The sequence below is a fragment of the Oncorhynchus gorbuscha genome, linkage group LG18, assembly GCF_021184085.1.
Source record: "Oncorhynchus gorbuscha isolate QuinsamMale2020 ecotype Even-year linkage group LG18, OgorEven_v1.0, whole genome shotgun sequence".
Classification (NCBI taxonomy): domain Eukaryota; kingdom Metazoa; phylum Chordata; class Actinopteri; order Salmoniformes; family Salmonidae; genus Oncorhynchus; species Oncorhynchus gorbuscha.
This window is the reverse complement of record NC_060190.1, coordinates 35,592,503-35,703,492: the sequence shown is the minus strand read 5'-3', so window position 1 is coordinate 35,703,492 and position 110,990 is coordinate 35,592,503. Positions and strand designations below refer to the sequence as shown.

The 110,990-nt window shown below is 44.8% G+C and overlaps 4 protein-coding genes and 1 pseudogene across 11 annotated transcripts in view; 2 read left to right on the top strand and 3 right to left on the bottom strand.

The window, feature by feature from the left end:
- Positions 1 to 15,246: 15,246 nt before the first annotated feature.
- LOC124004147 lies at positions 15,247 to 39,179 on the bottom strand (annotated as a pseudogene).
- Positions 39,180 to 50,972: 11,793 nt separating this feature from the next.
- LOC124003665 (DENN domain-containing protein 2D-like) lies at positions 50,973 to 74,725 on the top strand. Its single transcript, XM_046312164.1, has 14 exons — positions 50,973 to 51,383; positions 58,545 to 58,643; positions 60,263 to 60,408; positions 60,602 to 60,714; positions 61,439 to 61,508; positions 61,613 to 61,690; positions 62,461 to 62,601; positions 64,627 to 64,775; positions 64,910 to 65,081; positions 65,804 to 65,854; positions 66,136 to 66,217; positions 70,324 to 70,563; positions 70,899 to 70,961; positions 74,008 to 74,725. Exons 2-14 carry the CDS (start codon positions 58,553 to 58,555, stop codon positions 74,040 to 74,042), a joined length of 1,431 nt encoding a protein of 476 aa, XP_046168120.1. The 5' UTR covers positions 50,973 to 51,383; positions 58,545 to 58,552; the 3' UTR covers positions 74,043 to 74,725.
- Positions 74,726 to 94,461: 19,736 nt separating this feature from the next.
- Positions 94,462 to 99,868, bottom strand: LOC124003789 (DNA damage-regulated autophagy modulator protein 2-like). 5 transcript variants are annotated; one of them, XM_046312361.1, is made up of 9 exons: positions 99,555 to 99,746; positions 99,188 to 99,234; positions 98,620 to 98,826; positions 98,391 to 98,458; positions 98,127 to 98,269; positions 97,857 to 98,034; positions 97,525 to 97,607; positions 97,366 to 97,458; positions 94,462 to 96,078 (listed from the first exon to the last, which is right to left on the bottom strand). In XM_046312361.1, the coding sequence occupies exons 3-9, from the start codon at positions 98,748 to 98,750 to the stop codon at positions 95,956 to 95,958; spliced, it is 819 nt and encodes a 272-aa protein (XP_046168317.1). In that variant the 5' UTR covers positions 98,751 to 98,826; positions 99,188 to 99,234; positions 99,555 to 99,746; the 3' UTR covers positions 94,462 to 95,955. The 5 variants fall into 5 exon arrangements, with proteins under 5 accessions (XP_046168317.1, XP_046168316.1, XP_046168318.1 ...); XM_046312360.1 differs by having other exon boundaries at positions 99,209 to 99,234; XM_046312362.1 differs by lacking the exons at positions 99,188 to 99,234; positions 99,555 to 99,746 and adding an exon at positions 99,753 to 99,868.
- Positions 99,869 to 100,523: 655 nt separating this feature from the next.
- Positions 100,524 to 103,969, top strand: LOC124004079 (synaptonemal complex protein 3-like). Of its 2 annotated transcripts, XM_046312858.1 has the most exons (8): positions 100,524 to 101,156; positions 101,260 to 101,316; positions 101,449 to 101,483; positions 102,224 to 102,341; positions 102,578 to 102,677; positions 102,802 to 102,900; positions 102,966 to 103,106; positions 103,347 to 103,530. In XM_046312858.1, the coding sequence occupies exons 3-8, from the start codon at positions 101,456 to 101,458 to the stop codon at positions 103,398 to 103,400; spliced, it is 540 nt and encodes a 179-aa protein (XP_046168814.1). In that variant the 5' UTR covers positions 100,524 to 101,156; positions 101,260 to 101,316; positions 101,449 to 101,455; the 3' UTR covers positions 103,401 to 103,530. The 2 variants fall into 2 exon arrangements, with proteins under 2 accessions (XP_046168814.1, XP_046168812.1); XM_046312856.1 differs by having other exon boundaries at positions 102,802 to 103,106; positions 103,347 to 103,969.
- Positions 103,970 to 104,546: 577 nt separating this feature from the next.
- Positions 104,547 to 110,990, bottom strand: part of LOC124003402 (choline/ethanolaminephosphotransferase 1-like) — an 18,875-nt gene continuing 12,431 nt past the window's right edge. For all 3 annotated transcript variants that reach the window (XM_046311634.1, XM_046311633.1, XM_046311632.1), the window contains exons 6-10: positions 108,690 to 108,774; positions 108,242 to 108,373; positions 107,210 to 107,368; positions 106,928 to 107,053; positions 104,547 to 106,528 (exon numbers count right to left, since the gene is read on the bottom strand). In XM_046311634.1, the coding sequence (XP_046167590.1) occupies positions 106,412 to 106,528; positions 106,928 to 107,053; positions 107,210 to 107,368; positions 108,242 to 108,373; positions 108,690 to 108,774 (619 nt within the window). In that variant the 3' untranslated portion in view covers positions 104,547 to 106,411. The remainder of the gene's footprint in view (positions 106,529 to 106,927; positions 107,054 to 107,209; positions 107,369 to 108,241; positions 108,374 to 108,689; positions 108,775 to 110,990) is intronic.

Here is a 110,990-nt window from a genome sequence, read left to right as displayed (position 1 = left end):
ATTCACCCAAATAACACAAAAGATGAGTTATTTATAAGGCTTATTTATTCAGTATTTGTTCATGTTGGTATGTTACTCCATACCAACATCATAAGAGTGAGTGTTGGTTGCCATGCCAACGGTGATAAGGTTGTTCTGAATAGACAGACAGCTGCACCACTGCCAGCCCAGAGAAAAACATCTCTCCGCTGCTGAATGGTCTCCTGTGACGGAAGTGAGTCACATGCCATATAGGCTGTAATGAAGAAAACTGTGGCTCTTCCAATAATAGATGTGAGTACTGCCTGTCACACCTGCAGCCTACTTCTCTATGTCATGTCCTAGATTCAAGCCCCTTTGACGTCCTGCCTTACCGTGGCCTGTGGAGCAGATAAAGTATGACGGTTGAATGAACATGTTCTGCGATGTTTACGCCTCGGCTTCAGAGCCAGCCTTCTACAGCAAGACGCAGCAGAACAGGTGCATGTGAAATGCAATGCAACAGTCTGTTTCCCAGTCTCTGTACCTATAAGACTACAAGGCTACCAATGAAGTGCAAAGAAATGGCGGTGTATGCACCATCATGATAACTGCTCTTTTGCTAGCTTCTATGATGTGGCTAATATTTCACTCCTGGTCTTGAGTGTCAGAACCACTGTGTGCGTGGACACTGACAGTGAAATGGACTGTCTGACAACTATGTGATTGTAAGGACGGAGTCTCCGTGCAAAGGCTTGGGAATACATACAGCCACTCCAACAGGAGACTCTTCTTATCTCCCCTGATCACATGTCGTCGGTTCCCAGCCTCTGTACCCAACATGGTTCCTCTTCATCTGGCCTCTCTTCGTCAGGCATACAGCGAAGAAAGCAGTCACAGTTGATGCTTCGTTGATGCTTCCTACCAGAGATTGTCCTGAAGACATTTTTTATTTTTTATTTAACCTTTATTTAACCAGGAAGGGCTCATTGAGATTTGAAATCTCTTTTTCAAGAGCGTTCTGGCCAAGATAGGCGGCACCAAATCAGTACCCAATTCCAGACAGACAACATGAAAAACTACAGGCATTCTAGTAAAAAAAAAAAAGAATTCACAAGAGTATAACAAAATCTTAAAACAGCAAATTGAAAACATTGACAGGTCAGGGAATCAGCCTCAAAATCATTCATCAATGATTCAAAAACACTGATGGGAAAAAGACTACTCTGCATGGAAAAGCTGGCCACTGCTTTCAGATCAGATCAGATGTTGAAGGTGGAAGAGGAGGCCATTGATAAATTATTCAAGAGGGGGCGGGACTCTATGACAGAGGCCTGATCCAGATTGTTGGGGGTAAGGGTCTCGTTTGTTACCGACTTGGTCCGTGTTTTTACTGTTATTGCCATTGTTTTTAGGGGGGGTGGCGTGTCGGTCCTATTGCATTGGTGTCAGAGCTAAGGATTTACAACTGGTAACGGAATTAGGGTAACATAATGACATCATTATTATGGATATGATATACAAACAGACAGACAGGCAGACAGACAGACAGACAGACAGACAAGGCCCTGGGACTTAGGGCTAGGCATCCCGCTAGCGGGACAACTTCCGGGGAAACTGGAGGGAGCGCAATTCAAAGAAATAATCATAAAAATGATGGATATTAAACATTTAGGTAAATACAAGTGTCTTATACAGTGGGGCAAAAAAGTATTTAGTCAGCCACGAATTGTGCAAGTTCTCCCACTTAAAAAGATGAGAGAGGCCTGTAATTGTCATCATAGGTACACTTCAACTATGACAGACAAAATGAGAAAAAATAATCCAGCAAATCACATTGTAGGATTTTTTATGAATTTATTTGCAAATTATGGTGGAAAATAAGTATTTGGTCAATAACAAAAGTTTCTCAATACTTTGTTATATACCCTTTGTTGGCAATGACAGAGGTCAAACATTTTCTGTAAGTCTTCACAAGGTTTTCACACACTGTTGCTGGTATTTTGGCCCATTCCTCCATGCAGATCTTCTCTAGAGCAGTGATGTTTTGGGGCTGTTTCCGGGCAACATGGACTTTCAACTCCCTCCAAAGATTTTCTATGGGGTTGAGATCTGGGGACTGGCTAGGCCACTCCAGGACCTTGAAATGCTTCTTACGAAGCCATTCCTTCGTTGCCCGGGTGGTGTGTTTGGGATCATTGTCATGCTGAAAGACCCAGCCATGTTTCATCTTTAATGCTCTTGCTGATGGAAGGAGGTTTTCACTCAAAATCTCACGATACATGGCCCCATTCATTCTTTCCTTTACACGGATCAGTCGTCCTGGTCACTTTGCAGAAAAACAGCCCCAAAGCATGATGTTTCCACCCCCATGCTTCACAGTAGGTATGGTGTTCTTTGGGTGCAACTCAGCATTCTTTGTCCTCCAAACACGACGAGTTTAGTTTTTACCAAAAAGTTATATTTTGGTTTCATCTGACCATATGATATTCTCCCAATCTTCTTCTGGATCATCCAAATGCTCTCTAACAAACTTCAAACTTCAGATGGGCCTGGACATTTACTGGCTTAAGCAGGGGGACACGTCTGGCACTGCAGGATTTGAGTCCCTGGTGGTGTTACTGATGGAGGGCTTTGTTACTTTGGTCCCAGCTCTCTGCAGGTCATTCACTAGGTCCCCCCGTGTGGTTCTGGGATTTTTGCTCACCGTTCTTGTGATTATTTTGACCCCACGGGGTGAGATCTTGCGTGGAGCCCCAGATCGAGGGAGATTATCAGTGGTCTTGTATGTTTTCCATTTCCTAATAATTGCTCCCACAGTTGATTTCTTCAAACCAAGCTGCTTACCTATTGCAGATTCAGTCTTCCCAGCCTGGTGCAGGTCTACAATTTTGTTTCTGGTGTCCTTTGACAGCTCTTTGGTCTTGGCCATAGTGGAGTTTGGAGTGTGACTGTTTGAGGTTGTGGACAGGTGTCATTTATACTGATAACAAGTTCAAACAGGTGCCATTAATACAGGTAACGAGTGGAGGACAGAGGAGCCTCTTAAAGAAGAAGTTACAGGTCTGTGAGAGCCAGAAATCTTGCTTGTTTGTAGGTGACCAAATACTTATTTTCCACCATAATTTGCAAATAAATTCATTAAAAATCCTACAATGTAATTTTCTGGATTTTGTTTTCTAATTTTGTCTGTCATAGTTGAAGTGTACCTATGATGAAAATTGCAGGCCTCTCTCATCTTTTTAAGTGGGAAAACCTGCACAATTGGTGGCTGACCTAATACTTTTTTGCCCCACTGTATCAGTTGAAAGCTTAAATTCTTGTTAATCTAACTGCACTGTCAGATTTACAGTAACCATTACAACGAAAGCATGCTTAGCGATTGTTTGAGGATGGCGCCCCACATCAAAAAACTTTTCCCATCGGCACAGTTTCATAAATTCACAAATAGCGATTAAATATTCACCTACTTTTTGGAAAATCATCCTCTCTGATTTGTCATCCAAAGGGTCCCAGCTATAACATGTAGTGTTGTCTTGTTAGATAAAAATTTTCTTTATATCCCAAAAAGTCAGTTTAGTTGGCGCCATGAATTTGAGTAATCCACTAGTTCAACATGTAGAGAAAGGAATCCGAATATCTACCACTAAACTTTGTTTCAACAAGTCAAAATACATTTCTATTTACACCTCAGATACCATAAAATGTAATAAAGCTATAATATTTCTTACGGAAAGAAGTATGTTTAATAGGAAACAGATTTTAGCAGGTGCGTAATGTCTTCATGGCGCGCACATACACAAATTTCCAAGACTGTGTCCCTGTAATAAAACTGATTTTCTTGTTTGCTTTGGAAGTTACAAGCCTGAAACCTTGAACATAGACTACTGACACCATGCAGAAGCCATAGAAATTGCATCCTGGGAGCTAGAATTCAGTATGCCCCTATACTTGCCATTGTAAGAGCATGGCCTAAAAAACAAAATAATTCTGGTTGGTCTTTCTTTGGATGTTCTCCTACCATATCTATAGTGTTATATTCTCCTACATTATTTTAACATTTCTACAAACTTCAAAGTGTTTTCTTTCCAATGGTACAAATTATATGCATATCCTGGCTTCAGGGCCTGAACAACAGGTAGTTTACTTTGGGCATGTCATTCAGGCAGAAATTGAGAAAAAAGGGGACTAGCCCTCAGAAGTTTTTAATTGTGCCTCGCTGCTCTGTCTGTCTTTCTCCCACTTCCTGTTGAACACGGAATGAGAAAGAGCTCGGTTTTGTTTGTTTGAGAGGCCAGGACCTGAAGAACAGTTTGCAGTTCTCCCAGGGTCAGACTAAAGATAAATCAGATCTCGAGGGACAATTAAGGCGGAACAACATGGTTGTGGACGGAATTGCAGAATCTCCACATGAGACCTGGACAGAGTCTGAGGCCAAAGTGAGGGAAATGATCTCTGAGAAATTGAAGATGAACCACGGGAAGATTGAAGTGGAGCACGCCCACAGGACTGGAAAACCCACCACCGGCCCAGGTGATAGGCCCAGGCTGATAGTGGTCAAGTTCCGGAGGTTCAAGGACAAGGTAGCTGTTCTGGAAAGAGCCAAGAACTTGAGAGGAACATATATCTTCTAGAACGAGGACTATCCTGAAGCTGTGCGCCAGAAGAGGAAAGAACTGATCCCAGCCATGAAAGCTGCCAGAGCGCGTGGGGACATTGCATGCATCCGCTATGATAGGCTTTTTGTCCACCCTCCCTCCCAGAAGCCTGGAAGGGATGAGAGAGCCAAGCCTATGGGTTCGTAGCCTCAACCCTGCAGCTCACACACACACCAATTGATTAATGGACTTCAGAATGTATATATTTTTCTCTTGCTTTGTCTGCTCTTTTCAGTGTTATGTCTTTCTCTGATAAGCTACCCAGGAAAGGGCTGAAAATAGCCCATATTAATATATGTAGCCTCAGAAATAAGGTTAATGAAATCAATAACTTGCTAACATCAGATAACATTCATATATTAGCCATTTCTGAGACTCACTTTTGATTATACATCAGTAGGAATACAAGGGTATAACATCTATAAAAGAGACATAAATGCTTATGGGGGGACGTGTTGCTATAAATTTTACAAACACTACAGGAACAAGATCATCCACATGTATCTATCACATTTTTACTAATACTGTAGAACTTTGTTCTAAAGCTGTATCCGTACCCATTGGATGCAGTGATCACAATATAGTGGCTATATTCAGGAAAGCCAAAGTTACAACAGCTGGGCCTAAAATAGTGTATAAGAGATGATACAAAAGATTTTGCTCTGACTCTTATGTGGATGATGTTAAAAAATATTTGTTGGTCTGATGTGATTGAGGAGCATCCAGCCACTGCATTTGATGAATTTATGAAATTGCTTCCTCCAATTATTGATCAACATGCACCTGTTAAGAAACTGACTGTTAAGGTTCCATGGATTGATGAGGAATTGAAAAACTGAATGGTTGAAAGAGGTGGGGCAAAAGGAGTGGCTAATAAGTCTGGCTGCATATCTGACTGGCTTACTTACTGCAAATTGATAAATTATGTGACTAAACTCAACAAAAGAAGAAGAAACTTTATTATGAAGCTAAGATCAATGACATAAAGAATGATGGGGGAAAAAGCGTTGGAGTACTTTGAATGAAATTATGGGCAGAATGACAAATCCAGCTCCATCTTTCACTAAATCAGATACCTTATTCATCACAAAAACATTTGATGTTGTAAAATTATTTTAATGATTATTTTATTGGTAAAGTGGGCAAACTTTGGCAGGAAATGACAACAACGAACAGTGAACAATTGTATACATGCATAAAAAACGAATAATGAAAGAAAAGCAGTGCAAGTTTGTATTTTGTAAAGTTAGTGTGGAAGAGGTGGTAAAATAAGTGTAATCTATCAATAATTTAACTTAGATGGAAAGCTACTGAGGATGGTAGCTTACTCTATAGCCACTCCTATCTGTCATATGTTTAATCTGAGCCTAGAGGAAAGTCTTTGTCCTCAGGGCTGGAGGGAAGCCAAAGGAATTACGTTACCCAAGACTGGTATAGCGGCCTTTACTGGTTCTAACAGCAGACCTATAAGCTTGCTGCCAGCTCTTAGCAAACTGTTGGAAAAAATTGTGTTTGACCAAATACAATGCTATTTCTCTGTAAACAAATTAACAGACTTACAGCATGCTTATAGAGAAGGGCACTCAACATGTATTGCACTGACACAATTGACTGATGATTGGTCGAAAGAAATTGATAATAAGAAGATTATGGGAGCTGTACTCTTAGATTTCAGTGCAGCTGTCATGTTTTGTCTTAGATTGTCTTGTCATTTTGCTTTTCCCTCTGTTCGTTTTCCCCCTGCTGGTCTTTTTAGGTTCGTTCCCCTTTTTCTCTCTCTCTTCCTCTCTCTCTTCTCTCTATCGTTCCGTTCCTGCTCCCAGCTGTTCCTATTCCCCTAATCAATCATTTAGTCTTCCCACACCTGCTCCCTATCTTTTTCCCTGATTAGAGTCCCTATTTCTCCCCTTGTTTTCCGTTTCTGCCCTGTCGGATCCTTGTCTATTGTTCACCGTGCTGTGTCTGTGTATCGCCCTGTCGTGTCGTGTTTCCCTCAGATGCTGCGTGGTGAGCAGGTGTCTGAGTCTGCTACGTTCAAGTGCCTTCCCGAGGCAACCTGCAGTTCTTGATCGAGTCTCCAGTCTGTTCTCGTCATTACGAGTGGAATTATGTCTTATGTTTGTAGATTTACTTTACTGGATTAAAGACTCTGTTTTCGCCAAGTCGCTTTTGGGTCCTCATTCACCTGCATGACAGAAGGATCCGACCAAAGAATGGACCCAGCGACTACAGACGCTCGTAACACTGCCGTCGAGATCCAAGGAGCCATGCTCGGCAGACACGAGCAGGAATTGTCTGCTGCTCGCCATGCCGTGGAGAACCTGGCCGCTCAGGTTTCCGACCTCTCTGGACAGTTCCAGAGTCTTCGTCTCGTGCCACCTGTTACTTCCTGGCCTGCCGAGCCTCCGGAACCTAGGGTTAATAACCCACCTTGCTACTCCGGGCAGCCCACGGAGTGCCGCTCCTTTCTCACCCAGTGTGATATTGTGTTCTCTCTCCAACCCAACACATACTCTAGAGAGAGAGCTCGGGTTGCTTACGTCATTTCACTCCTTACTGGCCGGGCCCGAGAGTGGGGCACAGCTATCTGGGAGGCAAGGGCTGATTGTTCAAACAATTACCAGAACTTTAAAGAGGAGATGATTCGGGTTTTTGACCGTTCAGTTTTTGGTAGGGAGGCTTCTAGGGCCCTGGCTTCCCTATGCCAAGGTGATCGATCCATAACGGATTACTCTATAGAGTTTCGCACTCTTGCTGCCTCTAGTGACTGGAACGAGCCGGCGCTGCTCGCTCGTTTTCTGGAGGGACTCCACGCAGTGGTCAAAGATGAGATTCTCTCTCGGGAGGTTCCTTCCAGTGTGGACTCTTTGATTGCTTTTTGTCAATTCATGTCCAGTAAAAGGCCAGAGCTCATCAGTAAGCGGAGGGCTACTGGTGAGCGCTACTACTCAGGTCTCTTCATCTAGATCCTGTACTACTATGTCGGTCCATCTACGCTGGACCGGTTCGGGTGCTACATGCAGTGCCTTGATTGACTCTGGGGCTGAGGGTTGTTTCATGGACGAAGCATGGGCTCGGAAACATGACATTCCTTTCAGACAGTTAGACAAGCCTACGCCCATGTTTGCCTTAGATGGTAGTCATCTTCCCAGTATCAGATTTGAGACACTACCTTTAACTCTCACAGTATCTGGTAACCACAGTGAGACTATTTCTTTTTTGATTTTTCGTTCACCTTTTACACCTGTTGTTTTGGGTCATCCCTGGCTAGTATGTCATAATCCTTCTATTAATTGGTCTAGTAATTCTATCCTATCCTGGAACGTTTCTTGTCATGTGAAGTGTTTAATGTCTGCCATCCCTCCCATTTCTTCTGTCCCCACTTCTCAGGAGGAACCTGGCGATTTGACAGGAGTGCCGGAGGAATATCATGATCTGCGCACGGTCTTCAGTCGGTCCCGAGCCAACTCCCTTCCTCCTCACCGGTCGTATGATTGTAGTATTGATCTCCTTCCGGGGACCACTCCTCCTCGGGGTAGACTATACTCTCTGTCGGCTCCCGAACGTAAGGCTCTCGAGGATTATTTATCTGTGTCTCTTGACGCCGGTACCATAGTGCCTTCTTCCTTTCCGGCCGGGGCGGGGTTCTTTTTGTTAAGAAAAGGACGGTACTCTGCGCCCTGCGTGGATTATCGAGGGCTGAATGACATAACGGTTAAGAATCGTTATCCGCTTCCCCTTATGTCATCAGCCTTCGAGATTCTGCAGGGAGCCAGGTGCTTTACTAAGTTGGACCTTCGTAACGCTTACCATCTCGTGCGCATCAGAGAGGGGGACGAGTGGAAAACGGCGTTTAACACTCCATTAGGGCATTTTGAGTACCGGGTTCTGCCGTTTGGTCTCGCCAATGCGCCAGCTGTTTTTCAGGCATTAGTTAATGATGTTCTGAGAGACATGCTGAACATCTTTGTTTTTGTCTATCTTGACGATATCCTGATTTTTTCACCGTCACTCGAGATTCATGTTCAGCACGTTCGACGTGTTCTACAGCGCCTTTTAGAGAATTGTCTCTACGTGAAGGCTGAGAAGTGCTCTTTTCATGTCTCCTCCGTTACTTTTCTCGGTTCCGTTATTTCCGCTGAAGGCATTCAGATGGATTCCGCTAAGGTCCAAGCTGTCAGTGATTGGCCCATTCCAAGGTCACGTGTCGAGTTGCAGCGCTTTCTAGGTTTCGCTAATTTCTATCGGCGTTTCATTCGTAATTTCGGTCAAGTTGCTGCCCCTCTCACAGCTCTTACTTCTGTCAAGACGTGTTTTAAGTGGTCCGGTTCCGCCCAGGGAGCTTTTGATCTTCTAAAAGAACGTTTTACGTCCGCTCCTATCCTCGTTACTCCTGACGTCACTAGACAATTCATTGTCGAGGTTGACGCTTCAGAGGTAGGCGTGGGAGCCATTCTATCCCAGCGCTTCCAGTCTGACGATAAGGTTCATCCTTGCGCTTATTTTTCTCATCGCCTGTCGCCATCTGAACGCAACTATGATGTGGGTAACCGCGAACTGCTCGCCATCCGCTTAGCCCTAGGCGAATGGCGACAGTGGTTGGGGGCGACCGTTCCTTTTGTCGTTTGGACAGACCATAAGAACCTGAGTACATCCGTTCTGCCAAACGACTTAATGCCCGTCAAGCTCGTTGGGCGTTGTTTTTCGCTCGTTTCGAGTTTGTGATTTCTTACCGTCCGGGTAGCAAAAACACCAAGCCTGATGCCTTATCCCGTCTGTTTAGTTCTTCTGTGGCTTCTACTGATCCCGAGGGGATTCTTCCTTATGGGCGTGTTGTCGGGTTGACAGTCTGGGGAATTGAAAGACAGGTTAAGCAAGCACTCACGCACACTGCGTCGCCGCGCGCTTGTCCTAGTAACCTCCTTTTCGTTCCTGTTTACACTCGTCTGGCTGTTCTTCAGTGGGCTCACTCTGCCAAGTTAGCTGGTCATCCCGGTGTTCGAGGCACTCTTGCGTCTATTCGCCAGCGCTTTTGGTGGCCGACTCAGGAGCGTGACACGCGCCGTTTCGTGGCTGCTTGTTCGGACTGCGCGCAGACTAAGTCGGGTAACTCTCCTCCTGCCGGTCGTCTCAGACCGCTCCCCATTCCTTCTCGACCATGGTCTCACATCGCCCTAGACTTCATTACCGGTCTGCCTTTGTCTGCGGGGAAGACTGTGATTCTTACGGTTGTCGATAGGTTCTCTAAGGCGGCACATTTAATTCCCCTCGCTAAACTTCCTTCCGCTAAGGAGACGGCACAAATCATCATCGAGAATGTGTTCAGAATTCATGGCCTCCCATTAGACGCCGTTTCAGACAGAGGCCCGCAATTCACGTCACAGTTTTGGAGGGAGTTCTGTCGTTTGATTGGTGCGTCCGTCAGTCTCTCTTCCGGGTTTCATCCCCAGTCTAACGGTCAAGCAGAGAGGGCCAATCAGACGATTGGTCGCATACTACGCAGCCTTTCTTTCAGAAACCCTGCATCTTGGGCAGAACAGCTCCCCTGGGCAGAATACGCTCACAACTCGCTTCCTTCGTCTGCTACCGGGTTATCTCCGTTTCAGAGTAGTCTGGGTTACCAGCCTCCTCTGTTCTCATCCCAGCTTGCCGAGTCCAGCGTTCCCTCCGCTCAAGCGTTTGTCCAACGTTGTGAGCGCACCTGGAGGAGGGTGAGGTCTGCACTTTGCCGTTACAGGGCACAGACTGTGAGAGCCGCCAATAAACGTAGGATTAAGAGTCCAAGGTATTGTTGCGGCCAGAGAGTGTGGCTTTCCACTCGCAACCTTCCTCTTACGACAGCTTCTCGTAAGTTGACTCCCGCGGTTCATTGGTCCGTTCCGTGTCTCCCAGGTCGTCAATCCTGTCGCTGTGCGACTGCTTCTTCCGCGACATCTTCGTCGCGTCCATCCTGTCTTCCATGTCTCCTGTGTCAAGCCCTTTCTTCGCACCCCCGTTCGTCTTCCCTCCCCCTCCCGTCCTTGTCGAGAGCGCACCTATTTACAAGGTACGTAGGATCATGGACATGCGTTCTCGGGGACGGGGTCACCAATACTTAGTGGATTGGGAGGGTTACGGTCCTGAGGAGAGGAGTTGGGTTCCGTCTCGGGACGTGCTGGACCGTTCACTTATTGATGATTTCCTCCGTTGCCGCCAGGATTCCTCCTCGAATGCACCAGGAGGCGCTCGGTGAGTGGGGGGGTACTGTCATGTTTTGTCTTAGATTGTCTTGTCATTTTGCTTTTCCCTCTGTTCGTTTTCCCCCTGCTGGTCTTTTTAGGTTCGTTCCCCTTTTTCTCTCTCTCTTCCTCTCTCTCTTCTCTCTATCGTTCCGTTCCTGCTCCCAGCTGTTCCTATTCCCCTAATCAATCATTTAGTCTTCCCACACCTGCTCCCTATCTTTTTCCCTGATTAGAGTCCCTATTTCTCCCCTTGTTTTCCGTTTCTGCCCTGTCGGATCCTTGTCTATTGTTCACCGTGCTGTGTCTGTGTATCGCCCTGTCGTGTCGTGTTTCCCTCAGATGCTGCGTGGTGAGCAGGTGTCTGAGTCTGCTACGTTCAAGTGCCTTCCCGAGGCAACCTGCAGTTCTTACATTTACATTTAAGTCATTTAGCAGACGCTCTTATCCAGAGCGACTTACAAATTGGTGCATTCACCTTATGACATCCAGTGGGACAGTCACTTAACAATAGTGCATCTAAAACTTAGGGGGGTGGGGTGAGAGGGATTACTTAACCTATCCTAGGTATTCCTTAAAGAGGTGGGGTTTCAGGTGTCTCCGGAAGGTGGTGATTGACTCCGCTGTCCTGGCGTCGTGAGGGAGTTTGTTCCACCATTGGGGGGCCAGGGCAGCGAACAGTTTTGACTGGGCTGAGCGGGAGCTGTACTTCCTCAGTGGTAGGGAGGCGAGCAGGCCAGAGGTGGATGAACGCAGTGCCCTTGTTTGGGTGTAGGGCCTGATCAGAGCCTGGAGGTACTGAGGTGCCGTTCCCCTCACAGCTCCGTAGGCAAGCACCATGGTCTTGTAGCGGATGCGAGCTTCAACTGGAAGCCAGTGGAGAGAACGGAGGAGCGGGGTGACGTGAGAGAACTTGGGAAGGTTGAACACCAGACGGGCTGCGGCGTTCTGGATGAGTTGAAGGGGTTTAATGGCACAGGCAGGGAGCCCAGCCAACAGCGAGTTGCAGTAATCCAGACGGGAGATGACAAGTGCCTGGATTAGGACCTGCGCCGCTTCCTGTGTGAGGCAGGGTCGTACTCTGCGGATGTTGTAGAGCATGAACCTACAGGAACGGGCCACCGCCTTGATGTTAGTTGAGAACGACAGGGTGTTGTCCAGGATCACGCCAAGGTTCTTGGCGCTCTGGGAGGAGGACACAATGGAGTTGTCGACCGTGATGGCGAGATCATGGAACGGGCAGTCCTTCCCCGGGAGGAAGAGCAGCTCCGTCTTGCCGAGGTTCAGCTTGAGGTGGTGATCCGTCATCCACACTGATATGTCTGCCAGACATGCAGAGATGCGATTCGCCACCTGGTCATCAGAAGGGGGAAAGGAGAAGATTAATTGTGTGTCGTCTGCATAGCAATGATAAGAGAGACCATGTGAGGTTATGACAGAGCCAAGTGACTTGGTGTATAGCGAGAATAGGAGAGGGCCAAGAACAGAGCCCTGGGGGACACCAGTGGTGAGAGCGCGTGGTGAGGAGACAGATTCTCGCCACGCCACCTGGTAGGAGCGACCTGTCAGGTAGGACGCAATCCAGCGTGGGCCGCGCCGGAGATGCCCAACTCGGAGAGGGTGGAGAGGAGGATCTGATGGTTCACAGTATCGAAGGCAGCCGATAGATCTAGAAGGATGAGAGCAGAGGAGAGAGAGTTAGCTTTAGCAGTGCGGAGCGCCTCCGTGATACAGAGGAGAGCAGTCTCAGTTGAATGACTAGTCTTGAAACCTGACTGATTTGGATCAAGAAGGTCATTCAGAGAGAGATAGCGGGAGAGCTGGCCAAGGACGGCACGTTCAAGAGTTTTGGAGAGAAAAGAAAGAAGGGATACTGGTCTGTAATTGTTGACATCGGAGGGATCGAGTGTAGGTTTTTTCAGAAGGGGTGCAACTCTCGCTCTCTTGAAGACGGAAGGGACGTAGCCAACGGTCAGGGATGAGTTGATGAGCGAGGTGAGGTAAGGGAGAAGGTCTCCGGAAATGGTCTGGAGAAGAGAGGAGGGGATAGGGTCAAGCGGGCAGGTTGTTGGGCGGCCGGCCGTCACAAGACGCGAGATTTCATCTGGAGAGAGAGGGGAGAAAGAGGTCAGAGCACAGGGTAGGGCAGTGTGAGCAGAACCAGCGGTGTCGTTTGACTTAGCAAACGAGGATCGGATGTCGTCGACCTTCTTTTCAAAATGGTTGACGAAGTCATCTGCAGAGAGGGAGGAGGGGGGAGGGGGCGGAGGATTCAGGAGGGAGGAGAAGGTGGCAAAGAGCTTCCTAGGGTTAGAGGCAGATGCTTGGAATTTAGCGTGGTAGAAAGTGGCTTTAGCAGCAGAGACAGAGGAGGAAAATGTAGAGAGGAGGGAGTGAAAGGATGCCAGGTCCGCAGGGAGGCGAGTTTTCCTCCATTTCCGCTCGGCTGCCCGGAGCCCTGTTCTGTGAGCTCGCAATGAGTCATCGAGTCTCCAGTCTGTTCTCGTCATTACGAGTGGAATTATGTCTTATGTTTGTAGATTTACTTTACTGGATTAAAGACTCTGTTTTCGCCAAGTCGCTTTTGGGTCCTCATTCACCTGCATGACAGAAGCGTTCGATATTATTGACCATAACCTGTTGTTGAAAAAACGTATGTGCTATGGCTTTTCAACCTCTGCCATATCATGGATACAAAAACAAGATCCAACACACAACAGGTGGAAAAAGGCTGCCTAAATATGGTCCCCAATCAGAGACAACGATAGACAGCTGCCTCTGAATGGTAACCATACTAAGCCAACCTAGAAATGAAAAACTAGAATACCACCCTAGTCACACCCTGACCTAACCAAATAGAGAAATGAAAGGATCTCTAAGGTCAGGGCGTGACAATCAAATATAACTCAGAGGGTTTTCTTTAATGGAAGCTTCTCTAATGTCAAACATGTCAAGTGTGGTGTACCGCAGGGCAGCTCACTAGGCCCTCTACTCTTTTCTATTTTTACCAATGAGCTGCCACTGGCATTAAACAAAGCGTGTGTGTCCATGTATGCTGATGATTCAACCATATACACATTAGCAACCACAGCTAAGGTAGTCACTCAAACCCTTAACAAATAGTTGCAGTCTGGTTTGAAATGGGTGGCCAGTAATAAACTGGTCCTGAACATCTCTGAAACTAAGAGCATTGTATTTGGTACAAATTATTCCTTAAATTCTAGACCTCAGCTTAATCCGGTAATGAATGATGTGGCTGTAGAACAAGTTGAGGAGACTAAATTACTTGTCATTACCTTAGATTGTAAACTGTCATGGTCAAAACACATTGATTCAATGGTTGTAAAGATGGGGAGAGGTCTAGCCGTAATAAAGAGATGCTCTGGTTTTTTGACACCACTCTAGTTTTGGCTCTAGTTTTGTCCAATCTTGATTATTGTCTAGTCATGTGGTCCAGTGCTGCAAGGAAAGACCTAGTTAAGCTGCAACTGGCCCAGAACACGGCCGCATGTTTTGCTCTTAATTTACTCTTAATTGTCTCTCTTGGCTAAGTGTTGAGGAGAGACTGACTGCATCACTTCTTATTTTCAAGAAACATTAATGTGTTGAAAATCCCAAATAGTTTACATAGTCAACCTACACACAGCTCTGACACACACACTTATCCCACCAGACATGCCACCAGGGGTCTTTTCACAGTCCCCATATCCAGAACAAATTCAAGAAAGTGTACAGTATTATATAGAGCCCTTACTGCATGGAACTTCCTTCAGTCTCATATTGTGTGTATGCATTGATATGTAGGCTACGTGCGCCTTTAATTTTTAAAAATGTAATTCTGTCCTTGAACTCTTCTTGTCTATTGATGTTCTGTATTATGTCATTCTGTATTATGTTTCATGTTCTGTGTGGACCCCAGGAAGAGTAGCTGCTGCTTTTGCTACAGCTAATGGGGACCCTAATAAAATACCAAATACCAAAATATCATTATTGTAATGTATGACAAACAGGTATACAAAGGTAGAAATATGCAATATCCTTATTTTAATGAGCTCTGTCCCCAAACAAGAGCATGTTTTGTTGGTCCAGACCAGACAAAATCTGAACCAATCATAGAAGTTTGTATTTCACAAGTTTGGACATCACAGTACGAATACATTTTTAGGACGGAAAATGGTTGAAAAATATATGTATTCGTTAATTTCTCAAAAATCTTGACTCGTAGCTTTAATTTGAAACCCAATTTGACATGTTCCTATGAATTTCACCTTGGTGCTCATGGGTCCTTTAAGATGGAAATGCCCAGTACAAGCAGCAGTCTGAAAAAGGGGACTAGTAGCTTTAACAGTAGTTATGGTAATACAGAGGCAGCATCGTACCAATGATGCAGCAAGCCTGCAGCAACACTTCCTCTATGGCCATCTAGGGCTCATATACTTAGAGGGGAAATACTTCCTGAAGACACACAAAGAGAGAGACATGAATCACAAGGCTGAAATATAAATCTGAGGTTTGAGGAAGTGTGTGTGTGTGTGTTCAGGGGCCCTACCTGAGGTATTCTCCGTCTGTGCGTCACCCAAAGAGTACAGGGCAGAAGATATGTGTGGACTGGTGGAAGAAGGCATTGGCAGACAGCCACATCCAGTTCCCTGTATTTAAACTGTAGTCTGCATCCAACAGGTGCCCCTCAAACACCTGACACACAGAGGGCACAGGAAGATGCAGAGAGAAGCACAGTCAGCTACTGGAGGAGCACACCAACAACTGTAGACACCTTGCAAAGTAACCGATTTTAGAGCCAGCAGCCACGCTGCCCCACTTTTCCTTGTTTTTGGTACCTTGATGCCCTCCTCCCTGTTGATCCACAGGTCTCCCCACTCCTCCCTACCCATCCTTCCCTACCTCCACCTATACCTTGATGTCCTCCTTCCAGCTGATTCACGTCTCCCACACCTCCATCCCTACCTTCATGCCTCCCTCCCTACCTTCATGCCCTCCTCCCAGCTGATCCACAGGTCTCCTCTGGTCAGAAAGCAGGCCACAGCGTGTCTGGCCAAGTGGTGGATCCAGCCCTCCTGCCTCAGCTGAGTCATGATGGCGTTGATCCAGGTTAAGCCTGTCTGTTCCTGAGGGAGGGAGACGGGGACAAGGACAGGGGCGTCATTGACAATCACACATGTTGTCTGAATGTTCATTTATCTGAGTTAGTGCAATTTAAATACATTCCGTTCTTCAAAATGAACATCTAAAACGAATGAATCTATTGAAAATGCAGCCACTGGGGTCGATCTACTTCGGAGTGGATTCACATGATTAAAGGGATAGTGCAATATTTACTACCCAGAGTCAAATGAACTCATGGATACCATTTGTATGTCTCCGTGTGTAGTTTGAAGAAAGTTGAAGGTAGTTTCTGGCGCCATTGCTAACTAGCGTTAGTACAATGACTGTAAGTCTATAGGAACAGCTAGCATGCATGGCAAAATTGCCAAAATGTTTCACTGTCCCTTTAAATATGAATCGGTAGCTGTAATAAAGTACCTGGCTCTCAATGTGTCTCTGTAGCAGTAGAGGCTGCTGAGGGGAGGACAGCTCATAATAATGACTGGAACGGAGAGGATAGAATGGCATCTAACCATGTGTTTGATGTATTTGATACCATTCCAACAAATCCACTCTAGCCATTACCATGAGCCCGTTCTCCCCAGTTAAGGTGCCACCAACCTCCTGTGCTCTGTAGCCTCATCAAGGCATGGCTCTCTCCTCCAGGCCACAACACATCTGCCTGCCCTTCAATGCCCAGATCCTCAACAGACAGAGGGAACCCCGTACTAACCTTCACTGTACTCGTCAGCTGCTGGGGAAGGGCACGTCCTGCAAGGGAAACATAATTATAACGTTACTACAATACAACAGGGAAGGACACTTCCTACAATACAAGGGAAACATCCATACAATGTTACCCCAGTACAAATATAAATAATGTTGGGCAGCTGTGAGTGTTATTGGATCTGTTTCTATTCTGCTCCCTTTTCCTTTTTTTCAAACATCACGACTGCAGTGTCACAATATTTATTTTTGTTTTCCTCCAGCCCATCACGAATGTCTAGTTTATTCCCCCTCTCCCTGGACGACAAACCCTTTTATGTTCATGTTCAAGCCCTCTCCGTGTTCCAAAGCTTCATTTCCAGCCACTAACAACAGCCAGTAGGTCTAAACTGGGCTTCGAGCCAGTCTTCAAGGCTCTTATCCCTATTCACATTCATACTGTACAGAGAACAGTGGCACCTGTTCACATCACAGGAGAAATGCCTGTATGTCTCTGTCATGCTGGTGAATGAGGACCCAAAAGCGACTTGGCGAAAACAGAGTATTTAATCCAGAATAAACTTTACAAAACAAAAAGCATAATACTACACGTAAAGACAAGAACAGACTGGAGACTTGATCGAGAACTGCAGGTTGCCTCGGGAAGGCACTTGAACCTAGCAGACTCAGACACCTGCTCACCACGCAGCATCTGAGGGAAACACGACACGACAGGGCAAAACATTGACACAGCACGGTGAATTATAAATGAGGATCCGACAGGGCAGGTACGGGAAACAAGGAGTGAAATAGGGACTCTAATCAGGGAAAAGGATCGGGAACAGGTGTGGGAAGACTAAATGATGATTAGGGGAATAGGAACAGCTGGGAGCAGGAACGGAACGATAGAGAGAAGAGAGAGCGAGAGAGTGAGAGAGGGAGGGGGAGAGAGAGGGATAGAAAGAGGGAAAGAACCTAATAAGACCAGCAGAGGGAAACGAATAGAATGGGAAGCACAGGGACAAGACAAGATAATAAATGACAAAACATGACAGTACCCCCCCACTCACCGAGCGCCTCCTGGCGCACTCGAGGAGGAATCCTGGCGGCAACGGAGGAAATCATCAATGAGTGAACGGTCCAGCACGTCCCGAGACGGAACCCAACTCCTCTCCTCAGGACCGTAACCCTCCCAATCCACTAAGTATTGGTGACCCCGTCCCCGAGAACGCATGTCCATGATCTTATGTACCTTGTAAATAGGTGCGCTCTCGACAAGGACGGGAGGGGGAGGGAAGACGAACGGGGGTGCGAAGAAAGGGCTTAACACAGGAGACATGGAAGACAGGATGGACGCGACGAAGATGTCGCGGAAGAAGCAGTCGCACAGCGACAGGATTGACGACCTGGGAGACACGGAACGGACCAATGAACCGCGGAGTCAACTTACGAGAAGCTGTCGTAAGAGGAAGGTTGCGAGTGGAAAGCCACACTCTCTGGCCGCAACAATACCTAGGACTCTTAATCCTGCGTTTATTGGCGGCTCTCACAGTCTGTGCCCTGTAGCGGCAAAGTGCAGACCTCACCCTCCTCCAGGTGCGCTCACAACGTTGGACAAACGCTTGAGCGGAGGGAACGCTGGACTCGGCAAGCTGGGAAGAGAATAGAGGAGGCTGGTAACCCAGACTACTCTGAAACGGAGATAACCCGGTAGCAGACGAAGGAAGCGAGTTGTGAGCGTATTCTGCCCAGGGGAGCTGTTCTGCCCAAGACGCAGGGTTTCTGAAAGAAAGGCTGCGTAGTATGCGACCAATCGTCTGATTGGCCCTCTCTGCTTGACCGTTAGACTGGGGATGAAACCCGGAAGAGAGACTGACGGACGCACCAATCAAACGACAGAACTCCCTCCAAAACTGTGACGTGAATTGCGGGCCTCTGTCTGAAACGGCGTCTAACGGGAGGCCATGAATTCTGAACACATTCTCGATAATGATTTGTGCCGTCTCCTTAGCGGAAGGAAGTTTAGCGAGGGGAATGAAATGTGCCGCCTTAGAGAACCTATCGACAACCGTAAGAATCACAGTCTTCCCGCAGACAAAGGCAGACCGGTAATGAAGTCTAGGGCGATGTGAGACCATGGTCGAGAAGGAATGGGGAGCGGTCTGAGACGACCGGCAGGAGGAGAGTTACCCGACTTAGTCTGCGCGCAGTCCGAACAAGCAGCCACGAAACGGCGCGTGTCACGCTCCTGAGTCGGCCACCAAAATCGCTGGCGAATAGACGCAAGAGTGCCTCGAACACCGGGATGACCAGCTAACTTGGCAGAGTGAGCCCACTGAAGAACAGCCAGACGAGTGGAAACAGGAACGAAAAGGAGGTTACTAGGACAAGCGCGCGGCGACGCAGTGTGCGTGAGTGCTTGCTTAACCTGTCTTTCAATTCCCCAGACTGTCAACCCGACAACACGCCCATAAGGAAGAATCCCTCGGGATCAGTAGAAGCCACAGAAGAACTAAACAGACGGGATAAGGCATCAGGCTTGGTGTTCTTGCTACCCGGACGGTAAGAAATCACAAACTCGAAACGAGCGAAAAACAACGCCCAACGAGCTTGACGGGCATTAAGTCGTTTGGCAGAACGGATGTACTCAAGGTTCTTATGGTCTGTCCAAACGACAAAAGGAACGGTCGCCCCCTCCAACCACTGTCGCCATTCGCCTAGGGCTAAGCGGATGGCGAGCAGTTCACGGTTACCCACATCATAGTTGCGCTCAGATGGCGACAGGCGATGAGAAAAATAAGCGCAAGGATGAACCTTATCGTCAGACTGGAAGCGCTGGGATAGAATGGCTCCCACGCCTACCTCTGAAGCGTCAACCTCGACAATGAATTGTCTAGTGACGTCAGGAGTAACGAGGATAGGAGCGGACGTAAAACGTTCTTTTAGAAGATCAAAAGCTCCCTGGGCGGAACCGGACCACTTAAAACACGTCTTGACAGAAGTAAGAGCTGTGAGAGGGGCAGCAACTTGACCGAAATTACGAATGAAACGCCGATAGAAATTAGCGAAACCTAAAAAAGCGCTGCAACTCGACACGTGACCTTGGAACGGGCCAATCACTGACAGCTTGGACCTTAGCGGAATCCATCTGAATGCCTTCAGCGGAAATAACGGAACCGAGAAAAGTAACGGAGGAGACATGAAAAGAACACTTCTCAGCCTTTACGTAGAGACAATTCTCTAAAAGGCGCTGTAGAACACGTCGAACGTGCTGAACATGAATCTCGAGTGACGGTGAAAAAATCAGGATATCGTCAAGATAGACAAAAACAAAGATGTTCAGCATGTCTCTCAGAACATCATTAACTAATGCCTGAAAAACAGCTGGCGCATTGGCGAGACCAAACGGCAGAACCCGGTACTCAAAATGCCCTAACGGAGTGTTAAACGCCGTTTTCCACTCGTCCCCCTCTCTGATGCGCACGAGATGGTAAGCGTTACGAAGGTCCAACTTAGTAAAGCACCTGGCTCCCTGCAGAATCTCGAAGGCTGATGACATAAGGGGAAGCGGATAACGATTCTTAACCGTTATGTCATTCAGCCCTCGATAATCCACGCAGGGGCGCAGAGTACCGTCCTTCTTCTTAACAAAAAGAACCCCGCCCCGGCCGGAGAGGAAGAAGGCACTATGGTACCGGCGTCAAGAGACACAGATAAATAATCCTCGAGAGCCTTACGTTCGGGAGCCGACAGAGAGTATAGTCTACCCCGAGGAGGAGTGGTCCCCGGAAGGAGATCAATACTACAATCATACGACCGGTGAGGAGGAAGGGAGTTGGCTCGGGACCGACTGAAGACCGTGCGCAGATCATGATATTCCTCCGGCACTCCTGTCAAATCGCCAGGTTCCTCCTGAGAAGTGGGGACAGAAGAAATGGGAGGGATGGCAGACATTAAGCACTTCACATGACAAGATACGTTCCAGGATAGGATAGAATTACAAGACCAATTAATAGAAGGATTATGACATACTAGCCAGGGATGACCCAAAACAACAGGTGTGAAAGGTGAATGAAAAATCAAAAAAGAAATAGTCTCACTGTGGTTACCAGATATTGTGAGAGTTAAAGGTAGTGTCTCAAATTTGATACTGGGAAGATGACTACCATCTAAGGCAAACATGGGCGTAGGCTTGTCTAACTGTCTGAAAGGAATGTTATGTTTCCGAACCCATGCTTCGTCCATGAAACAACCCTCAGCCCCAGAGTCAATCAAGGCACTGCATGTAGCACCCGAACCGGTCCAGCGTAGATGGACCGACATAGTAGTACAAGATCTAGATGAAGAGACCTGAGTAGTAGCGCTCACCAGTAGCCCTCCGCTTACTGATGGGCTCTGGCCTCTTACTGGACATGAATTAACAAAATGTCCATCAAATCCGCAATAGAGGCACAGGCGGTTGGTGATCCTCCGTTCCCTCTCCTTAGTCGAGATGCGAATCCCTCCCAGCTGCATGTGCTCAGTCTCAGAGCCAGAGGAGGGAGATGGTTGCGATGCGGAGCAGGGAAACACCGTTGATGCGAGCTCTCTTCCACGAGCCTGGTGACGAAGATCTACCCGTCGTTCTATGCGGATGGCGAGAGCAATCAAAGAGTCCACACAGGAAGGAACCTCCCGAGAGAGAATCTCATCTTTGACCACTGTGTGGAGTCCCTCCAGAAAACGAGCGAGCAGCGCCGGCTCGTTCCAGTCACTAGAGGCAGCAAGAGTACGAAACTCTATAGAGTAATCCGTTATGGATCGATCACCTTGGCATAGGGAAGCCAGGACCCTAGAAGCCTCCCCACCAAAAACTGAACGGTCAAAAACCCGAATCATCTCCTCTTTAAAGTTCTGGTAATTGTTAGAACAATCAGCCCTTGCCTCCCAGATAGCTGTGCCCCACTCTCGGGCCCGGCCAGTAAGGAGTGAAATGACGTAAGCAACCCGAGCTCTCTCTCTAGAGTATGTGTTGGGTTGGAGAGAGAACACAATCTCACACTGGGTGAGAAAGGAGCGGCACTCAGTGGGCTGCCCGGAGTAGCAAGGTGGGTTATTAACCCTAGGTTCTGGAGGCTCGGCAGGCCAGGAAGTAACAGGTGGCACGAGACGAAGACTCTGGAACTGTCCAGAGAGGTCGGAAACCTGAGCGGCCAGGTTCTCCACGGCATGGCGAGCAGCAGACAATTCCTGCTCGTGTCTGCCGAGCATGGCTCCTTGGATCTCGACGGCAGTGTTACGAGCGTCTGTAGTCGCTGGGTCCATTCCTTGGTCGGATCCTTCTGTCATGCTGGTGAATGAGGACCCAAAAGCGACTTGGCGAAAACAGAGTATTTAATCCAGAATAAACTTTACAAAACAAAAAGCATAATACTACACGTAAAGACAAGAACAGACTGGAGACTTGATCGAGAACTGCAGGTTGCCTCGGGAAGGCACTTGAACCTAGCAGACTCAGACACCTGCTCACCACGCAGCATCTGAGGGAAACACGACACGACAGGGCAAAACATTGACACAGCACGGTGAATTATAAATGAGGATCCGACAGGGCAGGTACGGGAAACAAGGAGTGAAATAGGGACTCTAATCAGGGAAAAGGATCGGGAACAGGTGTGGGAAGACTAAATGATGATTAGGGGAATAGGAACAGCTGGGAGCAGGAACGGAACGATAGAGAGAAGAGAGATCGAGAGAGTGAGAGAGGGAGGGGGAGAGAGAGGGATAGAAAGAGGGAAAGAACCTAATAAGACCAGCAGAGGGAAACGAATAGAATGGGAAGCACAGGGACAAGACAAGATAATAAATGACAAAACATGACAGTCTCCCCAGAACACTGCTCCCAGATCACATCAAACAGCAGCAGACCAGCAGGGAGTAGGGTTTTGCTGTGCTTTTGATGGCCTGACTGGCTCACAGAGTTAATCTGCGTTTGACTGGGTCACAGGGCCTCAAATATATAGCATACATGCACACATAAAACAAAACACAGAGATCACTGCTTTGAAGCTTGAACAGCTGGCATTTCTTGTAGATTAGAGCACTAACGGAACAAACAGAGTGCTCCCACTGAAGCACACACACAAAAGGCACCGGCAGGGTCAATCTCAGGTTATTTCTCAGTCAACTATCTCTTTAGAACATATGGACACACCCATTCCTTCCTTGGGGGGCGAGTTTACCCAACACAAGCAATCTAGCAGCAGAGAGAGGCATCTGTTCCCTCAGTGACTCAATGACGCACACACGGAAATAACAACAGAAGCTGTGCCCAATCAACACTATCTATTAATGCCATAATTAGCATACAATTAGCACAGGGAGAGAGGTTTTAATTCTCTATTATGGCAAATAGTATTTTGGATTAAATTGTCTCACTTAGATCAAAATATTGGTTGATTATAGTAGAGGCTGTCTAATTAACTGGCACGCATTGTGTTCGCAGGAGAGGACAATGGAGAGAAATTATGCTCTCTGTGTGCTGCTGACTGAAGCTCCCAAAGGGACCAGAAGGGTCTCATACCACAATCAGAACAAAAGGAATCCCTGCAGCATATGACCCATAGAAAATAACATTAAACTGTCTGTGCACCCTATCCTTCTTTATCCCATTCCTGTTGGTGCTGAGTGGGGAACATGGAAGGTTTTATGGTGGCAACTGAAAACTGCACTTACTGTGTGACTTCTTAATACCTGCTCAGAACATCTCAAGTGCTTACATGTTGACTACCCGAGATGTATGGCAACCTGTAGAGCCCACATATCTGGCTTGATCTAGGTATACACTCCATAAGTGTGTAATTTTTGACACTAAGTGCTCTACTTTAACAAACCCAACACAATGGTAAATCTTAGCACTGGCGGTAGAGTTATAGGTTTGGGGGGTGTCAGAAATATTTGAGCCAGGAATTATGGGTGCAGTAGCTGGTGGTGGCAGGAAAGGGCTGGGTTTTGATGAATAAACAAGTTGTGGTTATGCCGAGGCTTAGCCCCTTCATTCATTAATCTTCTTAGGGATAGGCCCCTTTTTTCTCCACTTCCTGTCTGAATGACGTGTCCAAAGTAAACTGCCTGTAGATCAGGCCCGACGCCAAGATATGCATATAATTGGTACCATTGGAAATAAAACACTTTGCAGTTTGTAGAAATGTTAAAATAATGTAGGAGAATATAACATAATAGATATGGTAGGAGAAAATCCAAAGAAAAACCAACCTGAATTATTTTTTTTGTTGAAAGACCATACTCTTAGAAATGCAAGAGTAAGGTCATTGCTCCCTGGAGGAAATTCCTATGGCTTCCACAGGGTGTCAACAGTCTATGTTCAATGTTTCAGGCTTGTAAATTAAAAAACTATTAGTAGTGGGACACAGTCTTGTAAATTTGTGTTTGCGTGCGCCATGAAGACATTATGCACCTGCTAAAATCGGTTTCCTATTGAACATACTTCTTTCTGAAAAATAAATAATATAGTTTGATTACATTTTAGGGTATCTGAGGATTAAATAGAAACGTATTCTGACTTTAGGGGTAGATTTTCTGATTCCTTTCTCTGCATGTTGAATGAGTAGATTACTCAAATCGATAGTGCCAACTAAACTGACTTTTTGGGATATAAAGAAGGATTTTATGCAACAAAACAACACTACATGTTATAGCTGGGACCCTTTGGATGACAAATCAGAGGAAGATTTTCAAAAAGTAAGTGAATATTTAATCGTTATTTGTGAATGTATAAAACCTGTGCCGGTGGAAAAATATTTTGATGTGGGGCAACGTCCTCAAACAATCACATGGCATGTTTTCACTGTAATAGCTACTGTAAATCGGACAGTGCAGTTCGATTAACAAGAATTTAAACTTCCAGCCAATGTAAGACACTTATATGTACATAAATGTTTCAAATCCATAACATTTATGATTATTTATTTGAATTGCGCTCCCTCCAATTTCACCGGAAGTTGTCCCGCTTAGTGGGACAACGATCCTTGAAAATGTGCTCCCTGGCTAAATGTGTGGTTGCTTCAAGTTGTGTTTTGACTGTCTTTTATGTATTGCGTTGTCATCAACTCCAATTCGAATGTTAGTCCGTTATAGCCTAGTTCGTTAACAAGCCTGACCCATATTCGCTAAAATGTTTTGAACATGTTTGCAGTCCACATTGTTCTAAATGCATGGCTTCAATATGGAAATACATTGTTAAACATAGGCTAGAGTATTCACCTTGAAATAGGGGCTAGGCCTTCTGTAAATCGCAGTCTGGACATGGATATGCAAAACGTTCTCAATAAACAAGATTCAATTCAATAGACTATTGCTGTTTGTTTTTTAAACTAACAACAATATTTCTCAATGGAATCAAGTCAGAAATGAATCTTAACTTGATTGCTCTTTGTCGCGGATAATTTTTCTGTTGCTTCAGGAAATTCAAATGAGCCTCAAGTCTTGAGTCCCTGAAAGAGCAATTCTCTTTCTCTCCATGGAGTCATTGGGATCAGGGCTTGCTATCAAAATTATTGTCTCTCTCGCTCGCTCGCTCAAACGCTAGGTCTAGATCCTATTACTGCAACACTAAATGTGCAAAAATGGATCTGAAATGCAGCCATGCACATTAACAACCGTCGTTTTAAAAATACAAGTTAAATATTGGTCTAGTCTACGACATACAAGTGTCAAGTGTATCAAAATTCAATTGTGGCCTAGGTTTGTTATGCTGGTGAATGAGGACCCAAAAGCGACTTAACAGAAACAGAGTCTTTATTCCAGTCTTTAACAAAAACGATAATCCTGGAAATTATCTCAGGAAAATACAAACAGGAAAACTGAAATCCTCTCGTCAGTAGAGAGGAACGACTGGAGACGCGACCACAGACTGCAGGTCGCTTCGGGAAGGCACAGGCTGTAGCTGACATAGACACCTGCTCACACGCAGCATCTGAAGAAGGCAAAAACACGACAGGGCGGAACAAGGACACAGAACAGCAAACATCAAACAAGGATCCGACAAGGACAGAAGCGGAAAACAGAGGGAGAAATAGGGACTCTAATCAGAGGGCAAAATAGGGGACAGGTGTGAAATAGTAAATGAGGTAGTTAGGAGAATGAGGAACAGCTGGGAGCAGGAACAGAACGATAGAGAGAGAGAGCGAGAGAGGGAGAGAGGGAGGGGGAGAGAAAGGGATAGAAAGAGGGAAAGAACCTAATAAGACCAGCAGAGGGAAACGAATAGAAGGGGAAGCACAGGGACAAGACATGATAATCAATGACAAAACATGACAGTACCCCCCCACTCACCGAGCGCCTCCTGGCGCACTCGAGGAGTAACCCTGGCGGCAACGGAGGAAATCATAAATCAACGAACGGTCCAGCACGTCCCGAGATGGAACCCAACTCCTCTCCTCAGGACCGTAACCCTCCCAATCCACTAAGTACTGGTGACCACGTCCCCGAGAACGCATGTCCATGATCTTCCGTACCTTGTAAATAGGTGCGCTCTCGACAAGGACGGGGGGGGGAGGGAAGATGAACGGGGGCGCGAAGAAAAGGCTTGACACAGGAGACATGGAAGACAGGGTGGACGCGACGAAGATGTCGCGGAAGAAGCAGTCGCACAGCGACAGGATTGACGACCTGAGAGACACGGAACGGACCAATGAACCGCGGAGTCAACTTGCGAGAAGCTGTCGTAAGGGGAAGGTTACGAGTGAAAAGCCACACTCTCTGACCGCGACAATACCTAGGACTCTTAATCCTACGTTTATTGGCGGCTCTCACAGTCTGCGCTCTGTAACGGCGAAGTGCAGACCTGACCCTCCTCCAGGTGCGCTCACAACGTTGGACAAAAGCCTGAGCGGAGGGAACGCTGGACTCGGCGAGCTGGGACGAGAACAGAGGAGGCTGGTACCCAAGACTACTCTGAAACGGAGATAGCCCGGTAGCAGACGAAGGAAGCGAGTTGTGAGCGTATTCTGCCCAGGGGAGCTGTTCTGCCCAAGACGCAGGGTTTCGAAAAGAAAGGCTGCGTAATATGCGACCAATCGTCTGATTGGCCCGTTCTGCTTGACCGTTAGACTGGGGATGAAAACCGGAAGAGAGACTGACGGAAGCACCAATCAAACGACAGAACTCCCTCCAAAACTGTGACGTGAATTGTGGGCCTCTGTCTGAAACGGCGTCTAACGGGAGGCCATGAATTCTGAACACATTCTCAATGATGATTTGTGCCGTCTCCTTAGCGGAAGGAAGCTTAGCGAGGGGAATGAAATGTGCCGCCTTAGAGAACCTATCGACAACCGTAAGAATCACAGTCTTCCCCGTAGACGAAGGCAGACCGGTAATAAAGTCTAAGGCGATGTGAGACCATGGTCGAGAAGGAATGGGAAGCGGTCTGAGACGACCGGCAGGAGGAGAGTTACCTGACTTAGTCTGCGCGCAGTCCGAACAAGCAGCCACGAAACGCTCCTGAGTAGGCCACCAAAACCGCTGGCGAATAGAAGCAAGCGTACCCCGAACGCCGGGGTGGCCAGCTAACTTGGCAGAGTGAGCCCACTGAAGAACGGCCAGACGAGTAGAGACAGGAACGAAAAGAAGGTTACTAGGACAAGCGCGCGGCGACGCAGTGTGAGTGAGTGCTTGCTTTACCTGTCTCTCAATTCCCCAGACAGTCAACCCGACAACACGCCCTTCAGGGAGAATCCCCTCGGGGTCGGTAGAAGCCACAGAAGAACTAAAGAGACGGGATAAGGCATCAGGCTTGGTGTTCTTATTTCCCGGGCGATAAGAAATCACGAACTCGAAACGAGCGAAAAACAACGCCCAACGAGCTTGTCAACCTCGAAATTTAATTGTTTAGTGACGTCAGGAGTAACAAGGATAGGAGCGGATGTAAAACGCTTCTTGAGGAGATCAAAAGCTCCCTGGGCGGAACCGGACCACTTAAAGCACGTCTTGACAGAAGTAAGAGCTGTGAGAGGGGCAGCCACTTGACCGAAATTACGAATGAAACGCCGATAGAAATTAGCGAAACCGAGAAAGCGCTGCAACTCGACACGTGACTTAGGAACGGGCCAATCGCTGACAGCCTGGACCTTAGCGGGATCCATCTGAATGCCTTCAGCGGAAATGACAGAACCGAGAAATGTGACAGAGGAGACATGAAAGGCGCACTTCTCAGCCTTCACGTAGAGACAATTCTCTAAAAGGCGCTGGAGTACACGTCGAACGTGCTGAACATGAATCTCGAGTGACGGAGAAAAAATCAGGATATCGTCAAGGTAAACGAAAACAAAGATGTTCAGCATGTCTCTCAGTACATCATTAACTAATGCCTGAAAGACAGCTGGAGCATTAGCGAGACCGAACGGCAGAACCTGGTATTCAAAATGCCCTAACGGAGTGTTAAACGCCGTTTTCCACTCGTCCCCCTCTCTGATGCGCACGAGATAGTAAGCGTTACGAAGGTCCAACTTAGTAAAGAACCTGGCTCCCTGCAGAATCTCGAAGGCTGACGACATAAGGGGAAGCGGATAACGATTCTTAACCGTTATGTCATTCAGCCCTCGATAATCCACGCAGGGGCGCAGAGTACCGTCCTTCTTCTTAACAAAAAAAAACCCCGCTCCGGCGGGAGAGGAAGAAGGCACCACGGTACCGGTGTCAAGAGAAACAGACAGATAATCCTCGAGAGCCTTACGTTCGGGAGCCGACAGAGAGTATAGTCTACCCCGAGGAGGAGTGGTCCCCGGAAGGAGATCAATACAACAATCATACGACCGGTGAGGAGGAAGGGAGTTGGCTCTGGACCGACTGAAGACCGTGCGCAGATCATGATATTCCTCCGGCACTCCTGTCAAATCACCAGGTTCCTCCTGAGAAGAGGGGACAGAAGAAACAGGAGGGATAGCAGACATTAAACACTTCACATGACAAAAAACGTTCCAGGATAGGATAGAATTACTAGACCAATTAATAGAAGGATTATGACATACTAGCCAGGGATGACCCAAAACAACAGGTGTAAAAGGTGAACGAAAAATCAAAAAGGAAATGGTCTCACTGTGGTTACCAGATACTGTGAGGGTTAAAGGTAGTGTCTCACATCTGATACTGGGGAGAAGACTACCATCTAAGGCGAACATGGGCGTGGGCTCCCCCTAACTGTCTGAGAGGAATGTCATGTTTCCGAGCCCATGCTTCGTCCATAAAACAACCCTCAGCCCCACTGCAGGAAGCTGCAGGAAGCTGCCGAACCGGTCCAGCGTAAATGGACCGACAAGGTAGTACAGGATCTTGATGGAGAGACCTGAGTAGTAGCGCTCACCAGTAGCCCTCTGCTTACTGATGAGCTCTGGCCTTTTACTGGACATGAAAAGACAAAATGTCCAGCAGAACCGCAATAGAGGCAAAGGCGGTTGGTGATTCTCCGTTCCCTCTCCTTAGTCGAGATGCGTATACCTCCCAGCTGCATGGGCTCAGTCTCTGAGCCGGTGGGAGGAGATGGTTGAGATGCGGAGAGGGGGAACACCGTTAACGCGAGCTCTCTTCCACGAGCTCGGTGACGAAGATCTACCCGTCGTTCTATGCGGATGGCGAGTGCAATCAAAGAGTCCACGCTGGAAGGAACCTCCCGGGAGAGAATCTCATCTTTAACCTCAGCTTGGGGAGTCCCTCCAGAAAACGAGCGAGCAACGCCGGCTCGTTCCAGTCACTGGAGGCAGCAAGAGTGCGAAACTCTATAGAGTAATCCGTTATGGATCGATCACCTTGACATAGGGAAGCCAGGGCCCTGGAAGCCTCCTTCCCAAAAACTGAACGATCAAAAACCCGTATCATCTCCTCTTTAAAGTTCTGATAATCGTTAGTACACTCAGCCCTTGCCTCCCAGATAGCTGTGCCCCACTCCCGAGCCCGACCAGTAAGGAGTGATATGACGTAGGCGATCCGAGCTCTCTCTCTCTAGAGTATGTGTTGGGCTGGAGAGAGAACACAATATCACACTGGGTGAGAAAGGAGCGGCACTACAAGGTCAGAAGTGGAAAACAGAGGGAGAAATAGGGACTCTAATCAGAGGGCAAAATAGGGGACAGGTGTGAAAGAGTAAATGAGGTAGTTAGGAGAATGAGGAACAGCTGGGAGCAGGAACGGAACGATAGAGAGAGAGAGCGAGAGAGGGAGAGAGGGAGGGGGAGAGAAAGGGATAGAAAGAGGGAAAGAACCTAATAAGACCAGCAGAGGGAAACGAATAGAAGGGGAAGCACAGGGACAAGACATGATAATCAATGACAAAACATGACAAGGTTGGTCTAGTGGTTAGAGTCAGCGTGGGTTTGATTCCGGCCCACACCCTTCTGGCACAATTAACTCAGTCCCCCCCCCGATTGACTTGATTCCTTTACACATTTAAAATATGGACAGTCTATGGATTTAACCCCCGGTCTTGATAAGAAATGACCATACCAGACACTTTTGTCTAAATAGGAAACAAATAAATGAATAACAATAAGCTACGCCAACAGCTTCTATTCATACAAAGTGTCGGATAAATTGCCACAGTAGATTTGACGTGGTTGTCATGTTTTGTCTTAGATTGTCTTGTCATTTTGCTTTTCCCTCTGTTCATTTTCCCCCTGCTGGTCTTTTTAGGTTCGTTCCCCTTTTTCTCTCTCCCTTCCTCTCTCTCTTCTCTCTATCGTTCCGTTCCTGCTCCCAGCTGTTCCTATTCCCCTAATCAATCATTTAGTCTTCCCACACCTGTTCCCGATCCTTTTCCCTGATTAGAGTCCCTATTTCTCTCCTTGTTTTCCGTTCCTGCCCTGTCGGATCCTTGTCTATTGTTCACCGTGCTGTGTCTATGTATCGCCCTGTCGTGTCGTGTTTCCCTCAGATGCTGCGTGGTGAGCAGGTGTCTGAGTCTGCTACGTTCAAGTGCCTTCCCGAGGCAACCTGCAGTTCTTGATCAAGTCTCCAGTCTGTTCTCGTCATTACGAGTAGAATTATGCCTTTTGATTGTAAAGTTACTTTACTGGATTAAAAACTCTGTTTTCGCCAAGTCGCTTTTGGGTCGTCATTCACCTTCATAACAGTGGTAAACGAGGAAACACTTTGTTTATATTGTACAGAATTCTTGCCATATAGATAAATCACCCTTATTCAGTTGTTCCGATTACAATACTAACCAGAGGATGAACATATCTTGAAAGACTTTGGTTGCAAACAGGACTAACGTTAAGGTAACACTGACATCTTTTAGGAAGCGGTAATGAGGTGAACAATAATGGTTGCAATTGAGATCAGCTGTGCGAGTGAATTTAACACGCACAGTTTAACGATCAGATGTAGATAATCTTGTGCCATTGATGGTTTCAATAGGCGCCTTGCTATTTGATTATATTCCAGTAGGCTACATTCTGTAGGCCATCGTTAGCCTATCCATTGTTACATAACGAAAGGTGTGAAAAAACGATAATAGACTAGCCTACTGTTTGTGTTTCCCTGGCTGAGTTGATGAGCTGATATGGGCCATCAGTTGATTGACAGATGTAGGCCTAATGTAGTACAATGAACTTTCCTCCAGTGTGGATGCTCACCCACGTTTTATAGTTAGACTATGTATAATTTGTCAATATAATTATGGGCTTTGGTGTGGATTGAAAGCCTGTATTGTGTGGCGTTAATATTTATAAAGTAATATTTATATTTGTAAAGTTGTCAAGATGTTCATGCACTTGAGCCCATCCAAAGACGATTTTGTTGATCTGTGACACTTTTCTTTGATGTCCAAATTATTAGACTATTCGTTTCCCTTCTTGGAAACATTTAAATAAACTCAATGAACTTGTGGGCCTAATGTGTCTTTAGGCTGGTCACTAAATGGCCCAGCACTCACGGGGCTCAGAGCCAGGGGGGGCGCTGTTTATACCACCGGGTCACGGCGGTTCACAATGCTCAAGCAAGGACTAAGAATACTATGAATACTGATGACCTAAGCACTGAATGCCTAAACTGTTAACCTTCGAGTGGTTTCTGTTTTTACCCTGTAACCACACGGATTTAATGCATCAAAAATAGACGTTCTTTCATGAGTCAAGGGGCAGTGGGACGGATTTGAACCCATGCTGACTCTGGCATATGTGTGCTGGGGTCAGTGGCTGTAACCGCAAGGTCACACAGGCACTAAGGCAACCAAAGTAATGTAACATATTGCTTGCCTTCAACACATAATAAAACAATTGATACTAAAACTAAACAGATTTTCCCTCACGAAATATACATCTACCCCCTGCAAATATGTCAATTTATTATAATAAGAATTCACACGAGATACGCATGTAGCCTACATAAGGTACAATGTAGCTACAGTACTGCAATGAATACAATCATCGCTTCCACCTGCCCCCTGGCGGCGATTCAAAATATTTCTTCAGATATTAAAATCCTCCTGCTGCAGGATTATTTTCCTCCTGCAATGAAAGAGGTCAAATTAAGATCTGACATCTGTAGGCCTAAGGGCTCTTTGGCAGGAAGCATGGATGTTTGTCCTATCATTGAATATAGTTTATTAAATATTATAAACTGAGTGGTTCGGGCCCTAAATTTTGATTGGCTGAAAGCCATGATATATCAGATCTAATTATGTCGGTAACCAGTTTATAATAGCAATAAGGCACCTCGGGGTTTGTGGTATATTGCCAATAAACCATGGCTAAGGGCTGTACCGAAGCCCTCGCTGTTGCATCGTGCGTAAGAAAAGCCCTTAGCCGTGGTATATCGGCCAAATAGGCCTAGTTATAACAAACATGTAGCCAATCAGATTTTTTAAAAAAAATGGATTTAACATGGAAACATTTGTCAACATTTGTCAACACACGTGTTCGAGCCATGGACAATTGAACATCTGCCAAACATTATAATAAGAATAGCCTACCATCGCCGTAGATATGGCCTGTTAGTGACTTTGTCACTACAGGACAATAGTCTAGGCTACAAGCCGATTCAGCACCACGGACAGCCATCGGCATTCCCCCGACTTCACAGATCCAATAGGTGAAAGTGGAAGATGCACATTTTTTTACAAAATGATAAAGGAAAAACAATAATCAGTCTATTGTAATAACTTGATGCTCCTAAACAGACTTCCTACAGTCACTGACACCTTTCATTCAATGACTATTCCACTTAAAGGCCAAATGAAGCCCAACTTTTCAAGCTGCATGGACCCATTGTTTTTTCTAAAATAATGTCCAATATTAAAAACTGGAATATGTATTTATAAAGCCCTTTTAACATCACCCAATGTCACAAAGTGCTATAGAGAAACCCAGCTGTAACGGATCTCGTCCTCCTCTTCTGAGGAGGAGTAGTGAGAAGGATCGGAGGACCAATGTGCAGTTTGGTAAGTGTCCATAATGTTTAATCAAACACAACAGAACACTGGAACAAAACATTAAACATGAATAAATGAAACAGTCCCGTGTGGCAACAAGCACTGACACGGAAGACAAACACCCACAACTCAAAAGTGAAACCAGGCTACCTAAGTATGATTCTCAATCAGGGACAACGATTGACAGCTGCCTCTGATTGAGAACCATACTAGGCCGAACACAGAAATCCCAAATGATAGAAAAACGAACATAGACAACCCACCCAACTCACGCCCTGACCATACTAAAACAAAGACATAACAAAGGAACTAAGGTCAGAATGTGACACCAGCCTAAAACTCCAAACAGCAAGCAATGCAGATGTAGAAGCACGGTGGCTAGGAATAACTCCTTAGAAAGACAGGAACGTAGAGAATAACCAGACTATGAGGGGTGACCAGTCCTCTTCTGGCTGTGCAGGGAGGAAATTATTACAGTACATGGCCAAGATGTTCAAGACGTTCATAAATGACCAGCAGGGTCAAATAATAATAATAATCACAGTGGTTGTAGAGGGTGCAACAGGTCAGCACCTCAGGAGTAAATGTCAGTTGCCTTTTCATAGCCGATCATTCAGAGTTAGAGACAGCAGGTGCGGTAGAGAGAGAGAGTCGAAAACAGCAGGTCCGGGACAAGGTATCACGTCCGGTGAACAGGTCAGGGTTCCATAGCCGCAGGCAGAACAGTTGAAACTGGAGCTGCAGCACGATCAGTTGGACTGGGGACAGCAAGGAGTCATCAGGCCAGGTAGTCCTGAGGCATGGTCCTCTGAGAGAGAGAAAGAGAGATAAAGAGAGAAAGAGAGAGAGAATTAGAGGGAGCATACTTAAATTCACACAGGACACCGAATAAGACAGGAGAAATACTCCAGATATAACAGACTGACCCTAGCCCCCGACACATAAACAATTGCAGCATAATTACTGGAGGCTGAGACAGGAAGGGTCGGGAGACACTTTGGCCCCGTCTCGACTATACCCCCGGACAGGGCCAACCAGGCATGATATAACCCAACACACTTTGCCAAAGCACATCCACCACACCACTAGAGGGATATCTTCAACCACCAACTTACTATACTGAAACAAGGCAGAGTATAGCCCATTAAGATCTCCCACCCGGCATGAACCCTAGGGGGGCGCCAACCTGGACAGGAAGATCACGTCAGTAACTCAACCCACTCAAGTGACGCACCTCTCCTAGGAACGGCATGGAAGGGCACCATTAAGTCACTGACTCAGCCCCCGGAGTAGGGTTAGAGGCCGAGAATCCCAGTGGAGAGAGGGGAACCGGCCAGGCAGAGACAGCAAGGGCGGTTTGTCACCCTTCATGTCTTTTGTTGACTGTTTTGCTGCTCGTGATATTTTAATAAAACATTGGCTACTGATTAGACTACTGTGTGCCTCTGCTGGCAAAACCAATTGCGTTACTGCCATAACCAATTGCATTACTGTCAAGACTGCCAAGATTGGCTCACAGTTTTAAGGACACATCTCAAATATTTCCACCCCTCTCACCTCAGTGGAAGCGAGCTGATAAGACAGGTAAATTCTGAACCCTGGTACCAGGGTTGAAAAATAGCTCGCTTTTACAAGTCGAAATTGCCAAAGAGCGCGAGTTTGACATCAGCACTGCCTTAATGGCGGCCTAAATAGAGGCCTCAATTTGAGCAGAAGTAATAAACTGTACTCACTGGACGTCCTGAGCTGTGATCTCCCTGGCAGGTTTGTCTGGCTCCCCCAGATTGGACAGGACGTGTAGAAACTTCTTGTATGTCAGAGGTGGTTCCCCTTCCGTTGGCCTTCAATATCCTACAGTGGGGAGAGAGAGGGAAGAGTGAGAGGGGAGAGAGGGATAGAGAGTGCGAGGTATGGAGAGGGGGGAGAGAGAGAGGTCAGAAGACAAGCAAGGAGGGTTTACAGTTGGAGATACAAAGACGCACACACACACACACACACACACACAAACACGCACACATACACAGCCAAGAAGAAAAGCAGGCATTGAAGTACTTTGCTTTCAAACACTCACCACTGTGACCCACCTCTTGACATAATAGAGTGTGTGTGCCACGGTGGCATGTATGTTGAGTCCCTGCTCCCTGGCCATGATGCGGTGCTGCTGGTCCAGCTGGGTGTTGTGGGGCTCTATCTCAGTGTCCATGCTGAGCTGGGTGGTGCCCCACTGGGCAAACGGATGCATCACTGTCCCCTGGTAGGGCCCCTGGAGCACATACAGCCTGGTGCCCATGGCCTGGAGGCTATGGTGGAGGTCTTCCAGACACTGCAGGGCCAGGTAGAAGAACACATCAATATGATTTCAAACCAATCTGTGAGTACCGACCACTCATTTGCCAGTTCTGTTGGTGCATCTTGTTGTTATTAACGTTTCTAGAGACCAACCAGCAGTACTGTATCATTTTAATCATTTTAGTCAATAAGATTCTTGCTACGTAAGCTTAACTTTCTGAACATTCGAGACGTGTAGTCCACTTGTCATTCCAATCTCCTTTGCATTAGCGTAGCCTCTTCTGTAGCCTGTAAACTATGTGTCTGTCTATCCCTGTTCTCTCCTCTCTGCACAGACCATACAAACGCTCCACACCGCGTGGCCGCGGCCACCCTAATCTGGTGGTCCCAGCGCGCACGACCCACGTGGAGTTCCAGGTCTCCGGTAGCCTCTGGAACTGCCGATCTGCGGCCAACAAGGCAGAGTTCATCTCAGCCTATGCCTCCCTCCAGTCCCTCGACTTCTTGGCACTGACGGAAACATGGATCACCACAGACAACACTGCTACTCCTACTGCTCTCTCTTCGTCCGCCCACGTGTTCTCGCACACCCGAGAGCTTCTGGTCAGCGGGGTGGTGGCATCGGGATCCTCATCTCTCCCAAGTGGTCATTCTCTCTTTCTCCCCTTACCCATCTGTCTATCGCCTCCTTTGAATTCCATGCTGTCACAGTTACCAGCCCTTTCAAGCTTAACATCCTTATCATTTATCGCCCTCCAGGTTCCCTCGGAGAGTTCATCAATGAGCTTGATGCCTTGATAAGCTCCTTTCCTGAGGACGGCTCACCTCTCACAGTTCTGGGCGACTTTAACCTCCCCACATCTACCTTTGACTCATTCCTCTCTGCCTCCTTCTTTCCACTCTTCTCCTCTTTTGACCTCACCCTCTCACCTTCCCCCCCCTACTCACAAGGCAGGCAATACGCTCGACCTCATCTTTACTAGATGCTGTTCTTCCACTAACCTCATTGCAACTCCCCTCCAAGTCTCCGACCACTACCTTGTATCCTTTTCCCTCTCGCTCTCATCCAACACCTCCCACACTGCCCCTACTCGGATGGTATCGCGCCGTCCCAACCTTCGCTCTCTCTCCCCCGCTACTCTCTCCTCTTCCATCCTATCATCTCTTCCCTCTGCTCAAACCTTCTCCAACCTATCTCCTGATTCTGCCTCCTCAACCCTCCTCTCCTCCCTCTCTGCATCCTTTGACTCTCTATGTCCCCTATCCTCCAGGCCGGCTCGGTCCTCCCCTCCCGCTCCGTGGCTCGATGACCGAGCGGAAATGGAGGAAAACTCGCCTCCCTGCGGACCTGGCATCCTTTCACTCCCTCCTCTCTACATTTTCCTCCTCTATCTCTGCTGCTAAAGCCACGTTCTACCACAAGCATCTGCCTCTAACCCTAGGAAGCTCTTTGCCACCTTCTCCTCCCTCCTGAATCCTCCCCCCCCCTCCCTCTCTGCAGATGACTTCGTCAACCATTTTGAAAAGAAGGTCGACGACATCCGATCCTCGTTTGCTAAGTCAAACGACACCGCTGGTTCTGCTCACACTGCCCTACCCTGTGCTCTGACCTCTTTCTCCCCTCTCTCTCCAGATGAAATCTCGCGTCTTGTGACGGCCGGCCGCCCAACAACCTGCCCGCTTGACCCTATCCCCTCCTCTCTTCTCCAGACCATTTCCGGAGACCTTCTCCCTTACCTCACCTCGCTCATCAACTCATCCCTGACCGCTGGCTACGTCCCTTCCGTCTTCAAGACAGCGAGAGTTGCACCCCTTCTGAAAAAATCTACACTCGATCCCTCCGATGTCAACAATTACAGACCAGTATCCCTTCTTTCTTTTCTCTCCAAAACTCTTGAACGTGCCGTCCTTGGCCAGCTCTCCCGCTATCTCTCTCTGAATGACCTTCTTGATCCAAATCAGTCAGGTTTCAATACTAGTCATTCAACTGAGACTGCTCTCCTCTGTATCACGGAGGCGCTCCGCACTGCTAAAGCTAACTCTCTCTCCTCTGCTCTCATCCTTCTAGATCTATCGGCTGCCTTCGATACTGTGAACCATCAGATCCTCCTCTCCACCCTCTCCGAATTGGGCATCTCCGGCGCGGCCCACGCTTGGATTGCGTCCTACCTGACAGGTCGCTCCTACCAGGTGGCGTGGCGAGAATCTGTCTCCTCACCACGCGCTCTCACCACTGGTGTCCCCCAGGGCTCTGTTCTCGGCCCTCTCCTATTCTCGCTATACACCAAGTCACTTGGCTCTGTCATAACCTCACATGGTCTCTCCTATCATTGCTATGCAGACGACACACAATTAATCTTCTCCTTTCCCCCTTCTGATGACCAGGTGGCGAATCGCATCTCTGCATGTCTGGCAGACATATTATTATTATTATTATTATATCAGTGTGGATGATGGATCACCACCTCAAGCTGAACCTCGGCAAGACGGAGCTGCTCTTCCTCCCGGGGAAGGACTGCCCGTTCCATGATCTCGCCATCACGGTTGACAACTCCATTGTGTCCTCCTCCCAGAGTGCTAAGAACCTTGGCGTGATCCTGGACAACACCCTGTCGTTCTCAACCAACATCAAGGCGGTGGCCCGTTCCTGTAGGTTCATGCTCTACAACATCCGCAGAGTACGACCCTGCCTCACACAGGAAGCGGCGCAGGTCCTAATCCAGGCACTTGTCATCTCCCGTCTGGATTACTGCAACTCGCTGTTGGCTGGGCTCCCTGCCTGTGCCATTAAACCCCTTCAACTCATGCAGAACGCCGCAGCCCGTCTGGTGTTCAACCTTCCCAAGTTCTCTCACGTCACCCCGCTCCTCCGTTCTCTCCACTGGCTTCCAGTTGAAGCTCGCATCCACTACAAGACCATGGTGCTTGCCTACGGAGCTGTGAGGGGAACGGCACCTCAGTACCTCCAGGCTCTGATCAGGCCCTACACCCAAACAAGGGCACTGTGTTCATCCACCTCTGGCCTGCTCGCCTCCCTACCACTGAGGAAGTACAGCTCCCGCTCAGCCCAGTCAAAACTGTTCGCTGCTCTGGCCCCCCAATGGTGGAACAAACTCCCTCACGACGCCAGGACAGCGGAGTCAATCACCACCTTCCGGAGACACCTGAAACCCCACCTCTTTAAGGAATACCTAGGATAGGATAAGTAATCCCTCTCACCCCCCCCCTTTAAGATTTAGATGCACTATTGTAAAGTGACTGTTCCACTGGATGTCATAAGGTGAATGCACCAATTTGTAAGTCGCTCTGGATAAGAGCGTCTGCTAAATGACTTAAATGTAAAATGACTTAAATGTAATGTAGTCCCTTTCATAACATATTGAGTCTCTTATAGAAAAAGAAAAGTACAGGCAAAGGACAATTCCAAACAATCAATTCATAGGTTATTACAGTGTAATTACCATGTAACCATATAATTTCTAAAATACCTGATAATGTTTAGCCTGGGTACCAGTCTGTTTTGCCATCTTTCCACTCCTTGCAGTTCCTGTCATGCTAAACATCTTTGGTGTATGACACAGAGTACAAGGAGTGGAATGTTAGCAAAACAGACTGGTACCCAGGCTAGGTAACTGTATGTGCTACTATAAGCCCTGTATCAGGATACCCAAGATAGCTCACTGATCTGCAGGAGGAATCTCCAGCGCACTGCCCCAGTGCGCATGTCCAGGATGAACACGGGGTAAACACACACACTGATGACTCCAGGGCCCCCAACCGGGACAGGTTGTCATGGAGACGCAGGCCCTTCTGGAACAGGTGGATGATTCAGTGTTGGCTCATGGTGTTATGGTTGGATCTGGTTGGCTTCTTATGCAAACACACAACAGTGTGTGTAGGCTCAGCAAACAATCAAGCTCTTGATTAATATCTGTAGGAGAGGAGGTAGGAGGAAAAAAGTTTAATACTAGCACTTTATTTACAAGTTATCCGAATACAAATGTGCATCAGAATAGATAAGGAAGTGCCCCCAAAAAGGTAGGAGACCAACAGACTTTAGAGGTTAGAGTGGCCTTTGCTGTAACATAATAGAATAAAGGGAACATTTTTGGCAGATCAAAGAGATGGGACATGACAATGACTAGTGCTCCAGAAAATGTATAATTTCTTAATCTATGCTGCCTTCAGAACGTATTCACACCCCTTTACCTTTTCCACATTTTGTTGTGTTACAAAGTAGGATTAAATTGTATTTAATTGTATTTTTTGTCAACCATCTGCACAAAATACTCTGTAATGTCAAAGTGGATGAAAAATTATAACATTAGTTTTAAAAAAGATATACAAATTAGAAATACACTACAGTTCAAAAGTTTGGGGTCACTTAGAAATGTCCGTTTTTGTCCATTAAATAACATCTAATTGATCATTGATACAGTGTAGACATTGTTAATGTTGTAAATGACTATTGGAGCTGGAAACGGCTGATTCTTTATGGAATATCTACATAGGCGTACAGAGGCCCATTAACAGCAACTATCACTCCTGTGTTCCAATGGCACGTTGTGTTAGCTAATTCAGGTTTATCATTTTAAAAGATTAATTAATATTTAGAAAACCCTTTTTCAATTATGTTAGCACAGTTGCAAACTTTTGTGCTGATTAAAAGAAGCTATAAAACTGGCCTTCTTTAGACTTTAAATGCATCAGCATTTGTGGGTTCGATTACAGGTTCAAAAAGGTCAGAAACAAAGATCTTTCTTCTCAAACTCGTCAGTCTAGTCTTGTTTTGAGAAATGAAGGCTATTCCATGCAAGAAATTGCCAAGAGACTGAAGATCTCGTGTACTACTTCCTTCGCAGTACAATGCAAACTGGCTCTAACCAGAATAGAAAGAGGAGTGGGAGACCCCGGTGCACAACTGAGCAAGAGGACAAGTACATAAGAGTGTCTAGCTTGAGAAACAAATGCCTCACTTGACAAACAAGTCCTCAACTGGCAGCTTCATTAAATAGTACTGTCACGTTCTGACCTTAGTTCCTTTGTTTTAGTATGGTCATAGTTGGGGTGGGCAGTCTATGTTGTTTTTTTGAGTTCGGTCTAGTATGGTTCTCAATCAGAGACAGCTGTCAATTGTTTTCCCTGATTGAGAATCATACTTAGGTAGCCTGGGTTTCACTTTTGGTTTGTGGGTGTTTGTTTCCGTGTGAGTGTTTGGGCCACACGGTACTGTTTCGGTTTTATATATTCACGTTGTCATTTATTGTTTAGTGTTCTGAGTTTTAATTAAACATCATCATGAACACTTACCACGCTGTGCTTTGGTCCAATCCGTACTCCTCCTCAGACGAAGAGGAGGAAGTCCATTACAAGTACCCGCAAAACACCAGTCTCAACATCAACAGTGAAGAAGCGACTACGGGATGCAAAGAAAAAGCCATATCTCAGACTGGCCAATAAAAATAAAAGATTAAGATGGGCCAAAGAACACAGACACTGGACAGAGGAACTCTGCCTAGAAGGCCAGCATCCCGGAGTCGCCTCTTCACTGTTGTAAGTCGCTCTGGATAAGAGCGTCTGCTAAATGACTTAAATGTAATGTAAATGTTGACGTTGAGACTGATGTTTTGCGGGTACTATTTAATGAAGCTGCCAAAATGTAGAAAAAGTCAAAGATTCTGAAAACTTTCGGAATGCATTGTTTACCCATTTTTTTGTGTGTGCCTGTTTTGCATGTTATTTTGGATTAATATGTGTCACATCAGTATGCAAACAACGGGTCTCTTTTGTTCTTTCTTGAGTAAGGCAGCTCCAAAATGCAAGTGTTTCAGCCTGGCTGTAACGGTTCTCTTGGGGTGAAGTAGAGGCGGACCAAAACGCAGCATTATTATATTGATTCATGTTTAATAAACAAAGATGACACCTGCCTCTGATTGAGAACCATACTAGGCCGAAATACAGAAATACCCCAAAACATAGAAAAACAAACATAGACTGCCCACCCAACTCATGCCCTGACCATACTAAATAAATACAAAACAAAGGAAATAAAGGTCAGAACGTGACACTAGCTCAGTGCTTTCTGTGGTGGAGGGGCAGCTCGCGGAAAATACAGAGCGTAGGTGTTGGCAATCTTCTATAGTTGCACCGTGATTGGCTCAGTGCTCTGTTACTCACAGGGACACTACGTCAATGTAAAATCTTGTCATGTATTGTCATGTATTGTCATGTCTTGTCCCTGTGCTTTCTCTTCTCTTCGTTTCCCCCTGCTGGTCTTATTAGGTTTCTTTCTCTCTCTCTATCCCTCTCTCTCTCTATCGTTCCGTTCCTGCTCCCAGCTGTTCCTCATTCTCCTAACGACCTCGTTTACTCTCTCACACCTGTTCCCTATTTTGCCCTCTGATTAGGTCTCTATTTCTCTCTCGGTTTCTGCCTCTGTCCTTGTCGGATTCTTGTTTGCTGTGTCCTTGTTCCGTCCTGTCGTGTTTTGCCTTTTCATCAGATGCTGCGTGTGAGCAGGTGTCTCTGTCCACTACGGCCCGCGCCTACCCGAAGGGACCTGCAGTCTGTTGCCGCTTATCCTGCAATTCCCCTCAACAACTAGAGGATTTATGTTTTCCCCGTTTGGACATTTCCTGTAAAGGATTGAGGATTATGTTATCTCTGTTTGGACTTTAATAAACTCAGTTTCTGTTAAGTCGCTTTTGGGTCCTCACTCACCTGCATAACAGAAGAATCCGACCAAGAATGGACCCAGCGACTACGGATCCTCGCTACTCAGCCGTCGAGATCCAGGGAGCGATGCTCGGCAGACACGAGCAGGAATTGTCTGCTGCTCGGCATGCCGTTGAGACCCTGGCCGCTCAGGTAATATAATAATATATATATAATAATATAATATATGCCATTTAGCAGACGCTTTTATCCAAAGCGACTTACAGTCATGTGTGCATACATTCTACGTATGGGTGGTCCCGGGGATCGAACCCACTACCCTGGCGTTACAAGCGCCATGCTCTACCAACTGAGCTACAGAAGGACCACGACCTCTCAAAACAGTTTCACAATCTCCGTCTCGATCCACCAGCTACTTCCTGGGCTTCCGAGTCTCCGGAGCCCAGAATTAATAACCCACCGTGTTACTCTGGGCAGCCCACTGAATGCCGCTCGTTTCTCACCCAGTGTGATATTGTGTTCTCTCTCCAGCCCAACACATACTCAAGGGGTAGAGCTCGTATCGCCTACGTCATATCTCTCCTTACTGGACGGGCTCGTGAGTGGGGCACGGCAATCTGGGAGGCAAGGGCTGAGTGTACTAACGAGTATCAGAACTTTAAAGAGGAGATGATACGGGTTTTCGATCGTTCAGTTTTTGGGAAAGAAGCTTCCAGGGCCCTGGCTTCCCTATGTCAAGGTAATCGATCCATAACGGATTACTCTATAGAGTTTCGCACTCTTGCTGCCTCCAGTGACTGGAACGAGCCGGCGTTGCTAGCTCGTTTTCTGGAGGGTCTCCATGCTGAGGTTAAGGATGAGATTCTCTCCCGGGAGGTTCCTTCCAGCGTGGATTCTTTGATTGAACTCGCCATCCGCATAGAACGACGGGTAGATCTTCGTCACCGAGCTCGTGGAAGAGAGCTCGCGTTAACAGTGTCTCCCCTCTCTGCATCACTACCATCTCCCCCCACTGGCTCAGGTGTTGAGCCCATGCAGCTGAGGGGTATTCGCATCTCGACTAAGGAGAGGGAACGGAGAATCACCAACCGCCTCTGTCTTTATTGCGGTTCCACTGGACATTTTGTCATTTCATGTCCAGTAAAAAGCCAGAGCTCATCAGTAAGCGGAGGGCTACTGGTGAGCGCTACTACTCAGGTCTCTCCGTCAAGATCCTGTACTACCTTGTCGGTCCATCTACGCTGGACCGGTTCGGCAGCTTCCTGCAGTGCCTTGATAGACTCTGGGGCTGAGGGCTGTTTTATGGACGAAGCCTGGGCTCGGGAACATGACATTCCTCTCAGACAGTTAGGGGGAGCCCACGGCCATGTTCGCCTTGGATGGTAGTCCTCTCCCCAGTATATTATGTGAAACACTACCTTTAACCCTCACAGTTTCTGGTAACCATAGTGAAACCATTTCTTTTTTTCTTTTTCGTTCACCTTTTACACCTGTTGTTTTGGGTCATCCCTGGCTAGTGTGTCATAATCCTTCTATTAATTGGTCTAGTAATTCTATCCTATCCTGGAACGTTTCTTGTCATGTGAAATGTTTAATGTCTGCTATCCCTCCTGTTTCTTCTGCCCCCTCTTCACAGGAGGAGCCTGGTGATTTGACAGGGGTGCCGGAGGAATATCATGATCTGCGCACGGTCTTCAGTCGGTCCAGGGCCACCTCCCTTCCTCCTCACCGGTCGTGTGATTGTAGTATTGATCTCCTTCCGGGGACCACTCCCCCCCGGGGTAGACTATACTCTCTGTCGGCTCCCGAACGTAAGGCTCTCGAAGATTATCTGTCTGTTGCTCTCGACGCTGGTACCGTAGTCCCTTCTTCCTCTCCCGCCGGAGCGGGGGTTTTTTTTGTTAAGAAAAAGGACGGTACCCTGCGCCCCTGCGTGGATTATCGAGGGCTGAATGACATAACGGTTAAGAATCGTTATCCGCTTCCCCTTATGTCGTCAGCCTTCGAGATTCTGCAGGGAGCCAGGTTCTTTACTAAGTTGGACCATCGTAACGCGTACCATCTCGTGCGCATCAGGGAGGGGGACGAGTGGAAAACGGCGTTTAACACTCCGTTAGGGCATTTTGAATACCGGATTCTGCCGTTCGGTCTCGCTAATGCTCCAGCTGTCTTTCAGGCATTAGTGAATTATGTACTGAGAGACATGCTGAACATCTTTGTTTTCGTCTACCTTGACGATATCCTGATTTTTTCACCGTCACTCCAGATTCATGTTCAGCACGTTCGAAGTGTTCTCCAGCGCCTTTTAGAGAATTGTCTTTATGTGAAGGCTGAGAAGTGCGCTTTTCATGTCTCCTCCGTCACATTTCTCGGTTCTGTTATTTCCGCTGAAGGCATTCAGATGGATCCCGCTAAGGTCCATGCTGTCAGCGATTGGCCCGTCCCTAAGTCACGTGTCGAGCTGCAGCGCTTTCTCGGTTTCGCGAATTTCTATCGGCGTTTCATTCGTAATTTCGGTCAAGTGGCAGCCCCTCTCACAGCCCTTACATACCGTGCTTTAAGTGGTCCGTTTCCGCCCAGGGAGCTTTTGATCTCCTCAAAAGAAGCATTTTACATCCGCTCCTATCCTTGTTACTCCTGACGTCACTAAACAATTAATTGTCGAGGTTGACGCGTCAGAGGTGGGCGTGGGAGCCATTCTGTCCCAGCGCTCCCAGTCTGACGATAAGGTCCACCCTTGCGCGTATTTTTCTCATCGCCTGTCGCCGTCGGAAGGTAACTATGATGTGGGAAACCGCGAACTGCTCGCCATCCGCTTAGCCCTAGGCGAATGGCGACAGTGGTTGGAGGGGGCGACCGTTCCTTTTGTCGTTTGGACTGACCATAAGAACCTTGAGTACATCCGTTCTGCCAAACGACTCAATGCGCGTCAGGCTCGTTGGGCGTTGTTTTTCGCTCGTTTCGAGTTTGTGATTTCTTATCGTCCGGGCACTAAGAACACCAAGCCTGATGCTTTATCCCGTCTCTTCAGTTCTTCTGTAGCCTCTACCGACCCCGAGGGGATTCTCCCTGAGGGGCGTGTTGTCGGGTTGACGGTCTGGGGAATTGAGAGACAGGTAAAGCAAGCACTCACTCACACTCCGTCGCTGCGCGCTTGTCCTAGTAACCTTCTTTTCGTTCCCGTATCTACTCGTCTGGCCGTTCTTCAGTGGGCTCACTCTGCCAAGTTAGCTGGCCACCCCGGCGTTCGGGGTACGCTTGCTTCTATTCACCAGCGTTTTTGGTGGCCTACTCAGGAGCGTGACACGCCATTCTCTCTCGACCATGGTCTCACATCGCCTTAGACTTTATTACCGGTCTGCCTTCGTCAGCGGGGAAGACTGTTATTCTAACGGTTGTCGATAGGTTCTCTAAGGCGGCTCATTTTATTCCCCTCGCTAAGCTTCCTTCCGCTAAAGAGACGGCACAAATCATCATTGAGAATGTGTTCAGAATTCATGGCCTTCCGTCAGACGCCTTTTCGGACAGGGGTCCGCAATTCACGTCTCAGTTTTGGAGGGAGTTTTGTCGTTTGATTGGGGCTTCCGTCAGTCTCTCTTCCGGTTTTCATCCCCAGTCTAACGGTCAAGCAGAACGGGCCAATCAGACTATTGATCGCATCTTACGCAGTCTTTCCTTTCGAAACCCTGCGTCTTGGGCAGAACAGCTCCCCTGGGCAGAATACGCTCACAACTCGCTTCCTTCGTCTGCGACCGGGCTATCTCCTTTTCAGAGTAGCCTTGGGTACCAGCCCCCTCTGTTCTCGTCCCAGCTCGCCGAGTCCAGCGTTCCCTCCGCTCAGGCTTTTGTCCAACGTTGTGAGCGCACCTGGAAAAGGGTCAGGTCTGCACTTTGCCGTTATAGGGCGCAGACTGTGAGAGCCGCTAATAAGCGTAGGACTAAGAGTCCTAGGTATTGTCGCTGTCAGAGATTATGGCTCTCCACTCGTAACCTTCCCCTTACGACAGCTTCTCGCAAATTGACCCCGCGGTTCATTGGTCCGTTCCGTATTTCTCAGGTCGTTAATCCTGTCGCAGTGCAACTTCTTCTTCCGCGACATCTTCGTCGCGTCCACCCAGTCTTCCATGTCTCCTGTGTCAAGCCTTTTCTTCGCGCTCCCGTTCGTCTCCCCCCCCCCCCGTCCTTGTCGAGGGCGCACCTATCTGCAGGGTCCGGAAGATTATGGACATGCGTTCTCGGGGACGTGGTCACCAGTACTTAGTGGATTGGGAGGGGTACGGTCCTGAGGTGAGGAGTTGGGTTCCATCTCGGGACGTGCTGGACCGTTCGCTGATCGATGATTTCCTCCGTTGCCGCCAGGTTTCCTCCTCGAGTGCGCCAGGAGGCGCTCGGTGAGTGGGGGGGGGTACTGTCATGTATTGTCATGTATTGTCATGTCTTGTCCCTGTGCTTTCTCTTCTCTTCGTTTCGCCCTGCTGGTCTTATTAGGTTTCTTTCTCTCTCTCTATCCCTCTCTCTCTATCGTTCTGTTCCTGCTCCCAGCTGTTCCTCATTCTCCTAACGACCTCGTTTACTCTCTCACACCTGTCCCCTATTTTGCCCTCTGATTAGGTCTCTATTTCTCTCTCGGTTTCTGCCTCTGTCCTTGTCGGATTCTTGTTTGCTGTGTCCTTGTTCCGTCCTGTCGTGTTTTGCCTTTTCATCAGATGCTGCGTGTGAGCAGGTGTCTCTGTCCGCTACGGCCCGCGCCTACCCGAAGGGACCTGCAGTCTGTTGCCGCTTATCCTGCAATTCTCCTCAACAACTAAAGAGGATTTATGTTTTCCCTGTTTGGACATTTCCTGTAAAGGATTGAGGATTATGTTTTCTCTGTTTGGACTTTAATAAACTCAGTTTCTGTTAAGTCGCTTTTGGGTCCTCACTCACCTGCATAACAAATCTACATGGTGAGCTAGAACTTTGGAACCCCTTCGGGTGCTGCCATAGATTTACATTCGAAGTGCCCATCCAAGAAGGCTCAAGGTCATTGGCCACAGGTAAAATGAAGTCAAATCATGTTATATCTACAGTAGCTTTGATTGGACTGATCATGTCAACATCATACCTTCAAAATCTTACCTAGCAAGCTAGACAAGCAGTCATCATCATGAGTCACGTCGACAATCTACTGGAAAATCCTTTTCAATCCTTGTCAAATAAAGAGAAATAATAGATAAAACGTTTCGGTGTTCATAAACATTGGACATAAACATATACATATACACAACAAGTTGGATATAGCAAATTCAAAAAGTGGTTTGGAAGTGTTGCAAGCGCTGCAAATCAATCACTATTTTGCTTCCCCTACCTGCTATTCGGTGGAGAGGGTGTGTGGTCCAGGTCTGGGTTTAAGAGTATTTTTCCCAAGCATAAAAGGATAAACATTCACAGTCATAACCATGGACCAGAAAAGGTTGAATACATTGGCTATGCTATCAATCCAGTATGACTTCTGTCGTGTTCAATACAACTGGAAACTCAGCACTGGGAAATCTCATACTTCAGTGAGTTCAATATAACTGGGAACTCACTGGGGAAAAAAGTTTTGAACAAACATTCAACTTGGAAATCAAAGGCGGGAACTTGGGCCTCTTTCTAGAGCTCCGACCTGAAGATCACTGACATGATCATTGATTTGACCATGTTTATTTCCGAGTTCCCAGTTGTCTTGAAAGCACAATACATCCAGAGAATGCTAGACTTTGATGACAAAGTTTCACAACAAAATTTGACCACAAGAAGGACCGCCGCGCCACCTTCCTGTTCAAGTGAGCACAGGTCCGTCCATAAAATGTGTTGTATGCTGCTGCATAAAATATGTAATATGCCAGGGAGTTATGTATACTGTGGCTAAGAAAGTAATACTAAGTGCATGTTGTGTAGTAAGTTGTTAGTAGCCCATGAGCCTCACCCTAATTATTTGGTCCCTTTCCCCCTGATAACTTAGCTTACTGTTCTGACATGGTGGTGCACATATCAAATCAAATCCATTTTATTTGTCACATGCTCTGAATACAACAGGTGTTGACTTTACCATGAAATGCTTACATGGAAGCCCTTAACCAACAATGCAGTTCAAGAAAGAGTTAAGAAAATATTTACTAAAGTAAAAATAGTCAAATAAAAATTAACACAATAAAAATAACAATAACGAGGCTATATACAGGGGGCACCAGTACCGAGTCAATGTGCGGGGGTACAGGTTAGTCAAGTTATTCTGTACATGTAGGTAGGGGTAAAGTGACTAGGCATAGATAATAAACAGCGAGTAGCAGCAGTGTATAAACAAAGGGAGGGGTAGCGTGTCAATGTAAATAGTCCGGGTGGCCACTTGATTAATTGTTCAGCTGTCTTATGGCTTGGGGGTAGAAGCTGTTAAGGAGTATTTTGGTCCTAGATTTGGCGCTCCGGTATCATTTGCAGTGTGGTAGCAGAGAGAACATTCTATGACTTGACTGACTGGAGTCTTTGACTATTTTTTGGGCCTTCGTCTGACACCGCCTAGTATACAGGTCCTGGATGATAGAAAGCGTGGCCCCAGTGACGTACTGGGCCGTACGACCTTATGGTCAGATGCCGAGCACTTGCCATACCAGGTGGTGATGCAACCGGTCAGGATGCTCTCAATAGTGCTGTTGTAGAACTTTTTGAGGCTCTGGGGACCCATCCCAAATCTTTTCAGTCTCCCGAGGGGGAAAAGGTGTCGTCGTGCCCTCTTAATGGGGCGGCAGGGTAGCCTAGTGGTTAGAGCATTGGACTAGTAAGCAGAAGGTTGGAAGTTCAAACCCCAGAGCTGTCATTCTGCCCCTGAACAGGCAGCTAACCCACTGTTTCTAGGCTGTCATTGAAAATAAGTATTTGTACTTAACTGACTTGCCTAGTTAAATAAATAAAATAAATTGTGTGTTTGGACCATGAAAGTTTATTGGTGATGTGGACACCAAGGAACTTGAAATTCTTGACCCGCTCCACTACAGCCCTGTTGATGTTAATTAATGGGGACCTGTTCGGCCCACCTTTTCCTGTACTCCATGATCAGCTTCTTTGTCCTGCTCACATTGAGGGAGAGGTTATTGTCCTGGCAACACACTGCCAGATCTCTGACCTCTTCCTTATAGGCTGTTTCATCGTGTCGTCAGCAAACTTAATGATGGTGTTGCAGTCATGTTTGGCCCCGCAGTCGTGGGTGAACAGGGTGTTGAGGATCAGTGTGGCAGATATGCTACGATGGTCTGCTTGAAACATGTAGGTATTACAGACTCAGCCAGCGGTTGAAAATGTCAGTGAAGACATTTTACAGTTGGTCCGCGCATACTTTTAGTACACGTCCTTTGCCTGTTTGATGGTTCGTCTGAGGGCGTAGCGGGATTTCTTATATGCGTCCAGATTAGTGCTCCTTGAAAGCGGTAGCTCTAGCCTTTAGCTCGGTGCAGATGTTCCCTGTAATACATGGCTTCTGGTTGGGATATGTACGTACGGTCACTGTGGGGATGACGTCGTCGATGCACTTATTGATGAAGCCGGTAACTGAGGTGGTATACTCCACAATGCCATTGGATGAATCCCGGAACATATTCCCGTCTGTGCTAGCAAAACAGTCCTTGTAGCGTAGCATCTGCGTCATCTGACTACCTCCGTATTGAGTGAGTCACTGGTACTCCCTGCTTTAGTATTTGCTTGTAAGCAGGAATCAGGAGGATATAATTATGGTCAGTTTTGCAAAATTGAGGGTGAGGGAGAGCTTTGTATGCATCTTTGTTTGTGGAGTAAAGGTGGTCGAGAGTTATTCCCCTCTGGTTGCACATGTGACATGCTGGTAGAAATTAGGTAAAATGGATTTAAGTTTGCCTGCATTAAAGTCTCCGGCCACTAGGAGCGCCGCTTCTGGATGAGCATTTTCTTGTTTGCTTATGGCCTTATACAGCTTGTTGAGTGCGGTCTTAGTGCCAGCATCGGTTTGTGGTAGTAAATAGATGGCTACAAATAATTTAAACGAGAACTCTCTTGGTCGATAGTGTGGTCTACAGCTTATCATGAGGCACTCTACCGCAGGCGAGCAATACCTCGAGAATTCTTTAATATTAGAAATCACACACCAGCTATTATTTACAAATAGACACACACCCCCGCCCACCGACTTACCAGACATAGCTTCTCTGTCCTGCCGATGCATGGAATACCCAGCCAGCTCTATAGTATCCGTGGCATCGTTCAGCCACAACTCAGTGAAACATAAGATATTACAGTTTTTAATGTCCCGTTGGTAGGATATTCATAATCGTAGATCCTCCATTTTATTTTCCAGTGATTGCACATTGGCCAATAGTACAGATGGCAGTGGAAGATGTATTCAAGAGTAACAAGTACCTTTGGTTGTCAGGGAAAATGTATGGAGTAAAAAGTACAGTATTTTATTTAGAATGTAGTGAAGTACAAGTAAAAGTTGTCAAAAATATAAATGGTAAAGTAAAGTACTTTACACCACTGATTTGTGTAATTGGACAGGCTCACAGTAACCTGCATTCCTATCATATATCCTCATATTTTCCACCAGGGGGAACAATTGCTCTAAAAAGTCTCAAGATGACCCTATTCGCCCTTGCTGCTATGATATTAATTTACAGTCTTTGATCCATTAGCATGACTAGAAAATGATGGTTGGAGGGAGACCTGAACACAAAAAAAGTCAGCCAGGAACATGAGAAACATAGCCTAGGCTACTTGTTGACTGTTGTATGCATGTCAAGTAATATGAGAACATACATGAGAAATCAGTCATGGCACCAAGATCAATATTAGGCCCATACCTTCTCATCATATTCAAAGACTGCAAGAAGGGATGACAAATATAAGACAATAGGCTTCCAGGAGCAAAGGAAAAGAGCGCGTCAGTCCCCTCCCCTTTGGCCAAGCACCTGACGTAAGTGATGGTGTCTGTAAAATACATTTTATTGTCGCCTAGATAACCTGTACTTGGTTCTGTTTTTTCAATAAATATACCTAACAGGCAACTCACGCGATTCCGGCAACCAAAGTAACTCATCTAGTTTCTGGAAGATAAAGAGAGTAGAGTCCAGCTAGCTGTCTTCCACCAGTGTCCCTCCGGTTCACCCGCAGAATGCGGCACATCTTCCACTGAGGTGGAATAGAAATGGTTCCAGGAAATCGATTACTTGTGCCACCCGCTCTTTTCCAGTTGGCAACTGAACGACGGGCTGCGAGGTTGCTTGTGAGTTTGGTTTGGAAGAAGACCTACATTGAAGAGCAACTAAAATGTTTAGGGGAGTTTAGGTTACTTATTGAAAGATTCTGCGAAAAGTGAGTATTTGCTATTGATATTACTGTTGTTTCCGTTTTTCTTGCTGTAATTGTTGTATACTTAAACTTAAGGTTTCTTCTTTTGATATCCCGATGAATTCCAGAAGGCTATGAGCATTCTTAAACACAGATAGGCGACACCTTTTCACATCAGTTTATATGGATTATCCATTTAAGTACAAATTATTAGTTATAATGGGCTATAAAGCACCACCGTTGATGTGTCACAATACCCATGAAATGGGAAATAGTTCCAATCGTTTTTCCAACATCCATTTTCCCATAGGGAATTTGTTTTGTGTAGGCTTAACCTGGCGTGACGTTTTGATAACCACTTAAATCTCTCTTGTAAAGGTGACATCAATTTATTCACCTCTATTCATGCTTCAATTCGAAAATGTAGTTTTTATGGGTATTATGACTCATACTGTGGTACTCCATAGGCCTATATTTTCTGTACTCAGCAATACTCCAACTGTTGGCAATTGTGTATGGGCTAGTCTTGTTGCAATACTGCCAAAATCACTTCGTTGTCGTGCCTGGAGGTCTGGAGAATGTTGTATTGCAAAAACCGTTTAAATGGTCGTCTGTCTACCAGCTGCAAGATTTGATTGGAATGGTACATTTCAAAAACTTTTTCCCCACACGCCTGTTGCAGGGGATGGTATGTGTTCTGTTAGTCACTGTATTCGGACGAGGTAGGACACATTTTGTAGGAAGTTATTCTGTATGCTAGCTAGTTTTCAAAATGGAAGAAAATATGGACAAACATTTTAATGGTGTTTTGCCAACTATCTAGCATACATACTGGCAAGCCCTGTTGATGCCAGATGGCGCCGTCATCAACGTCGTCTGTCATTTGCGCCATCTGGCGGCAGCAGGGGAACATCTGGGCTATTCCACGGTAACGAAAATGGGCCGAAACTCAGATTTTTTCACTGAAAAAAAGTGTCCCAAAGAAAACATTGATTTCAAAGTTTAACACACAACTCCATGCAGAAGGCAGAAGGACTACTTTTAACAATTGACACAGACATTTACAAAAACACATTTTACTGGAAGAACTGTGCAGATGCATGTTTGGTAACAGAATTTCGGGAAAATCTCCCTCCGTTTTTGAAGCAATGGTTTCCCAAGAAGTCTTAAATATCTGCTCTGAATTAAGATTCAAAGATGTCTGCCGAAAGAATGGGGTGGGGTGTCAGCTATGACATGACATCTTGAGTTTGAAAACATATCCTTTTTGTTATTGAACTACAGTGAAGTAGATTGACACCCGGTAACAGAATTGCGGTAATGGAATTTCATCATGGATCCCTGAACTGTGCTACATAGAAATGCATAATTATGTATATGAATGTCATTCTCTTCATAGGGATGTATCCTAAATAGGTACACAACTGTAGAAATATGCAATATCCTCCTTTGCATATGTGGGTATTATTCTACACACTGGCTATGATTTTAATGAGCTCTGCCTCCAAACAAGACCAAATTTGTTTGGACCGGACCAACTCTGAACCAATCATAAATGTTTTATGTTTCACAAGTTTGGACATTACAGTAAAGTAGTTTAGTAGAGTACAGTACATTATAGTGTGCTCAACTCAGTGTGCTATACTATGTCCTATAATGAACTATATTTTACTGTACAGGACTGTACTGAGTTTTAAAAAAACGTTTGGACACACTTACTCATTCAAGGGTTTTTATTTTGACTATTTTCTACATTGTAGAATAATAGTGAAGACATCAAAACTATGAAATAACATATGTAGTAACCAAAAAATGTGTTAAACAAATCAAAATATATTTTATATTTGAGATTCTTCAAAGTAGCCTTGATGACAGCCTTGATGAGAGCTTTGCACACTCTTGGTCTCTTGGCCTGTCTATGCTTGTGTTATTTGATCACGTCAATAAAACAATGTCTAAGAATAACAGTAGGATTCATAGCTTTTTCTCCCAATTTTGTGATTACGATCTTGTTTCATCGCTGCATCTCCCCAACGGGCTCGGGAGAGGTGAAGGTCGTGTTATGTGTCCTCCAAAACATGACCAGCCAAACTTTTATTATTATTTTTTATTTTTTTACTATTTGCAGAATAATAATGATGTCAAAACTATGACATAACACATGGAAGCATGTAGTAACCAAAAAAGTGTTAAACAAATCAAAATACATTTTAGATCCCTTTGCCTTGAAATCAGCTTTGCCTAGAGTGTGCAATCTCTCAACCAGCTTCCTGAGGAATGCTTTTCCAACAGTCTTGAAGGAGTTCCCAAATATTCTGAGCACTTGTTGGCTGCTTTTCATTCCCTCTGCGGTCCAACGATTCCCGAACCCTCTCAATTGGGTCCTGTTGAAAAACAAAATGATAGTCCTGCTATGCGCAAACCTGGATGGGATGGAGTATAGCTGCAGAATGGGGTCGTAGCCATGCTGGTTAAGTGTGCCTTAAATTCTGAATAAATCACTGACCGTGTCACCAGCAAAGCACCTTCACACCATCACACCTCTTCCTCCATGCTTCACGGTGGGAACTACACATGCAGAGATCTTCTGTTCACCTATTTTACGTCTCACAAAGAACCAAAAATCTCACATTTCAACTCATCAGACCAAAGGACAGATTTCCATTGCTCGTGTTTCGTGGCCCAAGCAAGTCTCTTCTTATTGATGTCCTTTTAGTAGTGGTTTCTTTACAGCACTTCGACCATGAAGGCCTGTCAGTCTTCTCTGAACAGTTGATGTTGAGATCCGTCTGTGACTTGAACTCTGATGCATTTATTTGGGCTGCAATCTGAGGTGCATTGAACTCTAGTGAATCATCCTCTGCAGCAGAGGTAACTCTGGATCTTCCTTTCCTGTGGCCGTCCTCTTTGGAGCTAGTTTCATCATAGCACTTGATGGGTTTTGCAACTCCACTTAAAGAAAGTTTCAAAGTTCTTGAAATGTTCCGCATTGACTGACCATGTCTTAAAGTAATGACGGACTGTTGTTTCTCTTTGCTTATTTGAGCTGTTCTTGCCATAATATGGACTTGGTATTTTAAATCAAATCAAATGTATTTATATAACCCTTCGTACATCAGCTGATATCTCAAAGTGCTGTACAGAAACCCCAAACAGCAAGCAATGCAGGTGTAGAAGCACTGGGGTGTAATGATCTTCGTCTGTTGTTTGTAGAAAGTCAGACCGAAATGCAGCGTGTAGGTTACTCATGACTTTTAATGAAGCGAATACGGTACATGAAATAACGGAAGAAGAAAACAACAAACGAATTAAACTAATACAGCCTATCTGGTGACTAACACTAAGACAGGTACAATCACCCACGAAATACAACGCGCACTCAGGCTACCTAAATACGGTTCCCAATCCGAGACAACTAGAATCAGCTGACTCCAATTAGGAATCGCCTCAGGCAGCCAAGCCTAACAAGACACACCCCTAATAATACACACTCCCAATTAATACAAACCCTAATACGAAAATACAACATATAAACCCATGTCACACCCTGGCCTACCCAAACATATAACAAAAACACAAGATACAATGACCAAGGCGTGACAGAACCCCCCCCTAAGGTGCGGACTCCGGGACGCACCTCAAGAGCATAGGGAGGGTCCGGGTGGGCGTCTGTCCATGGTGGCGGTTCTGGCTCGGGACGTGGACCCCACTCCATCAATGTCCTAGTTCCTCCCCTTCGTATCCTAGGATAATCCACCTTCTCCGCCGACCATGGCCTAATAGTCCTCACCCTGATCCCCACATAACTGAGGGGCAGCTCGGGACCGAGGGGCAGCTCGGGACAGAGGGGCAGCTCGGGATAGAGGGGCAACTCAGGATAGAGGGGCAACTCAGGATAGAGGGGCAACTCAGGATAGAGGGGCAACTCAGGATAGAGGGGCAACTCAGGATAGAAGGGCAACTCAGGATAGAGGGGCAACTCAGGATAGAGGGGCAACTCAGGATAGCGGGGCAGCCCGGGACAGAGGGGCAGCTCGGGACAGAGGGGCAGCCCGGGACAGAGGGGCAGCCCGGGACAGAGGGGCAGCCCGGGACAGAGGGGCAGCCCGGTACTGAGGGGAAGCCCGGTACTGAGGGGAAGCCCGGTACTGAGAGGAAGCTCGGTACTGAGAGGAAGCTCGGTACTGAAAGGGAGCCCGGTACAGAGAGGGAGCCCAGTACTGAGAGGAAGCTCAGTACTGAGAGGAAGCTCAGGCAGGTAGTAGGGTCCGGTAAATCCTGGCTGGCTGGTGGACCTGGATGATTAAGGTTGTCTGGCCGATCTAGAAGATTTTGGTAGACTGGCACTTCTGGCGGATCCTGGCAGACTGGCACTTCTGGTGGATCCTGGCAGACTGGTGACGCTGGGCCGACAGGAGACTCCGGCAGCGCAGGAGAGGAGAACAGCTCTGGTTGCGCTAAACAAGCGGGAGACTCCGATAGCGCAGGAGAAGAGAACAGCTCTGGTTGCGCTAAACAAGTGGGAGACTCCGGCAGCGCAGGAGGGGAGAAAAGCACTGGCTGTGCTGAACAGGCGAGGAACTGGTGGTACTGGCGCGAGGACACGCACAGGAAGCCTGGTGCGGGGAGCTGCTACCGGAGGACTGGTGTGTAGAGGTGGCTCTGGATAGACCGGACCGTGCAGGCGCACTGGAGCTCTAGAGCACCGAGCCTGCCCAAGCTTCCCTGGCTCGATGCCCACTCTAGCCCGGCCGATAGGAAGAGCTGGTATGTGCCTCACCGGGCTATGCTCCCGCACTGAAAACACCGTGCGCTCCATAGCATAACACGGTGCCTGCCCGGTCTCTCTAGCCCAACGGTGAGCACAGGGAGTATGCGCAGGTCTCCTACCTGGCATAACTATTCTCCCTTCTAGCTCCCCTCCAATAATTTTTTTGGGCTGTTTTTCCGGTTTCCTTGCCAACCGTGTTCCCTCGTATCGTCGGCTCCTATCTCCCGCTGCCTCTGCTCTCCTTAGTGCCTCCACCTGTTCCCATGGGAGGCGATCTCATCCGGCCAATATCTCCTCCCAAGTGTAACAACCTTTACCATCCAATACGTCTTCCCATGTCCATTCTCCAAATAATTCATCCACCCTTTGCTGCTCTAGCTGTCGCTGCCTGTTTAAACCAGCGCCTCTCCGTTTTTCCCGGCGTGTCTTTTTCGTTGATTCGATTCGCCTGTAGCGCTCTTCGCATTGCTGTAGGGAATCCCAGGCGGGCTCCTGCACACGCCCTGGGTCTGCCGCCCACCTGTCGATTTCTTCCCACGTAGTATAATCCATATCGTCCTCCTTCAGATCCTGCCAGTTCACACGCTGCTCGGTCTGTGAATCGTGGTGGGTGATTCTGTAATGATCTTCGTCTGTTGTTTGTAGAAAGTCAGACCGAAATGCAGCGTGTAGGTTACTCATGACTTTTAATGAAGCGAATACGGTACATGAAATAACGGAAGAAGAAAACAACAAACGAATTAAACTAATACAGCCTATCTGGTGACTAACACTAAGACAGGTACAATCACCCACGAAATACAACGCGCACTCAGGCTACCTAAATACGGTTCCCAATCCGAGACAACTAGAATCAGCTGACTCCAATTAGGAATCGCCTCAGGCAGCCAAGCCTAACAAGACACACCCCTAATAATACACACTCCCAATTAATACAAACCCTAATACGAAAATACAACATATAAACCCATGTCACACCCTGGCCTACCCAAACATATAACAAAAACACAAGATACAATGACCAAGGCGTGACATGGGGCTAGGAAAAACTCCCTAGAAAGGACAAAACCTAGGAAGAAACCTAGAGAGGAACCAGGCTATGAGGGGTGGCCAGTCCTCTTCTGGCTGTGCTGGGTGGAAATTAAAACAGAACATGGCCAAGATGTTCAAATGTTCATAAATGACCAGCAAGGTCAAATAATAATAATCACAGTAGTTGTCGAGGGTGCAGCAAGTCAGCACCTCAGGTGTAAATGTCAGTTAGCTTTTCATAGCCGATCATTAAAAGTATCTCTACCACTCCTGCTGTCTCTTGAGAGTTGAAAACAGCAGGTCTGGGACAGGTAGCACGTCCGGTGAAGAGGTCAGGATTCCATAGCCGCAGGCAGAACAGTTGAAACTGGAGCAGCAGGACGGCCAGGTGGACTGGAGACAAATAGTGATTTCTTCTGTATTCCACAAATCAACTTTTAACAAGGCACACCTGTTAATTGAAATGCATTCCAGGTGACTACCTCATGAATCTGGTTGAGAGGCTGCCAAGAGTGTGCAAAGCTGTCATCAAGGCAAGATGACAGAATCTCAAATATAAAACATATTTTGATTTCATAACCAATCATGGTTATTACATGATTCCATACGTGTTATTTCATAGTCTTGATGTCTTCACTATTAGAAAATATATTTTTAAAATTTAAATGCGTAGGTTTGTCCAAACCTTTGACTGGTAGTGTGTGCCTTTAATTCTCTGAAATACATTTTTGTGCTGGCTTAATTGATTAGAGGGATTGTGGTTCAGAGGTCATTTAGAGCCTGAACAAGTGGCAAGTGTGTTGTGCTGTGCGCCATCATTCAACACTCGTCTAAGCAGTAGTTCACCCAGTCTTTCTTACCTCGTTTTCAAGTTCCTTTTTTTCCCTCTCGCTCTCTCTCAACTTATTTTTTTGTACAGTACTGTACAGTACTTCAGTCTTTCTCTCCCTTTGTCTCATTCACCTCTTGTATTTCTAAATAAAAATGTCAGTGACTATTTTCTCCTTTAAAACGTCTTCACAAGGAGTGATACCTCCAGTCTGTAGAGGGCATCAACAGGAGATGACACATTCTTAATGACTGATTGGTCACTTTTCCTCATGTCAACCTCTTAACCTCCAACTATTGTCTGAGCTCAAAGGGGGGGAAGTAGCGCAGTCTGGCGGGTCACTTTCACTTTGAAAGTGAGGGTCATTCTTCCTACTATTACTCACGACAAGACCTTATTTCCTTACTTTCTTTATTAAGGCAATTTCTAATCGTAAACATCTGGATAAGTGTAAGAAGCTGTGTGGGAAATCCTGGGGGTTTCCACAATGCTAACGTGGTACTTTATATCCTCTCATCCACTTTATTACTCGCCTCTCTTCCTTCCTCAACAGGTGCCAAGATGTCCAATGAGGTTGATGCGGGGGACTATGGGCCAATGAAACGGCTCAGTTCCATGTTTTCAACCCTCCAGGATAAATTCCACAGAGACCGTGAGTGTTTTTCTTTCAAAGTGGGCTCATTCCATTTTGGGCCTTTTGGTGAAATGGAACTGAGCCAAAGGGTGTATAGGACATACATTAGACGTCATTGGGAAAGGTTCATCACAAATCTCTACACCAACATACAGTAAGAGGCAAGCATGTATCATCGTGATCATCAGCTAAACACGCCTGTCAAGCAGACACAAAGATTTAGCCTTGACTGCTTTGTTCGCTCTCAATCCGGGCAAACACATTGGATTCCTAAAACACAAAACGACATCTCCTTATAAACACACATTTTTCTCCCTCCAGAAATTCACTTAGACTAATCCTGGAGATATGGGAGGAATTCAGATTGTCTTTTAAGAGAGGTAGCCAGGATAAGCTGGACCCTGCTGGATATTTTCTATAATGTACTTTTAGACATGGTTTAGTATTAAAAAAAGACACAGCTCCTGGTATTTGACAGTGCATATCATCTGCTATGTCAAGTCATCAGGGACACCGTTATGTCGGTGACCATCTAGCTTACTGGTTGTAATTGGGGCTTAACTGGTGTTACCATGGTGATCACATGGTAGACTAGCAGAAGTATTTGCTAGTAGCACAGTCATACCTGAACTGTCACACAACTGTCACTGGTCACTGGTGGGTAACAAGTAACAAGGGGAATTGTCACATTCTCTTTTGAACAAATCCTCATTCTCAGGCTTTCACTGGCATCTTCTACCCCACATGCCAAAACCACCTTTATGTAAGACTGATGCCGTTGTCAGTGGCACTTCCTGCTATCCTTTCTCTGTGTTTGTTTCTCCTCTTGTGGTTTCTGTTGGTTCACACACTGTTCCTCTTAGCTCTTTAGCTTCCTTTGGAGTGTTATTTTTATAAAATTAAAATAAACATGTTTTCCCCCTTTTTTCTCCCAATTTTGTGAATATGATCTTGTTTCATTGCTGCAACTCCCCAACGGGCTTGGGAGAGGTGAAGATCGAATCATGCGTCCTCCGAAACATGACCCGCCAGACTGCGCTTCTTAACACCTGCTCGTTTAATCCCGTAAGCCAGCTGCACCAATGTGTCGAAGGAAACACCGTTCAACTGATGACCGAGTCAGCCTGCAGGTGCCCGGCCCACCACAAGTAGTTGCTAGAGTGCGATGAGCCAAGTAAAGTCCCTCCGGCCAAACCATCTCCTGACCCGGACGTTGCTGGGCCAATTGTGCGCCGCCCTATGGGACTCCCGGTCACGGCCGGTAATGACAGAACCTGGGATCGAATTTGAGTCTGTAGTGACGCCGGCTGCTGTGCTCTGGTTAGGCTGCTGTGCCACTCTGGAGGCCTTAAGTATTTTGTTTTAATCTATAAATCATTGTATAGGCATCCGCCTAAACTAGTATAGCGCTGAATCCTAACTTAAATATTCACTCACATCTTCCATGGTCATCAATGCATGATATATAGCAAATTACTTTGGCCTACTGGACTAGCAGAATACCAAAATAAAATTATTCTGTTCCAAGCCATGTGGAGTTTGGAACGAAAACTATTTCATGGTCCTCCTAGACCATTTATGAGAACCACCATTCCAAGCCACAGTTAGTTGACTGTCCCTCTCTGTCTGTGTTTTAGGGAGTGATAGGGATTTGACCCTGCCTCAGCCTACTGCCCCAGCCCTCGCGGTGACCTCTTTCTTTGAGTACCTGTTGGTGGTCAGCTTAGGGAAGAAGAGGGGGCAAGGGACGTATGAACCCCAGATCACATATCAGTTTCCCAAGGTCATACCGACACTGACTTAATACACACACACACACACACACACACACACACACACACACACACACACACACACACACACACACACACACACACACACACACACACACACACACACACACACACACACACACACACACACACACACACACACACACATAGTGAGCAACACTCTAAAATGTGTGTGTGTTGTAGCTTGCTAATATGGAGCTCTCACAGAGAGAGGAAGAAGAGAAGTCCCTGAAAGCCATCCTCCTTTTCTGTTTCCCAGAGGGGGTCAACTGGGCCCCCCTCACTGAATACCCCAGGTACGTGCCACCTCTCATATTCTCTCCACCTGTCACTGTCCTCATCTCTCTTTCTCTGTGCTCGTCTCTTTGTTTCTGCCCCCCCCCCCCACCTTACTGATTGTTTTCTCTCACGTTCAGAGTCACACTTGGCTGAAAATATATCTGTGTGTGTATGTGTTGTTTGTGTGCAAAGTTTGCAAACTGCAAAGCATCATATCTTGCAAACAACTTCACTTTGACCCAGAAAGCAGATGCATCTCTCTGTCTGTTCTATTCATCTGCCAGAGAATAGGTTTGAATAGAGAGGAGAGACTATTTTGTACAGCCAGAAGAAATGGCCGTATTATTTTCATTACAATGGATCCCTTCTTTAAGCCAGTCAGTGCTTCCTCTATGATTCTGTTCCTCCACCTGGACACCAATGCAAATCAGTCTCCAGGTTACCTACTGTCATTAACTCTACAATCTGTTCTTACCTCTCTTCTCTCTCCATTTCCTTGCTTTCCTGTCTGGCTCCACTGACTAGCAGGATGTTCGATAGGGAAGCAGGAACCGTCCACTATAAGATAGGGGGGGAAGAGACCTTTGTTCTGTGTGGTCTCGTTTTTCTTTATCCTACGTTCTCTTTTGGAAAACAGTTTTGGTTGAAGATGGATATAACACGTGTTGATAGAGTAGATGCAGGTTCACTTTGCTAATCTGTTTCTCCCTCCCTCTCTCTCTATGCTCTCTCTTTTTGCAGTGAGACCTTCTCCTTTGTTCTGACGGAGGTCGACGGCAGTAGGAGGAATGGCTACTGCAGGAGGTTACTGGTAAATAGATCATCCATGGTGTGATTCTTATGATAGGACATGAGAATTGGTATTGTGTTTTCTTGTTTCTCATGAACATGATGTCGTTGACTGTTTTCTTACAGCCCCATGGCAAAGGGGCGCGGGCTCCGGAGGCCTACTGCATCATCAGCCGGGTGGCCTGCTTTGGACTCTTTTCTAAGGTGAGCGTGGTGGCCAATGTAACACACACACACATGCATTTGCAGACGCATGCACACACACTCGCACACATACACAGACACTGAGTGTGTTGAACTGATGGTCTCATTCCGCGAGGATGTCTTCTAATCCTTACAGTAGATTATCTTTGCTGAGGCAGGTAAGGAGTCTATTAGTTGTCAGCAGTTTGTCTGTGTATTTATGTGGGCATCTGAGTGCGTCTACTTGGGTGCACAGCACAGAAGTGTGCGTGTGCGTGTGTGCGTGCGTGAGAGGATGATAAACCGGCTGTTTTTAGTTTTGCCCTTTTAACCTTTTGCTCAGACACAGGGAGATATGATTTCCCTACTTTATTAGGCTCCAAAGGTACCTGATAGTCTGTTTATGATAAACTACTTATAACTTTACAACCTGAGAGACACTCATCTACCTACACACACACACACACACACACACACACACACACACACACACACACACACACACACACACACACACACACACACACACACACACACACACACACACACACACACACACACACACACACACACACACACACACACACACACACACACACACAAACTTAGATGACAACCTTATCAGCTAGATGAGTAATATAAAGCATCGATCATAAGTCTGATTTGCAATACACTTAAACCTGATGGTACATTCTAAATGGTATGCTTAATATGGAGGCCTGTCTTCCCGCAACAGAGGGCTACTATGGTTTTAATGGTGATTTATAATTCTATATCTATGTGTGCTTCAGATCTTTGATGAGGTGGAGAAGCGCCGACAGATCTCTATGGCGATGATCTATCCATTCATGCAAAGCCTGAGGGAGGCGCCGTTCCCCGCTCCTGGAAACACTGTCAAGATCAAGAGCTTCATTCCAGAGTCTGGAACAGAGGTATGGAGTATCGATACACACACAAATTAAATTCAAATCCAATTTATTTATATAGCCCTTCGTACATCAGCTGATGTCTCAAAGTGCTGTACAGAAACCCGGCCTAAAACCCTAAACAGAAAGCAATGCAGGTGTAGAAGCACGGTGGCTAGGAAAAACTCCCTAGAAACGCCAAAACCTAGGAAGAAACCTAGAGAGGAACCAGGCTTTGGTTCACACACACACACACACACACACACACACACACACACACACACACACACACACACACACACACACACACACACACACACACACACACACACACACACACACACACACACACACACACACACACACACACACACACACCAAGGTTGTTAAAATGTGTTTTTTATTTGTATATATATATATATAATATATATATATATATTAGTTTTAAGATAGTTTTCAGATCCCCTTTACTAGATTTAATTTATTTAAAGTTTTATAAAAATATTTCAATTGTTTAGTTTTAGTGTTAGTGACAGAAAGTAGCAAATGCCTGGGAGCAGTGGAGGTTGTTGAGGGCAGGACGGCTCATAATAATGGCTGGAAGGGAGCAAATGGAATGGCATCAAACCATGTGATGCCATTCCACTGGTTTTGCTCCAGCCATTCCCATGAGCCCGTCATCCCCAATTTAAGGTGCCACCAACCTCCTGTGCCTGGGAGGCTGGGAGACGTTTATGTGTTGTATAGTTTGTGTTTTTTAATGTCACTTCTTGCCACTTGGTAGCAGTAATACATAGTGACGGGTCAGGTCATAGGTTAGGTTTAAAGGTAGACTCAGTGAGATGACGTGGATGCACAAAGTTAACAGTAGGTTGGAAGGTTTGACTGCGGTCAACTATAGGTTTCTGCAGTTGCTCTTCACTAATGTCATCCTGAAGCCATCGCCTGCATTGTGGGAGGCTGTATTATCAACCAGTCATTAGGATGTTTTTGTTTGACCCACGCGAACAAAGACATGATTGAAATGGGAGCCAATTTGCCGCAATTTATGGATACATACAAATAAATGTGATATTTAAGGCTCTCATTCATTTATTTTACAATGCACATTATATCATGTCAGTACAGCATGTGTGATATAGGGGTTAGATACATGTTTATTTCGACATTTCTAAAGACGATGGCAACACTACCATGTTGATCTGAGCCTGGCTGTTGGAAAACCACATTAGTGTCCGACTTTCGGGGATCACCGATGCACCTCCTCCAATTTCACTCCTTGACTTTTGCATACAGTCTGCTGCTTTAACCTTTACCACCCTAACACACCCAATATCTGTGGCGTTGCTCATGGCAACCGTCTAACTTTTTTTTAATGATCTAAAATCAGTCTCAATGTGACCTGCCAGATTCAGAAGGTTGAAAACCCCATTAGAAAAAAAATTATACACTTGGAAGTAGATCGTAACTGTTAATTTAACTGGAGAGGTTCCAACAAACGTGATGCACCATAGTACACGTCTGTCAGGAGCTCTATTGGGGCAGTCTTGTTAGATCTCTTATATACTGTTTACAGGCATGTTACAAAGGCATGATTTAGCTTAGTCATCATTCATCATTAAAGTTAGGTTCATGCATGTGACAGACCAATACCTCACAAGGCTTCTTCTCTCCAAAGCTGAGACCTTGAAAATGAGATTTTTTCATTAAATTGCAGATACTGATAGTCAGTCACTTGCATGAACACAGAAATTGGTTATTAGAAAAGCACAAACAGAACATTTTCCATCACAACCCCATTTGATTTTTACCCCCTGATTTTGACTAAATTGTTTTTTCATGATTCGTTTTAGTTTACTATAATTGCCTTGACACACACACCCTAGCACATGTGCACACACACAATGGCACAAACAGAGTGCGGGAGAGCTTCAGGTAAAGCGTTAGGATCAGGACCTTCATCTTAGATTACGGCACTAAGATACAGACACACAAATGTATACACACACTGAAGACCTGCTGTCGCTCTGCCCCTGCCCTGTGCGTCTCCAGATCATCAGTTTGACGAGGCCGTTGGACTCATGGTTGGAGCATGTGGATTTCCGGACACTGTTCCACTGTCTCACAAATGAGGAGGTGCTGAAGGTGTTTGCGTCCACCGTGCTTGAACGACGAATCATCTTCATGGCTGAAGAACTCAGGTACAACCCTAACCCCTACCCTAATCCTAACCCCAAAAAGGACATCACTGAGCCTGGGTTGTCTGGGACATGGGCAGGCCTGTTGTCTGCATGTTGAATGGGTGTGAGGTCTGTACCTGCTTCCCCTCCTACAGTACCCTGTCTCAGGTGCTGCATGCAGTTGCGGCGCTGCTCTACCCGTTCACATGGCAACACACCTTCATCTCCATCGTTCCCTCAGTGCTGATTGATGTCGTCATGGCACCCACTCCCTACCTACTTGGTGTCCAAAGGAGCAAACTGGATGATGTCACCGACCAGAGCGATGTGAGTGTGTGTTCTGTGTCTGGCAGAGCAGAATAATGTGTTTGTGTATATGTCAGCTTAAAGAAAACACTGTGATGATGAGTTGTTTGTTGGGGAAAAAAGCCAGAATTGCCATTTTTATTTTTCCCAATAAGTTTCAAGGGATGCTTTGGGATTTTGGCAATGAAACCCTTTATCTACCTCCCCAGAGTCAGAGGAACTCATTAATACCATTTTTATGTCTAATATGAACAAATTTAGAGGTTGTTTCATGAGCCAACGCTAACCAAAGTTAGCACAGTGACTGGAAATCTATGGAATCTACTAGCATGCTAGCAGTTACCATAACCTTCCAATCATTATGCTAACGCTAGCTACTTCCTTCAAACTACACGCAGAGATATAAAAATGTTATCTGTGGGTTCATCTGACTCTGGGGAAGTAGATGCTGAAGTATGCCTTTTTAAGGGCAGTTGTTGAGTGCCGTGAACAATCAGTTGTTTTACTATCTGTTTACTGGTGTGTTTGGGTTAAGGCATTCTGGCCTCTACACTGTGTTACAGGCTGCAGATGGAAGCTATCCAGTGACACTAGTTAAGCAACTACTAACACGATTACAGTCTATGGAAAATACACACTCGCTGAAGATTTATGTTTGTCTATTTATTTGTGTGTGTGTGTCCTCTCTCTCTCCCCACACATGCAGATCTGTCTTAATGTGTGTTATTCTGTCTTACAAACAGATGCTCATTGTGGATCTGACAGAAGGAGCAGAGAGAACCTTCATAACCTGTGTAAGTATTGCACGTATTTCCCACCTCGGGTTCAGAAACAAACATACAGAAATAATCATAACACAATCATATCAGTAAACTAGTATCACTCCTCCCCACATGATTCTCATTTTGTATTGTGTGTGTGTGTGTCTGTGCAGTTCAGACCAGTTCTATTCAATGTTTTTCTCTCTCTCTGGCCAAATGTGTGTGTGTTCTCAGAAATACCTAAACATTACCACTGGTCTGACAACAACCTCTCAGGTTCCTGTCTGTGTGTGCATCCTCTCTCTCTGGCACAGATAGGAGACGAGAGCACCATCCTACCAGAGAAACTACAGGAGGAGCTTCTCCAGGCCTTGTGTTGCAGAAGAGACAACTCCAGTGAGTGGACCCGTCCTCCATTTTGTTATGACGACGTAGATACCTGATGACTAGGGCCAAACACAATCTGAGGGAATTTGTACTATCAACACATCCAGGGATTTCACTCTTGTTTATTGGGCTGAATTGGCTTTTTAAGAGGTTCCAGTAAACAGTTAAGGGTCTCACAGGTCACACCAAATAAGGATCTCCCGTTCGTCTACCGATCGTTCAGCGCGCTGTTGACCTCTGACTGCCGACATTTCCGTGCTACAGGTAAAATCGGTTTGCGCTTGGTTCACAAGTACTCTCAGCTGGCAAACACTATCGAGCCCTTAAATAAAGAGTGACTCAGACTTGTAATTAGATTTCAGCTAAGACTGACAGATCGAACCATATAAGTTAGCGTCACGGTCCATACAAACCCAATAATAGAACTGAGATCCTCTGTGAAGAATGAGTGAAAAAGAATATGGATGTGCAACGAAATGGGCTTCATGATTGCTGTAATAGAAATATACATATCTCGCACAGGGTTGGAGTAATGGATTTGTAAGGGATTACAGAAAGACGGTAACTAATCAGTTACGGTACCAGAAATAATATTGTAATCAGATTACAGATTCTTTGGAAAAACTAGATTCCTTTTTAAATTCAGAAAGGATGTTTGTGGGGGGGGGGGGGGGTAATCTTTAATCTTTGACACTTCTGTTTTCTCAATGACATTCAAATCAGCACTGAAAAAAGTTTTTTGTTCCACCTGAGCATGTCTGACTACAAGTCAGAGACCACTATGATGACACACCAAATGTGTATGAAGGATCGCTGGAAAAGAGCAGGAATAGGCTTTTGTGGGCTACAGTCCAAGCTATGTCTTCCAATGTTGCGACTGATGTCATCCAAAAATGCTTGGAGGTAAGGATGAGAGCAGTGGTGTCGTCTATGGCGATACGGTTATCACTTATTATTGATATCTACATAGCGCATTGTTGTGAATCACACTGCTATTCTCTGATTTAGCTATTTGCGCCTGACGGATTATGGTTGTTGTGGATGGCTATTCAGAACTCTAAATGTGTATTTGAACCCAATAATCTAAAAGTAAATTAATGCAAACAGATTACGTTGCTGATTTTGGGTAATCCAAAAAATACGTTACTGATTACAATTTTGGACAGGTAACTAGTAACTAACGGATTACATTTAAAAAGTAACCTTCCCAACCCTGCTCTCGCATACCACACTGTGGTACATTGTGTTGTTGTGGAAACATACTGTACAAACAAAGAGGTCGGCCGATAATTTTTTTTTGTGTAATAATGACAATTACAACAATACTGAATGAACACTTATTTTAACTTAATACATCAATAAAATACATTTAGCCTCAAATAAATAATGAAACATGTTCAATTTGGTTTAAATAATGCAAAAACAAAGTTTTGGAGAAGAAATTAAAAGTGCAATATGTGCCATGTAAAAAAGCTAACGTTTAAGTTCCTTGCTTAGAACATGAGAACATATGAAAGCTGGTGGTTCCTTTTAACATGAGTCTTCAATATTCCCAGGTAAGAAGTTTTCGGTTGTAGTTATTTATTATAGGACTATTTCTCTCTATACCATTTGTATTTCATATACCTTTGACTATTGGATGTTCTTATAGTCACTTTAGTATTGCCAGTGTAACAGTATAGCTTCCGTGCCTCTCCTCGCTCCTACCTGGGCTCGAACCAGGAACACATCGACAATAGCCACCCTCGAAGCAGCATTACCCATGCAGAGCAAGGGGAACAACTACTCCAAGTCTTAGAGCAAGTGGCGTTTGAAACGCTATTAGCGCGCACCCCGCGGCAGGGTAACCTAGTGGTTAGAGCGTTGGACTAGTAACCGGAAGGTTGCAAGTTCAAATCCCTGAGCTGACAAGGTACAAATCTGTCATTCTGCCCCTGAACAAGGCAGTTAACCCACCGTTCCTAGGCTGTCATTGAAAATAAGAATTTGTTCTTAACTGACTTGCCTAGTTAAATAAAGGTTAAAAAAATATTTAAAAACCTAGCTAGCCATTTCACATCGGTTACACCAGCCTAATCTCAGGAGTTGATAGGCTTGAAGTCATAAACAGTGCGATGCTTGAAGCATTGCGAAGAGCTGCTGGCAAAACGCACGAAAGTGCTGTTTGAATGAATGCTTACGAACCTGCTGGTGCCTACCATTGCTCAGTCAGACTGCTTTATCAAATCATAGACTTAATTATAACATAAAAACACACAGAAATAAGAGCCTTAGGTCATTAATATGGTCGAATCCGGAAACTATCATCTCGAAAACAAAACGTTTCAGTGAAATACGGAACCGTTCCGTATTTTATCTAACGGGTGGCATCCATAAGTCTAAATATTCCTGTTACATTGCACATTGTTATGTCATAATTACGTAAAATTCTGCCAAATGAGTTCGCAACGAGCCAGGCGGCCAAAACTGTTACATATACCCTGACTGCGTGCAAAGAAGGCAATGAAGGCAAGAGAAGTGACACAATTTCACCTGGTTAATATTTGCTGCTAACCTGGATTTCTTTTAGCTAAATATGCAGGTTTAAAAATATATACTTGTGTATTGATTTTAAGAAAGGCATTGATGTTTATGGTTAGGTACACTTTGGAACAACGACAGTCCTGTTTCGCGAATGCGCAACGCATTGATTATATGCAACGCAGGACACGCTAGATAAACTAGTAATATCATCAACCATGTGTAGTTAACTAGTGATTATGATTGATTTGTTTTTTTATAAGTTTAATGCTAGCTAGCAACTTACCTTGGCTTCTTACTGCATTCGCGTAACAGGCAGGCTCCTCGTGGAGTGCAATGTGAGGCAGGTGGTTAGAGCGTTGGACTAGTTAACTGTAAGGTTGCAAGATTGAATCCCCGATCTTACAAGGTAAAAATCTGTCGTTCTGCCCATGAACAAGGCAGTTAACCCACCATTCCTAGGCCGTCATTGAAAATAAGAATGTGTTCTTAACTGACTTGCCCAGTTAAATAAAGGTGTAAAAAAGAAAGGGATTTTTTTTTTAACTCGGCCAAATCGGTGTCCAAAAATAGATTTACGGTTGTTATGAAAACTTGAAATCAGCCCTAATTAATCGGCCATTCCAATTAATCGGTCGACCTCTAGTACTGCAATGCCTAAGTTGATCCAGCAACCTGGTCTCAGAGCATTTTGTGTTATTCTGTATGTAAATCCGTGACACTCTTTAGTTTGAAATGTTACATTTGGTATGGTTTCAGAGCACGGATGGTTACTTAAGGCAAAAATGAAAGGCGGGTGGTTGGACGGGCGAACTTCTAGTAACCCAAAAGTTGCGAGTTCAATCTCATCATGGACAACTTTAGCTAATTAGTAATTTTTTAATAACTCTTTAGCTACTTTGGAACTACTTAGCATGTTAGCTCACCCTTCACCTAACCCTTTAACCTAACTCCTAAACTTAACCCTAACCCCTAGCCTAGCTAACGTTAGCCACCTAGCTAACGTTAGCCACCTAGCTAACATTAGCCACCTAGCTAACATTAGCCACCTAGCTAGAATTCGTAACATATAATACTTTTTACAAATTCGTAACATATTGTACATATGGCAAATTTGTAACATATAATACAAATTGTAATGGGTAACATCATACGAAATGGGTGATGGACATCCTCACGAAACCATACCATACGAAACGTAACATATCATTCTAAATGGAGTATACGGTATTTACGAACAGAATAATACGAAATGCTCTGATACCAGGTTGTATCCAGACACAGATGCTACTCCTCAACCCCTACGCTCTCATACAAACAGACCCAAACCCCACATACACTTTCACCATGTTTTGTGGTTGCCATACAGTTGTCTTCTGCTTTCCAACCTATGATTGTGTCAGCATCATAGGATGTCTTATAGCAGACAATACTTTAAAACTGACTGAATCTTCTGTTCACACCGTGTTTTGTCCAGCCTCAGAACAAGGTAGAGGCGTGTTGTCGGAGGACTTCCAACATGTGTTTTTATAGACACATCCTCAGCATCCTGACTGAAACGTCTGTATTGTCTTCACTCTGTGTTTTGTGTCTAGCCTCAGAGGAGTTAAACAAGGTGGTCTCGGAGGCCTTCCTCTCCTTCTTTGTGAAGACGGTGGGTCACTTCTCCTCCCATGTCAAAGGCAGCAGCGGTAGGCAGCCCGGGGTGTTCCAGAAGAAGAGCTTCTGCAAGGCCTCCGAGCACAAGGCCAGCCAACATTTTGTCAAGCGTTTTATCCAGACACAGATGTTTGACATCTTCATACAGGAAGTGGAGAGACGGCCCACACAGGAAGGTCTGACCGCATCACTATCTGACAGAAAAGAATGTAGTAGAATACAATATAACTTTGTACTTCCAAAGATAGATGTGTGGGTAACTTTCAAAAAAAATAAAAAATTGTAGCTCAGTTGGTAGAGCATGGCGCTTGTAACGCCAGGGTAGTGGGTTTGATCCCCGGGACCACCCATACGTAGAATGTATGCACACATGACTGTAAGTCGCTTTGGATAAAAGCGTCTGCTAAATGGCATATATTATTATATTATTATTTATATATTTATATTCACTTACCCACCTAGCAATGATTAATTTGCTTTTCACCTGTCTTGTTTGTTTTTTAAAATTTAGGATTCTTCCACAAAAAAATTGCGGAGTACCAAGAGAGTAAGAAGAAAGAGAAAGCAATGAGAGGTGAGAGGGCTTGTGGTGTAAATGTAGGCATCTTCAGACAAAATAAACAACTTATTTGTCACATGCTTCTTAAAACAACAGGTATAGACCAACAGTGAAATGCTTACGTGTCCTTTTTCAACGATACAGAGTTAAATCAGTTCACTGGTCATGATGGCAACACTCACCCGTAGCACGCGCTCCAGCAGGTGTATCTCACTGATCATCCCTAAGCCAAAACCTCAACCTCATTCCGCCTTTCCTTCCAGTTCTCTGCTGCCTGCGACTGGAACGAATTGCAAAAATCTCTGAAGTTGGAGACTTTTATCTCCCTCACCAACTTTAAACATCTGCTATCTGAACCTGATAACTGCAGCTGTACATAGTCCATCGGTATATAGCCCACCCAATTTACCTACCTCATCCTCATACTGTTTTTATTTTACTTTTCTGCTCTTTTGCACACCAGTATCTCTACCTGCACATTTTCATCTGATCATTTATCACTCCAGTGTTAATCTGCTAAATTGTAATTATTCACTCCTCATGCCTATTTATTGCCTACCTCCTCATGCATTTTGCACACAATGTATATAGATTATTTTTCTTTTTTTCTTCTATGTTATTGACTTGTTTATTGTTTACTCCATGTGTAACTCTGTGTTGTTGTCTGTTCACACGGCTATGCTTTATCTTGGCCAGGTCGCAGTTGCAAATGAGAACTTGTTCTCAACTAGCCTACCTGGTTAAATAAAGATGAAATACAAATATGAAATAAAAAAATATTTTAAATAGAAATAGTGACACGAGGAATAAATACATTTTTTACAATTATATAACACTGTGTACAATGTCAAATAGTTGTATACAGTTGTGATGCTGGCTGAGGGTGACAGTATAGGATTTTATAAGATTTGTTGGGGGGTAGATCAGATTTAATTGTGCGGCTAGAAAGTAGATTCCATCAATGTAATTGTCTGCATCATTTCCAATCCCCAATATATATTTGCATGCATACATACGTACATACGTACGTACATACATACGTACGTACATACATACATACATACATACATACATACATACATACATACATACATACATACATACATACATACATACATACATACATACATACATACATACATACATACATACATACATACATACATACATACATACATACATACATACATACATACATAGTACTAAAAGTTTGAACACACCTATTAATTTAATGATTTTTTACTATCTAATAATAGTGAATACATCAAAACTATGAAATAACACACACGGAATAATCTAGTAACCCAAACAAGTGTGAAACAAATCAAAATATATATTTGAGATTCTTCAAAGTAGTAAAATATATTTCAAATTGTATTTGTCACATGCGCCGAATACAACAACAAATACCTTACAGTGAAATGTTTACTTAGAAGCCCTTAATAAACAATGCAGTTTTAGGAAAATCCCCCCAAAAAGTAAGAGATAAGAATAACAAATAATTAAAGATGTAAATAACAATAGTGTCACGTTCTAACCTTAGTTCCTTTGTTTCGTCTTTGTTTTAGTATGGTCAGGGCGTGAGTTGGGGTGGGCAGTCTGTTCTTTGTTCTATAATTTGGGATTTCTGTGTTTGGTCTGGTATGGTTCTCAATCAGAGGTAGCTGTCAATCGTTGTCCCTGATTGAGAACCATACTTAGGTAGCCTGGTTTCACCTTTGAGCTGTGGGTGATTATTTTCTGTTCAGTGTTTTATTGTATTCACCGTTCAGGACTGTTTCGGTCTCGTTATTTTGTGTTCATGATAATAAATTATCAATATGGACACTTGCTGCGCATTGGAACCTCCTCTTCTTCCACCAACAACAGCCGTTGCAAATAGCGTGACTGTATACAGGGGGTACCTGTGTCGAGGTAATTATGTACATGTTGGTAGTTATTAAAGTGTCTATGCATAGATAATAACCGAGAGTAGCAGCAGCATGAGGGGGGAGGCAATACAAATAGTCTGGGTAGCCATTTGATTATCTATTGTAATGGTTTTCTTCCGCTGAAGGAGAGGAGGACCAAAATGCAGCGTGGTTAGTGTTCAACATCTTTAATATAGACGATAAGCGTGAACATTACAAAATACAAAACAACAAATGTGAAAACCGAAACAGTCCAATTTAGTGCATAAACACAAAGACGGAAGACAATCACCCACAAAATACCCAAAGAACATGGCTGCCTAAATATGGTTCCCAATCAGAGACAACGACAGACAGCTGCCTCTAATTGAGAACCAATCTAGGCAAACATAGACATACAAAACTACCTAGAAAGGAAACAACCCCATAAATATACAAAACCCCTAGACCAGGCTAAAACACATAAATCCCCCATGTCACACCCTGACCTAACCAAAATAATAAAGAAAACAAAGATAACTAAGGCCAGGGCGTGACAGCTATTCAGGAGTCTTATGGCTTGGGGATAGAGGCTGTTTAGAAGCCTCTAGGACCTACACTACCATTCATATCTCAGACTGGCCAATAAAAATAAAAGATTAAGGTGAGCAAAAGAACAGACACTGGACAGAGGGACTCTGCCTAGAAGACAGCATCCTGGTGTCGCTAGGAGCGCCACCTCTGGTAGCGTTTTCCTGTTTGCTTATAGCGGAATACAGCTCATTGAGTGAGGTTTTAGTTCCAGCCTCGGTCTGTGGTGGTTTGTAGACAGCTACGAAAAATACAGATAAACTCTAGGTCGATGGTGTGGTCAACAGCTTATCATGAGATACTTTACCTCAGGTGAGCAAAACCTTGAGACTTCTTCCTTAGATATCATGCACCAGCTATTGTTTACAGATATGTCTTACCAGAGGCTGCTGTTCTGTCCTGCCGATAGAGCGTGAAGCATGGAGGTGTGATGGTGTGGGGGTCCTTTGCTGGTGACACTATCAGTGATTTATTTAGATTTCAAGGCACACTTAACCAGCATGGGTACCACAGCATTCTACAGCGATATGCCATCCCATCTGGTTTGCACTTAATGTGGATATCATTTTGTTTTTCAACAGGACAATTACCAAAAACACATCACCAGGCTGTGTAAGGACTATTTGACCAAGGAGAGTGATGGACTGCTGCATCAGATGACTTGGCCTCCACAATCACCTGACCTCAACCCAATAGAAATGGTTTGGGAATAGTTGGACCTCAGAGTAAAGCAAGAGCAGCCAACAAGTGCTCAGCATATGTGGGAACTCCTTCAAGACAAAAAAGCAAAAGTTTGAAAATAATTCCAGGTGAAGCTGGTTGAGAGAATGCCAAGAGTGTGCAAAGCTGTCATCAAGGCAAAGGGTGGCTACTTTGAAGAATCTCAAATATATATTTTGATTTGTTTAACTTTTTTTGTTACTACATGATTATTTATTATTATTATTTTGATGTTTTCACTATTCTACAATGTAGAAAATAGTAAAAATAAAGAAATCCTGGAATGAGTAGATATGTCAACTTTTGTCTGTTACTGTATATGGCACAGTTGTCCCTTGTTTTGGTTCTTAAATACAAGTGATATACTTTTTTGAAAATCAGAATTGTCTTTAACCAATGTTGGTCTTTAATGCAGGGTAAACAGCCAAGTTCCTTACCTTTTTCCACTTCCACTTGCCTCTTCCATTTTTGCAGTAATGCTGGATTTAGTTGGTTTTATTTTTGGGTAGAGTGGACATTTCCATGTTGTTGTTTTTTCTGGTAAAAATGTGTAAAAAAATAAAGTAAGTCTCACACTCATGTATAAACTCCCAGCAATTTAATGTGTATTTATCAACGTTTCGGCATCACTGTGCCTTTCTCAGGGTAATGTCATGAATACTTGAACCAGGTTATGTAGACAAACAGTGCAATTAGTGTAACCAATGACAATAGTGAGAGGTGTCATAATGATTAAGTCAATTCAAATGAAGTAGTGAAACGGTTACAAAATACTATATGGCATATTAAATATATTACACTATTATCATATAGAAACATAATAGAATATTGTACATATTAGCATCAACATGCATTTTTATTTCATTCAATTTAATTTTTGTTACATGTAATCTTTTGGTTCAACCTTAATATATAATGAGCATCAAAAGGGGGAACATATTAGGTGTACGATAATAAGCTGAAAAAATATTTGTTCAATTTACAATACTTGTTCATGAAGGAAAATGTGTCCATAAGGGCCTGAGATCAAAGTCAATATTCAGACCACTAGGGGTCAATGTTTTTAGATAGGATATCTAGTAAGCCTCCCTTTGTAGTAGTAGGATCTCAATGTTACCTCCTCTCCTTGGTAGAGCAACATGCTCAATGCCTGTGTATTTGAGGGAGGAGATGGGATGGTTACCTTCAACAAAATGAGCTGCTACTGGATAGTCAATGTTCTTACACCTGATTGAGCTGTGGTGTTCAGCTATGTGTTGTTTTACTTGTCTTTTTGTTTGTCCTACGTGGGCTTTTCCACATGAACAGGTGATGAGAGAGATTATTCTCTTGGTCTTGCATGAGATGATACCCCTAAACAGGGATCTTTCGACCTGTATGTGGGTGTCTGAAGAAATACTTTTTTTATAGTGCTATTGCACTGTGTGCATGAGCCACATTTGTAGTTCCCATTTGGTGGGCTCAGAGGGCATGTCAGATTTCACCAAACTAGCTCCAATATTGTGACCACGCTTATAGACCACCAGTGGGGGTTTCTTGAAGAGGTGTGCAGTTTTTTGTCAGATTGCAGAATATCCCGTGCTTTTTCAGGATTCCTTTCATTTTCTCCGAAGCCTTGGTGTACTTAGTGCAAAAGATGGTTGCGTTGTTTTTCTTCTTTGGTTGAGTTTTTTGTAATTCCTCTTGGTTTTTTAGATATTTTCATCATTGCAGCATCAAGAGTTTTGTCCTTGTAGCCTCTCATTTTGAATTGATCTGTCATTCTTTTAGCATTGCTTTCAAAATTTGACTGGTGGCCACAGATTAGTTTAACTCTGCATAACTGGCAATATAGTAGACCATTCTTGAGGGGAAGGGGATGCATACTATGCGCACATAGCAAGGTATTGCGATCTGTGGGCTTTGTGTGCTAGTCTGTGTGTAATGCATCATTCTCTTTGATAATCCATAAATCCAGGTAGTTTATTTTTCTCTTATCAGTCTGCATGGTGAATGAGATACTCAAAGCTCTCGTTTAGTAGAGTTTGGAATTAATTTAGTTCCTACTGACTTCCTTCCCAGAGCACAAAGACATCATCTATGTATTTCTTCCATAGAAGTATTTTATGAAGTAAGGGGTGTGTCTCTGTTTTATAAAGGAATGCTTCTTCAAATTGTCACACATACAGGTTTGCATAGTTGGGGTAAAAGGGGAGCTCATGGCTACAACCCGAATTTGAAGGGAAAAGTCTGACTCAAAGACAAAGTAGTTATGGGATAATACCAGTTCAGTAAATTGTAAGATGCAATCATTGGATGGAGCAAAGGTAGAGTCTCTCTGCTGAAGGAAGTGTTGCAGCGCCTGCAAGCCTCCTCCAGATGTTACTGCACAAGCTCTCCACATCAAAAGTGGCCAGCAGGGTGCCCTCTGGTAACCTTCCTAAACCCTCTATCAATGAGCTCATGTGACTAGTGTCTTTGACATAAAATAGGAGATTCTCAACCAACGGTTTAATGTGGTAATCCACAAATTTAGAAATGTTGGATGTCAGAGTCGATTGCTGCTACAATGGGTCTACCTGGACAACTCCACCAGTCCTATTTATATCATTTACAACGATTATATATTTTTTTAACAATTTTGTATATTTCACTTTAACCACAATATTTGTTGTGTTATTTGTTCTGTCTTTTCTGGTGGATTAAACTGAAATTTCAACTACTTTCTATGGCTTGTTTTAAAAATAAAGATATTTTGGAGATTTCATTTTTGAAAAACCAAAAGTGAGGTTGTAATATGAATAAAGGGGAAAAGGACATTCTTGAACATGGGGTGACACATTCTTACTAATCTGCTACAGAACCAGTATGGAATTAAATATAACTTTTATATCACTGCATTTAGTGAGATGTTTAATGCTTTAATATATTAATTTCTTCCCTTCAAATTGATTATCAATTATCAATTGAAATTGGTTTGATTTGTTTGATCGTAGCTAGCTACATAGCTAGCTACATAGCCGTCTGTGTATCAAAGATAATTGTGTAGTCTAGAGCGATTTTCTAGGTTAGCTAGCCAGCTATTGTCGTTCTTTTAACGCAACGTAACGTAATCAACACTGCTAGCTAGCCAGCTAGCCCCCGAATAGCAGCACTGTAGAAACTACTACACTCAACGGAACGACTTGATTAGTGTAGTGTCAACAACGCAGCCACTGTCAGCTAGCCTACAAAGTCAACAACGCAGCCACTGCCAGCTAGCCTACTTCAGCAGTACTGTATCATTTTTAATAATTTTAGTCAATAAGATTCTTGCTACGTAAGCTTAACTTTCTGAACATTCGAGACGTGTAGTCCACTTGTCATTCCAATCTCCTTGCATTAGCGTAGCCTCTTCTGTAGCCTGTCAACTATGTGTCTGTCTATCCCTGTTCTCTCCTCTCTGCACAGACCATACAAACGCTCCACACCGCGTGGCCGCTGCCACCCTAATCTGGTGGTCCCAGCGCGCACGACCCACGTGGAGTTCCAGGTCTCCGGTAGCCTCTGGAACTGCCGATCTGCAGCCAACAAGGCAGAGTTCATCTCAGCCTATGCCTCCCTCCAGTCCCTCGACTTCTTGGCACTGACAGAAACATGGATCACCACAGATAACACTGCTACTCCTACTGCTCTCTCTTCGTCCGCCCACGTGTTCTCGCACACCCCGAGAGCTTCTGGTCAGCGGGGTGGTGGCATAGGGATCCTTATCTCTCCCATGTGGTCATTCTCTCTTTCTCCCCTTACCCATCTGTCTATCGCCTCCTTTGAATTTCATGCTGTCACAGTTACCAGCCCTTTCAAGCTTAACATCCTTATCATTTATCGCCCTCCAGGTCCCCTCGGAGAGTTCATCAATGAGCTTGATGCCTTGATAAGCTCCTTTCCTGAGGACGGCTCACCTCTCACAGTTCTGGGCGACTTTAACCTCCCCACGTCTACCTTTGACTCATTCCTCTCTGCCTCCTTCTTTCCACTCCTCTCCTCTTTTGACCTCACCCTCTCACCTTCCCCCCTACTCACAAGGCAGGCAATACGCTCGACCTCATCTTTACTAGATGCTGTTCTTCCACTAACCTCATTGCAACTCCCCTCCAAGTCTCCGACCACTACCTTGTATCCTTTTCCCTCTCGCTCTCATCCAACACTTCCCACACTGCCCCTACTCGGATGGTATCGCGCCGTCAACCAACCTTCGCTCTCTCTCCCCCGCTACTCTCTCCTCTTCCATCCTATCATCTCTTCCCTCTGCTCAAACCTTCTCCAACCTATCTCCTGATTCTGCCTCCTCAACCCTCCTCTCCTCCCTTTCTGCATCCTTTGACTCTCTATGTCCCCTATCTTCCAGGCCGGCTCGGTCCTCCCCTCCCGCTCCGTGGCTTGACGACTCAATGCGAGCTCACAGAACAGGGCTCCGGAAGGCCGAGCGGAAATGGAGGAAAACTCGCCTCCCTGCGGACCTGGCATCCTTTCACTCCCTCCTCTCTACATTTTCCTCCTCTGTCTCTGCTGCTAAAGCCACTTTCTACCACTCTAAATTCCAAGCATCTGCCTCTAACCCTAGGAAGCTCTTTGCCACATTCTCCTCCCTCCTGAATCCTCCTCCCCCTCCCCCCTCCTCCCTCTCTGCAGATGACTTCGTCAACCATTTTGAAAAGAAGATCGACGACATCCGATCCTCGTTTGCTAAGTCAAACAACACCGCTGGTTCTGCTCACACTGCCCTACCCTGTGCTCTGACCTCTTTCTCCCCTCTCTCTCCAGATGAAATCTCGCGTCTTGTGACGGCCGGCCGCCCAACAACCTGCCCGCTCGACCCTATCCCCTCCTCTCTTCTCCAGACCATTTCCGGAGACCTTCTCCCTTACCTCACCTCGCTCATCAACTTATCCCTGACCGCTGGCTACGTCCCTTCCGTCTTCAAGAGAGCGAGAGTTGCACCCCTTCTGAAAAAACCTACACTCGATCCCTCCGATGTCAACAACTACAGACCAGTATCCCTTCTTTCTTTTCTCTCCAAAACTCTTGAACGTGCCGTCCTTGGTCAGCTCTCCCGCTATCTCTCTCAGAATGACCTTCTTGATCCAAATCAGTCAGGTTTCAAGACTAGTCATTCAACTGAGACTGCTCTTCTCTGTATCACGGAGGCGCTCCGCACCGCTAAAGCTAACTCTCTCTCTCCTCTGCTCTCTCATCCTTCTAGACCTATCGGCTGCCTTCGATACTGTGAACCATCAGATCCTCCTCTCCACCCTCTCCGAGTTGGGCATCTCCGGCGCGGCCCACGCTTGGATTGCGTCCTACCTGACAGGTCGCTCCTACCAGGTGGCGTGGCGAGAATCTGTCTCCTCACCACGCGCTCTCACCACTGGTGTCCCCCAGGGCTCTGTTCTAGGCCCTCTCCTATTCTCGCTATACACCAAGTCACTTGGCTCTGTCATAACCTCACATGGTCTCTCCTATCATTGCTATGCAGACGACACACAATTAATCTTCTCCTTTCCCCCTTCTGATGACCAGGTGGCGAATCGCATCTCTGCATGTCTGGCAGACATATCAGTGTGGATGACGGATCACCACCTCAAGCTGAACTTCGGCAAGACGGAGCTGCTCTTCCTCCCGGGGAAGGACTGCCCGTTCCATGATCTCGCCATCACGGTTGACAACTCCATTGTGTCCTCCTCCCAGAGCGCTAAGAACCTTGGCGTGATCCTGGACAACAAACTGTCGTTCTCAACTAACATCAAGGCGGTGGCCCGTTCCTGTAGGTTCATGCTCTACAACATCCGCAGAGTACGACCCTGCCTCACACAGGAAGCGGCGCAGGTCCTAATCCAGGCACTTGTCATCTCCCGTCTGGATTACTGCAACTCGCTGTTGGCTGGGCTCCCTGCCTGTGCCATTAAACCCCTACAACTCATCCAGAACGCCGCAGCCCGTCTAGTGTTCAACCTTCCCAAGTTCTCTCACGTCACCCCGCTCCTCCGCTCTCTCCACTGGCTTCCAGTTGAAGCTCGCATCCGCTACAAGACCATGGTGCTTGCCTACGGAGCTGTGAGGGGAACGGCACCTCAGTACCTCCAGGCTCTGATCAGGCCCTACACCCAAATAAGGGCACTGCGTTCATCCACCTCTGGCCTGCTCGCCTCCCTACCACTGAGGAAGTACAGTTCCCGCTCAGCTCAGTCAAAACTGTTCGCTGCTCTGGCTCCCCAATGGTGGAACAAACTCCCTCACGATGCCAGGACAGCGGAGTCAATCACCACCTTCCGGAGACACCTGAAACCCCACCTCTTTAAGGAATACCTAGGATAGGATAAAGTAATCCTTCTCACCCCCCTTAAAATATTTAGATGCACTATTGTAAAGTGGTTGTTCCACTGGATGTCATAAGGTGAATGCACCAATTTGTAAGTCGCTCTGGATAAGAGCGTCTGCTAAATGACTTAAATGTAAATGTAATGTAAATGATTATATAAATGGGCCCGTTTTATTTTGTCTGGCTTGCCGTTCCATATAAAATGTCATATTTTTTGCTAATATAATTTAAAAAACAGGTTGCTAGGTGTAGGCAATACCATAAGCAAATAGGTCAACTGGGATATGACTAAAGAGTTCATCAGGGTGATTTGTCCCACAAATAAAGTTATTTTCCTTTCCATGGTAGCAAAATCTTAACTATTTTTGTTAACTTATTGTTTTTCATTCATGTTTTTGTAAAAATAAAAAAATAAAAACGGGGTAGATCAGCTTTTAATAGTGCAGGTTGTAGATTCCATCAATGTAATTGTCTGCAACATAATTTGGTTAGAAAAAGTATCTAGATCCTCAGGCTGTTTAGGGATCCAAATTGGGGATCTAAAAGAAAGCATGAATTATCAGCATACAATTACACCTTTGATTTTAAGCCCTTGATTTCTAACCCCTTGATATTATTGTTGGCTCTGATTTTAATAGCTAACTGTCATGTTTTGTCTTAGATTGTCTTGTCATTTTGCTTTTCCCTCTGTTCGTTTTCCCCCTGCTGGTCTTTTTAGGTTCGTTCCCCTTTTTCTCTCTCTCTTCCTCTCTCTCTTCTCTCTATCGTTCCGTTCCTGCTCCCAGCTGTTCCTATTCCCCTAATCAATCATTTAGTCTTCCCACACCTGTTCCCTATCTTTTTCCCTGATTAGAGTCCCTATTTCTCCCCTTGTTTTCCGTTTCTGCCCTGTCGGATCCTTGTCTATTGTTCACCGTGCTGTGTCTGTGTATCGCCCTGTCGTGTCGTGTTTCCCTCAGATGCTGCGTGGTGAGCAGGTGTCTGAGTCTGCTACGTTCAAGTGCCTTCCCGAGGCAACCTGCAGTTCTTGATCGAGTCTCCAGTCTGTTCTCGTCATTACGAGTGGAATTATGTCTTATGATTGTAGATTTACTTTACTGGATTAAAGACTCTGTTTTCGCCAAGTCGCTTTTGGGTCCTCATTCACCTGCATGACAGAAGGATCCGACCAAAGAATGGACCCAGCGACTACAGACGTTCGTAACACTGCCGTCGAGATCCAAGGAGCCATGCTCGGCAGACACGAGCAGGAATTGTCTGCTGCTCGCCATGCCGTGGAGAACCTGGCCGCTCAGGTTTCCGACCTCTCTGGACAGTTCCAGAGTCTTCGTCTCGTGCCACCTGTTACTTCCTGGCCTGCCGAGCCTCCGGAACCTAGGGTTAATAACCCACCTTGCTACTCCGGGCAGCCCACGGAGTGCCGCTCCTTTCTCACCCAGTGTGATATTGTGTTCTCTCTCCAACCCAACACATACTCTAGAGAGAGAGCTCGGGTTGCTTACGTCATTTCACTCCTTACTGGCCGGGCTCGAGAGTGGGGCACAGCTATCTGGGAGGCAAGGGCTGATTGTTCAAACAATTACCAGAACTTTAAAGAGGAGATGATTCGGGTTTTTGACCGTTCAGTTTTTGGTAGGGAGGCTTCTAGGGCCCTGGCTTCCCTATGCCAAGGTGATCGATCCATAACGGATTACTCTATAGAGTTTCGCACTCTTGCTGCCTCTAGTGACTGGAACGAGCCGGCGCTGCTCGCTCGTTTTCTGGAGGGACTCCACGCAGTGGTCAAAGATGAGATTCTCTCTCGGGAGGTTCCTTCCAGTGTGGACTCTTTGATTGCTCTCGCCATCCGCATAGAACGACGGGTAGATCTTCGTCACCAAGCTCGTGGAAGAGAGCTCGCGTCAACGGTGTTTCCCTGCTCCGCATCGCAACCATCTCCCTCCTCTGGCTCAGAGACTGAGCCCATGCAGCTGGGAGGTATTCGCATCTCGACTAAGGAGAGGGAACGGAGGATCACCAACCGCCTGTGCCTCTATTGCGGATTTGATGGACATTTTGTCAATTCATGTCCAGTAAAAGGCCAGAGCTCATCAGTAAGCGGAGGGCTACTGGTGAGCGCTACTACTCAGGTCTCTTCATCTAGATCCTGTACTACTATGTCGGTCCATCTACGCTGGACCGGTTCGGGTGCTACATGCAGTGCCTTGATTGACTCTGGGGCTGAGGGTTGTTTCATGGACGAAGCATGGGCTCGGAAACATGACATTCCTTTCAGACAGTTAGACAAGCCTACGCCCATGTTTGCCTTAGATGGTAGTCATCTTCCCAGTATCAGATTTGAGACACTACCTTTAACTCTCACAGTATCTGGTAACCACAGTGAGACTATTTCTTTTTTGATTTTTCGTTCACCTTTTACACCTGTTGTTTTGGGTCATCCCTGGCTAGTATGTCATAATCCTTCTATTAATTGGTCTAGTAATTCTATCCTATCCTGGAACGTTTCTTGTCATGTGTAGTGTTTAATGTCTGCCATCCCTCCCATTTCTTCTGTCCCCACTTCTCAGGAGGAACCTGGCGATTTGACAGGAGTGCCGGAGGAATATCATGATCTGCGCACGGTCTTCAGTCGGTCCCGAGCCAACTCCCTTCCTCCTCACCGGTCGTATGATTGTAGTATTGATCTCCTTCCGGGGACCACTCCTCCTCGGGGTAGACTATACTCTCTGTCGGCTCCCGAACGTAAGGCTCTCGAGGATTATTTATCTGTGTCTCTTGACGCCGGTACCATAGTGCCTTCTTCCTCTCCGGCCGGGGCGGGGTTCTTTTTGTTAAGAAAAAGGACGGTACTCTGCGCCCCTGCGTGGATTATCGAGGGCTGAATGACATAACGGTTAAGAATCGTTATCCGCTTCCCCTTATGTCATCAGCCTTCGAGATTCTGCAGGGAGCCAGGTGCTTTACTAAGTTGGACCTTCGTAACGCTTACCATCTCGTGCGCATCAGAGAGGGGGACGAGTGGAAAACGGCGTTTAACACTCCGTTAGGGCATTTTGAGTACCGGGTTCTGCCGTTTGGTCTCGCCAATGCGCCAGCTGTTTTTCAGGCATTAGTTAATGATGTTCTGAGAGACATGCTGAACATCTTTGTTTTTGTCTATCTTGACGATATCCTGATTTTTTCACCGTCACTCGAGATTCATGTTCAGCACGTTCGACGTGTTCTACAGCGCCTTTTAGATAATTGTCTCTACGTGATGGCTGAGAAGTGCTCTTTTCATGTCTCCTCCGTTACTTTTCTCGGTTCCGTTATTTCCGCTGAAGGCATTCAGATGGATTCCGCTAAGGTCCAAGCTGTCAGTGATTGGCCCGTTCCAAGGTCACGTGTCGAGTTGCAGCGCTTTCTAGGTTTCGCTAATTTCTATCGGCGTTTCATTCGTAATTTCGGTCAAGTTGCTGCCCCTCTCACAGCTCTTACTTCTGTCAAGACGTGTTTTAAGTGGTCCGGTTCCGCCCAGGGAGCTTTTGATCTTCTAAAAGAACGTTTTACGTCCGCTCCTATCCTCGTTACTCCTGACGTCACTAGACAATTCATTGTCGAGGTTGACGCTTCAGAGGTAGGCGTGGGAGCCATTCTATCCCAGCGCTTCCAGTCTGACGATAAGGTTCATCCTTGCGCTTATTTTTCTCATCGCCTGTCGCCATCTGAACGCAACTATGATGTGGGTAACCGCGAACTGCTCGCCATCCGCTTAGCCCTAGGCGAATGGCGACAGTGGTTGGAGGGGGGCGACCGTTCCTTTTGTCGTTTGGACAGACCATAAGAACCTTGAGTACATCCGTTCTGCCAAACGACTTAATGCCCGTCAAGCTCGTTGGGCGTTGTTTTTCGCTCGTTTCGAGTTTGTGATTTCTTACCGTCCGGGTAGCAAAAACACCAAGCCTGATGCCTTATCCCGTCTGTTTAGTTCTTCTGTGGCTTCTACTGATCCCGAGGGGATTCTTCCTTATGGGCGTGTTGTCGGGTTGACAGTCTGGGGAATTGAAAGACAGGTTAAGCAAGCACTCACGCACACTGCGTCGCCGCGCGCTTGTCCTAGTAACCTCCTTTTCGTTCCTGTTTCCACTCGTCTGGCTGTTCTTCAGTGGGCTCACTCTGCCAAGTTAGCTGGTCATCCCGGTGTTCGAGGCACTCTTGCGTCTATTCGCCAGCGCTTTTGGTGGCCGACTCAGGAGCGTGACACGCGCCGTTTCGTGGCTGCTTGTTCGGACTGCGCGCAGACTAAGTCGGGTAACTCTCCTCCTGCCGGTCGTCTCAGACCGCTCCCCATTCCTTCTCGACCATGGTCTCACATCGCCCTAGACTTCATTACCGGTCTGACTTTGTCTGCGGGGAAGACTGTGATTCTTACGGTTGTCGATAGGTTCTCTAAGGCGGCACATTTCATTCCCCTCGCTAAACTTCCTTCCGCTAAGGAGACGGCACAAATCATCATCGAGAATGTGTTCAGAATTCATGGCCTCCCGTTAGACGCCGTTTCAGACAGAGGCCCGCAATTCACGTCACAGTTTTGGAGGGAGTTCTGTCGTTTGATTGGTGCGTCCGTCAGTCTCTCTTCCGGGTTTCATCCCCAGTCTAACGGTCAAGCAGAGAGGGCCAATCAGACGATTGGTCGCATACTACGCAGCCTTTCTTTCAGAAACCCTGCGTCTTGGGCAGAACAGCTCCCCTGGGCAGAATACGCTCACAACTCGCTTCCTTCGTCTGCTACCGGGTTATCTCCGTTTCAGAGTAGTCTGGGTTACCAGCCTCCTCTGTTCTCATCCCAGCTTGCCGAGTCCAGCGTTCCCTCCGCTCAAGCGTTTGTCCAACGTTGTGAGCGCACCTGGAGGAGGGTGAGGTCTGCACTTTGCCGTTACAGGGCACAGACTGTGAGAGCCGCCAATAAACGTAGGATTAAGAGTCCAAGGTATTGTTGCAGCCAGAGAGTGTGGCTTTCCACTCGCAACCTTCCTCTTACGACAGCTTCTCGTAAGTTGACTCCGCGGTTCATTGGTCCGTTCCGTGTCTCCCAGGTCGTCAATCCTGTCGCTGTGCGACTGCTTCTTCCGCGACATCTTCGTCGCGTCCATCCTGTCTTCCATGTCTCCTGTGTCAAGCCCTTTCTTCGCACCCCGTTCGTCTTCCCTCCCCCCTCCCGTCCTTGTCGAGAGCGCACCTATTTACAAGGTACGTAGGATCATGGACATGCGTTCTCGGGGACGGGGTCACCAATACTTAGTGGATTGGGAGGGTTACGGTCCTGAGGAGAGGAGTTGGGTTCCGTCTCGGGACGTGCTGGACCGTTCACTTATTGATGATTTCCTCCGTTGCCGCCAGGATTCCTCCTCGAGTGCGCCAGGAGGCGCTCGGTGAGTGGGGGGGTACTGTCATGTTTTGTCTTAGATTGTCTTGTCATTTTGCTTTTCCCTCTGTTCGTTTTCCCCCTGCTGGTCTTTTTAGGTTCGTTCCCCTTTTTCTCTCTCTCTTCCTCTCTCTCTTCTCTCTATCGTTCCGTTCCTGCTCCCAGCTGTTCCTATTCCCCTAATCAATCATTTAGTCTTCCCACACCTGTTCCCTATCTTTTTCCCTGATTAGAGTCCCTATTTCTCCCCTTGTTTTCCGTTTCTGCCCTGTCGGATCCTTGTCTATTGTTCACCGTGCTGTGTCTGTGTATCGCCCTGTCGTGTCGTGTTTCCCTCAGATGCTGCGTGGTGAGCAGGTGTCTGAGTCTGCTACGTTCAAGTGCCTTCCCGAGGCAACCTGCAGTTCTTGATCGAGTCTCCAGTCTGTTCTCGTCATTACGAGTGGAATTATGTCTTATGATTGTAGATTTACTTTACTGGATTAAAGACTCTGTTTTCGCCAAGTCGCTTTTGGGTCCTCATTCACCTGCATGACACTAACATTTCAATGGCCATAATAAATAGATATGCCGATAGTGGACAACCTTGTTTTACTCCTCTTGACAGTTTAATACTTTTGTGGCAGGGGAGAACGACTGCCCCCATTTCATTGGAGCCATGAAGTTAAAGGTCGACCAGGGTACTGTAGACTGTTGTATCCAGAAATGAAGGTAATCAAATCGAAGCAAATTTTATTTGTCACATGCACCAAATTCAACGGGTGTAGATCTTACCGTGAAATGCTTACTTACAAGCTCTTAACCAACAATGCAGTTATAAGAAAATATTTACTAAATAAACTAAAGTAAAAAATAGTTTAATATAACACAAAATAACAATGAGGCTATATACAGGGGGTACAGGTACAATGTGCAGGGGTACAAGTTAATCAAGGTAATTTGTACATGTAGGTAGGGGTAAAGTGACTATGCATAGATAATAAACAGTGAGTATGAGCAGTGTAAAAACAAAGAGGGGGTGTGTCAATATAAATAGTCTGTGTGGCCATTTTGATTAATTGTTCAGCAGTCTTATGGCTTAGGGTAAGAAGCTGTTAAGGAGCCTCTTGGACCTAGACTTGGCACTAAAGTACTGCTTGCCTGCGGTAGCAGAGAGAGCAGTCTATGACTTGACTGACTGGGATCTTTGACAATTTTTGGGCCTTCCTCTGACACTGCCAAGTATATAGGTCCTGGATGGCAGAAAGCTTAGCCCCAGTGATGTGCTGAGCCATACACACTACCCTCTGTAGGGCCTTACGGTCGGATGCAGAGCAGTTGCCATACCAGGCGGTGATGCAACTGGTCAGGATGCTCTCGATGGTGCAGCTGTATAACTTTTTGAGGCTCTGGGGACCCATGTCAAATATTTGTGGTCTCCTGAGGGGGAATAGGCTTTGTCATGCCATCTTCAAGACTTTCTTGGTATGTTTTGACCATGGTAGTTTGTTGGTAATATGGACACCAAGGAACTTAACTCTCGACCCGCTCCACTACAGCCACATTGATGTGAATGGGGGCGTGTTCGACCCTCCTTTTCTTGTAGTCCACTATCATCTCCTTTTGTTTTGCTTATTTTGAGGGAGAGGTTGATGTCCTGGCACCACACTGCCAGGTCTCTGACCTCCTCCCAATAGGCTAACTCATCGTTGTCGGTGATCAGGCCTACCACCATTGTCATCATTAAACTTAATGATGGTGTTGGAGTTGTGCTTGGCCACGTCGTGGGTGAACAGGGAGTACAGGTGGGGACTAAGCACGCACCCCTGAGAGGCCCCCGTGTTGAGGATCAGTGTGGAAGATGTGTTGTTTCATACCCTTACCACCTGGGGGCGGTCCATCAGGAAGTTCAGGATCCAGTTGCAGAGGGAGGTGTTTAGTCCCAGGGTCTTTAGCTTAATGATGAGCTTTGTGGGCACTATGATGTTGAACACTGAGCTGTAGTCAATGAATAGCATTCTCACATAGTTCCTTTTGTCCTGGTGGGAAAGGGCAGTGTGGAGCGCGTCATCTGTGGATCTGTTGCGGCGGTATGCGAGTTGGAGTGGGTCTAGGGTTTCCGGGATGACAGTGAGCCATGACCAGCCTTTCAAAACACTTCATGGTTACTGATGTGAGTGCTTTGGGGAGGTAGTCATTTAGGCTGGTTACCTTCACTTTTTTGGGCACAGAGACTGTGGTGGTCTGCTTGAAACATGTAGGTAATACAGATTCGGTCAGGGAGAGGTTAAAAATGTCAGTGAAGTCACTTGCCAGTTAGTCCTTAATAGTTTGATAGCCCTGCCACATCCAAGTGTCAGAGCCGGTGTAGTAGGATTAAATTGTAGTCCTATATTGATGCTTTGTCTGTTTGATGGTCCGTCTGAGGGTATAGCAGGATTTTTGTTATAAATGTCTGGGTAGTGTCCCTTGAAAGCAGCAGCTCTACCCTTTATCTCGATGCGGATGTTGCCTGTAATTCATGGCTTCTGGTTGAGGCACTTATTGAGTTTAGCCGGGGACTGAGGTGGTATACTCAATGCTATTGGATGAATCCGGATGAACATATTCCAGTCTGTGCTAGCAAAACAGTCCTGTAGGATAGTCTTGAACGGAGCTTATCCAGTTTATTTTCCAATGATTGCACGTTGGCCAATAGAACAGATGGTAGAGGCGGGTTACCTACTTGCCAATAAATTCTCACAAAATAACCTGATCTGCGCCCCCTGTAATTCCCTTTTCTACATGAAAAGAAGGAAAGATTAGGGAGATTTGGGCCTTGTCTGGGAGCAACATTATATCCTTTGCCTCAGACTAATTAAATAAAAAATGTTCGTCCAGTTTGACATGTGTAATCACATGATATCCAGAAACTATTTTCAATACTAAGGCGGTTGCATCAACATTAAGTAAAAAATACCACAATTGGTTAGGAGCCCGTGAAACAGCAGCCATTCCCTCTGGCGCCATTCTCCTCAATCATGGTACCAATAATTGCTTCTATTATACCAGACGTATGTCCTTAATAATTTAGTTTCTACCAGCAGCCTAGGGCGGCAGGGTAGCCTAGTGGTTAGAGCGTTGGACTAGTAACTGGAAGGTTGCAAGTTCAAATCCCTGAGCTGACAAGGTACACATATGTCATTCTGCCCCTGAACAGGCAGTTAACGCACTGTTCCTAGGCTGTCATTGAAAATAATAATTTGTTCTTAACTGACTTGCCTAATTAAATAAAGGTTAAAAAAAAAATATATATTTTTTTTAAATACCCGATCAGCCTTCAACTTGAGATACTCGTTGTGTGTTCTAGTGTTAAACCTACCAAGCCACTTTGCAAATTGAATTTGATGTCACCAGGGGTGATGGTCGACTTCGTGAGGAATGTCAGTGTTCTACCATGGCCAGCTAAGAGCCCGGATCTCAATTCCATGGAGCACATCTGGGACCTGATGGATCGGAGGGTGAGGGCTATGGCCATTCCCCCCAGAAATGTCCGGGAACTTGCAGGTGCCTTGGTGAAATAGTGGGGTAACATCTCACAGCAAGAACTGGCAAATCTGGTGCAGTCCATGAGGAGGAGATGCACTGCAGTACTTAATGCAGCTAGTGGCCACACCAGATACTGACTGTTACTTTTGATTTTGACCTCCCCTTTGTTCAGGGACACATTATTCAATTTATGTTAAGTCACATGTCTGTGGAACTTGTTCAGTTTATGTCTCAGTTGTTGAATCTTATGTTCATACAAATATTTACACATGTTAAGCTTGCTGAAAATAAACACAGTTGACAGTGGGAGGACGTTTCTTTTTTTGCTGACTTTATGTTAGGGGTCAATGAAGGGTGAATAGGAACTTTGTACATGGAAAGTTACTGAGTGAGACCAGGGGAAGTGCAGCAAGTTCATATTATTGCCCTTTGTGCTGTTGTCTGTGCCCAACAATGTTTGTACCCTGTTTTGTGCTGCTACCATGTTGTGCTGCTGCCATGTTGTATTGCTACCATGTTGTTGTCCTTTTGTGTTGTTACCATGCTGTGTTGTCATGTGTTGCTGCCATGCTATGTTGTGATCTTAGGTCTCACTTTATGTAGTGTGATCTGTCTTGTTGTGATGTGTGTTCTGTCCTATATTTTTATTTTATTTTTAATCCCAGCCCCCATCCCCGCAGGAGGCATTTTGCCTTTTGGTAGGCCGTCATTGTAAATAAGAATGTGTTCTTAACTGACTTGCCTAGTTAAATAAAGGTTAAACAAATACACATTTTTAATTTATTTATATTCAAACATATTATTGCTTAATAATAATATTTCAAAAGAATGAGGCAAATGGTAGTAGTCTACTTTCAGTTCCTGATGAAGCAGGCCAGTTGCTATGGAACTAGGACAATGAGGGATGTGGAACTCATATTATGCATCAGCTCTATGTTCTCATTTTATCTCACAATGAAACCACACAATGCTCTTGTCCTGTGTTTGTGTGCTTCCATGTGTCCCTGTGCATGTCTACATACACGTGTGTCTGTATCCAGATCTGCCTTCAGCAGCAACGTGCTTGTGGCCTATGACCTCCTAACCCAGAGAGGGCCCCAGCATCATGGAGGAGGGGGGACCCAGTGGCCATGCTGGTCCCTGCAGCTCTAACAGCCCAGGTAGAGGAGGGGGAACCAGTGGCCATTCTGGTCCCTGCAGCTCTAACAGCCCAGGTGGAGGAGGGAGAAACAGTGTCCATTCTGGTCCCTGCAGATCTCAAAGCCCAGGTGGAGGAGGGGGGACCGAGTGGCCATGCAGGTCCCTGCAGCTCTAACAGCCCAGGTGGAGGAGGGGGAAACAGTGTCCATTCTGGTCCCTGCAGATCTCATTTACATTACATTTAAGTCATTTAGCAGACGCTCTTATCCAGAGCGACTTACAAATTGGAAACAGTGTCCATTCTGGTCCCTGCAAATCTCAAAGCCCAGGTGGAGGAGGGGGGACGCAGTGCACATGCTGGTCCCTGCAGCTCTAACAGCCCTGGTGGAGGAGGGGGGACCCAGTGGCCATGCTGGTCCCTGCAGCTCTAACAGCCCAGGTGGAGGTGGGGGGCACCTCTATACTCACACATACACACTCTAGGTAGCATATACAATTGATTCATACTGTATAATATACACTGCTGGTTTTTAAGATCCCTGACTTCAGAAACCATTCATTACCTTTGTGCTGTTGAGCAAGGCACTGAAGCTGACCCTGCTCCTCTCAAGTGCTGTGTTTGTGTGTTGTTTTGTCTGAGGGGTTTTGGAGCACAGTAAAATATCAATTTATGTTGATGGAAATCTAAGTAATATTCCTGTTCTGTTCTATTCTCTATTCCTATAGCGTCTCTGCAGCTGGGGGGGGGGGTGTCCCCATCTCCACCTCAGCCCCCCTGCTAACCCGGCTACACTGTCACGACCATGGGACAGTGCCCTACGACGTCTTCAGGCACAGTGTGCTGTTTTTTCTGACTACATACGGCAGGCACAGAGACTGTATGCAGGGGTCTGCGTCCCAGCTGAGGGGCCTACTGGTCGGGCACTGTGTCTGGCGGTGCTGGGTACCCTCCACGAAACCCTGGAGACGTTGTGATCCGATGGCTGCTCCTCTGATGCAAACCACTAAACCAGCCTTTCTTCAAGTATGGGTTATGTTACGTGTTAGAGCGGGGCTTCCCAACCCTCTTCCTGGAGATCTAATGTCCTCTAGGTTTTCAGTCCAACCCTAATTTAGCGTATCTGATTCAGGTAGTTAAGGTCTTGTTGAGCAGCTAATAAGTAGAATCAGGTGTGTTAAATTAGGGTTGGACTAAAAACCCACAGGACAGTAGATCTTCAGGAAGAGGGTTGGGCAGCCCTGTGTTAGAGTAAATGTATAATTATTTAATGAATTACTGGAATTGGTTTGGCCAAGTGCAACAGCACTCGCTGTTCAGTGCGCTCTCTGTGGGAGGGAGATGGCTTTAAACTCAGATTTTAGTCAGTATGCCTAGCCTATGCCCCATTGAAATAAGTCAATCTTGCAAATAGGCCTTTCATAGCGGTTTGTAGTCTTAACATCAGGTACAATTGCCAGAAAATAACCTAACATTTGTATTTTGATGTTCATCCAAGTGTTTCTTGCACAGAGATTGAGATCCTCTGTCCAACTTTCATCACTCAAATTCTCCTGTTGGATTTATCTATAGTTATGTACATTTATTTAAGCAATGAAGCCAGAGGAGGTGTGGTATATTGGCCAAATATCACAAACCCCTGAGGTGCCCATGTCGCGCCCTGATCTGTTTCACCTGTCCTTGTGCTCGTCTCCACCCCCCACCAGGTGTCGCCCATCTTCCCCATTATCCCCTGTGTTTTCTGTCTCTTGCCAGTTCATCTTGTTTGTTCAAGCCTACCCGCATTTTGTCTCAGCTCCTGTTGTTCCCTAGTCTCTCTTCTCCACATCCTCCTGGTTTTTGACCTTTGCCTGACCTTGAAGCCTGTCTGCCGTCCTGTACCTTGGCCTCTGCTCTGGATTATTGACCCCTGCCTGCCTTGACCTGTCATTTGCCTGCCCCTGTGGTTACAATAAACATTGTTACTTCACACAGTCGGCACTTGGGTCTTACCTTGATTCCTGATAGCCTTATTGCTATTATAAACTGGTTACCAAAGTAATAAGAGCAGTAAAAATAAATGTTTTGTCATATCCGTGGTATACGGTCTGATACACCACAGCTGTCAACCAATCAGCATTCAGGGCTCAGACTGTGTACCATGAGAAATACAAAAACATTTTACTATTCATTTTACTATTCTAATTACATTGTTAACCAGTTTATAATAGCAATAAGGCACCTCGGGGTTTTGTGGTATATGGCCAATATACCACGGCTAAGGGCTAGGTCCAAAGAACAGCCATTAACCATGGTATATTGGCCATATACCACACCTCCCAGGGCATTATTACTTAATTATAGCAGTCAAAACAAGTTAAATCGTCATCCATTGATAGAAAATTATCTTGAGATAAAGGGCAATTTATATTTTGTCTTGCGACATATTCTTAAACTTACAAGAATCATTACTTTGATGGAAAAACACATTTTGCTTCTTAGCCTACGTCGTAAAAAATGACGTATTCCTTAACGCTCGATAACGTTATAGAAAAAGGATTTCATTGATACATGTGGCAACTCCTCTCTTGCTGCGAAAACATATTTTTGGATAGTTTTCAGGCCTTGTGTGCGAGTTTTCAGAGGTCATTAGGGCTAGAAATGTGAGGTGGCCCTGGCAACACTGAGCATGACAGTTAAACCCAAGGAGTTCTTTCAGAAAATGGCAGAATGCTTCAGCAAACAGTGCTTTGATAGTGGAAAGGTAAGTCAGCTAGCAAGACGTCATTTTATAACAGGTGATGATCAGCAGAAATAAGGGAGTACTAGTAGTACTACTCTCATAGTAGTAGATGTGAGTTTCTCTTTCAAACAATCCCCTTGTACACAGCTAATAGCTAGCTAGCTAAAGTTAGTCAAAGCATGCTAGCTAACTAGTGCAACCCTAAGCAACAGTACATATGAAGATGAAACATTATCAGGCCTACTGAACATCTTACTGTAGAACTTATTAGTGAAAACAAGTCTAGGTTGGAACGATTGCTGTTAAAATACACGTTTTTCTTTAAAAAAAAAAATTCTGAACGGGAATAAACTGATGTGAAGCAAGATGCTTTTTGAGGAAAACACAGTTCTGGTTTGTTCATCTACAGCAGGAAGTGGTATCCTGCCTGACTGAGAAAGCGGTAGATCTTCTGATCCAGTTTGTCACCACATATCTATGAGTCAGGGTTCTCAACTCTGGCATACTTATAAAACAAGTACAGAAACACTCCATGCTGAGCATGACCTGAGGGTTGCATTGTCAAAAAATGAGCACAGAATAGACCTGCTTGTTAAAAACTTCAACCAGCCACACACCTCTCATTAGGGCTTCGTATTTGTTTTCTGGTTTACATCTGTGTGATGTGATCAATCAGTTTATTCCAGTTCAGAATGAAAATTATTTATTATAGTTTAACAGAAATAGCTCCAACCTAGTGTTAATGGGGGAAAATAAACACGAATAGCTATTTATATTTCATTCAATTGTTTTTTGTCTTTATTGCACCTGTTTTAGGCTGGCTTAAGGGCAATGAAATGGACTGATATGTATTGTTGCATGTTTTCATAAACTTGGGTCCCAGGAAAATACAGAATTTGTCATTTGGGTCCCACGCTGAAAAAGTTTAAGAAACCCTGCACTACACTAACAAAAATCCCTATATGGAGGTTAATGCAAAGATTAGCCGCTAGCTGGAGGCAAGCACTAAAATATCACCCGTTAAGCTGGCCCAGGCTATGGCTGGAGCGGAGCCAGCTGTGGGTAACATGGACGCCAAGGAATTTGAAGACAGTGCTGCAGAGCTCTTCATTGCTCAAGTACGAATTCTGACATAACTGGATCTTCACAAAGGATAAAAATACTCACTAACAGGGATGTAAAAAAATATATAATAATTGTGCATATGGAAAATTTCTGGTATCTTTTATTTGAGCTCATGAAACATGGTACCAACACAACACATTGTGTTAATGTTTTTGTTCAATTCAGTTTAAGTACAATTAGATGTGTGTATCATTCTCATGAAATATATGAATAAATATATACTGTATAATAGTATGGTATGATGTAAATGACTCAATATACCAATAAATGTCATAACTATCTTTTGTTATTGCTTTAATCTATAACGGCGTTAGAAGTAAAATGTTTTATTCTGTTATAAAGCCTTCATATACAACAGTGAATTTGATGCTTTCCATTCTTATGAGAATGAAACAAACAAAGCTTCTATGTAGTTACTGCATAGGTGATTAGGTTAACATGAAACCGATTGATGGAATTATTCAGGCCAGTTTACAGCAATGATGGCAATACCTCCTCCACACAGTTATAGAAACTGGTGGCAAAAAGTGGCCAGCTGAAATGTTTTATATACTGTAACAAAATAAACTTTCAGTAGAAAACATCTTCAAATAACCAAAAATATTGTACTAAGCACCTCCTTACATCTCACCAATATTGTATCCATTCTACAGGAAAGAGAAATTCACATAACTTTTTATGGGTAAGAGAGATGATCATTGGGAAAAATAGAAACATAAAAACTAATAGAAAAGCATCCCAAGAAAATCCATAATTCACTAATGACCAAACCTACAGCCAAACCCAATTCTTATATTATCCTACTTTAACAGAGTGAGAGCAACATTCAAATCAATTAAACTTAGCATCCCAAAGTAGAGCAAATAAATCACATTCTAGTTAATTACTTCAAGTGCCTTGCTGTAAACCACCTAATGATATCAATTCTCGTGAAAGACAAAACGTAAGATAGCGCAACAAATGCTCATTGTTAGATTTAAGAAAGTCAAAACAAACATCTTGACGATTCTTTGGCACCATCGAGTGGCTGGTAGAGAATAGTATACCTGGTTAGTTGTGTTCTGACTACTGAAACAAAATACATGTCTTGTCAGTGAATCGAACCCCTTAGGTTTAATAAAAATATAATTACTTTCTATTAAGAACCAAAATGTCAGTTTAAAAGGGCATGTGGAATTTACACTAACTGAGAATTAGGTCTTTCAGCGGTATATTTAAGCAATAAGGCCCGAGGGGTTCGCTGTATATAGCCAATATACCACGGCAAATGCAGAGGTCCTAGATACAGCCCTTAGTCGTGGTATATTGTCAATATACCACAAACCCCGAGGTGCCATATTGCTATTATAAACTGTTTACCAACGTAATTTGAGCAGTAAAAACATATGTTTTGTCATACCTGTGGTATACGGTTTGATATGCCACTACTTTCAGGCAATCAGATTTCAGGGCTCGACCCACCCTGTTTATAATAGTGCTCGTTGATTACACCCTCAACATTCTATATCTCATTGATTCCATTCAATATGTTCATAATTACAGCTAGACTCAACCGCACCACTAGGAGTTGTCCTGTTCAGATGCCCCCCGCCATCAGTGGGGAGGTCTCAGATTGGTTGACCTGTGCAGTGATGCTGTAGTGTGGAGAATCGTAGAGGTGATTGCTCTGTAGGTCCACCTCTGCCCGCAGCGTTACTTTCTACAGATGGAAAACGGAGAACAGTTGTTAGAATCATGGTCTCCAACTTCTGCCCTGGAGAGCTATGGGGTACGCAGGATTTTGCTGCAGCCCACCTGGATAAAAGGAACACCTACGTCAGAATGCTGTTCATTGAATACAGCTCAGCGTTCAACACCTTAGTGCCTACAAAGCTCATCACTAAGCCAAGGACCCTAGGATTAAACACCTCCCTCTGCAACTGGATCCTGGACTTCTTGACGAGCCTCCCCCAGGTGGTAAGGGTAGGCAACAACACGTCTGCCACGCTGATCCTCAACACTGGGGCCCCTCAGGGGTGTGTACTTAGTCCCCTCCTGTACTTCCTGTTCACCCATGACTGCGTGGCCAAACACGACTCCAACACCATTAAGTTTGCTGACGACACAGCATTGGGTGGTGAACAGATCATCGACAATGATGAGGGCCTATAGGGAGGAAGTCAGAGAACTGGCAGTGTGGTGCCAGGACTACAACCTCTCCCTCAATGTGAGAAAAACAAAGGAGCTGATCGTGGACTACAGGAAAAGGCGGGCCGAACAAGCCCCCATTAACAACGTTGAGTTTCAAGTTCCCATCGAGAGCATCCTGACCGGTTGCATCACTGCCTGGTATGGCAATTGCTCGGCATTTGACAGTAAGGCGCTACTGAGGGTAGTGCGCACGGCCCAGTACATCAAGCTTCCTGCCATCCAGGACCTATATAATAGGCGGTGTCAGAGGAAAAGCCCCCAAAAATTGTCAGAGACTCCAGTCACCCAAGACATAGACTGTTTTCTATGCTACCACACGAGAAGCGGTACTGGAGCACTAACTCTAGGACCTTAACAGCTTCTACCCCCAAGCCATAAGACGGCTGAACAATTAATCAAATGGCCACCAGACTATTACATTGACCCCCCTCTCCATTTGTTTAGTACACTGCTGCTACTCACTGTTTATTATCTATACATAGTCACTTCACCCCTACCTACATGTAGAAATTACCTCAACTGACCTGTACCCCTGCACATTGACGGAACCGGTACCCCCTGTATATAGCCTCGTTATTGTATTGTGTTATTTATTTATTATTATTTATTTTTTACTTATTTGGTAAATATCTTCTTAACTCTTTCTTGAACTAAACTGTTAGTTAAGGGCTTGTAAGTAAGCATTTCACAGTAAGGTGTGTATTCGGCGCATGTGACAAATAAAGTCTGATTTGAACATATATTCTGTCTGGTCCAAGTGATGGAGTGAGTGAAGTGAGGAGGAGAGCTTAGGTACCTGGAAGTCTCTGATGTAGGTGAGGAAGAAACTGATGAAGGAGAGAGCCAGAGACCACTCAGAGATGGTGCTGATGATGTGAGGGATGTAGCCCTGCAACAGACAGAGCTGTTAGTTTGTGTTGGTGTGCGTGTATGCGCTATCACAAAGTCTACTGACCGTCTCCCCAGGTATCCAGTGCAGTTTATGGGCCACGTCCACTCCAGGTAGACTACTGTACATGATGACAGATGACACAAACACTGAGAGGTGAGGAGGTTAAGGAGCACAACAGGCAGGGGCTAGAGCGGTGTTTAGAGGGCAACTCTTGCAATATTTCAGAACGTTTGGATCTTGAACAAGCTGTCAGAGGTCCTTGCAATTTGTTGCACGAGTTCACAGCTTCCATTCACTGTAATTGAGTGGCATTGTCTTATAGCAACAACATTCTATTATCAGCAACAGTGAATCATGATTTCATATTTTCTTGTTGCAGAAATAGCAGAGGATACTGCTGATGATGCTGGCGAAGGTCCAGACTCCGATGCTGAGTCGGACCCAGAAGATGCTCTTCCCGTGGACGTGAGGCTGCATGCACAGAGACACCAAGGTTTGCACCAGGATGTACAGTGCCCCCACACCAAACGTCAATATTGCCCCCACCAGGTGCATGGAGAACAGAGTTGTTTTCTGGTTGTTGTTGAGAGAGAGAATGATTTTATAGTACCACATTTACATACACTGTCATCAAAACAAACAGGAACAAGACTCTCAATGGGTACCTGAAAGTTAGCAACAATGCACATGCCAAAGGAGCTGGTCCATCCCAGCACCAAACCCAAGAGGTTGAGTTTATGCAGCTTCGACTCCTCTTCGACTGTCAAGGCTTGGACCTGCTTGTAGCGTACGTACATGGTGGCTATGCCTGCCACGACAAAACACGATCACAAATCAAAACATAGTCACAAATTCGGTCAGGTTTATAGCTGGTTTCAAATGTATTGCTAGATTCCAAAGAGGAATCCGAGAGGTAATGGTGGTGTTACCTAAGTATGCTGAGATGTCCAGCATGATTCCAAACACACATCTCTCTGGGGCAACCGTCCCCGTGTCGCTGTGAACAGAAACATGACCATCAAAAATTTAATCTCCCACTATCACAATGTAATGTACAATTGTAATACATGTAAAATTGTGTCTACTACTTTTAAAGTGAAGTGATTGCAAGTATAATGGTAAAAAGGCTCAGGGGATGGTGGTGAGCCTGTGTCTGACCTGATGTATGGCACCAGTGGGTCCACATGTTTCAGCAGCACAGCAGTGATGTAAGCAAAGATGAACGTGGCCGCCGTCCATAATACCAAAGCCACCGGTAGAATACAAAGACCCTGCTGGAACCACCACATATCTTCTGCTGTGTGTGTGTCAAACCACCAGTAGCCTATCCAAGTTAGACCACAGATGCTGGTATGTTGTCTTCACCTGTAGATATTGGATTATGTGAGGCACCACACACACACAGAGAGAAAAATAGCTGAAGCTGCTGCACACTCGTTTCCTCATTCTGGATAAAAACTCAGTATCAAGAGACTACAATGTATTCCTGCCACGTGATCGCATTTCTCAGTTCCTCTACTAGTTGTGTCGCTTGATGTAGTCAAGTGACTTGAGATACAGAGCGAGCTAGTTACATTTGGTAGGCTACAATGCATTTATTTTTTAAACAACCTTTATTTAACTAGGCAAGTCAGTTAAGAACAAATTCTTATTTGAAATGATGCTACAATGCACGCTACTGTTTAATAAAATAAGTAGAGTGAACAAGATGCAGGTTCTGTTCTACCTGATAATTAATTGCACACACCTGGTGTCCCAGATCTAAACAAGTCCCTGATTAGAGGGGAACAATTAATAAATGCAGTTTAATTGGCTTCCAGGTCCAGAGTTGAGTTTGAAGGCTTGATGCTGCGTTCAAAACAATTGAAAGCCCGGAAATCTCCGACTTACGTGCATTTAAAACGACTGGGAACGCAGAAAAACGAGCTGTGAATGGATTAACTTGATTCAAACGGTCAGTCCACTCGAAATTTAAACACGGACACTCGGGCCGATTTCCAGAGCTTTGACTTTCCGAGCTGAAAATCTGACGTCATTATTTGACCTAGTATTTTTCCGAGTTCCCAGTTGTTTTGAACGCGGCAATAAACTACCTTCAAAAAAGTGGTTCCTTTGTTGTCACCTCATCACACGAAATTCGGTCTCACAAAAGACCAACAATGAACAGCGGGAAAGCAGAAAAAGCTAATATATGTAGTCTACTCTTTAGATCGCTCTGATTAAATGAAGGCTACATGACCCAGATGAGGAATTAGGTCACGCTTTCTCAACTAAAATCACAAGCTCATTACTTCCTGTTAGTGTTCCAGAAGAGGCGTGGCATTATAATACCCAGATCTGTAGCGAACGTCAACAAAGAGACCTCCGTTCCATCAGCAACAATTACGCAAGACGTATCAAGAAAAAGGCTGTGCCCTCGGCGATTTCCCTTCAAAATAAAAGTCCCCCTTTGACGATGGTAGAAAAAACAATTTGACGAAATTCATAACATTTTATGCTGAAATATTTTTGTTGTTTAACAATATGAAAAGATTTAATCGATTTTATAGCACAAATAATATTATAGCGCTGCCATTATTGTTAACAGCAAAAAGTAATGATTACTAGATAGTTATCATGGTAACAACAGTAATACAAATAACTAAACCGTATTTATAATACTACTATTATTAATACTATTAATAACAATATTAATAATAATTGTAATAATCTACTTAAAAATATTTTGAAAATACTTTTAAATCCCATTGTTAATTAGTCCATTCCTTTTGCACTACGTTCAGTACGTTTTCCATATTGGATATATATATATATTGCACCGTACACCATTTTCTGTACATTGTGTCTCAGTAAAAGGTTGGTCTATTCTACCCAGGAGCACTTCTAGTTTCCAAATCCACAGAGTTTACATCCAGAGGAGCGTCACTGCTCATTCTGCAGCCTTTGGAGTGGTCTATCAGCCTAAATCCAATCCGTGTTTCATATAGGGTATACATATTGCATATTTATGATCAATTATATGATACATCGAAAATCCTGTATTAATACCGGTCATAGCATTAGCTTTTGCAATTCAATTAGTGTGGGCCAATGAATCAACTGAAAAGCCATAAACAGTGGGAATATCAACGCTGACACAAAGTAACACCAGAGCGGGTTCTCTTAACACAACTGTATCGATGTTTCTACCAATCAAACATTGTATCCACCAACAAAGTGATGTCATTTGTCCCCGCACTCAATCCGCGTGCCAACGTTTTTCCCGCGCCAGATGTTCAACTGGTGACTTTACTCCAAGTTTAGCTATTTCAGACGAAGCTAAACTAGCTTTCATGACTATATTTACACATATTTCAAAACGTTTGAAACCAAAATTTTGAAGCAAAAGAAGGATTTTTACTTGGATAGCCTATTCTGTTTGAAAATAGGTCAGTAAAATTGATTTCACACCTGGCACTAGATTGTTAACAGTGGTTAGCTGCTAGCTAGCTAACGGTAGCAAGCATATACAGTAGGCTAAAGTTGTCATTTGAACCAGTTCTTTGGCACATTTATTTTCTTTATTGACAACTAGCAAGAAATGGCAATGCACAAGGGACATGCTCAGAAAGGCAAAGCAAAAGGCACTATAACCAACTCAGGCAAACCCTATATGGAGGACTTCAATGAGAGTTTCAACAATGAAAACCTGCCAGGTAACATTTGTTAGTCCTGGAAACTGGTAGCCTAAAATAATGTGCATGTTTTTACACATGACATAATATCTAATAGTCTACTTTCTTTATTGTTTCTTTACAGTAGTTGAGGCAGAGGCTTTGAGAGGAAGGAAACAGATGATGATATTGACATCAAAGGGTAGGCCAAGCATTTGTCACTAAGTGACATTTATTTATCAGAGGTGAACATACAGTATTATCCTGTGTGATTTAATTCATGGGTTGATATTGCTGTCATTCAATAACTATATAATGTCTTCCTCTTCCACAGAGGGGATATGATGACCATGTTGGACAGATTTGGAGGTATTGTGTGTTCCACTAGATTTGTCTCTAATCTCTCTCTTTCTATCCTCATATTTCATACTCTGGCCTTGCCAGTGGTGTAAAGTACTTAAGTAAAAACACTTTAAAGTACTTCTTAAGTAGTTTTTGTGGGTATCTGTACTTTACTTTACTATTTATATTTTTGACAATATAAATCACACTATATTCCTTAAGAAAATAATGTACTTTCTACTCCATACATTTTCCCTGACACCCAAAAATACGTTGTTACATTTTGAATGCTTAGCAGGACAGGAAAATTGTCAAATTCACACACTTATCAAGAGAACATCCCTGGTCATCCCTAATGCCTCTGATCTGGCAGACTCACTAAAAACAAATGCTTAGTTTGTAAATTATGTGTGAGTGTTGGAATGTGCCCATGGTTATCTGTAAATTTTAAAAACAAGAACATTGTGCCATCTGGTTTGCTTGATGTAAGGAATTTGAAATGATTAATACTTTTGATACTTACGTATATTTTATTAATTACATTTACTTTTGATACTTAAGTATATTTAAAACTCAAGTAGTATTTTACAGGTTGACTCACTTTTCCATGAGTCGTTTTTTATTTTTTATTAAGGTATCTTTACTTTTAATCAAATATTTGTTACTTTTTCCACCACTGGGCCTTGCACACTGATTGGTACAGCGATGGTTTCTCATCAATGAACTATGCATTACATCTGTGAGCCTCTTTTTCTCTTTACTGCCAGCGGACATCAACAAAGCCTTCCTGGCAAAACGCAAACGTTTGGAAACGTTCACTAAGTCCTCTGTGAAGACTAGCCATCAGAAGATTGAGCAGTTATGGAGGGTCCAACAAAGAGACAGGTAATGAGATGTGTAGAGTGAAAGGAGGTTGCAAGTGTCTGTGTATGTGTGTGTGTGTGTGTGTGTGTGTGTGTGTGTGTGTGTGTGTGTGTGTGTGTGTGTGTGTGTGTGTGTGTGTGTGTGTGTGTGTGTGTGTGTGTGTGTGTGTGTGTGTGTGTGTGTGTGTGTGTGTGTGTGTGTGTGTGTGTGTGTGTGTGTGTGTGTGTAACCTGATTTGTATGATATCAATCCCGCAGGAGTAAAGTGACAGTGGATTACTGCACCCAGTTCAATGCAGTCTTCAGTCAGTGGGACACAGATGTGCAGAAGTCCGAGGATAATGAGGAGAAACTACTGGTAATGCTCTGTCAGGACAGAAAATATTTTACCTATTTCTATTCTATAGCTACTTACAGAGTAACACTGGAGTAACTAAGGCATCTTTTAGAACTAACTGTAGGTGCTGTATGTGTTCCCATAGAGTATGTTCCAGCACCAGCAGAAGATGTTTAAGCACAAGAGGGCCTCCCAGAGCCAGAGACTGAAGACTCTCAAGCAGCTGCTGGAGCAGTACATCCAAGTATACATCCAAGTATATTATCTCATAGTATTCTTTAACATGGTGATTTTAAATCTATGTCTCAGTTGGTTTTCTCATGCCACCTTGTTTTGCTGGGCTGGAGCCTTGATACGATGGAGAAGACCCATGTCAGCCAGCAGGGTGCTGCACAGGGCGAGCTGCACCAGGAGATGGCACTGTTTCAGAAAAAGATTCTCAGTGACACAGTAAGTAAAAGGACAGATCAATTTACTAACTCATTGTTCACGTGCCTTACGATGGTTGACCCCTTTGCTTAGCTGAAGCGTTGCTAAGAATACAAATTGATATGTGCCATTTTAAAATATTAGCGTACTGTGGGCATGAGCACTATGAGCATGAACTGAGCTATTTAGAAAATACTTATTTAACTGTTCTATTTCGAACATTTCATTTAGTTCAACAAACAATACATTTTCTAATAACAGCAACAGCAAGAGATGGCTACAGTGCGCAAGTCTCTGCAGAATGCAGGGAGCTGAGAAGAATCAACTCCATCGAAATGCTTGTTGTGTGTACATATCTCTAAGCTGGGTTGCCTGTTCTACTTTAGTTTATGGATGTGTTTCAGATATAACTTTACAATTTCCAGATAAGTGTTAAACATCTCAGGAACCACATATACCTGATCCAGTAATCTGCAAATAACTTTTGAAATCTTGTGTGTTGTGTACATGTAACATTGCATTTCTGTTGTGAACTGCTTCATTCAAAAGATCAACATTGTGTCAGCTGAGGGTTCCAGACTGAAAGTGTTGAAGTCAAAGAGGGATGTCATTCACTTAAATTCTTATTTCGGTCTTCATATTTTGGAGTTCTGGTTTCATATGTTTAATCTACTTAATTGATCCCTGATCGAGAGGGGGGTTATGGAGAACATAAGACTTCTCGTTACTAAAATGTTGTCAGGAATTAAGACCATCTGTTATTGTAAATATACACTGAGTGTACAAAACATTAGGGACACCTTCCTAATATTTAGTTGCACTCCCTTTTGCCCTCAGAACAGCCTCAATTCGTCAGGGAATGGACTCTACAAGGTGTTGAAAGTGTTCCACAGGGATGCTGGCCCATGTTGACTCCAATGCTTCCCACAGTTGTCAAGTTGGCTGGCTGTCCATTTTTCATACACACAGGAAACTGTTGAGCGTGAAAAACCCAGCAGTGTTGCAGTTTTTGACACACTCAAACCAGTGTTCCTGGCACCTACTGCCATACCCCATTTAAAGGCATTCACCCTCTAAATGGCAGATATACACAATCTGTCTCAAGGCTTAAAAATCCTTCTAACCTGTCTTCTCCCCTTCATCTTCACTGAAGTGGATTTGGCTTTCACCTGGTCAGTCTATGCAGTGCTTGACTTAGACTGAAATAGGTGCCGGTACTCATTTTTGGTGCCGGTACTGTTTATATTTAGGTGTAGGAGCTCCACAATACTTTTGAGCTAATATAAGAGTTACAGAAGTTCAATCAGTAGAACATTTGAGGTGCCAGTTCTCAGCTTCGGTGAGCTCCTGCCCAAGTCGAGCACTGAATCTATAGTATGTCATGGAAAGAGCTGATGTTCCTAATGTTTTGTACACACGGTGTAGAAACCTTTGTTACAAATAACACAGGCAACAAGTAGCTTCTTACATGTGTGAATGACATTTTATTTGCATTGGTAGGTGTGGGAGAGATTGTCGAAGTGATCTTGAAGTTATTTTCTCATAGCCTATGAACATACTATTCTGCACACTAATATACCTGAGCTTGACGGTCTGGCTAAAAGAAAACAGTAACAAGGAAGAAAACACAAGCCTTTTCCAGTAAACACACAGAGACAACATGCCCCTAATTTGTTTAAGAGGCTTGACCTTTATCTCACAAAAGAAGAAAAAATATATATTGTGTTTAAGGCAACCTTTTACTTGTCTGAAAATTACTAGTACACATTGTCAAATGAGCTCAATAACAATACACAGAAATAAAGTCTGTTTTTCATTGAAATGACAGTTTCTATTGATTCTGATGGTGAATTATAAGCAGACTGCAGGTATAGAGGTAAAAACGTTGTACAGACAAATAATATTAGGGCACAGTTAGAATATAATTTCTCTGTCACATTGAAACTCCCCTATTCTCCCAAAACACTATCAATTGCTGTACGTGGACCTGGCACAGGCCAGAATGCTCTACACAAAGAAAGTTGTCCGTAGAGGTGTTACAAGGTCATTTAAAAATAAATTGCAAAATTATTTTATGAAAATTAAAATATGTCCTTAGATTCTAGATATGAGCAAGCGCAGACAACATCTTTAGCTTCCAATGAGAATGACACTACTTTTTGGGGGGACAAAAATCACAAAACTTTTCTTCAATAACACTTGGCATTTAGTTTTCGTTGAGCATTCCCGAGACAAATGCAACACGACAGTATCTGGGGGCAGAGGTGCAACAGGACAATACAATAATAAACAGGTACACAATTCAAAAGCAAGAAACTTTGCTGCTAAAAATGTAAATTATATGTTATACATTCAACTATTTAAAAGCAATATTAAACTGGATATACAGAATCTCCAGACAAGCGCTAGCAAACCTGCATGTAGTGCCATAAGCACTGTAATTTTGGTGGCATTGGAGACAATGTATGCTTGAGCCATTTCAGGGAAGCAAGGCTTGAGACACTTATCTTTTCAAATGTGCAATACAATTTGTATCTTTACAATAATTTGTTTTTAGTCAAGTAGTTTATATCTGTAATAGATTACAGAAATCATCCCATCATTTGAATGTAATTGCAAGGTAATGTACCACTTTTGTAGGTTTGATAAGATACCGTATTGCCAGGAAAAACTTTTTTAAATAAAAGAACGTAGTTTGATATTTGTGAAACAGAAAAGTGGGGTTATGCAAATATTGCAAAATGATATATACATAAAGACACAACACTCTTACGAAACAAAACTGAAAGCAGACTGACAACCTGTGTAAATCTCTTTTGATGCTATACATTTGCTTGCAGAGAACAACTAACCAACAAACACACTGTCAACACATGAAATGTTTGTTTTAAAGTTCAATAAGAAAATAATAATGATCATTATTAAGTGAATAAGGTAGCACCTTTTCAAGCCCCTTGCAGTCTTCTTGCACTTACTTACCCTCTCTGACACAGAGAAGAGCATTCAGTACATGTCCAATGTGACTATTAATTTCAGAAAAAGAAAGCATTATTTTTGTCCAGGAATCTGATTACTGTAACAAGATGAAATCAACACAAATTACAGAAAGCAGCAATGGACAATAACTTATTATTATCATCATCATTATTAACTCATTATATTTCATTTATGCCCACATTCACCACCTCTACTGGTAATAGCTCCACACACATCCACCCCAACCCTGCCTCAACAAATACAAAAAATGGTGAAAGAGCAACAACTTACTAACTAACATGAAGAGAGAGAGAAAGAAAGAGCGATAGACAGTAATGGCGTCCGTGCCCTCACTGAAGGGTGGAGGGGGTCAGTGGCTTGATTCGGAAGACAAAGATGTGAAGATGGGAGGCGATCTGGTTGCAAACACTGACACAGTAACGCACCAAGTCAACGAAAGACAGGATCTGCAGACGGAAAGCAGGAGGAAAAAATGAAGAGTCAGGAAACAAGATAACTTGATCAACACAACTGTACACAATGGATCCAGTGTGTAGATGGCTAGATGATGCCGAAGATAAAAGTATAAAAAGGTTTTGCGACTAGTTCCAAATAAACGTGGCAGTAGACTGAAAACACGTGCCTCTGAAAAATGCACAGTAAGTCTTTATACCTTTCAGAGTGAAATACAATTAGTGTTGGATATGATCAGACTGATGGTTAATTTCAAAGATACATGTTGTCATTAAAACACATGCTGCAGATTGCATGCCCTCATGCATTGTTGTTGCATAACTTCACCCTGGACTTGCTCAGATACTATAGACCTCTACGTCATGGAAATGTGTGAGTGTGTGTGTACTCACCAGCGCAATCCACAGCACCAGGTATTCATCAATAAAACTGTTGAAATACTGGTCCAGGAACAGCAGGCCTGGCCCCAGGAATGCTATATCATGGAGATGCATCTCACTCTTTGTCATATGTGCGACCTAAAACAAACAAGACACAGGCAAGTCATGCTCCAATCAGCAAGCACATTTTCATTGATGACATTCATTTACGTCATAAACGTTCTTACATCCAAGCACATTTACACAGGATGCACAGGTATTGCATTACACCAATTAGCAGCGCGCCACACTTACAACTAATTTGTTGGTGATCTTGGCCGACACGAAGCCAAAGGCCAGGATATAAACACAGGGGTGCTTCTCAAACAACTGGATAGCTGACTTCTTATAGATCATCATGGCCAGTATTATTACTGAGCCTATATGTAACACAGGAGATAGGACACTGGTTCCCTGGAGAAGGAGAAAAAAGAGAGACTGTATAATCAACGACATTAATAGGCCACAATGGTACAGTATGTGAATGACATGAGAGTGCAGTTAGGGTGAAAGAAAACACACAGTAATGAATGCTGGTGTATATAATCCACCATCACCTTAGGCCGAAAAATTTGTGTTTTGTTTTCACCATGATTATTAAAACATCATGGTTCCCAAAACAAACATCTTTATTTTGCGTTCAAGCCTCAGTTTTGGATTTATTCCTTTTTTTTTTGACAGTGCGGGTCTCCATCTCTTCCAGTATTCTTATTTAGAATTCTACGCACCTGGAACAGACACTATTCAGTAGTAAGGACCTTAATAGAACGCAGATGGCCTCATATAATTTGTGTACAACTAGGGGTCATAACATACAGTACCTCCCGAAGGAAAACATATAAAGTAATTACTTCCTTGTGACGAACACTGATATCACTCCGCCAACTGAACTGAGTTCAGGTCCGACAGTCTTAACACACATCCTTCATTTCCTATGAAGCTAATAGATAGCTCCGTAAAATGGATGAAACCAGCACACAAGCACTTAGGCATCAAGCTAGCTTCACCATCTCTAGAAGGTACATGGCGAAGCCTACACAGTGATTGAGAACTACCTTGTGTCAGTGTTGGTGAAGGAATTTGGGAGAAGGACTGTCAGATTCCCCCATCCCCATAGGCATTTCTGTAGATCTTAAAGGACTGGAAATATGTGAGCAATACGGAGAGAAAAAAATCTGAGTCTATCAGGGCAAGGAGTGACTACAATTAAGTTGATATGCCCATCTACATGAAGGTCAGGGACTAGGCTACAGGTCGATTTGGAATTGAGCGAGAGTGTTGACTTACTGCTATTGTGGATCCATTTTTGCCCTTACCTCCGGTAAATATAACCCGGAAGTAATTAGTACAGGAAAAGATGGCGCCTAGGAAAGTGCAGATGGCTGGAACTATTTTCATCTGGATGTTTATGAATGGGATCTGTGAAGGTGACAGAGCAAGATATTATTCATTACAAAACAACAACTAGTCACCACCACTTGAGTGTTAAGTACATGAAAACAGCTCTGAACATTGTCAGTAAGATGGGTACTTGTCAGTAAAACTGTTTCATTACTCAAAGTGAAATTGCATTTACTATGGTAAGGAATCATACTGCACAAAGAATTAGAACAAACCAATGCAGGAAACTCCACGATTATAATAGTAGTTACTGTTTCAGTTTCAACTTTCAGTTATGCCATTCATTTCAGTTACCAACAGACAATCAGTGGAAGTTTGAGCCAATCAGAATTACCAGTGACTGCCAGAAAGCGGATCCTCCCACAGCGGCCAGCAAATACATGATTATAATGAAGATTTGCACCTCAGTCACATCAATGCTGAGAGGAGCAGGCAGAGAGCAGAGGTTAGTCAGAAGTCATCAACTCTGTCCATAAGCACAGAGCCACACAGCTGCCCTATGGACCGTCCTCACCCAAACACTGTCCAACTGACCACAGCTCTCCCAACCAATCATGATGCACTAATAGCAAACATGTATCCTACCGTTCAAAAGTTTGTGGTGACTTAGAAATGTCCTTGCTTTTGAAAGAAAAGCTCATTTTTTGTCCATTAAAATAACATCAAATTGATCAGAAATAAAGTGTAGACATTGTTAATGTTGTAAAGGACTATTGGAGCTGGAAACGGCAGATTTTGTATGGAATATCTACATAGGCGTACAGAGGCCCATTAACAGCAACCATCACTCCTGTGTTCCAATGGCACGTTGTGTTAGCTTATCCAAGTTTATCATTTTGAAAGGCTAATTGATCATTAGAAAACCATTTTGCAATTATGTTAGCACAGCTGAAAAATATTGGTCTGATTAAAGAAGCAATAAAACTTGCCTTCTTTGGACTAGTTGAGTATCTGGAGCATCAGCATTTGTGGGTTCGATTACAGGCTCAAAATGTCCAGAAACAAATAACTTTCTTCTGAAACTCGTCAGTCTATTCTTGTTCTGAGAAATGAATGCTATTGCATGTGAGAAATTGCCAAGAAACCGAAGCTCTCAACTGAGCGAGAGGACAAGTACATTAGAGTGTCTATTTTGAGAAACAGACGCCTCACAAGTCCTCAACTGGCAGCTTCATTAAATAGTACCCGCAAAAACACCAGTCTCAACGTCAACAGTGAAGAGGCAACTCCAGGATGCTGGCCTTCAAGGCAGAGTTGCAAAGAAAAAGCCATATCTCAGACTGGTCAATAAAAAGAAAAGATTAAGATGTAAAAAAGAAAACAGACACTGGACAGAGGAAGATTGGAAAAAAGTGTTATGGACAGACTAATCTAAGTTTGAGGTGCTCAGATCACAAAGAAGAACATTCTGGAGGAGTGCTTGACGCCATCTGTCAAGCATGGTGGAGGCAATGTGATGGTCTGGGGGTGCTTTGGTGGTGGTAAAGTGGGAGATTTGTACAGGGTAAAAGGGATATTGAAGAAGAAAGGCTATCACTCCATTTTGCAAAGCCATGCCATACCCTGTAGACGGCGCTTAATTGGAGCCAATTTCCTCCTACAACAGGACAATGATGCAAAGCACAGCTCCAAACTATGCAAGAACTATTTAGGGAAGAAGCAGTCAGCTGGTAGTCTGTCTATAATGGAGTGGCCAGCACAGTCACCGGATCTCAACCCTATTGAGCTGTTGTGGGAGTAGCTTGACCGTATGGTACATAAGAAGTGCTTTCGACCTTCGTCTCTCCCGAGCCGGTACAGGAGTTGTAGCGATGAGACAAGATAGTAATTACTAACAATTGGATACCATGAAATTGGGGAGAAAAAGGGGGTAAATTTTATTTAAAAAATATATATAGAAGTGCCCATCAAGCCTATCCAACTTGTGGGAGGTGCTTCAGGAAGCTTGGGTGAAATCTCTTCAGATTACCTCAACAAATTGACAACTAGAATGCCAAAGGTCTGCAAGGCTGTAGTTGCTGCAAATGGGGGATTCTTTGACGAAAGCAAAGTTTGAAGAACACAATTATTATTTCAATTTTTAAAAAATCATTATTTATAACCTTGTCAACATCTTGACTATATTTCCTATTCATTTTGCAACTAATTTCATGTATGTTTTCATGGAAAACATAGACATTTCTAATCCCAAACCTTTGAATAGTAGTGTATGTTTCAATATTCCTTCAGTAGCACTCCTCGTCACATGATCCGTAAACAACAGGTGTGGACTAACAGTGAAATGCTTGCTTACGGGCCCTTCCCAACCATGCAGAAAGAAAATAGAGAAATAATAGAAAAGTAAAACCCGTAATAATAAAAGTAATAGCTACACAATGAGTAACGATAACTTTGCTATATACAAGGACACCTGTACCGAGTCACTGCAGATAGGTAAATATTTAACCAAATAGCTACCCAGACAAACTATACTGAACAAAATATAAAACGACACATGTAAAGTGTTGGTTCCATGTTTCATGAGCTGAAAAAAAAACATCCCAGAAATGTTCCATTCGCACAAAAAGATCTCTCAAATTTGGCGCACAAATTTGTTTACATCCCTGTTAATAAGCATTTCTCCTTTACCAAGGTA

Bases quoted from the DNA above. Each gene is read 5' to 3' on its own strand.
- LOC124003665 (XM_046312164.1), top strand. From the start codon at position 58,553: ATGTCCAATGAGGTTGATGCGGGGGACTATGGGCCAATGAAACGGCTC. The intron at 64,776-64,909 runs GTACAACCCTAA...CCCCTCCTACAG, and splicing joins TTCATGGCTGAAGAACTCAG to TACCCTGTCTCAGGTGCTGC. The intron at 65,082-65,803 runs GTGAGTGTGTGT...TCTTACAAACAG, and splicing joins ATGTCACCGACCAGAGCGAT to ATGCTCATTGTGGATCTGAC.
- LOC124003789 (XM_046312362.1), bottom strand. From the start codon at position 98,750: ATGTGGTGGTTCCAGCAGGGTCTTTGTATTCTACCGGTGGCTTTGGTA. The intron at 98,270-98,390 runs GTAACACCACCA...TTGTCGTGGCAG, and splicing joins GGACATCTCAGCATACTTAG to GCATAGCCACCATGTACGTA. The intron at 97,608-97,856 runs GTATCCTCTGCT...CTCACCTCTCAG, and splicing joins CTTCGCCAGCATCATCAGCA to TGTTTGTGTCATCTGTCATC.
- LOC124004079 (XM_046312856.1), top strand. From the start codon at position 101,456: ATGATGACCATGTTGGACAGATTTGGAG. The intron at 101,484-102,223 runs GTATTGTGTGTT...CTTTACTGCCAG, and splicing joins CATGTTGGACAGATTTGGAG to CGGACATCAACAAAGCCTTC. The intron at 102,678-102,801 runs GTAATGCTCTGT...GTGTTCCCATAG, and splicing joins ATAATGAGGAGAAACTACTG to AGTATGTTCCAGCACCAGCA.